Source organism: Peromyscus maniculatus, chromosome 10, assembly GCF_049852395.1.
Source record: "Peromyscus maniculatus bairdii isolate BWxNUB_F1_BW_parent chromosome 10, HU_Pman_BW_mat_3.1, whole genome shotgun sequence".
NCBI lineage: Eukaryota > Metazoa > Chordata > Mammalia > Rodentia > Cricetidae > Peromyscus > Peromyscus maniculatus.
This window is the reverse complement of record NC_134861.1, coordinates 72,302,736-72,419,871: the sequence shown is the minus strand read 5'-3', so window position 1 is coordinate 72,419,871 and position 117,136 is coordinate 72,302,736. Positions and strand designations below refer to the sequence as shown.

Below are 117,136 nucleotides of genomic sequence, written 5' to 3'. Positions count from 1 at the left end.
TTGGATCCTCTGGACTGGAGTTATAGAGAGTTATAAACTGCCATGTGGGTTCTGGGAACTGAACCTGGGTCCTCTGCAAAAGCAACAAGTGCTTTTAACTGCGTAGCCATCTCTCCAGCTCCAATAAAAAAAAAATCATCTTAAAAAAACCCCAAAGGTCAGAGGCTCTGTGTCTGTTGCTACTGTTCGTCTGTCTTGCCTGGAATGGGCATGGGCAAGCCTCTTCCAGGACGGCTTGAGGACGTCTCTGATGATGCCTTTCCTAGGAAGACTTGTATTTTAAGCTTCTAGACTCTCCACTTGGGATTTTATAAACAGCACCCTGTTGAGGTGTAAATGCTTTTAGCATGTAATGAGACATCTTTTTCTGAATGTGTTTGCATTCTTGAAAGAGATAAACCCTTAGGTCACGGGGAAATAATTCTGGAGCTGGAGTTTTGCACATTAGCAAACTGGTAAGAGAGATGGAATTAGGAAAAGACAATGTGAATGGAGACAATCTGTAAGGATTCACCATGCACGAACCCTGGACCCAGAGCATCCGTTCCTTGTCTCCTCTCATCTTTACAGCAGTGCTGAAGATAAATGGAGAGAACTGAGAATAAACCACTTACACCCACACAGTTTACTGTCTCTGTGGGCATGGTTTCCACTTCTGCCTTCGGAAATACGACTCTGGGGAGTCTGCCCACAGGGTGAACTGTCAATAACTGTAGATGAAGTTTTCTTGTGTCCCACCTGGCCCACAGACAGGACAAATCTCTCTCACCTGCCAGTCCTGTAGCCGCTCAGACCCAAATAAACACACAGAGGCTTATATTATTTTAAAACTATGGCCATGGCAGGCTTCTTGCTAGCTAGCTCTTATATCTTAAATTAACCCATTTCTATAAATCTATATGTTGCCATGTGTTCTGTGGCTTTACCTGTGTGCCATTACATGCTGCTCCCTGGATGGCATGCTGGTGTCTCCTGACTCAGCCTTCCTCTTCCCAGAATTCTCCTTGTCTGCTTATCCCTCCTATACTTCCTGCCTGGCTACTGGCCAATCAGCTTTTTATCTATCAGCCAATCAAAGCAATACATTCACAGCATACAGAACATCCCACAGCACCTCCCCTTTTCTGTCTAATCAAAAAGAAAGGGTTTAACTTTAACATAGTAAAATTATATATAATAGAACAGTTGCTGTGGGATGTTCTATATAGCAAATGTGTTGCTCTGATTGGTCAATAAATAAAACACTGATTGGCCAGTGGCTAGGCAGGAAGTATAGGTGGGACTAACAGAGAGGAGAAAAGAAAGAACAGGAAGGCAGAAGGAGTCACTGCCAGCTGCTGCCAGGACAAGCAGCATGTGAAGATGCCGGTAAGCCGTGAGCCACGTGGCAAGGTATAGATTTTTGGGAACGGATTAATTTAAGCTATAAGAACAGTTAGCAAGAAGCCTGCCACGGCCATACAGTTTGTATGCAATATAAGTCTCTGTGTTTACTTGGTTGGGTCTGAGCGGCTGTGGGACTGGCGGATGACAAAGATTTGTCCTGGCTGTGGGCAAGGCAGGAAAACTCTAGCTACAGAGTCAGTCTTTCCTTGTAAAACTGTGGTAAGAGTTCTGCAGAAAGAGTATCCCTTTCTGAGAGTAGTGGCACTTGCCTTTAATCCCATATTCAGGAGGCAGAGGAAAGAGGATCTCTAAGTTCAAGGCCAGCCTGGTCTGCATGGTGAATTCCAGGCCAGCCATGGCCACCTAGAGAGACCCAGTCTCCAAAATAAAATTAAAAAAAAGAAAACAAAAGGATGCTTTGTCATGGTTTGAATGAAAATGGCCCCCATAGGTTCATAGGGAGTGGCATTATTGGAGGTGTGACCTCGTTGGAGTAGGTGTGACCTTGTTAGAGGAAGTGTGTCACAAGTGGTGGGCTTCCAGCCAGGCCCAGTGTCACTCTCTCTTCCTGCTTCTTGCCTATTTGGATATAGAACTCTCAGCTACTTCTTCAGCACGATGTCTGCCTGCATGCCTCCATGCTTCCCACCATAATAATGGACTGAACATTTGAACCTGTAAGCCAACCCTGAGTAAATGTTTTTCTTTATAAGAGTTGTTATGGTCATGGCATCAATTCACAGCAACACAGACTCCAGACATACACAACAAACAGATGACGGGCAGACCACAAGAAATAGACAGCAGAGCAGAAAAAAAGACACAGAGAAAGAAGTGGAGAATTCAAAGTTGGGCTCACTCTTGATCTATACTATTCCAAGAGGGAAAATCTTGGCATTCTTTAATGGTGCCTTGAAGCACTGTACCTCAGCAAACTCTTAACTCAATTTTGCTTTGTTCCAAAGCTACATGACGGTCCTTGGGAGCCAGAATTTAATAATAGCATTTTTGCTTCCATTTTATTGGTGATGAAATAGAGGCCCAGAGAGGTTAGACATAGTGCTCATAACGTTCAGTTCTAGTCACATATCTATACTGCTTCCCTGTAACATTTGAAGTTACATGAAACAGTTTTTTTCTCTACAAATAGCCAACCATGGGGTAGTCATCCCAAAAAAGCCTGACTTTACCATGGCTCCCTGACATTGGCCATCCATATTTTAAGTCTGCTGAAGCCAGGAGGATGGCACTTTCAGACACTTTAAAGGAATGTATGCAAGCTTAGTAGACATCACAGTTCATTCCACAAAGCTGCCTACCCATGGCCACTGTGTTCCTGGCATCTGGGTGTGGCCCACTGCCCACGTACCCTGAAGGCTTCTGTTTCCTGATTGCCACTCCCTATAACCACCTTCTCCTCTCCCTGGCTAGATGCCTACGCTATCTTGCGATCCCTCCCAAGATGCCCATGATCCTAAGTCCCAGCAGGCCACACCTTGGCCATAGGAACCAGACAGGCAGGCAGATGCACGCTACTGTGGGTGTGAACATTCTTTCATCTGGGAACACCTTCCAGGTGGAAAAGGCAAATTCACACAAAGTCTGAAGGAATGGGTGTCTCCGGGCACCCTTTCCTCCCAGCCTTTGGTACAGCCACTGCCAACGCTGGCCAGGGGCCAGGACCTCCTCAGACAGGCCCTTTAGAACTCACAGCCTGCTGGGCATGGTGGTGCACGCCTTTAATCCCAGCATTCGGGAAGCAGAGGTAGGTGGATCTCTGTGAGTTTGAGGCCAGTCTGGTCTACACAGCCAGTTCCAGGACAGTCAGAGTTGTTATACAGAGAAGCCCCGCTTCAAAAAAAAAAAAAAAAAAAAAAAAAAAGAGCAAACAAACAAAAGACAGAAAACCCACAGCCTTCTGAAGGAGGAAAAAAGAGTCAGCTAAGGTGGGACCTTTCATGACCAACGCCCTTCTCTATTCCAGTCATTCAGTTTCTTACTGGCCAACCCTGGGTGGGTAGAAGAAAACTGATAGGGGCTGAATGAAGGAGTGTCGCCTGCTCTTTCTACCAAAGCAAAACCTGTGTCCACGCCCATGGAGAGCAGACAGAAGCTGGCAAAACCACTCCATTTCCCCATTCCACGAGCCAAGGCTAGTCTGCAGTCTTCCTAGCTGTTCGCTTATTCTAGCTCCATAATCTGTGATTTCATTTTGTAAATTTATTAGATAGAGAATCCCAGTGGTAAACAGTTGTTTTTTGTTTTTTGAGCTGAGGATCGAACCCAGGGCCTTGTGCTTGCTAGGCAAGTGCTCTATCACTGAGCTAAATCCCCAACCCTGTAGCTTGCTTATTGTCTGCTATTCTGAGTACGGAAATAACCTCTCATAACCTCTTCACTCCCTACTCCACCCCCTGCCCACGTCCACCACCCCCCTCCTCCAACCTGGGACATGATCACTTTTGTATCCAGTGTATCCACATCATATATGCCACACACCTGTTAGTCACTTAATACCCACCTTGGTCACCAGATTGTCCCTGTGGTATCAGAGTATTACTCTTAGGCCGTCCTTATTTTACTCAGTCATGTTCCCAAAGGATGAGAAGAGTGACAGAGGTAATTTAAATGTGCTAAGGAGAGTATGTAACATGCTTCCTTGAAGCCAAAAGTTGAATGTTTCTAACTAAATAAGAAAAAAAAATTGCATACAGGATGACCTGAAGTAGTTGATGTCTTTCTGACACGTGAAAAGACCGCTAATAGCCTAGTGCTATGCTATCATTCTCAAAGTTTTATCTCACCCTGGAGGCACTGGATCATCTCACACCATCACAAGAAGAAGGGTGATTACATATGAAGATATTTTCAGACAGAGGGAGAGGTAGGGATCACACTAACAACTTTGTGTTATAACGTTCTGTGATAAAATTAGCTATTGTTATCACTTATAATGTCTACTTTATAAACTAAACTTTCTTTCTTTTTGTTTTTTTGAGACAGGATTTCTCAGTGTTACCCTGGCTGCCCTGGAACTCACTCTGTAGACCAAGCTGGCCTTGAACTCAGAAACCCACCTGCCTCTGCCTCCCAGGCATGTGCTACCACTTACTACTGCCTGGCATGAACAAAACTTTCTTACGGCCTGGTGGTGCATGTCTTTAGTCCCAACATTCTCAATACCTGCAGAAGCAGGTATATCTCTATGAGCTTGAGGCCAGCTTTATCTATATAGTCAGTTCCAGGACAGTCAGGGCTGCATAGAGAGACCCTGTCTGAAAGGACAAAAGAGCCATAATAATAATAATGATAATAAATTAAACATTCTCATATCTATTCATGTGCAGACAATGTCTAAATGGCACGGCACTCTCTTCAGTTTCAAATGTCCACAAGAGACTTGGATCATCTCACCCCAGGACCATGGGGAGTTACTGTAATAAACTGGTGGAGCTGAAACTAAGGCAATGTAAGAAAGCTCTCCTTTTCTCTCCGCCCAAAGTCCAGGCGTGACTTCTAAGGACCAAAGGTATTCTGTACCCTCTTCTACTTAATTTACTTAATTCAGTAGCTTCCCATTGCCTTTAGGATGGAGACTAAAATGCTCAACTTGGCCTCCAGTGCCCCAAGGGCCTGGCTCCCTTCCTCCGGCTTCCCCTGGCATCTTGCAGACCTTCCTTTTGGAACCACACTAACATTCTTTCAGCTTACAGTGTACTCTCCCATCTGCTGCTACAAAGGATTTGCTAGAAGTCTATAGACAGTTCCTGAATCAAAGGAATAGCTGAGGGCAAGGAACTGAGAACAGTTCCAGTGTTACAGGTGGGGAAGGAAGCATCAGAACGCCTGGAATGGGAGGTGTCGTGCCCACCCCTGCATCATTCTACTAAAACCCCAAAGTTTCAGACAGTGGCCACTAGACCTGGATGGCGTGGGCATGTGTCCATCCTTTCACTGTGCCGCTTTGAATAAAAGTCACCCTGAATTTTTTTCCATTTTTTTTATTATTTTATTTTATTTTACAATACCACTCAGTTCTACATATCAGCCACGGGTTCCCCTATTCTCCCCCCTCCCACTGATTTTTTTTAAAAACAATCTCTTGTATAACCCTGGTAAACCTGATCTTGATATTTAGACTAGGCTGACTTCAAACTCAGAGAGATCTTCCTGCCTCTACCTCCCAAGTGCTGGGATTAAAGGCATGTGCCACTACACCCAGCCCCATAAAACTTTGTTATTTGTTTTTTTTCTTTTGAAGATTTTACTTTTATTTCATATGTATGAATGCTTTGCCGGTATATAAATAACTGCACCATGTGTGTGCTTTGTCCGAGGAGGCCAGAAGAGGGCCACAGGTATCCTAGAACTGGAATTACAGGCAGTTGTGAAGTGCCCTGTGAGCGCTGGGAACTGAACCTGGGTCCTCAGTGAGCATAGCCAGTGCTCCTAGCCACGGAGCCATCTCTCCAGCCTCCTTACCGATCTGTTTACATTGTAGATACCGGGGGTTGTACTCAGGGCCTTGCACATGGTAGACAAACACTATCCCAATCCTAGGCTATGTGCCCAGCCTCCTTGTCGGAGCCTGCCGACAGTCAGCTGGGTAGTTGGGTAGAGGCATGCGGATTGAAGAGACAATGAAGAAGATAGAAAAGAGTCGAGAGGTCTGCCGGTCAATGCCAGACAGTCTTGAGATTATTTCACAGCCAGCTTATACACAGTTTTGAAGGACAGAGCTAGAACAATGCACAGTGCAGGCATCCAACCACTGTCTATCCTGCCTTGCGTCAAGGAGCAGACAGTTTCATTTTCTATCTTTTTTTTTTTTTTTTTTGGTTTTTTGAGACAGGGTTTCTCTGTGTAGCTTTGCGCATTTCCTGGAGCTCACTTGGTAGCCCAGGCTGGCCTCGAACTCACAGAGATCCACCTGGCTCTGCCTCCCAAGTGCTGGGATTAAAGGCGTGCGCCACCAACGCCCGGCTCATTTTCTATCTTGATGTACTTCTGGCTGGCATTATCAGCCCGCACCTAGCTAGACAGTATGTTTCCTCCTGTGGGATAATCAGGACTTTCTCACAGCCTTGGAGCAAACAAGTCTGAACTCTATTGACTCAGCATAGACTTCAGATTCAAACTGAGAAACTGAGTCAGTGATGGGTTCCCACACCTCCTGCGTAGAGCTCGAGTGAATAGATGGTAACTCCTCGAAAGGAAATTGCAGATGCTCTCCAAAGGGAGGAAGAAGGGCTGAAAGATAGCCCGAAAGTCAAATACATCCCTGAAACATATGTTCCCGCTCCCTGGAATGCCCTGCTGTCTGCTCTGAAGTTAAGTTTTTCCTACTCAATGTCAGGTTCCAGTTCAACTCTCTCTCCACTGAAGAAAATCCCTTGCTTTCCTAGGGGACTGCAGCTCTCGATTCTGCTACTTCAGAGCACTACTTCAGAGCACTATTACTCTGGCCATTTCACACTTATTTATACGGGGATGTTAGGAAGATGAACTGGCCATGAGGACAGAGCTGGCATGTGATTGGCTCACTGCGCTGGACCTCCAGTCTCTTGTACGGCACCTAGAGGAGCAGTCAACAAACATTCACTTGATGGGGGGAAAACCAAGCCACGTTTTCCTCATTGAAAACAGCGAAATTTAAAAACAAATTTCAATTCAAACTCACACTTTATTACATAGATTTTTTTTTTCCATTTAATCTTTTCAACATTGCGGGAAGAACCTTCTTTATATCAGGAAACAGACGCATAGGGCGTGAGACAATTGGTTTAAGCTCAAATGTCCGGTAATGGCCCAGGAGAGCTACAAACCCAGATCTGCCTAACCCCAAGTAAAACAAAACAGAACTATTATATAATACTATATATAATAATATATAATATATATAAAACTATTATATATATACTGCCTTTCCACATCCTTGAAGAGATAGCCCTTTTGTTGTAAAATAAGATTTCAAGTAAATTCACTTTCGTTCCAATCTAGGCCTGTCCCACAAAAATAAAGTTTTTGAAATAGTGATGCAAGGATCGAACTAAAACTCTAATCAGAAACAATGTGATAGAGAAGTTTTCATGCTTGCCATTAAAAACAACGTCTTGACCCCCTCTCCAAGATAGGGTCTTTTTAAGTAGTAGTAGATCCTTTTGCCTCTGCCTTCCAAATTCTGGGATTATAGACATGTACATCACCAAGCCTTTTCTTTAAAAAACAAAACAAAACAAAAAAACCTCGCAAAAAACTGTGTTTATCTTTCTGAGATGGGATGTCACTGTTGCCCACTGCTCTTGACAAGCTCTTGGGCTCATGCGATCCTCCCTCCCCCTGCCTTCCCTTAGTAGCTGGGATTACAGGTGCACACTGGTTCACCGTGTGGACGTCTCTTTCCTGTCCTTCATGGTGAGTGGCTGCGAGCCTGGAGTGAGGCGGCGGAGACCTGTAAAGATGTTGAAGCAAGCAAGCAGTTCCCTAATAGGGATGATGAGAACCATTTCATCTCATCCAAAGAAGCTAGTTCTTCGTGTCCGTGTTTTTGCACGTGATGAAGGGAGATTGACAAGGCCACACTAAGAATGACCTCAATGCCCAGGATTCTGTAGAGAAGGGCGGGAGATAGAATTGGGGGTGGGGAGGGGTGTGTGTGCAAAGCACACAAATGTGAGAGACTAAGTCCTCCGAGCAGCACAGCCAGGGAGCCGCCGTGATGCCCGTGTGAGTGGGAGGGATAACGAAGCAGGTATCGGTTCCCCCTTTAATGCAGGGTGGAGTCCCCAAACTCGGTAAAGACAAGATCACAGACAGTGCCTATCTGACGCTCACGGTGGTGTTCCCTGGAGGTCTCACGTTTGGGAGGTGATCGGTAAGATGTAAATACCAAGGCAAGGGAACCAAGTCATCTGCTACGTGTTCCGGATACGTAACTCGTGTCTGCCTCGGATGGCTTGCTGCAGTTAGCGCATGATGGGTTCCGCCAGCTCCCTGACCCTGGCAGAACACTGTGCTTTCAAAGCAGCAGGCTTGACTTTAAACACGTCTGGGTCGTAGAATACAACATGCACTGAAGCCCTGGAATAGTAGAAGAAGAAACCAATCTGAACTAAGGAGAACAAAAAGAGGAACTGATATTTCCCAAGCACAACCCCACCTCCATGTTAAGCACTAGGGTATTATTGTCCAGTTGGGATTTAGTGGTCTCCATTATACAGGGGAGCAAATGAAGACTCAAAGACGCTATAAGCATCATCTAGGGTCTGCCCACTGTCAGATTCCAAAGGCTTTGCTCTTTTCCATCCCCCCCAAAAATGTTGCCTGTTTTTGTTTTTTAACTTTAGATCAACCTCCCCTCTTTCTCCAGACCCCTAACCTTTCCTGTTCTTCTTTAGCCTTAAATCGCCATACCTTGGGGGTGGATTAGCTAGCTCCTGGATTCTGTCAGACACCCGAGGATGGGCAGCAGCAGAAGACACAGGCCATCGGGCATCTCGGACAGGGAGATAATCTTCGTGAACAGGTTTGGACTTGGCTAGGGTTATTGTTCGGCTAGTAGGTTTGGCAAGCAGGGCAGCAGGGGATATCTGTAGCAAAAAAAACAGAGATGCAAATCTCCATCCCAGAATTCCCCATGCCTCCTGGTCTCCCTCTCATCCCTCGCCTGCAGTACTGTGATGATGTGCACTCCCAGCGGATCCCCATGCCTCTCCTCTTAGCCTGAGTGATCCAGCCTTCCCCTGATACCTCCTGGAGCAGGGACAGCTCTGGGGGACTTGTCTCCGTCACCCCCACTTCGTCATCTCAACTCTTCACCAGGCAAGTAGTTCCTAGAGCTAAGTTGGAACCCACCACCCTCAGGTGCTCACTCCTTCTGAGGCACCCTCATTTTGCTGACAGTAGAGTAGGTTCCTCCCTGTATCTGCAGGGGCCCCATAAAATCTGAACGCCACCCCACTTCTCTAACTTTGTCTTCTCCCCCTCCCATCAGGGGCACTGTGACTCATGGCGGCCACACAATGCATCCGTTCTGGCTCTTTCTGCCTCAGGACCTCTGTACTTAACTAGTTCTACTTGAGACGTCTTTCCTCATTCTTGGCTGAGATTATTTCCCTCGTTTGTGTCTAAATCAGACCCCCATCAGACCCTCAAGGAAGACTTCCTGACCTGCGGGAACAGATGACCCTTTCTAATGGACCTTCTCTGCAGAACTTATACTTATTTAATCTTTCTGTCTGTCTGTCTGTCTGTCTGAGACAGTCTTACAAGCCCTGGTGCCTAGCTCATCATCAGAGTTCAACTCAACTCTGCCTCAAATCTGAGATCCTCCTGCCTCAGGCTCCTGAGCACGGAGATAGCACATTTGTGGGCCATTGTACCCGGCTCACTGAAGCTTCCTCATAGTGTGTAACTACGGTGTAAACTCATTTGCCTGTTTTTCATCTGCCTTTTTTCCATTACAATATGAACTGCTCAGGGGAGACTGTTTGCCAGTAGCTAGACCAGGCTCTTGTACCTAATAGGTGACAAACGAATACATGGAGCCTGACTATTCTCTTCTTGTCTTACATTGAAATGATGTCTTCCATATTGTGTCTTCACTGTTACTTTATCGGTAAGGTAAGAAGGATGGTGCCCTAGCAGGCAGTCTCCACTGCGAAAAGTGCTTTGGAAAGAGCAGAGACTCACACCCCCAGCTCACTAACTTCAAAGCTCATGTTCTTTGCCCTCAACTTTTCTGCCTCTTCCCTTATCCTATCTGTAGGCCTCCCTTCCCCCTACAGACCACTTTCAAGACTCTCTTTTCTGATGACTTTGAACTATGCCTTGTTGAGGCAGAAATAACATCTTAGGAGCAATCAGGAGGACAGCCAATGAGTGAGACAGGGATGGCTTACGGGACGGATGGGCAATTCACTCTTCTCTCTCTCATAGCATAGACCCTCTATCTTGATCCTCGGGTGGGCAAGGTCTACAATCCTGGGACTTGCAACAGCACTCAGGGTAGAGAAGGAGATCTTGGTTTCAATCTAGAAGAGAAAAAAAAAAAAAAAAAAAAACAGGATCTAAATATTTGTCCTGTTCAGCATTACAAAAGAGGGTCTGAACTCAGAGCCACCAGGCTTCCCCCACAACCCAGCAGAAAGGATGGGAATCCCACAGTCATCCTTGACAGGACCAGTTTCTATCTCACTCCAACTGGATTGTACGTGTTCTCCAAGCCAGCGTTTCGCAGATTCAGGTTTTCTATGACAGGCGTGGGAGAGACAACCAATGATGTGACATATTAACTCAGAAATAAGTGGTGATGCTGATCCGTGGACTAAGAGAGTCAGCCAAGGTCTAGTGTGATGGCTCAGCAGGGAGCCAGGACAGCCTGACGACCTGTGCTCAGTCCCCAGAACCCACATCAGCGGAGGAGAGAACTGGCTCCATGGGGTTGTCCTCTCACCTCCACGAATGTACCGTGGCGTGGCTGCATGCGCACAGGCGCACAGACGCACAGACACAGATAAATAAATAAATGTGATTTTAAAATTTAAAAACAAAATATGAAGTCGGCCAAGAGAAGGTAGGGCTCTATCATATGAGACCATCCAAAAGAGAAGACTTTTAACCCTTGAGGAAGGGTGCTCTCGGCATCACAGATCGCCACATAAAGGACATAAGTGGCTCTCTTCTAATTGGAACAAGTAAGAAAAGCAGTGGAAGCCAGGAGGAAGCAGAAACATGCACCTCTGGCAGGTAGCTAGTTAGATATTAGCAGGCTTGGAGGACTCTGGGGCAGGACACCCCCCCCATCATCGACAGACTGTAAAATAAAGAACTACAAGGGTTGGCATTTGATTTAGGAGGATCAGACCTGAGTCATATTTCTGTCCCTGAAGAGACATACGCCCCCGAACTGTCCTAAAGAAGGCCATTAACAAATAACACTCTAAACCTGAACCCGGGAGCCATAAACCTCATGGGAGTCCTACCTAGTAAGAGTCTCTCTGATGATGAGTGAAGATAGACTGTTACTGCTTCTTGAGAGAGTCAAGGGACACAGGCTTGCCTGTCACTTAGACAGGACAATGCCTCTCAGAAGAAGCCGCTTGTTCTAAAGACTCTAGAAAATAGTATAAAGCCCACGTAAAATGCAGATGAGACAATGGTCTCTATGGTCATTATCTACTCTTACCCTTTGAAAATGTAGTTTGTTTATTTATTTATTTATTTATTTATTTATTTATTTATTTATTTATTTATTTAGGTTTTTCAAGACAGGGTTTCCCTGTGTAGCTTTGCGCCTTTCCTGGAACTCACTTTGGAGACCAGGCTGGCCTTGAACTCACAGAGATCCGCCTGCCTCTGCCTCCCGAGTGCTGGGATTAAAGGCGTGTGCCACGACCGCCTGGCATTATTTTTATTTTTTTTAAGATTGTTTTTATTCTGGAGCCCATTACCTAAGATGGGATACCTTGCTCAGCCTTGATGCAGAAAGAAGGGGCCTGGACCTGCCTCAACTGAATGTACCAGGCTTTGCTGACTCCCCATGGGAGGCCTTGCCCTTTTGGAGGAGGGGGTTGGGGGGGAAGCGTAGGAGGGATCTTGGTTGGTATGTAAAATGAATGAAAAATCTTTTTTTTTTTTTTTTTTTTTTGGTTTTTTTTGAGACAGGGTTTCTCTGTGTAGCTTTGCGCCTTTTCTGGAACTCACTTGGTAGCCCAGGCTAGCCTCGAACTCACAAAGATCCGCCTGGCTCTGCCTCCCGAGTGCTGGGATTAAAGGCGTGCGCCACCACCGCCCGGCAATGAATGAAAAATCTTAAAGAAAAAAAGGTGATTTTTATTTCAGAATTATTTATTTTATGCATGTGCTTATTTTACGTGCATGTATGTCTGTGTGCCTCGTGTGTGCCTGGTGCCTGAGGAGGCCGGAAGAGGGTGTCCAATCCTCTGGAATTAGAATTCTAGATGGTTGTGAGTCACCACATGGGCAGTAAGAACTGAACCTGGATCCTCTGCAAAAACAACTACTGAGCCATCTCTCCAGCTCCGAAAGTGTAGCTTATTTCATAAGCTCATCTTGTCTTCCACACTATATTCTGCGTGTCTTGTTTGAGTTCTTAAACCAGAGATCACAGGGACCAGAGAACTAAAGGATCCAGATATTACCGCCACCAGATCTGGAAAGTCATTTATCAGTACCTAAATTGTGAAAACTTGCTCACATCGTGTTTTACTATCTGCGTTTTACCGTTTATTCTCTTTGCACCACTGTTTACCGTTTCTACTATTTGCATTGAAGTAATTACTTATACAAGAGCTTGAAGGCAGTGGGGCTGGGGAGCTGGTTCAGTGGTTAAAAGCACTTGCTGATCTTATAGTGGACCAGGGTTCCATTCCCAGCACCCACACGTGGTTCACAACCACTTGTGACTCCAATTCTGGGATCTCTATTGTCCTTTTCTGACCTCTGCTGGCCTCAGCCATGCCCGTGGTGCACATGTAGACATGCAGGCAAAATACACATAAAATAAATCTAAAATTAAATTAAAAAAAAAGAGTTTGAAGGGGGATGTATCAATCAATGGCAACAAAATAAGACTTTAATTGCAGGCAAAACAAAAAAATGGTGAATTGGTTTCTGAATCTGTTCTTGTGCTGTTTAGGTGAAGATGACCGTGGTGAGCCGTTTTATGTGCATCCAGAGATTTATTCCTTGTCTGGGCTGTCGTTTCCACTCTATTTCACTGACAGAAGCACCGGGCCTTGGAGGTTCGGGGGTGGACGTTTACATGATTGGGAGATGGCAAAGCCGGGATTCAAACTGAGGGTGGTGCATGTCTCAACACCATGGAGAACTAATTAAGCATTTAAAGCATTTATTATGAATAAAGCTTTGTCTGCTACAGGGCTCCAGGCGAATTGAAGGAGTATGTCAGCCACTGCCTTTAATTAAGCCTTTCAGTCAAAGGGGAATAAAACAATCGTTCAGTCAATTCTATAAAGTAACACAACAAGGAGAGCCAGGCACAAGGGGTGCTGGGCTGTCTGTGGAAATGCAGAAGGCCAACCACAGCTAAAACCTAAGTGAAAACGCGAATGAAATTAGAGGCCTTCCATTGTCCCATTTCAGTTTAGAATAAATATTTATTCTAAAACTAGACAATAGAGTAGCTACCTATGTAAGACTAGGTAAGTAGGTATCGTAACAGATTTTAGAGTTCATAAATAGATCCAAGATAACTGAACATAGAAGGGGTTAATCAAATTGTATGAATATCTGTGTGGAACTAAAAGAAATATCAATCTCTCTCTAACACATGCAAAAAAAACCCTACTTCAAAATAGATCATATTCATTTGATCATCTAGCACAAATGTAAAAATTAGAAAGCTTCTAGAAGAAAATATAGGATATCTTACAAGCTAGGAACAAAAGAACATTTCTCAAGAAACAAAAAAAAATTCACCATAAAAGAAACAATTGGCAAGGTAAACTTAATACAATTTAAAACTTTTTTCTAATAAAAATGCCATTTATAAAATTAAATCTGGACATGTTGGTTCACATGTATAACCCCAGCACTCAGGAAGCTGAGGCAAGAAGACTGTCATTAGTTTGAGGCCAGTCTGTGTTACATAGTATATTCTGGGCCATTCTGGGCTACAGAATAAAGACCTTGTCTCAGAAAAACCAAACCAAACCAAACAAACAAACAAAAAATCAAAACATATATTTACAAAAATGCCTGTACAGGAACGCTCATAGCAAAGTTATCTGTGGTAGTCCACATAGAATACCTCAAATGGGACTGGAGAGATGGCTCAGCGGTTAAGAGCACTGGCTGCTCTTCCTGAGGACTCAGGTTCAATTCCCAGCATCTACATGGTGGCTCACAACTGTAACTACAGCTCCAGGGGATCTGACACCCTCACACAGACATGAGTGCAGACAAAAGACCAGTGCACATAAAGTAATAAACGTAAAAAACACGACAGAAATACCTCAAATGCCCATCAAAGGTGCATAATCAAATTATGATATAGTTACACAATGGAATGAAAAACACTTACCAATAAGAAGGAACAATTTACTGGTGTATTCAGTAGTACAGAAGAACCTTTTATGTTGAGCAAACTAAGCCAGATTCTACAGGACAGATGTTGTATGATTCCATTTAGATCAAGGTCATGAGCATGCAGAACTACTCTGTAGCAATAGGGATCTGAATCCTAATAACATCCAGGGCAAGGGGTGGGCTTGGAATTGTGAGGAAATAGGAGGAAAACCTATGGAACAATTGCAATGCTTTGTGTCTTTGGTTGGCTTTGTTTTCTTCTGAGACAGGTGCCCATCTTAGCTCTGGCTGGCCTCAGACTTGGGGCAAGGCAACCCTTTTGTGTCAGCCTCCCAAGTGCTGGGATTACAGACATAAGCCATTGTTTCATAGCCTGAGTGTGGAATATTTATTGAATAGGCTTATGCATTTGTTAGCTTATTAAATTGTACACTTAAGAACTAAGCACTTCATAGAAATTAAAATTCAAGAATTTCAAACCATAACCTCAGAAAAAATAGTTTCATAATATAAAACAGGTGAATACCCTTAATATGTAAATAAATTTTACAAGTCCTTAAAAACATACATACCAGTAGAAAACAGAGGCATCAATAGATAATTTTATCAAAGAAAACAATACATAGTAAATAAATGTGGAGAACTATTTGAACTTTTAGCATCAAAGAAATTAATAACTTTAAATGAAATACTGTTTTGTTATACAATTAATATTTTGCAAAATAATATCTAATGTTGGTAGAAATGCAGTGCAAAAGAGCCGAATAATGCAAGTGAATATGTAAATCAAAATCTGTATCTGGGGAACATTCCAGAATTTTATATAAACCACTCCAAAATGCAGTGATTTTACTTTCAGAATTTGTTTTGTTTTGATTTCTCAAAACAGGGTTCCTCTGTTTAACAGCTCTGGCTGTCCTGAAACTCACTATGCAGACCAGGCTTGCCTCGAACTCACAGAGGTCCACCTGCCTCTGCCTCCTGAGTGCTGGGATTAAGGCGTGCGCCACCACCATCCGGCTACTTTCCGAATAACCACAGAGAGCATGTGAGTTAAAAAAAAAATCAGGACAGCCAGTGGGACAGTGCTGTGTGAGATCTGCAGAATTCAAGTGCACAGCATTCAGTCTCTTAAAAGCCAACAAGTGTTTAAATCCAAGTGGGTTTGTCTGGGTAGAAGTCGTGAAGAAAGCGAAGTGGACAGAGAACAGTGGATAGGTGCTAGGTGAGCCATGAGACCAAACACTTGAGTTCTGTGGACGGTGACAGAGTTCCTCTAAGGAGGGACTCAGAATGACAACCAGTTAAATAAAGGCTTCCTCTAGTCCATCCATCCAAAACGATGTCAGGTACCCGAGAGAGGAACCTGGCTTCCTTTGAGGGCAATAGCTACTGTTAAACTTGAGGTATATTTACAGTTAACTGGAGAGAATGGATAATAGAATTAATCATTAACCAATCACACAATTGATCATTTGTGTTGAGCGTATGGGCAACAACAATGTAATCTGAACATGGGTCACGGGGCAGATAAAGTACTATAGTATCAGTCTTACATTTTCTGATTTTGATAATATTTTTATGGTTTATAGAAGAAGTCATTGTGTTGGGAATTAACAAAAAAGAATTTTGGAGGCCAGTAGACCCATAGTTTACTCTCAGAAGTTATTCTGAAAGCCCTACACATACATGCACATAGCACATGCAGAAGGGAGAAATTAATAAAGGAATACATGATAATTTCATAATTTGTAGCAAGTTTTAAACTATTAATATAAAAACTATGTGCATACTTAAGTGTGAATATTTAAGAGAATTTGGTCTATTTCATGTATAACTGAGGAACTGAGTTAGAATTGTGACATTAAATAAAAATTTTGTGTTTATTCTTAGAACATTTATTTAAAAAAAATTCATTTGGACCTGGAGAGATAGCTCAGAACCTGGGTTCAGTTTCTGGCACCCACAGGGTGGCCTGTAACTCCAGGCCCAGGGGATCTGATGCCCTCGTCCCCATACAGTGGGCATGAAAGCAGTGCACAGATGTACATGCATGCAAGACACCCGTGCACATAAAATAAATAAGAATTTTAAAAATCATTTGTACCTTATTTGTAAGTTTAGTGTATTAAATTTTAAGATAGTGATCTAGTATTTCAGGTTTGATTACTAATGTAGATGGTAAGATCACTTACCAATAAATCAAATAGTTATAATCAATAATCAAGTAGAATAAACTTATAAATACAATTTAAAATTGTTTGAAGGGATTTGTTAACTAAATTTGGAAGCAATCAAATACAAGTCAGGATCTTTTGATTTTAGTAAAAACTAATAGGACTATACATAAAATGCTGGAACTTGAAAAGTCAGGCTAAAAGTCCAAGAAAATTGACTTTGAAATTTGAAATTTAGATAATGGAACTTCTTACTAGTATCCATGTTCCAGAATACCAAAGGACTGACATCAGCTGGTGTGGCAGGGCTTTGTCAAGCTCCTATAGATTCTTCGACACTTCTCTCATTAAAAGACTGAGTTTGTGTCCCTACCTCCTTGAATCTGACCAGACAGTAACTGTTATCAACCAACAGAGCACACCTGAAGTACACGTTCATTCCAGACCCTACCCATTTTCTAAAAATACAGCTTCTACCTAGTCTCTTGGAATGTTCCCCCTCAACCTCCCATTTTAGGACACTCCTCCAAGCATGGCAGCCATGGCCTAGAGGTCCACACCACATGGAGGGTCCTGTGAAGGTTCTTCTGTCATTAACAGCTGAGTCTAGCCTGGTCACCCCAGCCTAGGCACTTCACGTAGGTGCAGTTATGGATTGAATATTTGTGCCCCTTCATATATTAAAGCCTGAATCCCAAGTGTATTATTAGATGTGGTCATCTGCTAGAGTTGGGTATCAAATGTTTCCCCACAGGTTCAAGTGTGTTTGAACAGTTGGCCCCAGCTGATGGTCCCGCTCTGTAGCTTACATGCTGGGGCCTCACTGGAGGAAGTAGGAAGCTTCAGACAGGCTGTCAGGTTAAAATCTGGCCCTGGTTCCAGCCTGAGTTCCTGCTCTGCTTCCTACAAGCCAACAAGATATGACCAGGCCACCTCACACTTTGGCTTCCACAACTGTGTGCCACTCTGCTTTCCCATAATGATGGATTGTAACTCCTCATACTATGAACCAAAATAAATCCCTTTTCTCTCAAGTTGCCTCTTGTCAGGTATTTGGGTCCAGGGAAGAGAACTCTTCCTGTAACTCTTGTCTGTAACATTGTCTGTAATCAAGAAATTGGCGTCACCAAGAACAGAATCTATTGAGATCTTAATTTTGGGTTTTGCAGCTTCCAAGGATACATATACGTCCTCTGTTGAAGCCACCCAGTCTATGGCATTAGGTACAGCAGCCTGTCCTGACTAGGTTATGAAGGAGCCTCCAGATGATTTTAGCCCCCCACCATAGCAGGCACCCAGGTACGTAGAGATTCCCAGCTAAGCCTTGACATGGAACAGAGGCATGCCACCCCTTTCTCCTTGTTGGAATTTCTGGCTCATAAAGTCCTTGAGTGTGGTAAAGTGGTAGTTACTTCACCCCATCAGGTTTGTGAGTTGGCAATGAAGAAAGAGACAATCAGACCAGAGCTCTAAGGTTCTTTATATCAGTTCTAATGTTGGTTTTAGAAGTTACTTTGGTGGCATTTAGAGTCACAGGCATTAAGGCGTCCATTATCAGTGGTACTTAAAAAAAAAAATCAACAACTGGTAGCCATGGCGTGCAATGGCAAAACAAACCAGAGCTTTGGGTGAACAACAGTGGATGCCGAGAACATGCCGATGAAATCAGGAGGACGATGGAAGGGGCTGTCTGCTGGTAAGGACGCTGCACAGCTTGAGGAAAAACAAAACAACCTTCGCAGGTCGTTAAATTTCCAGTTTCGAATCCAGATAAAGGACCAGAAACGACTTCCATCAAGAGAAACCTTTATCCTCTGTTGTCACAGGGCTGGATAGTGTGAAAACCAAAAGCTAATTCTGTGGGCTGGGTGGGTTACAATAAAAATTGGATTGCCAAGCTTGTCCAATCACTGATGTTAAAATTAGGGCAACGCTTGGGAAACGGTGGGACCTTGAGGATTGGGATGCTGATGTATGGGCAGATTCCAGTGAAATGGGGGACCCTAAACCCTGAAATTTCCAGTAAAGTGGGGTACTCTAAACCCTTAAATACTACTTTCCTTACCAGTCCTTCCAGCTCCAAAGGGGCTAGACTCCACACCCCGGATACCTCCTGAGGAACTTCACACTTATTCCGGTGACCTCTCCACCGTGTACCTGTCTGCCGTAGACTTCATCTGATCCCGAAATTATTCTAGGGCTAATATATGTAATAAATCCCCTGTTCTATATCACACATGGTTCTGCTTCTAGGATCTACTCCTGACAGAGGAAGCAAAATTGATCGTATAAGAGGGGGAAACCCACCAAGAAAAATAGAGAAGGAGCTGTGGTTTGAAAGCGCAATGTCTCCCCTAGCGTCACATGTTCGAACACTTGGTCTCTGGCGGGCATTGCTATCTTAGAGGACTGGATAATCTTTGGGAAGGGGAGCCTCATTGGAGGAAGTGGGTCACTAGGCTTTGAAGTATAGCCTGGCCACACTTCCTGTCTGCTTTCTGCTTCCTGTTCTGTATGTGAGGAGGTGAGGGGTCCGGCCTCCATATTCCCGCCACCGTGGAGCCACCAGTGGCCACGCCTTCCCCTCCACGATGGACTACATGCTTCAGACTGTGAGCCCAGCAAACCCTTTCTCCTCAAGCTGCTATGTGCTTGGCCACACGAGAAGCAACTGGCGCCGAGAGTGTTGCATGGTGGCCAGTCACCACTTACGCTTTTCGGAGGAACGTAGTTGGGGTCTGGGCCTTTGGCTACGGAGAGCTGCAGAATCCGGGCAGACGGAGCAGAGAAACGGAAAGTCCCCGGCGGAGGTAAGTCCTCGCTGAGGGGGCGATATGCAAATGGAAACAAAATACGACTTTGGACAGAAGAACCAACAGTTCGCTGCTACAACCAACTGCATCTACGCACACCCTCTGCAAGCAGGGACATATTTTCTCACGCCTATGAGTGTTGCTGTTTCTCGTTAATCCACAATACGAGATACATCTTTCGTGTCACAGTGGATGTAAATATGTTTGTATATACAAAACAAAATTCTCAAGACACTGCTTCTATGCCATATATTCTGATCTAATTTTTTTTAAAAGTTTGATTTAACTAGGAAAAAAAAAGCAACCTAGAACTATATGTTCCATTTTGGATGGGTTCTGACCTGTGGTCTGAGAAATACCTCACTGCCTACCAAAACCTCCTTCATAGTAGTTCCTGAAGTAATTAGTTCCCTCAGTCATCACCAAGGATGCTCTGTGGACCCTTCTCTTTTGTAGTGCAGTGTGAGATAATCCTTGTCTTAACTACCAGTCTCTTGACCAGTTATCACCAGCTATATACCATACAATTCTTTCTCTGATCAAAAATCTACCAGTCAAGTCAATCAATCTACAAATTTAGCATGGAAAAAGGTTTTCTCAAATAACTGATGACATTCTAAGGGTGGAGAGCTACAGGTTTTGTTATCACTATGAAGATACAATTAACAACATAAAACTTACCCTTTCTTTTTTTTTTAAATACATTATCTCAAAACTTTACTGAGCATTTGTATAGGGGGTATTATTCCTGTTTTGACATCGTACAGAATAGGTTCAAATGACAGATCCACAGACACAAAGCTAGTACTACTAGAGCTGGGACCTCAATTTGAGTTTGTCTGCTCAAAACTTACCCTTTCAAAGTATACAACTAAGTGGTTTCTAGAATAGTCACAAAGTGTTCAGCCATCAGCATTAATTTGATAGCATTTTCATCAATCCAAAAAAGCAAAATCCATATAGTTATACAAAGGACCCAGAATAATCTAAAATGATCATGACTATGAACAACGAAGTTCAAAGGCAGTTTATGATTTCAAAATCTACTAAACAGGGGCTGGAGAGATGGCTCAGAGGTTAAGAGCACTGACTGCTCTTCCAGAGGTCCTGAGTTCAATTCCCAGCAACCACATGGTGGCTCACAACCACCTGTAATGAGATCTGGCGCCCTCTTCTGTATACATAATAAATAAATAAATCTTAAAAAAAAAAATCTACTAAACAGCTGTAATAATCATGATTGTGTATTATTGCATAAAGACAAACATTTAGTACATGGAGTAGAACAGGCAATTCAGAAATAAAAGTTTGCACTTACAGTCAGTTGGTTTTTGACAAGGATGTGAACTGTTGCATGTATGTTTGGATTTAATTTGCTAGCATTCTGGTATGGACACATGTATACATGAATATGCATATTTGCAGGAGTGAGTGGTTGGTAGCTTTTACGTTTTGTAATGGATTTTTCTGGGTTCTGTAGATTACAAGCAGGAGTCATCATACCAGGCTGAGAGATTCTTTTTTTGTCTGATAGTGAGAAAGTTTACTGTGAATTTCTGACCCAGCATTCCCAGTCAAATGTAATAGCTGATGATGAGCCTCTGACCACCACCCCCCGCCCCCCCCCCCCCCCCCCCCCCCCGCATGGGCTGCAGATAGTCGACAGTTTTATCCACTGTGTTTGGACATAAACAGCCTTTTCACTCAGACGAAAGCTGGAGCTACAATGTTGTGACACTTAAGCGAGCTAGATCAGGATCTCTGGGGAGTTTAAGATACTCTACCTATCCAGCAGACACTGTGTTTTGAATCTGTTGGGTATTGCCAGCCTCTGGATCCGTTTAGAAGGCCGGGTAAACAGCGCAGGAGGAGGGATCTCCCAAATTACAGACTGTCTTCCACAGCTGTAGTAATACTGAGCCCTGCAAATCACAGAAGAGAAAAGAAATCAGGGACATAGGAATTCAGATCATGACAGTATTCTCCAGCACTGATTCCCAGGCCTAGGAAGCAGGCAGAAAGCTTATGTATATGCTACTGGGCTGTTTTCCACACTGGGAGAAGTGAGTTGCTTTAGAAATGGTTACAGCTTAAGTTTTCAGTTTGTTTCTATTATCTTACTCTAAAACAGGTAGTTTTCTTTACTGAACTATGTATATCTTCCCAACAGATGAAAAGGTACACTACTGAAAGGAGAAGGTTAGCTGTTCTGAAGGCCAAATTCTTCTAGGAATGATGGTGTATCCCTGTAATCCTGTGCTCAGGAGGCTGAGGCAGGAGGAGTCCCTTTGAGACCAGTCTGGGCAAGATACACACACAAACATGCTGGGAGATGTCTTTCTGTGCAGTGTGAATATATGTTGTTTTCACTGGTTAATACATAAGCTGCTTTGGCCTATGGCAAGGCAGCTTTGAGGCAGGCAGGAAATTCAAGAGGGACAGGAAGAAGAAAAGAGACGTGGGGGAGACACCAGCCTGCCACCCAAGGAAGAACATGCCATCAGACAGGTAAAGCCACGGAACACGTAGCATAACACAGATTAGTAGAGATGGGTTAATTTAAGATATAAGAGCTAGCTAGCAAGAGGCCTGCCATAGACCATACAGTTTGTAAATCATATTAAGTCTCTGAGTGATTATTTTATAAGTGGCTGTGGGACTGCAGGACCGGGTGGGACCGGAGAAACTTTTGACTACACAAACACCCCATCTTGTAAAAAGGAAGGAAGAAAAGAAGGGAAAAGGAAGGAAGGAGGGTGGGAGGGAGGGAAGGCAGGCAGGCAGGCAGGCAAGTTCACTGGCTGGATTGCTGGGAGAGAGAGTATCCTGGCCCCATGTCTCTGTGTCAACCCTGCAGTGGTGGTGTCCACATGGTATGGAGCAAGGCTGAGATCGCTGTCTGCGGACCTGAATGCAATCCCTTGCTTCAGATGGACATACCTGGTGTGCTCAATGAAAGAGAAAAGGTCAGATTTACAGCATACACCGATGCCACGCTGCCCAGGTTTCAGAGCTCTCTGTCAGCATGACGACATTGTGTGGCTCTGCCACATGCTAACTGGAACTGTGAAGTATGCTGGCCTTATTATCCCTCTTGCCCCTACAGAATGAGACTTTGATGACCCTCAAGAGAAGATACAAATGGGAGAAGGGGCAGGCTCTGCCACCTAGAGAGAATTTGCCTAGATGAAGCTAAAGAGGCCCGATTTAACATTAGTGCAGCCGTGACAGGCTGCAGACTAACAATACTGGGGACTAGGCCTCACCTTTGCAGTAACCAGGAAAAGCCACAATCTGTACCCTGCAGGGGACCAATCAGAATTGAGACACACAAGTACTAACTGCTCTAAAACATTAAGGATAGCTTACATCACTTGTATATAGGTTGTCTATTTCCTTGTAGCAATGCCAGTACCAATCCCTGTTTGACAAGACTTCTGTTACCTCACTCCTGCCCAGTCAGGAGTTCAACGCCCATCTGAATTCGGAATTCCCCTACTCCCCCATCCTTTACTCCTTAAAAACCCTGCCTCCACTGAGCTCAGTGTTCTCCCTGATCCAACCACTGTGTTGGAACGGACAGAGAGCCCAAGCTCACACTTGCAATAAAGGCTCTTTGCTTTTGCATATGAACTCGGACTCCTGGTGGTCTCTGGGGGGCTTGTGACGTGGGCATAACAAAGCAAGCATTGGAAGCCACATCTCACTGTCTTGTGTGTGCTCCCATGAAGTCTCTCCCCGGTGGCTTTCCTCTCACCCTGTTCTCAGTCAAACCGTGATTTTTGTGGTTTTCTGGAGTGTGAGCAGGAGCTAAGCAGTAGATGGGAAAACACCAAAGATGTTTGGCAGCTTTTTGAGAAGTGTGGTGCAGAGGGCTAATGAAGTCCTTCATTTGTAGTTAGGGAGGTAGTGGCTTCTTTGAGCGAGAGACAAATTTCCCTTCTGTTACAACAGGTTCAAGGATTCCTAAGCTAGGACAGGAGGGGTTGATTTCACCAAAATGTTGCTAATGACTATACCCGCACTGCAGCCTGCTTGCGTGGCTTGGCTTTAGAGGAACCCATATGGGAAAGGACCCAGTGAGGGGAGCGCAGCTATGAGGAAAGGTTTGGGGGCAGGGGGTGGAGTCTCACCAGAAAAAGATTTAAAACCGACAGAGTTCACACATGTTCCTACATGCTCGACACAGAGGACCCAAGGGTCTCTTATCCGGACGAACCAGAACCCTTGTTGACCATGGGAACCCAAAGAACGTTTTGGACAAGGCCTGGTTAAAAAGCAAAAATGACATGCATTCTACTTATCTTAATACCCAAAAGTGGGTGCGGCTCTCAGCCCTCATCAAGGAAGCTTCCTCTGGCAGCAGATGGAGACCATCCCAGAAGTCCACAGCTAGTCAAATGCAAGCTCAGCTGACGTGTCCACAACCCAACCCCTATGTCTGGGGCTCAAGGAACATTGCAGAAGAGTGGGAGGAAAGACTGTAAAAGCCAGAGGACCGGGGTGTCTTCTGTATATGACAGGGAAGCTGTGCCCGTGAAATCTCAAAAATATGGTCACCTACACAAGACTTGCATGATGACCACACCTTCTGACATGCCAGATGTGCCTGGGGAAATCTCACAGGGCCCTGGCCCTAAACGAAGAGCTACAGGTCATTAACGGTGGTTGAGAGAGAGAACCAGTCTTCTCCAGGGATGTGCTTCCTGATAGGTTATTCAACCCCAAGCAGTCAGCCCTAAACACATACATACATATGAACAACTTGAAATGGACTCATCAGGCTGTGTTTATCTATACTTCCTGTTCCAAACATAAACATGAGGTCATAAATTTGAGGATGAACATGGGGAAGGCATTTTAGTGAATTGAGTGAATTTGGAAGAGGAAGTATTCTTTTAAGGGTTTTAGTAGACATGCGTACATTTAAGTTCAAATATTTTTTTAAAGATTTGTTTGTTTGTTTGCATCTATGCTAATCCCCTGCCAGGTTTCACCCTCCTGAATGCTTAAGGGAAGTTCCTTGTCTGTGTATCCTGCATAATGGGCGTTAACAGCTTAGATGCAAGATTGTAAAACATCAGTAGCGAATTTCTGCCCTCAGGGGTCCTCCCATTGTGCTGTAAGCCTGTATTTAAGACCTCCTCCCTCCTTCAATAAATGACATTCAGCATTTAAAATTAAAATATATATATATATATATATATAAAATTGAATGAATATTTCGAATGTAATCTATGAATACCACAAATGTGATTAATTTCATGAGTGTAATTAATGAATATCATGAGTGTAATTTAAAAAATAAGTAAAAAAATAAAAAAATAAACAAATTTTAAAAAGATTTGTTTGTTTGCATCTTTTTGTTTTTGGGGTTTTGTTTTGTTTTTTCTTTTTGAGTCAGGGTCTCATTACATAGCCTAGAGTGGCCTGGAACTCACTATGTAGACCAGGCTGGCTTCAAACTCATGAAAACCTGCCTGCCTCTGCCTCCCAATGCCTAGATTAAAGGCATTTGCCACCACACCTCTCCTATACTAGATGAGTTAATGCTGCACAAATGTGGCAACTTGTAAAGAGAGTAGATTGAGAAGGTCTGGGGATAAAAAAGATGAAGCTTCCCTTTTCCTCCCCTCCAATCCATCTCAGGTAAATATGTTCTCTTCCTTTTGGACCTGCAGAAGGGCAAGGGGTTTCCTGTTATTTTACCTTGAATGTGTCTCTAGTAAGTGGCAGACCTTCCAAACACAGTCATTACCTCTTACCTAGCTTTTGTCCCTTCAACGCTCTTCTCAATATGCTTGCCGAACTATGCTTAGTGGCATTATGTCAGACAAACAGGATGGAAAATGCCAGTAAACACGACAAAGTGATTCACACGTCTTTGGGAGAGGCGATGAAATTAACGACGTATACCTGACATTCTCTTGTGCAGACAAATGGGATCGTTTCAAGGATTTTGAAAAACTGTGTAAAAAACTTTAAAAAGCAAACAAACGCATCAGTGAGTAAAGCCTACATAGACGTCATTCTGAAACAAAAGTCCAGTTCAACCAACATTAGATTAGAATGGAATCCCGTGGTGCTGGAGGGTTTTATGTGGGAACCCCCAACCTGGGAATCCAGTGAGCCCGAGAGAAGGAGAGAGAGATAAAACTTTTGGAGGCCTTAACCATAGGAAACAAGCCCTTAGAAGAGGATACTTGTAGGGAAGGACACCCAGGAGGAAACCACAAAGGCTGTTGAGAGGGCCTGACATGGCAGACCGGATGGAAACATGGACGGAAAATCCAAGATCCACTGAGAACTGAGAGGAAGGGTGTGGCCAGTCCTCTGAGGGAATCCGAACGGATTTCCCAGATTCCTTGAACTTCTAAAATGTCTCCCATAAAAACAGTCTGGATATATGTTTGCCTGAGAAAGACTATTTCTCCAGCTCAGTACTGCTTACTTGTTTGTAGTTCTTTGTGAAGGTTTGAGACCTTTTAGCATGTCTATTATTGTGTCCTTGAGAGGCCAAGAATTTGAAACAGAGCAAGGGGGGGGGGTATATGGGAGAGTTTGGAGGGAGGAAAGAGAAAGGGAAATGATGTAATTATATTATAATCTCAAAAAGATAAAGGAAGTTTTGTTTTATTTTTAATTGAAGGCCCTGGCTTGAAATAGTAAGGACTTTTGTAAGAATTCCTGAAAGATAGCTTGAAAAGATGTTTTCTTAACCATAGAAAAAGTGATAGAACCCTTGCTTAAAATGTGCTAGGCCCAGCTTTGGCAAGCATTAATGTAAGCCTAGGAACTGTAGCCATGAGATTGGATTCTCCAGAAGAGCTGCCAGCCAAAGTCATGCTCGGATCAAGAAAAACAGGCCTTGGCGGTTCGTGTTCCTGGAGTTGTATCCATGCCAGTGGATGTCCACACAATCCAGAAGAGAATTTGACATTGCTGCTGCTGCTGTTGCTGTTATAACAATGGCGCACACTGCTGCTACTGTTTCTAGGATTACCATTTCATAATTTCTTACTACAGCTAGCACAGTGGAGACCCTGGCAACAAAAGTAGCTACCACAGTTAGTTAATCTTTCATTCTATTGGGCATGATAAATTTAATTCAGTAGTTATATACATCTTGATTGGCTTTGAAAATTATAAATTTATAAACTCAAGTTCCAGTTGCTTTTGGGATACTATCTTACAAGGACTCCAACGTACAGTATGGCTCGTTAAGGAAGGGAATGGCTCAGTTGCCTTTAGCCTACTGGCTATGGGTGAGATAGGACCTCTGTTGGTCTTTTCTGTATTGAACACACAGATTGCAAGCCCAGTGCCACTTTGAGATCTTTGGCAGCAATTAACCATGCAGTTCACACACAATTGAACCTGTATGATAATGAGTATTCAGAGACAGGTAATGCCTGGGGGGTGCTCACCAACCTAAGACAGAGAGCCTGTGTGGCCTGGGCAGGTGTCTCCATGATGGGTAAGGTGACCTGTTGACGTCCCACGCGACCCAAGTCAGAAGCTCATTTTTTAATAATAGGGGGACCTGCAGGGGCCCCCCGTTTTGGGTAACTGTTGCCTTGCTTGCAGACCTTGACCTTGATATCCTCCCAATGCTAATTCCCTGCCAGGTTCCACCCTCATGAATGCTTAAGGGAAGTTCCTTGTCTGTGTATCCTGAATAATGGGCGTTAACAGCTTAGATCCAAGATTGCAAAACATCAGTAGCAAACTTCTGCCCTCTGGGGTCCTCCCATTGTGCTGTAAGCCTGTATTTAAGACCTCCTACCCCCTTCAAGAAATGACATTCGACATTTAAAATTTTATATATATATATATATATATATATATATATATATATATATATATATATATTGAATTTATATATATTTATATATATATTGAAATATATATATATATATTGAAATTTATATATATATATAAATTGAAAAACATGTGCAAGGCCCTGAGTTTAATCCCCAGCACAGGAGTCAGGGGAACAAATCAAACAAGCAAACCCCTAAAACTTTAGTTTTATCATTGTTTTGTGTATATAAGTGTTTTTCCTTCGTTCGTGTATGTATACCATGCATATGCCTGGTGCCCACAGAGGTCAGAAGGGCCTGTAGGGTACCCTGGAACCTAGTTTAGGATGATTGTGAGTTCCTGTGTGGGTACTGGGAACTGAACCCAGGTCTTCTGCCAGAGCAGCAAGTGATCTTAAGCCCGGAGCCACCTCTCCAGCCCTTAAGGATAAGGTAAGGGTGCATTTGTTGTGCGAACATGAGGACCTGAGTTTGGGTCCTGCACCCACATAAGAAGGCAGTCACCCATCCTGCCTATTACCCCAGTGTGGGGCAGAGACAGTCACCTACCCTGCCTATTACCCCAGTGTGGGGCAGAGACAGTCACCCACCCTGCCTATTACCCCAGTGTGGGGCAGAGACAGGAGGATCTCTGGGGCTTGTTGGCCACCAGCCTAGTCCCAGGTTTAGTAACAGACTCAGTTTCACAGTGATAAAGTGGAAAGTAATAGAGCAGGATGCCTGAGGTCCTCCTCTGGTCTCTGTACACACACATACACACACACACACACACACACACACACACACACACACACACACACTTAAAATTCTCTTAATTAAAAAAAAAAAGCCCACATAGGCCAAAGCATTAGGAAATAGAATACAAATCTTCAAGGTTATTCTTAGAACTGATCTTGTTCCAGAAAAACTTGCCGGTGGTATTGTTAGACCACCAGGGTTGTAAAGACAGAGACCACCATTCCAACCGAAGTGTCTGACGAGGCAACTTTACTCTTGATCAAGAGGGTGTGCCCAGGGAGAGCGAACACCGAGACAGGAAGTGCAATCGGTTTTTATTCTAAGGGGGCAGCTATGTCTTTTCCCTGTTGGCTGGGGTCTGGCCTCACAGTCTCACTCAGCTGGCTAGTCTGAAAAGAACTGATGCACAGGAAATGGGGGAAAGGGAAAGGAGTCACTTTGAGTAAGCTAAGGCTTTACCAGGTGGGGAGCATCAAAACATTTGCAAGTATTGCAAGGTGGGAAAGACAAAAAGATCTTAATTCCTTGTCCTAAATACAAGTTTTACAGTACTTTGTAGAAAAGACTCAGATTTGCTATTTCTTACAGTTGAGACCGGAAAACCGCACCAAACTGTGGGAGTCTGAATGTGATTGGCCCCCATAATCTCACAGGGAGTGGAACTATTTGGAGGTGCGGGTTTGTTGAAGTGGATATGGCCTTATTGGAGGAAATGTGTCACTGTAGGGGCGGGCTTTGAGTTTCCTATGCTCAGGGTATCACCCAGTGTCTCAGTTGACTTCCTGTTGCCTGCAAGATGTAGGACTTGGCTACTTCTCCCACACCATATCTGCCTGTACACCACCATGCTTCCTGCTGTGATGATAATGGACTGAACCTCTGAAAATGTAAGCCAGCCAACCCAATTAAATGTTTTTTTTTTTTTATAAGAGTTGCCTTGGTCATGGTGTCTCTTCACAGCAATGGAAACCCTGACTAAGATAGACGTTGGTACTTCTATCTTAGTGGGGTATTGTGATGGGCCTGATCATGGTTTTGTTTGGAGGAATTTGGACTTTGGATTAGGAAAGCAGTGGAATGCTTTAAGTGCTGCTTAATGAGCCATACTAGTAGGAGCATGGAAGACAGTGGTGCTGAGTGTGATTTGATGAACTGGGGGGGGGGGGGGGAGGGCTTTCTCAAGAGGTTACAGAGGAGAAGACTTTTAGCATGTTGCCTAGAGACTGTTCTTGTGATATTTTGGTGAAGAAAGTGGCTGCCTTTTGCCCTTGTCTGAAGAGTCTGCTGAGGCTAAAGTGAAAGGTTTGGGATTAATTCCACTGGCAGAGGAAATCTCAAAACAGCCTAGTGTAGACTCTGTCCTGTGGTTACTAGTGGTCACTCTAATGAAGATTCCTAATGAAAAGGAGCAAGCTGAACAGGGTAAATTACAAAATGCAAAGTGTGAGGAGAGAAAGACCACCGGGAAGTGGAATGGAGCTACGTTCTGTGAGCTTGGGTTCCGGTTCAACAGTTCACGGTTAGTGAGAGAGCTGGGCTCTAAGTTCGTTTTCCTCGTGGAGCCCTGAGGAAGCAACCTGATGTCACGTCAGCACCAACCTGTTAGGGACATAGTGTCGGGAGACCAGCTTGGGCTGAGCAAGGTCCTCAAGTCTCTTGGACAGCTGAGCCTTCAAAGCAGTCTCAGAGATAGGGCGGATAGGATCTTGATTTCCCCAAAACAATCTTCTGTCAATGAAGTAGAAAAGTAAAGCATGGTTTTAAATGAAATCCTGCTGATAAACACCTCAAAGGTGGCTCAACATCTATACGGACGTTTTATAATTGTGTTTTACATCTTCGTTATGTGTGCGGACACACATGCCATGGTGTGCGTGTGAAAGTGAGGGCAGTTGCAGGACTGGCCGCGTCCTTCCACCGTGTGGGTCCCTGGGATCAGACTCAGGTCGTCAGGCTTGGCGGCAAGGGCCCTCACCTGCTGGGCCGTCTCACCATCCTCGTCTCTCACGGGATTTTACGAGTTCCAGACACCAGGAAGAAATAAGCTATGGACATTAAAACAGAATTGCCTTGACTACTGCATTTAGGAACAAATGGTCACCTTGGGCCAGTGAGATGGCTCTGCTGGTAAAGAGGCGCCTGCCGCACAAGCCTGACAACCTGAGTTCGAACCCCAGATCCCACAGTGAAAGGAGAGAACTGATTCCCAAGGGTAGTCCTTCAACACACACACACACACACACACACACACACACACACACACACACACGAGAGAGAGAGAGAGAGAGAGAGAGAGAGAGAGAGAGAGAGAGAGAGATTGAGATTATAATAATGATAAAATTAATGGCGACTTAAAATGAAGAAGCCTATTAGAGATAAGATAGTTCAGTTTTGAGATCATGGAGTTAGCTGTGGCATCTGTAGTCAAGTTGGCATAAAGCAGACAAGCCAAAGTCTACATGGTGATCCCTCTTTGGGTGACCCCCTGTACCAGGTGGTCATACAATAAAATGGTTAACAGAATAATGTCAGCCACAACCATTTGTGGACCAGCTCCTCTGTGCCAGGCACCACGACAAGTGACTTAAAGACGTCATGGCATTTAGTCCCAATAGCCCCGTGAACCAGGTAAGCCTGCTGTGCCAGGCTGAGGGAGAAAGGAGAGATCAGCGTAGGGTTCCCTGAGAAGGCCCCACAGGAGGAGGTGAAAGGTACAGAGCCCTGGAATTGAAGCCCGCAGCCTGCTGAGGTAGGATGGGGAATGGGAACAATCGCTTCCTGAACTAGGCAGGTTTGGGTCAGAGCAGAAGAGGCTGCTGGGAGAAGAGGGCAGTAGGATCGGGGACTTCAAGATCATCCTTCCAGGGTACAGACCCCTGGAATTCAGAGCCAGTCTAGGACACTTGAAACCCTGTCTCAAAAGAGTAAGAGAAAATCCAAGTGGTGTTGGGTTTGGCAATTAGGCTGCAGATACCAGAATTTACAACAGAAAAAAAAAAAGATAAGCTGAATTGAATTGAAATCAAAGCATTTGCTCTGTGAAGACACCGCTAAGAAGACACAAAGACAGACTCGGACTGGAAGACAGTGTTGACCTGATAAAGCCCTAGTTCCCAGAAAACACCACAAACACTTGAGATTAACAAACAGTAAGAAGACAAGAGTCCGATTACAACGTGTCAAGAGGTCTAACCGGATTACCTCACCAGAGGAGACACGCACAGAAGGCTGTAAAGCATGTGCAGATCCTGCCTAAGGGATCTGCACACTAACAGTGAGCTATGCCTATGAGAATGGCTAAAACCTAAAGCACCGGTAACTCCAAAAGCTGCCAGGGACATGAGCGACAACAGGGTCTCTCATCCATGGGAAATGAGAACAGAAAATGATCCAGACACACTGGGACAGAGTCCTAGGGTCCCTTACAATGTTAGATATACACTCGCCGACTGATTCAGCAGCTGTTCTAGAATCCCAGACATCCACCCAACTGTGGTTGAAAGACACCAAAACCTGTACATAAATTGTATAACAGCTTTGTTGGTAATTGCCACGTATCAGCAACAACCCTTCATATGGGTGCGTGGATAAACCGAGGTTTCCATACAACGGAGTATTAGTGGGTCCCAGGGAATGTGTTAAAAGGAAATAAGATATCAAAACATGAACATAAATGGAGAAGCCCAGAGAGCCTATTTCCAAGTGAAATGAGCCTCTCTGGAGTCTTGCTGCACGATTCCAACTCTATCCCGGCCCAGAAAAGGCAAAACATTAGAAGCGGTAAACAAAGCGGGGTTGCCAGGGGTTCTGGGGGTGCTAGGGAGGAAGCTAATGAAGGACAAAGAGGAGTTTAAGGCAGTGAACTACTCTGTACTCCATTTTGCATTTGTCAAACCCCACAGAACCACAGGACATGGAAAGAACCCTAGGAAGGCATGGAGGCTGGCTCCTCTGCTGTAACAATACCACACTAAATCAGACAACGGACAGAGAGGAGGCTGGAGGAGAGGAGGGCTGTACGACATTTTGTCTGTGTTCTGACAAATGAAGCTTGCCTGGAGATCAGAGGGCAGAGCTAGCCATGAGTTAACCATAGAGGCCAGGTAGTGGTGGCACACACCTTCAATCCCAGCACTTGGGAGGAGGAAGCAGGGAGATCAGGAGTTCAAGGCCGCCCTGAGAGATTGACTCAGTCTAAAAGAGAAACAGAGCCAGGCGGTGGTGGCTCACACCTTTAATCCCAGCACTAGGGAGGCAGAGGCAGGAATATACGGCGGGTAGACAGGATCTCGGCCCACTCAGTCTGAGAATTTGTAGAGTCAGGATCTTCCCATTTCGGTCTGAGGTAAGAACTCCAGTGGCTGGCTGCTCTGCTTCTCTGATCTTTCAGCTTTCACCCTCAATATCTGACTGACTCTGGATGAAGACTAATTAGGATCGCACTTCAGAGGAGTAACCATGCTCAATTGTTCTGAACATCTAAAACTTCTCTAAAAACAACCAGGCTTTACTCAGGAGCCAAAGAAGAAGAAGAGGAGACATCCTACAGTATGAAAGACTGAGGTCTGGGCTGCTGGAGACCCACAGAACAGAAAGGTCCTGGGCAAAGGCTCAAAGGCTGATTGATGGACAGTATGCCAAGAGGCTGCAAAGGTGAACTTGCAGGATGGACCCAAGAGCTTCAAGAATGTGGAGTCACGCCTGGGGCAGCGCTTCTCAAAACTTTATTAGAAGCATCTGGGGAGCTTCTAAACAATCCTGAAGCTGCACCCCTAAACTAATTAAATCATATTTCTGGGTATGGGATTCAGCCTTTGATCAGTAGCAAAGCTCTCTATATGATCCTAATGTGCAGACAAATTTTGGAACCACCGACCAAGAGTTAACCTTCCATGTGTTCAGTCCCCTGAGGTAACATGGTTGGCAAAGTGAAGCCAGGTAAGTAGAGACAGCAGCTACACCTGAGATGCGGATGTAACTATCAGCCACGAAGAACACTTATATGTAGTTGATGTAGCAAACACAGTCATTGCAAACAAGACCATATAATATTGCCTTACCTATCTGGAGTTCCCCATTGCTTTTTCGGTCTGGAAAGATCTTCAATTCGCTTTCTAGAAAAAAAACTAACAAATACCAGCTAGTTAATTCAGAGCCTGCTTGGAAATACATTTACAACAGACGACTCCCATCAAAGAGATTCTGTCTCGGGAGGGGCAAGTGGGACTGCATATTTGGGGTGACTTAGACTGCTGAGGGAGGGTCTGAAGAGATGACTCAGTGGAGTGGCTAAGAGCGTGTCCTGCTCTTGCTGGGTACCCGAGGTCAGTTACCAGCACCTAGGTTGGGTGGTTCACTACTGCCTGTAACTCCAGTTTCAGGAAACCCAGCTCCAGGGAACCTGAACCTCCAAGGGCACCTGTGTTCAAACGTACATGCCGACTCATACACACAATGATAAAAACAAACTTCTGGTTCCGTTCTCCCATCCTCATCCCGGCCACCAGATGCACTGGTCTCCACGTCCCCGGCCTCCGCACATCACCTCTACCTGTTCCCCACCCAGTAGCCACAGTGAGTGTTCTAATCCATACACAGAACTCATGCGCTCTTTGCTGGACGTGACTTGGCGGTTGCGCTCATGGACTCACTGTAGCTATGGTGACTTGAAATGCACAAGGTCAAAGCCATCAAGATCACCCTGCATCCCAGCAGGCAACCCTGATTGGAGTTGGTGTTTCTTAAAGAAAAAATTTAAGGAGGAGGCTGGGAAGGTGGGAGGTTAGAGGGGAGTAGGTGGAGAAGTTGATGGTGGATATGATCAGCATGGTGGACCACACTTTTAACCCCAGCACTGCAAAGGCTGAGGCAGGCAGATCTGGTGTACATACATGGAGTTTCAGGCCAGCCAGGGCTCTATTGTATAAAAAGGAGAAAAAAGAATAAAGGATAATTTTTTTAAAAAATTGTTCTGAGAGATCCAGAATTGATCAAATATTGAGATACTATAGACTAAAAAGTCTTACAGTTATGATGGTGGTGGCGCTCGCCTTTAATCCCAGGGCTCGGGAGGCAGAGGCAGGCGGATCTCTGAGTTCCAGGACAGCCTGGTCTACAGAGCGAGTTCCAGAACAGCCAGGGGTACACATAGAAAAAAAAAAAAAAAAACACAAAACAGTTTTAATTTTAGAAATATTAAAATAATTATATCTGATATAATATATACCACGTATTATATATACATGACAAAGGAAAGAGCCCACTGGCTCCAGGAACGCCTTGGTAAAATGGTACTCGATAACAAAAAAAGGAACACCACTGGTGTGTCAGGTTGTAGGTGACTTGGTGACGCTGGAATGTGAAGGGACTGTACGCGCAGATTTCAGACAAGATGCCTATCTTTGACAAAACTATGAATCTGCTCCCTTGTACCTTCCCTGAGTCCTTGCACCTCCAGTCCCACCGTGGCAGAACTATCATGCTGTCCACCGTCTGTGGGCTTCTCTATGTTTCCCAGCCTTCTTTGCGGCTGTAAGCATGGAAGGACGTAGTCGTGTCTAGAGTGCTAGGTGTCACTTCCAGGGCAATGCGTTGGAGAGTCTCTGGGGCTCCTCTATCTCTCTCGCCCAGGTGCATGACCCTGGGGGCCACACAGTCTACTCAGCAGAGCTACAAGGTGGAGAAAGACTAGCTAGCCCACACTGGACATGAGGGAGGGGTGGGCTTTTCTTAGGTTAAGTCATTCGAGGCTTACACTTTGCTTGTCACGGTGCGTGCAGATTAGTATATACCCTGTTTCGTAGCTCGTGTTCTAATTTACTACTGTTCGAAGGGCCTAATAATAATCAACATTTTTGTCTATCACTGTTAGCAAATGAAAATAAATGAAGGAAATGGACAAATAGAGTAAAAAAATACTATTCACAGAGAATTAGCACATGTCAGCGATTACTCCCCCAATTTCAATAAATAAGCCAGTTAAAGTGTATTCTCTGAGAAGGTGTGGTTAGTATTGTGTTGCGTGCACTATATTTCCATAGCTACACCTCAGACAGCCTAGCCTATCCTCAAATTCTATATACAGCCAAGGATGACCTTGAACTTCTGATCCTCCTGCCTCCTCCCACAAGCTGGGGTTACAGGATTGTGCCACCATGCCCAGCTCCCTGTCGTGGATCTCAACATGGTCTCCCTGTCTTTCTTGAGAACAGCATTACCTCACAGGGTTTTGTCTCACACACACACACACACACACACACACACACACACACACACACACACCCGTGTAGAAATAAAGAAGTACAAAAGGTTGTAATTTGTGAAAGGCGGGTGGGGGGGGGGACCACCAAAAAACCTGAGGCCAGGGAGACAGCTCACAGATAAACACCGCAGCTCCACAAGCCTGAGGACCTGGGTTTCCCCAGGACTCACATAAAAAGCAGGAGGCTGTGACACACATTATTCCCTCCCTACCCCAAAGTGAAATGGAAGGCAGAGAGAGTAGAATCTCCTTGGAGCTCGAGGACCAGCTAGCCTGTGATACCATCAGCATCTTAAACAAGAAAGTGGAAAGTGAGAACCACGCCTGAAAGCTGTCCTCTGACCTCCACGTTCATGCAGAGGCAAGAATACACCACACCTCCCTCCCTCTCCACTCCTCCACCCCCCACCTCCATGATCTGAAAGAGGCTCCCAATACCATCCATCCCCTTTGGTTCACCAGTGCCAAAGACAGTTTTTAAATCCTTACTTTGGGCACACAGCCATAGGTGTATTCTGGTCTGTGCTAATGGGACTCCTGTGGAATCCTTCAGGGAACATGCTCTTCTACATCTCACTATCTGGTTCAACTTCTGTCTTAGTTAGGGTTTCTGTTGCTGTGAAGAGGCACCATGACCACAGCAACTCTTATAAAGGAAAAACATTTCATTGGGGTGGTGTACATTTTCAGAGGTTTGATCCATTTTCATCATGGTGGAGAGCATGGCAGCGTGCAGGCAGACATGGTGCTGGCTACATCTTGATATGCAGGCAACAGGAAGTGGACTGTGACATTGGGAGTAGCTTGAGCATAGGAGACCTCAAAGCAGTGACACACTTCCTCCAACAAGGCCACACCTGCTCCACACCTCCTGATAGTGCCACTCCCTTTGGGGGCCACCTTCTTTCAAACCACCACATATTCAGAAAAAAAAATATTTTTTCTTTCATAGCTAACTAGGTACAATGAATTTGAAGAAGTAAACACATGTTTAGGGGTTTCATGGGCAGCTAATGGGGATGATATAATGTTCTTACATAAGGAGGCCCCAATTAACCAAACAAACAAAACCAAGTAACAATAATAAATAACAAGAAATTGTAACTAATCCTTACAATTATTTTTGAACTATAAAAACAAAGTAGATACAGAGAGCTGGAGAGAAAGCTGAGCAGCTGAGAGCATTTGTTGCTCTTACAGAGGACCCAGGTTCGGTTCCCAGCACCCATACTGAGTTTCACATATGGGTAACTCCGGGGTATCTGATGCTCTCTTCTGGCCTCCATAGAGATGCACATGATTCACACGCACGCACGCACACACGTACGCACGCACACACGCAAACACTCACACACATAAAGCAACGACAAATAAATGTTATCAACAAACAAACAAAAAACCAAAGTGGGTACACATTATTTCCATTGCCCGTTCAGCCACAGAGAAGTGTGCTCACGCTCAGCAGGTACACTTTATTTGGAGCAATGTGCATTTCTTGAGACAGGGCCTCGCTATACAGATAAAGCTGCCTCAAACTCAAGACCTCCCAGCTCTCAGCTCCCAAGTGATGGGATTCCAGGCAAGAACCATGACTTGATTTGGTGCAGACTTTGGAATGAAAACCTAGCAATACTCATCAAATACTACTTCTACCAGCCCTAACGCTCAAGTCCCACACGACCATGGGAAGCAACGGAATGCACGCTTTCTGGATTTCATTTGCTCTCAGTGAGTTCTCCTCCACAGAGCCACCTAGTGCCCATTTTCAGTTTCTTGTGAGAAAAATATTTTGTAAACTGCAAAGCATCGCACACAAATAAGGTGGGAATGTTTACTATCTAAAAAAGGAGGGGAAAAAAAAAACAAGGACAGCAGATAGAAAATCTAAAATAAGTCTAAATAATAAGCATAAATGTAAATGGGTTGTGATTAAAAATAAATATGAAAGGTTTTAACCCACTTTAAAAAAAAAAACAAGACGGCAATGTGTTATTATTTACTTATCCACATGAACTGCAGCTGTAGGTCCTTGGTGTTTCTCTTTACTGTTCAATTTTGGCCTCTTCTAAAGTACATCTCAGTCAAAGCAGGAGTTAGCATCTGTTTTCATCTGCTTTGGTGTTTACATCCGCACCTTTTCCCATTTGTACAGAAGGCGTTTGCTTATTTCATGAGCTGCTGTACCTTAGTTAGAAGCAAGGAGACTGATAGATTCACCTGGAGCTTCAGGCAGTCTCCGATACGAGATTGTCAGCGCAGACTCCTGTGACCCCGGAAAGTGCGGGTCTAGTACGAAGTGTGCCAACCACGACTATCCCAGGTACTTCGTGCTGTGTCTTTCCTCTTCCCTCCTTACTCTTTTATTGTTTTTGTTGTTGTTGTTGTTTTTGGTTTTTCGAGACAGGGTTTCTGTGTGTGGTTTTGCGCCTTTCCTGGAACTTGCTTTGGAGACCAGGCTGGCCTTGCACTCACAGAGATCCGCCTGCCTCTGCCTCCGGAGTGCTGGGATTAAAGGCATGCGCCACCACCGCCTGGCCTGTTTTATTATTTTTAAAGTTTTATGCGTATGAGTGTTTCGCCTGCTTGTATGTCTATGTACTGTGTGCATTGTAGTGACTGCAGAAGCGGAAAGGGGTGTTGGATTCTTTGGAACTGGAGTTACAGATGATTGTGAGCTGCCATGTGGGTGCTGGAATTGAACCTGGGTCCTCATGGAAGAGCAGCCAATGCCCTTAAGCAGTGAGCCATCTCTCCAGCCCCTTTCTTAATTAAGTGTGTGCTTATTTATTTCGGTGGTGGTTTGGTTTTAAGCAAACCCTCTACTGTTAATCTCCATCCCCGGCTCCCCTTCTTTCTTCTTCCCACAGAAACTGATTCTAAAAGGGTCTTTCACAAAGGGAAGCATGGAGACTCCTCAGAAGCCCCGGGACAGGCTTTCTCTCAAGTTCTCCAGGAGTCTAGCCCCTAGCTCTGCTGATCGCCATTTCAGGGGTGAGAACGGTATTATTCTCAGTCTTACCATTTCCTTATACGGTCACGAGAAACAGGGTGTTCTAAAAGAAAATAAAAGCAAAAATTAGAGTCCACAGGAATTAAAGATCTCAGGATAACATCACAAATCAAAAGAGATCACAAAAGTAACTATTTGGGCAATAATATTGAAGTTAAATCTATCATGCCATGTACTAAAACAAACCACACACAAATCAAGACGTTCACGTTTTTTGAAACTGGACTGGAAAAAAAATAGAACATTTAATCACCAGATTTTAATCTTCTAGGATTAAAGCTAGCCAAAAAGATTAAAACATTTAGAACTTAAAACTTCTGTGTGTCCAAAAGAATATTATTCAGCTATAAAGAAAAATAAAATCATAATATTTGCAGGAAAATAAATGAAACAAGAATTGTATTAAACAAAGCAACCTACACTCAGAACGACGAAGACCACATTTTCTCTCATACGCCTATACTAAATTTTAATTTTTATATGTGTGTGGCTGTGGGATATGCCACAAAGCCACAAAGGGGACCACGAGAAGGGGGAAAGAGGTCTTAAGAAATGGATAAAGAAGGTAATAGACGATATGTAACCTGAAAGTGGATTTGGGGAGAAGGGAGAATGGGGGAGAAAGATCAACAAAAATAATGTATAAAAATGCAATAATGCAACCTATATTTTATATGCTAACTTCCAAAAATTTAACTCTGCGTATGAAAAATTTAAATCTATAGAAGAAACAAAATAAGTATCAGACAGCAAATGGGATTAATGCTTAATAGTGTTAATATTTGAAAACTACCAAAGTACAAACAGAAAAAAATACTAAACTATGTGACAAGAATAAAAGAAGCTAAGAGTATGAGTTAAATTCAAATATGAAAATCCATGAAACACCAAAAGCACTTAAAAAATCAACTTTACTTATTTTTTATTTATCAACCTTTCTTATAATCAAAACAATGCAAATAAAGACTGAGACTTTTTTTTTAAGCTATCAAATTAGCAATGTTTTTCACAAAGGATAAAGTGCTAGAAGGTGAATGGCGTGCACATCCTGTGCACAGCTAACAAATGTTTAAGTTAGCACACTAGAAAGAGTAAGTTGGGACTGTGAGTCAGCAAGGTTTTGACATTGTAATCCAATTCTGTTTCTAGAAATGTACCCTGAGGAAATTGTTTCAAATGTGGGCCAAGATGTATGCATAAAAAATGTTCAGTGAGGTGTCTTTGACAGGAAGAAACTGGTAAATCTGAGGTATCTATATCAGGAGATATGATTAAGCAAATGAAAATGCATGCATAGAAATGCATGGTTTTGGTAGAAAAAAATGTGGTCCATTATATAAGGTCACCATATCTGGAGACCTGTCAAAATAGACATCATAATGACAGACTGTTCCAGACAGAGTCACTTCATGGGAGTTTTTAATCACATGTGAAGGCTCTGAAAGAGCACATTCTCCACTTGGAAGTGTTTTCTGGAAAGGAGAGCAGTACCAGGGAGAGACAGATTAAACTCCATCTTTGTTACTTTATCAACTACATGATCTTGGGCAATGGGATTAGGTTCTGTGAGATTCAGTTTCTCTCTTTCAGATTGGAGGATAATAGATCTGCGTAAAAATCAAAGATAGACAATTAGATAGATAGATGATAGATAGATAGATAGATAGATGATTGATAGATGATAGATAGATAGATAGATAGATAGATAGATAGATAGATAGAAAGAAAGAAAGAGACAGACATAGATAGATAGATGATAGATAGGTAGGTAGATAGAAACAGACAGACAGATGGATGATAGATAATAATAGATAAGTCACCTGTGTGTGTACATGCATGTAAAGCACCTTGCATATATGAATGGTAGTTGGAATTACTAGTTACAACTTTAGTGTAACTATGGCTTTATTAGATCGTTGTTTGAAAAAAAAAATGCAGCCATCTACAGACCTGGCTCCTAGAAGTGCCTGTCCTCTCTAGGAGGTGGCAGCCTGTGGAGGAGACAGTTGATTAACTGGAAGAGAGGACGGGACTCAGACATTTCTAGTTGTTCTTTTAAAGGCTAAACTCGGTCTGACCTAAGGGAAGGGGGAGAGCAGTTTATGACTCTAGTGTTCTCATCCACAAAAGTCGCAGCTTTTATTCTAAGGGCTTTTCCTACACTGCTAACTTCAGTTTTCAGCTTCAGACACACAGGTCAGTGTCAACACAATGCTGAACCAGTCCTAACGACCATCTGTAAATACAGGTGATAGGAATGAGGAATGGAACTATTACTCTTTCATTATGTCTCCCAGTGAACTTCACTTCTCATAAAAAGACACTTTTGAAGTTACTTCACTCATTGGCAGGATGGAACAGCGCTGGAGTGGCCAGCATTAGGTCACGTCCCTAAAGTGGTCTTTAGGTCATGTCACTTCTAAAGTGGTCTCAGATCAGACTCAGCTGTAATTTAAAAATCTGGGTCTCGGTCCACATCCCAGATCAATTAAGTCACATTCTCTGGAGGTGGGACACAGCCATCAGTATTTTTAAAGGAGATAAACGTCTGGGGCTTCCTACAATATCGTTTAATGGCTAAGAGCAACGGCGGGGGAGTCAGACTCTAAACTCTGACCTTGGGCGTGTATACTCCTGCTCTCTGTAACTCGGTGGTGTGGTGTAGGAAATGGGTCCCCAAGGCACTTCAAAGTTAAATAAGACCATATACATTAATTACTGCACGGTGCCCCAACAGTAAGTGTCTAGCAATGGAAGCCGTCATTCATTCCCCAAATTTATAAGATGCTGTTTAAATTTCTACAGATTAAAAAAAAAAAAGTGAAGAATGCAGTGTAAACTGAATTGTGAACAAGCCCTAATTTCTATTTCCGTGGGTTTATGTGCTTACGACTTCTACTCATCTGAGCTTATTTATATGAATACACACAGGAATAGGCTACAAAGAGGTGCATCTGATTTTTAAGATTAACAACTAATTCAGGGCCATTAATCTCAGCACTTGGGAGGCAGAGGCAGGCGGATCTCTGTGAGTTCGAGGCCAGCCTGGGCTACAGAGTGAGATCCAGGAAAGGCGCAAAACTACACAGAGAAACCCTGTCTCGAAAAAAAGAAATAAAGAAAGAAAGAAAGAAAAGAAAAAAGAAAACAAAACGAGAATATACACTAAAGCCTAGAGCATTCTTTAGCTTTTCTTAATACAGGAATCCTCTCTATTCCCGATTTCACTTCTGGTGGTTTCCAGTCAACTGAAGCCTGAAAATATTAACTAGAATCCTCTAGAAGTCAATAATCTGTAAGCTTTAAACAACTTTCATTATAACATTTTACTATCGTTCAGTAAGACTCTTGCTTTAACCTCTGACAGCACCTAACTTAAAAGTTAAGCTTTATCATAGTTATTTATACATTTAAAATAACATACTGTACATGAGTTGGTTTCAGACATTTGGAGAATGCCTTAGAAGGTCTTCCCTGCGGACAAGAGGGGGACTACAGCATTAAAATGGGGGTGACTTTTGGAGGGTTGCCAGGGCTTCATCACTCTTATTTCTTTGTCTTAGTCTCTCATAGACAGATTTTTTTTCATAACATAATATTTTATTAGTTCTTTGAGAATTATGTACATGCATACAATGTATTTGCATCATATGCACCCCACTCCTAACTCCTGGCGGATGCGCGCCCACCCCCATCTCACAGATCACCGGAGTTCACACATCGGGAGAATGCACGTTCAAGGGGTGTACCGGTTTGCGGACTGCGCCGGGCGGGTCTGAGTAAACAGCGCCTTGGTCCTCCACGTTTTCCTCCCGTGCGCACAGGAGAGGCTCGGCGACTTCGGGCACGCTGGCTGTCCCCTGGTCTGAGGCGCGCTGGCAGAGTTTGGGGACGCCCCTCCCGTGCAGAAGGCCGACCCTGCTGAGCATCCGAGGGGCGTGGCGGCGGGCGTCCGGAAGCGGCGGGCAGGGGAGCTGGGCGACCTTTGGTGGTGGCAGCGCGCGGTGATGGCGCTCGACCGATAGGGGGCGCCCGCAGGGGCTTCGCCGTGGCGGGTCCGACCCGGCCCCGGGGCGGGGGGCGCCGGGTGGTGGCGGGAGCAAGGCGGGGCTTGTTTGGGCGGTGCCGTGTGCAGGGCGCTGCGTCAAATATTGATATATTGACATCATAAAATTTGTCCTATGAGAGCTTAAAGGCGTTACCCAAAGGCACAGATTAAACTGGTGTTGACCGTGGAAAGGTGAACAGAATTTTGTTTCTTCCTCAAAGTTTACTTTTTTTAAAAGGTTTATTTATTATTTCTTTTTAATTACGTGTATGGGACAAGTGAGAAGCCGGAAGTGGGTGTGGAATGCCCTGGAGCGTTGAAAGCCTGCTGGCCTGGGTGCTGGGCCCTGGGATCCTAATTCCTGTCCTCTGGAAGAGCAGCCAGTGCTCTTAGCCTCCCAGCATCCCTCCAGCTCCCAGAGGTTAGTTACCCTTGATTCATTCATGAAATGAATTAAACTCAGGACACTGAGAAAGTTCCCCGCAAGGCACTGCCAGGGAAGCGTCTTCACTGATGTATTTGTGGGGAAAAAAAAAGGTTTCCTTGCATAGGAGTCCCGGCAAGAACCCATGTATTGAGCAGTTTCTTCTAAATGAACAATGTATCAGTGAACACCAGCCAAGAAAAATGGATTAGCTTGAAGAAAAGCAAGAATAGGATTACAGAGCACTCCCTACCAAAATCGTCATTAAAAACAGGAGAGGAAATGTAAAACAGTTTCAGAAAAGCACTCATGAACTCACAGAGATCCATCTGCCTCTTGCCTCCAGAGTCCTGAGATTAAAGGCCTGTGCCACCATGCTCAGCTTAAAATTTGTTTTCAAAACAGCAACCTACCGCAGAACAGAGCAGGTGAGATTGTAGAGTGAAGAAAAAAAAAGAATTCAGTTGCTGGCGTGTGGCATAAATGCCCGGTCTTACTCAGTGACACAGTGGGAAGTAGAGGATGGAAAAGACCAGTGGCTACAACCATGACGGAAACTGTCACCGGGGGTCTAACGGAGGGGTCGGGATGAGCTCTCCTCATCCAGCCACGATGCCCCCACTGGTGGAAGAGTCGGGCACCAAGTGTGACACCCCAAGTGTGACACCCCAAGCGTGAGTCCCAAGGAAGCACACAGTGCCAAAAGGAGTTTGTCCTGACTGAAACAGTCCTCTCAGTCCGTTGAGTGTGGTGTGCGCGAAACAGGGCAGCCAGCAGAACTAGTTAAGATTCTACAGACCGTGTAATGAAACCCACAACGTGGGCTGTTTCACTCAGTGTTTCTAATGAAGGAATGAGGTTTCGAAGAAACAGTAAGTGCTAGCAATGGTCCCCAAGGTGTGGACCCATCTGTGACCTAATTGGAACAATTAAAGGATAAAAAATACTCTTTGTTTAAGACCAATTTTTTTTTAATGTACAGTCTAGCCTAGCCTAGAACTGCCTAGGTAGCCCAGGTTAGCCCTGAACTTGCAATCTGTCTGTCTCTGCCTCCTGAGTGCTGCTGTTACAGGCATGCACTGTCTTGTATGACTTTTTAAAATAAATGCATTTGTGAGACAATTAGGAAGCTTACTATTTATTGTTGATATTATATAGCATTAGAAAAGTTACTGAATTTTGATTGGTGTAACAACGGCATGGTTATTGTTAAGTTTTAGATCCTTAGCAATTATAGGTATTTATGGGTGAAATGCCATGGAATCCATAATTTTCTTTAAAACAAATTTGTCCTGCAGGATGCCCCCCAAAATTGGGGGGGGCAGTGAAGAAAATGCCTAAATTAAGCAGAATTTCAAGTAGGGCACTGGTGGTGCACGCCTTTATCCCAGATCTCCGGAGACAGAGGCCGGGAGATCTCTGGGTGAGAGGCCAGCCTGCTCTACAGAGTGAGTTCCAGGACAGGCTCTGTCAGAGAAACCCTGTCTCTAAAAAACAAAACAAAACAAAGCAGAAACCACATGATTCCCAAAACTGATCATAATTGTTGAAACTAGATGATGGATACATGAGAATTTATTATATCACTCTTTATTTTGAGTATGTATACTTGAAGATTTCTAAAATAAAAAACCATGTGCCCTGAAAAAGTGTGCCCAACTTTTCAAAGTGACACTAATGATGTCAACTCTGTATGTAAAAAAACAAAAACAGGCTGGAGAGATGGCTCAGAGGTTAAGAGCACCGACTGCTCTTCCAGAGGTCCTGAGTTCAATTCCCAGCAACCACATGGTGGCTCACAACCATCTGTAATGAGATCTGGTGCCCTCTTCTGTATACATAATAAATAAATAAATCTTTAAAAAAAAAAAAAAAACAATAAAACAAGAAAAGCAAACAAACAAACAAACAGACCCTTTTTAACAAAATACTAGAAATAAGTATTTTTCTATGATACCAAGCTGCCTGGCAAGACATCCCCCCAGTGCAACAGTGGACTGATAGTTATGGGGGCGCCAACTGCTCTCTGCTGAGACATGAGGCCTGTTCTACAGGAATTATTTCATGCTTGGCACTATAAACATGCTCAAAAACCCATGGCTGAGGGGACCACAGGCACACGGGGGAACCTGCTGCTGTTTTGTTAAATGGTCGTACTCTCACACTGCATTCTAAATCTTTATGTTTACACCTATATATTTGTGTTGCTTTCACTTCCGGTCATGGAAGCTTCGTTTTGCAGAAACAGAGGCAAAACAGAGTCAAAACTGGTCAAAGTGTCAAAACCCTGAGCACAAAACATGTAAGAGCAGATGGGGAAGAGAGCTGGGACATGCTGGCTTCTGGACATCAGAGTCTAGTTCACACAGCAACTGAGCAGCTGTGGTGACCCGCACAGACCAGCACAATATCAAGCCAGTCAAAGACCAGCACAATATCAAGCCAGTCAAAGACCAGCACAATATCAAGCCAGTCAAAGCTCCACGGTGGAGCAGGGAGGAGCCCCAAGACTCTACCCCTGTTAGAGGAGGTATGCCGTTGATGGCTGCTGAGGTGGGGAGAGCCACTCCATTTGGGAACAGGAAGTTGGTAGACTGCTTGTGCCCCAGAAGATGGCCATGAGCACATGGGCAGTACTAATGGGACTCTGGATTGCTGATGACATTTTTTTAAAAAAAAATATGGCACGAAGTTAGGAAAGAGATGAGGTAAGGAACATAAGTCCCTAGCCTAAACTCACGGGGCTCCTGCACCTCATGGAGAGAGATAGTGTGTGTGTGTGTGTGTGTGGTGGGGGTAACATGGTCATTACATTCCATATAACTGTGTGAATCTTTCAAAAATTAATTTCAAAAACAAGAAACTTGTGGCTAGTGATGCATTTTTTAAAGCAGAAAGAGAAAAAATATCTCCAATTGTGTCACTTATTTTAATGTGACATCTTCATCCCACATGGACAGCTAAATAGACACAATTATGAATACACATTTGCCTATTTTGTTGTCTCTCTAAAAGCTTATATATTTAAGTAGGCAACAAAATTTAATTCAAGAATATATTGCTGAGCACACGTTGGTGGCAACATATGCAGAGAAAACAGTTGTATTAAAATACAGACTCTCTGCAGGCCCTCATTTGAGTCATAATTCAAATAGGTCAACTGCAGTATCCACAGCACACCTGGAAAGCCAGCACAGGAGAGGCTGGTGCAAGAGAAGCTTCAATTTGAGGTTAGTCTGGTTTTTGTAGTGAGACTTTATCTAAAACAAACAAACAAACAAAAACAACAACAACAAAAACCCCATCAAACAAAATAAATAAGCCAAACAAACAAACAAACAAAAAAAACCCACAAACTCTAAATAGTAAAAGTCTCCATAAGGATTGGCCAGTCCACCCACCTCATTCCTTAGACAGAAAATGTGCTCAGAAAACCAAGAGTCAATTTCTACTTCCTGCCTCCTGGGTCAGTGCTCGTCCTATCCATATTCTGCTTTCTCCTCTTGGAACTGAATGCTCGATTGCGGTGGGGCCAGGACTCGAGAACAGCCGTGTTAAAATGGCCACATTTCTTTGGGGACTGTCGGCAGCAGTAAGTTTGCTGCCTTAATCTTAAATGCCCTCCTTTGTCCTGTCCCAGTTAAGTTGTTTGTGTGAAAAATGTGCAGTTGGGTTCCAGAGGGTGCTGGGGATCAGTTCCCCTGTGGTTTTTCCTGTTTGGGAAACAGTGTCTGGCTTGCCTCCGGATACAGAGTAACCATTCCTTGACCCCTGCTGTTAGAGGGGTATATAAACCCTTGTTGGTAGGAATAAAGAGAGCTGCTTCCCTGATGAACTGAAACTGGGTGTCTAGAGTGCTGTTTAACCTTGGCGTCCCTCACCAGATTTCCTGCTCCCGCTGCCCGGGCCACAGTAAGTGGAGGTCTCACCGAGACCTGGAAAGAGGGGTAAGCGAACGAGGATCACCCTAAAAGGAGGGGTGGAGGATTGAAACATTGGTACGTACCATGGGTAATTCTACTGCAAAAGCTCAGTTGGCCACTGAGGAACAGGAATTAAGTCAAGTAAGCAAGGAACAGGAATTAAGTTAAGTAAGCAAGGAACAGGAATTAAGTCTAGCACCGCACTCACATTTGTGGACACCATAGCTGAAGCAAGTCCTTGGTTTCTGATGGGAGGAGATCTGAATATTCCAGATTGGGAACAAGTAAAAAGAGATTTACAAAAGATGTTGCAAGAGAAAGGTGCAGATAAATTTCCTATAGCTGCATTTTCTCTATGGAGACTTGAGAAAGATGCTCTTCTGACTGATAAAGTGAAAGAGCAACTTTCAGAGTGCGAGCAAGCATTTGCTAATGCTCAGGAGGCGGAGATGAATGAATCTTTGAAAGGGGAAAAGGAAGAGGTCAAGGTCCCCTGTAAAGAGCGTATAAGGATATTTGTGAAAGATTAAATAGATGAGGAAGAAGATGATGATCTTGCCTCTGTCTCAGATTTAGTAGAGGAGGAAGAGCAGCTAGAAAAAGAGATAGAGGAACTACAACAGAAATTGCGCCGGGCAAAAGTATATTGGCAAAAAAAATAAAGGGGGGTGGTGGTATGGCATGAAACATATCCAGTCATTGGAACTCAGAATCAAGCTGGACAGGTGGTCCGAGAGCATGTTCCTTTAACTTTAAAAGATGATGCCTCAGGGAGAAGCTGAGTTTATGGAGTTTAGTAAGAAATCCACCTGTGTTACTGCCTGTGAGTATTGATAGCCCTGTTTTTCCTGCTGTATTTTCTTCTAATTGGACAATTGGTACTGCTGCCAGCAATGTAAAACTCCAAGACAGCTGGCAAGAATAATACCAATGATATCTCCTTGAATCTGAAAGGCAGCTTTCATGATTGCCTAGTCCTGAGTAATACTTCTTTGGCAGACTTTGTAGGTAGTTCCAGCATGTCCCATGCTGTGGGTCTCCAAGTGCTCCCTTCCCCTTTTGTTGTTTGGAATGGTGATGTGGGAGGGGAGGGACTACTAAACTGTTCAGTTCTAGATTGTAGCTTGAATAATTGCTGGAGTGCAAATTGTTCCCATGCAGTGATTGTGAGAATACCTGCATTTGCAGTGATGCCTCTGGAGAGTCCCTCTGATCAGTTTCCGCTGCAACTGAAGAGGACAGGAAGAGACTTTGGCATTACTGCCGCAATTGTTGCGGCTGTGGCTGCATCTGCTGTTGCTGCTACAGCTGCTGGGCTTGCATTATCTCAGACTGTTCAACAGGCTGCCGTTATCAACACATTATCTGAGAGGGTGGCTGGTGCCTTGGACATTCAGCAAACAATGAACAGACAATTACACTTTGGAATTCTGATGCTTAATCAGCAAGCAGCACTGTTACAAGAACAGATATGTTGTGGATACACCAACATACATTATGCACTTATGGAATGTCAGAAGTTTGTATAACCCCTCATGCAGCTTTTAATGCATTGGCCAAGGTTGCAGAATTGAATGCTTATTTGCAAGGGCCTTGGAACGGGACATTTTTGAACTAAGGATTAATGAAACTAGAGTTGTTCCTGTAAATGAGTGGACCAGGTGGTCAATAATGTCGAAAGCTGCTGGGTGGATTACTAGATGGGCAGGGTCTGTTTCCCTCTTATTAATCTGTGCAGGCGGTATGGGAATTGGGTTATTTCTGCTATGCCGATGGCAATACTAGTTCACTCGACACTGACAGGTAACCAAGCAAGCCCTTCTGGCCATGTCACCCTCTGAATCTGCACAAGTATGGTTACAAATGTTGGACAGATAGTACCCAGAGATGGGCAACTCCTGTGGTCCTCATGCAACCTAAGGCAGGGGGCATAAGGGCAGCCCCCTGTGATGGGTAAGTTTGGGGATTGCAACAGGTGACCTAAGACAGGGACTATCTGATCTTCCACAGGCTGTTCTAGCCGATGTGTTCCTTTTAAAAATAAAAAGGGAGGACATGTCGGCAGCAGTAAGTTTGCTGCCTTAATCTCAAATGCCCTCTTTTGTCCTGTCCCAGTTAAGTTGTTTGTGTGAAAAATGTGCGGTTGGGTTCCAGAGGGTGCTGGGGATCAGTTCCCCTGTGGTTTTTCCTGTTTGGAAAACAGTGGCCGGCTTGCCTCCAGATACAGAGTAACCATTCCTTGCCCCCTGCTGTTGGAGGGGTATATAAACGCATGTTGGTACAAATAAAGAGAGCTGCTTCCCTGATGAACTGAAACTGGGTGTCTAGAGTGCTGTTTAACCTCGGCGTCCCTCACCAGATTTCGTGCTCCAGCTGCATGGGCCACAGCACAGGACCACAGGGAAGATGTTGTACATCCAGCCCTTCCTCTTAGTTGTTGACCTTTAGCACAAAGGCAGCATGGCTCCCTGGCCCTGAAACATTTCCCTTTCCCAGAGGGTGCCTCTTTCTCCCACGCAAGGCCAGTCCGGTCCTACCAGTCTGGTCGCTACAAGTGTGTTTACAGGTTTGGGATCAACTGAGTTGGCTTTGCATGCTGGTCCATGCACCCTTGGCCAAGTACTAGGTCTCAGATTCCTCATCGGCAAACCAGGAACCAAAATTGTAAAAGAAGAGAGCGAGAGCGAGAGCGAGAGCGAGAGCGAGAGCGAGAGCGAGAGCGAGAGCGAGAGCGAGAGCGAGAGCGAGAGCGAGAGCGGTCTGTGATTAAATGGAATGTCCATGTCGCTCAACTCTGCAGTCTGTTACAGCTTCTCTTGTCCTGTAAATTGCCTGTGGCCATGTGAGGGGAGCAGCAGTCAGCAATGGAGCTTACAGAACACAGCCCAGAGGATAACAAAGCTACCCTGGGTCCATCCTGGAGGGGCAGAGCCCGGGAGGATTGTCTCCAGAATGCCCCTTGCTTCTGCTGAGCTTCCTCCCGCTTGCTGCTGCTGAGCACGTCCTGCTGTACAGTGTGGTTACTATGTGGAGGGATCCCACTGCATCTAGTGTAGTGTGAGTGTTTCTTGGGAAAAGCCCACCCCTCACTGGGCAATTGACTTGCGGATCACAATGAAGATGATTTTTATAAGAGCAATGATAATTAGTTAGAACTGTGATTTAATTGGACTTTCTGAATTAGCCTAAAAGATGCAGGTGGTTAAGCCAGTAAAGATGATTAGGGAAATGCTTTAGGTTATTCTGCCAATTGCTCCAATAAGAGACACAAAAAAGACAAATATGAGCTAAAAGTCCCCTTCCCCTTTTTAGATGTGACATTTACAGAAGACGAAAAATAAAAACAAGGAAGTTTCGTGCATTATAGACCCATGAATTCTGCCTGCGGAAAAACAGTCTGATGATCAAAGAAAGCAATTATGTCCCTCACCCAAGATTAGGCCTAAATTCCTTGGTTATGTAGCTTACAGAATTAATCACAGGCCCCAGTATGCACCTTGAAAAAACAAAGCTGTGAAAGGAAATGAAATAACCCTATTGTGGATAAAGAAAATACATGGTTAGCTGACCACTTGAATGAAGTTTCGTAGGAATCTGCTACAGTGAAACCGCAAACAGCTTCCTGTGAGTGCAAAAGGGACCGGCTGAAATAGACTTAGCTTGTGTAAAACTTTGTTAATCAATTATAAAAGAATCATCACTTTGGGGTGAAGATGTTATGGTGGAAAAATAAATACAAACAAAAATGTTTAGCTATTTGTGGACTTCTAGGGAAAACATGTAACTGTGATCTCAATGTGATTTCTTCTTATGTAAAGGTTTTAATTTGTTTTTGAAAACCGTGTAACTTGCGGTTGTAAGGTAATCCCTTCTTGTATAGAAATATTTGTATTAGGAGGTATAATAGGAAAAAAAAGAAAAATAAGGGAAAGGAGAGGGAAAGATGCAGAAGGAGAAACATCAGAAAAGAAATAGAAGGGAACCATCAGGAAATATCTAGAAGGAGAAGACCTGGGGAGAAGAAGAAAACATCAGGGTAGAAGAACAGAACAGAAAAAGAACAGATGAAGAACATCCAGCAGAGAGAAAAATAAAGACTTAAGCTTTGGCCTTGGGAAAACGTCTTCTATGTGCGTGTGCAGCTTTGCTGACGCCACACCTCCTTTCCAGTTTCTCTGACACTGCTGGGAACTGGTCTTCCAGCAGCAGTAAATGCCTTAGGAAACACTCTGCTCAACTTGATATTCCTTATACCACACAGTGTGAACGGTCAAGAAGTCATCTCACTCTGTAAGGGAGTACGAGGCATGATTCACCATCACTAGCCATAATACTGCACACTTACAATGGCCAAGCATTGGGCCAAGCTTTTCTGTGCATTCTCTCCCATCTCTACCCTTAGGTCACTCCTAGCACGTGTAACAAGACCTCCCCGATGCCGCGAGGAAGAGAATAGGGTTAGGATGAAGAGAAGGTTATGGGGTCTGATCATGCAGTTCAATATCTAAGATCACTGTGTGCATGGCCCCTGGTTCGTCATTTGTCTCCTCTGTGTCCCAGTTAGCTCATCTGTAAAATGAGGACGCAGATAGTGCTTACTCCAATGGGTTCTCTCGAAGATATGACAAAATGGACACAGGTTACTTGAGCTCAGTAGCTACCAAGCGAATCTAGAGGGTATCAGAAATGTCCGTATAGAAAACTCCTTCATCCACCTGCTCCAAGCGGTAGAATAGAAAAGACCAAGCGTCTAAAGTCCCTGTCCTATCCTCGTGTAGCTTAACACTAAATAGACAGAAAGAGGAACAAGAATCAAGAAAATAGGTTCAGGATGGAAATTAGTGCACATGAGGTGCCCGGTAAGCAGAAGACATTGCCTACTTTAGGGAGAGTAGTCTGGGAAGCACCTTTTAAAGGAAGTGATACTTGAACTGGGGGATGGAGGGGGTGGGGTGAGAAGGTACTCCGGTACCTTCTGATGTGGAAGAAGATGAATTTGAGGACAGCATCACAGGAGAGGACGTGGCGAGTGTGGAAGCGCTGTGGAGGAACCAGGTCAGAGGCTCAGCAATGTCATGGGCCAGGGTGACTGAAAACATCAGGGAGGAAGGACAGTGGACGTGTGGTTGGGTCAGATGACCTCCAACCCTGGAGGGATTCTGCTTCTGGGATCTGGCCAGGAGCAGCTGAAGGATCTGGAGCAAGATGGCTGAGTATATCTTCCTCCCAGGGACCATCAGAACATTCTAGCTCCATCCCTCCATTTCTAGTGTTTCAGTTTTACGCCATTGTTGTGGAGTATTAGTTGAAGATGTATTACATTTGTTTATGCTGTGGAACATTTGTTTAATGATGCAAAGATATGTTGCATTATTTTGTTACATTTGTTTAACTCTGTGAAGCTATATTATTTTGCCTGTCTAAAACACCTGACTGGTCTAATAAAGAGCTGAATGGCCAATAGTCAGGCAGGAGAGAGGGTAGGTGGGTCTGGCAGGCAGAGCGAATAAATAGGAGGAGAAATCTGAGAAGAGAGGATCAAGGAGCAAGACAAGAAGGACAGGAGGACATTAGGGGCCAGTCACCCAGCTACACAGCCAGACACTGAGTAAGAAGTAGAAAAGATATACAGAAATGGGAAAAGATAAAAGCTCAGAGGCAAAAGGAAGATGGGATAGTTTAAGTTAAGAAAAGCTGGCAAGAAACAAGTTAAGCTAACGCTGGGCACTCATAAGTAAGAATAAGACTCCGTGTACTTATTTGGGAGCTGGGTGGAGCCCACACACACACACACACACCAAAGAGCAAAGAGTAAAAGAAACCAAAAACACTCCATAGCACTGAACCCCACTGCTTCTAGGTAGCCACCCACAGCCGACTAACGGGGCTGATGGCAGGGCTTTGAGTCATCGGTGGACAAGACTGCCACCTTCTGGGGAGATGCTTCCAGACAGTTGCACACTTGGGACCCAGTCATGCTCAGATAAATCCTCCTGATGAGGATGAAGAAATATCAACACAGAAGAACTCTCCACCAGCCGCTGCCTGCCTCCTAAGGAGTCCATGCCCGAGTACCAGCGAGGTGAAGTTGACCTGTGAGGACAAGACAAGGAAGAACTCTACCATGAAGAGTGCTAAGTGCTAGGAACCGAGGGGATGACTGTATTAGGAAAAGCTAGTCAGTGCTTGCAGTGGCGGGATGAGCCTGTGCTGTGCGTTACTATAAATTCTCTCGTTTTACTCCTTCTTCCTCCACTAGTGTTTACCTCCCTCCCTGAATTAATCGTTCGTCTTAGAACAGATGCGCCTCTTTGTTTTTTTGTTTGTTTGTTTTTGTTTTTTTGGGTTTTTTTTGGTTTTTCGAGACAGGGTTTCTCTGTGTAGCTTTGCGCAGATGCGCCTCTTTGTAGCACATTCCTGCGTGTATTCACGTAAGCAACCTCAAATGAGAGGAAGGCAGAAGCGCATACATCCACGGGAATACGAAGAAGCCCGTGTTCACAATTAGCCTCAGCTGTCAACTGGACAGGCACCCAGAGTCACCTGGGAAGAGGAACAACACCTTAAGAACTGCCTCCATCAGACTGGCCTTTGGGCGTGTTTGTGGCACATTTTCTTAATTGCTCCTTGCACTCTCCAGCAATCTTCTGCGAGTTCAATAGCTGTATTGGCATTAAACGGCCTCTGTACGGGTCCTCTGGAGGAGCAGTCAGTGCTCTTAACCGCTGGGCCATCTCTCCAGCCCGCCACCTGGGCTTTTTAATACCTACTCTAGCTGGGGTAGCCACGGGCCTTCAGGGCATGAGAATGAGAACAGGAAGACTCTTCCAGAAGCCAAAGTAGAAATCCAGGTGAGAAATAACCATAGCTGGGGTGGGTGTTAGCAGGTGAGATGGATGATTTCACAAACTGTTCGATCAAACTAACAGAACTTTTGTTGGCTGAATTGTGTTTGGGAGTGAGAAAAAAAGGAATTATAGGAAGAATAGATTGTTTTAGTGTGAGCGACTGGGTGCTGTTTTCCTAGATGGAAAAAAACGGAAGGAGAGGATTGGGAGGAAATAAAGACTTCCATTAGGAAGTACATTACAGAGCTGGCCAGGTGACTCCCCCGCCACCTGATGCAAGCCTGATGGCCTGAGTTTGATCCATGGAACCCACAGAAAGGTGGAAGGGGATATAGGAATTACGGCTCACCAGGAGAGACCTCGTCTACTATGTTTAAAGACTGCTGTGATTAAGCTGTGCATGGCTCTAAGTTACTCTGTTCTGTGTAAAAACAGTGGCTTTCAGGCTGTATGTTGCCAAGGTAACTATTTTATAAGCAGAATTTGGTTCAGTGTTGAGTACAGAGGCAAAAGCAAATGGTTTTGTATCTCATTGTACATGCAGAGAGCACCTTTTCAACATGGCCATAAAGCACAGAATAATAAGTAGTTCTTAAAGTACAGAGGCACTGCCTGGAAACTTGACAAAGTAGATTGAGAACACATGAACAGGGTGTGTTAAAACCATGTCAGGAAAAAAAAATAACTTGAGAACTTATCAGACACACCAGACTGAAGAAGAGTGTAGCATGTCAACCCATAAGACAGGACACCTAACACTGCAGTGGTGACAAACTCCACGTCCTTTCATGGGACCCCAGCAGTGTTCATTGCAGGACCAATAGGCAGAGAACTCCTGACTGTCCAGGGCTTCACTCAGATCGTCTCTATTACAGACACAGCCTGTCTGATTGCTGTCTGTCTGGACCTACACCAGCACCCAGCCTCTGCAAGCAGATGTCTGTGAGTTCAAGGGCAGCCAAGTCTTCCTAGTGAGTTCCAGAACAGCCAGGGCTACACAGAGATACCCCAGTTCAAAGAAGAGTGAGGAGGAAGAGGAGGAAGGAAGGAAGGAAAGGAGAGCGGGAAGGAGGAGAAGGAAGAGGTGTACTTGCCAATGGCCACCTAAAAGGGAAATTGGGACTACTTGGCAAGTCCAACCAATGAAACTGATACTACCAATCATACATTTATTTTTTACTCAATAAATTCTGACATTGTGGACCATCTAGGTTTCAAGCATAGCACACTCATCACAAGGATCCTATTCTATTTCCAACACCAAAAAAATTTTTTTTTACCTTGGTGGCACACACTTGTAATCCCAGCCCTCAGGAGGCTGAGGCAGGAGGATCATGAATTCAGGTCAGCCTCAGTTCCATACTGACATTTTGTCTCTAAGTAAACAAATGAGACACAGCATCAGGAAGGTGCATGTTAAAATTTGGGGATACAGCAGGGAGTCAGTGAAGAAGCCCGAGGAACAAACTGAGGAGACTATTGTTACAGAGGACATGAGGTCTGTGCCTCAAGAAGGGAAGAGCTATGTATATGGAACGCTGCCAAGAGATTAAATAAGATAATACCAATACCCCTGTAGCTAGTGTCTCCTCTACACCTACCATGTACCAAAACCTGTTCTACATCCCTCACGGGTATTAGCCCTGATCTTTTTACAACACGCAGGACACAAAAGGACCCATTGGATTTTATGATACAGAAGTCAATAAAAAGAGTTTCTTCATCCAACAAATATTATTAAGTTCTGCCTTCATGAGAACGTAATGTAAAGAACTAAACACAGAGACACAAATTTGAGTTGGATATGTGTTTTAAAGAAAATTAGCAGGTCAAAAACTATTTAGTATGAGGAAGGAGCAAATACTTGAGCTGGAAGTCTCCCAGTAGAAGAAAAAGTGAGGTGATTCTGAGGGAGAAGAGGGTGCCCGTTCTCCTCAAGAGCAAAAAAACGATAAGGTAAGTGGAAGTGCTATAAAGTTAGATATGCCAGGTCAAGTTCAAGATCAGGTCAGTGAGTTGGAGATGTAGCTCTGCTGAGGGAGAGAGTGCTTATCTATCCCACGCAAAGCTCTGGGCTCATCCCTAGCCGCCATAAACCAAGTACAGTGGTCCATGCCTGCAATCCCAAACACTGTGGAGGCGAAGGCATGAGGATTAGAAGTTTAAGGTCACCCTCTGCTATCTGAGTCTGAAGCTAGCTTGGACTGCATGGAAATCTATCTTGAAAAGAAAACTCAGGTTCATGATAAGGCTAGATCAAGTGAGGCTCTGTAAACCCGTTAGATTACGTGCTACAGAAGATGGGAACTACCTCTGGGGTGGTTGAGAGCAGGAAATATGCTTGTGATGTATATTCTAGAAGACTCCCCTGACTCCGATGTGGATAATGAATTGGAGGGTAGGGCTAAGAGCCAAAGTAGGTGGCCACCTGGAGGCTATTGTGGACCAGCAAGAGAAAAAAATAGCACACAATGATAATTTAGATGCTAAGAAAGGGCCATAGAACATAGTTCAAAGTTAGGATTTGTTAATGTTTTAGCTCTGTCAAGGTTTTTAGACACATGGAACTTTATGTGGATAGTCAAGAGGAAATGCTAGATAATTGAGTTCTGGGGAGAAGTAAAAGCTGTAAATAATTTGAGAAGCTACTGGCAATGAAGTCACGGAACTGATGACATCATCCAGAGAATAAAGAGAGTTCTAGAAGAGTCGGAGACGACTAAGCCATCAGTAGCCTCAACCTAAAAGCTGGGAAAAGAAGGTTCCAGGCAAAGGAAATGTCAGGAAGAATCTACCAGGTAGGACAGCAGAGGTACTACTATTCCAGATTCCCAAGAGAGAAGGAAATGTGTCAAATGAAGGTCCCCCTTTGCTCTGGGCAGGAGAGAGATCATTGTGACCTCAACAAAAGTGGCTTCAGCTAAGTGGACAGAATGAAATCTTAATTTAACTAGTTCTCAAGAGGACACTGAAATCATGACTTTTAGACAACCATTTTGAGGATTTTTTTTTGTCCCCTTTAAGTCAAGCAGAGAAATAGAGTGGTATCGGGAAGGGAAGGGTCCACAGGGCTAAGGTGGAGTAATCTTGTAATATTTGTGTATCAATGGGAACGGTCCAAGAGAGAGGAGACCCCAAGGATGCAGCAGAGAGAGGGTAGATGGGGGCTGTCGAGACGGCTCAGCATGTGAGGTCACTACTGCACAAGCCTGGTGATCTAATCTAAATCTGATTCCCAGAACCCACATAAAAGCAGACCCCACAAAATTGTCCTCTGACTCTTCCCGTTCAGCACCACGGCACATATGCACACCCACATAAACACATCATCTACACACACACACACAAATTTTTAAATTTTTTTCAAGACAGGGTTTCTCTGTGTAGCTTTGACACCCTTCCTGGAACTCACTCTGTAGCCCAGGCTGGCCTCGAACTCACAGAGAGCCGCCTGCCTCTGCCTCCCGACTGCTGGGACTAAAGGCGTGCACCACCACCGCCCGGCTTTAAATTTTTTAAAGTTAGATGAGATCCAACAGATAGGGTGCAGGAATGGCCATTAAGAGATGTAAGAGACAGTTCACCCACCATTGACTGGAGAAAGGGGGTACCTATAGATGCTGCATTGTAGTAGACTTCAGAGAAAAGGACATGAGTATGTGAGAGTGCATGCTGCATGTGGGAATGCCCATACGTGTGCTCAAGGAGGCCAGATGAGGATGGCTGAGTGTCCTGTTTTATCATTCTCCACTTAACTCCTTGAGACAGGGGGCTGCTGTCTGTCTCCTCCTCCTGCGCCCGCCCCCTGCACCGGGGTTTACAGGAGGGTACAGCCACACCCATGACGTGGTGCTGAGATCTCAGGTCCCCATGCTCCCATGAGCCCTCTAACCCCACTCTCCAACCTCGGTTGTAGGTTTGTTTAAGTGATGTTGAGGAAGGGGGATATAGGGGAATAGGGAAAGATGAACATGGACGGTGATTTCTGGAGCATTTAGAAATGTAGTTTTGCTAAGCAGCATGAACTTAGAGACCAAGCCACACAGCTGTCTAGCTTCCTATTGTAATATCTGTCTGTCACCAGAGAGAATCAGGAAAGCACAGCAGCATGTGCCTGTAATCCCAGGACCGAGAGGATTCAGAAGGATCCTAGGCAAGGCCAGCCTGGGACTTTCAGAAAGAGAGAGAGAGAGAGAGAGAACACACTACTAAAATATGACACAGGGACAAAAGTGGGTCACAGAAGATAAGAAAAGAAGGGAGAGAGCACAAGGGAACGGTGGCATAGAATCAGAGATCAGTAGATCAATGGGCTAATGGTGCTTTTTGAGCTAAATTTTGGTAAAAAGGAGACACATGATCGAGCTCAAAATATTGCACGTAGCTGGACAGCACGCTTAAAAAACAATTCCAAGAGCTGGAGAGATGGCTCAGAGGTTAAGAGCACTGGCTGCTCTTCCAGAGGTCCTGAGTTCAATTCCCGGCAACCACATGGTGGCTCACAACCATTTGTAATGAGATCTGGTGCCCTCTTCTGGCCTGCAGTGCAGGCATGTGTGCAGGCAGAACACTGTATACTAAATAAATGAATAAATAAATAAATAAATCTTGGGAAAAAAAAATTCCAAAATGGCAGAGCAATTGAAGGAAGCTGGGCGAAAGGGAAGCCCAAGATGGGGGTGAAAGCCAAAGTCCTCCCAATGAGGACGTCAGAATAAGAAGTCCAGTGGCTTACACCTGGGGATGCTGAGATCCCCACACACGGGACAGGGATGGGGTGCACTAGAGAAGGGGTTGTTTGTTTGTTTGTTTGTTTGTTTGAGAAAGGGTTTCTTTGTGTAGCCTTAGCTGTCCTGGAACTAGCTCTGTAGACCAGGCTGGCCTCGAACTCAAAAGATCTGCCTGCCTACCCGAGTGCTGGGAATAAAGGTGCGCACCGCCACAGCCCGGCCTTGGAGCAGGTTTGATGAAGAGAGAAGAGAGACCTAGGAAGGTAGCTAAGAAGATAAGGACAGGAAATGAAGGCATGAGTTCAAAGGTTATTTCAAGGTAAGATCCTGTGTTTGCTCATGAGACTGATTCATTAGAAAAGGGGAAAATGATGGTGCAGGGGAATGGAGACAGAGGTAAGAAGAGTTCTTCAGGAAACAAGTGGAATCTGAGACATACATGCAGAACGAGGCTTTCATAAAAACAAGCACAATTGTCTCCTGAAGGATGAGAAAAGGGAGACTCAGGGTACTAGTCTTGGGAGGTCAATAAATAAACTAGCGGTAGGAAATTAAGTGAGTTCACGATCAATCGCTTCTATTTCTTGATAAAGTAGGAGGTAAAGTCCCCCAGAGGGTGAAGGACAAACGTGTGATGGTTGGAGGCGGAGAAAGAATTGTTTAGTCATGCCAGAGCCTGGGAAAACCAACTTACCCAGTCAGTAAAAGGGCGTCGGCCAGAAAGCACCCAGTGCCAATTAAATTTTGTAGTAATGCAGTTGAAATAAAACCAATCAGTACCGTAATGCAGTTTTGGATAGCAAGAGTCAGCCGCTAGGGATATAGAGAGCGCTGGCATTTCCCAGGGTGGGACAATCTGCCCGGAGCCAGTCCGGCATGTGGTAAGGGGGTGGCTGCAGTGATAAATCATAGAACTGAGGCCAGGTGAGAAGCAATCCTTAGTGAGCACATGGGATTGCAGGTCCAATGCAAACAGTCTAGCGAGGCGTTGGAAGTGAGCTTAAGTGGTAAAAAACAAGGATGTTTCTGTTCAAGTCCCACCAGCCTTATTACCTTGTCAATTTGAGAAGGACTGACCAGACCATGAATAGAGACTCTTTCAGTCCTTGTTCCCCCTGAACGTTTCGGTTCCCCTGGGCCCAAGCACCCAATGCTACCCTTCGAGGATCTGTCTCTAGTTGGGGAGTAAGAGAAATAATACAACAAAATATCTCCAGTACAAATAGTAAGGGCTAGTCGAAGTGTAACCCAGCAGAACAGACTGGTGTGCTGAAATAAGGATTTAGAAGGGCTTCCGGTGCTATCGAGTGCTTGCCTAGTACGTGTGAGGAGGCACACGTTTTCAATCCTGCAAGTGGTGAGGTGGTTTCTGTCATTACTAGGGTGTCAGTTTCCCATTGGAATTCCTTGAGGTGCAAAGAGAGGTGTCTGCAAAGCAACAGGTAGACGACACAAGAGTCAAGTTCCTTTAAACACGTGAACCTTCAGCCAGACTCCTGAGTTCTAGATGGGTGAATTTCGGCGGCAGGGTGTGAGGGGCGAAACCTACCGCTCAAGGAAGCCAGCTGCAGCCGCGGCAGGTATCTGGCTATCAAAGATGGGGAGGTCGTAATCACTGCGTTCGGAAGCAAGTCGCCTTTTCCACCGGCGTGGACCTGCGGTGACTGAAGAGGCTCACTGACCTTGCGGGCCTGGAGGGGTTCGCTGCCCTTGCGGGACTGACGGGAATCGCTGGCCTTACGGGGCTGGAGAGGATCGCTGGCCTTGCGGGACTGGGAAAGATCGCTGGCCTTGCGGGACTGGGAAGGATCGCTGATCTTGCGGGACTGGGAAAGATTGCTGGCCTTGCGGGACTGCGAAGGATCGCTGGCCTTTCGAGCCTGGAGGGACTCGCTGGCCTTGCGGGACTTGGAGGATGTGGAGGCCTCGTGGGATTTGTGAGTCTTGGAGAGTTCAGGGGACTCGGAGAACTCGCCATCCTCAATGTCCTCCCCTTGTTTTTCCTCCTCACCCGCTTCGGCCTCTTCACCCTCAAGCTCGTTCTCCACCTGCAGGAGCCTGAGCACAAGGGGCTTCGGCTGGACTTCGGAGTTTGTGTCTGTTGTCGTGTTCTGCCCATCAGTCACCCCAGACAGCACGGATGAACCGGAGACATCTCCTTCCTCCATTCCAGGTAGAAGCTCCAGCTACCCAGGGCGAGAACTCTCCACCTGCCGCCTAAACGCAATCCGCGGTGTGGACTGGAGATTTGGGACCGCCCGCGCCCCGCCCCGGACAGACTGAGCTCCGCCCCCGGGCCGCCTAGCCCCGCCCCGCTCATCATCTCCGCGCCTTGACTGTCCGGTTGCTATGGAGACGCGTTGCTCTCCCAGGGTGCGCGTCTGTTAGGTGCAGCACAGGAGACAGAGAGTCTGGAGAGCGGGATCCTGCTCCTGCTTCCGGTGTGAAGGGAGAAGACTCAACAGCTCTCTGCTTCCTGACTGGTTAGGTTAGGTTTCCGCGGTTCCCCCACACTCTCTACAAAGGCTGGGAGTGGACCGAGTTTTCAGACCCTGCCCATCCCTCCCCGCCCCACTAAGGCACTCGGTTTCTACTAAAAATTCAGCAGTCAGGATGAAGGTTGTGAAGAGGACATTGCACGCTTAATATTCATCAGAATAATCCAGATCATTAACCTTTTCTTTACATGAAATTCTGCACACCATCACAACGAAACACTTCTACATACTTAGGTATATTCAAGGACATCTCGTGCGCCATTATGAGGCTCACTATCAAAGCAAAGTGAAACTAGGAGTGAGACTGTTAGCAAACAGATGGGGAGAGGGGCTGCTACTAGGAGATAAAGGTAGCGAACTTCTAAGACGGCCAGCTTTTTCCTCGCCCTCCTGCCTTGAGACGAAAGCTTGGCGATTTAAAGCTTGGCTTTGTGGGTTTGGGTCATCCACCAGCAAGCCCCTGCTGATGGATGGCTGGATCAGCCCTGCTCAGGACATGCCAGTCAGCCATCCTCGCGTTCTTCAAACTGACCAGCCCGAAATTAGGGAAGGAAAACTCTTCATAGACTTTGAAACCCCACCCCCGGAGAAGAGACTGATTTTAGGCTTCCTGAGCACCCCCCTCCTCCCACCTCTGCTTTGCAGAGGGTCTTTTCCTTGTGTGTCTGCGCATGTGCGTTTCCTCATCTCTCCCTCCGCCCCCACCTCAATAAACGACTTCCTTCAACGGCTGATTCTGTCTGCGGTGCTTGAGGTTTCTCTGCCGCTATCTGTTGCGCTGCAGATTTTCCTGCCTTTTCATTGTTTAACTGGCAGAGAAAACAAGCACGACCTCTTAGACCCTTAGAGTGTATCATTTCAAGACCCTTAGCCTGCATCACAACAGATGCTATCAATCATAGAATTAATCCTGTGAGCAGGATTTACTCATCGATTTACTCATAGTGATACCTCTCATAGACACCAAGTATTTTGTAGCCTCGCTTGTGTTTCTCCCCCTCCTCTTATCCCTCCCCCGCCCAGCTTCCTGTGTTTGTTTGTTTTTGAGACAAGCTCACTCTGCAGCTCAAGTTGGCTTGGAACTATTTAATCCAGGTTAGTCTCAAACACTTAAACTTGCTGCGATCCTCTTGCCTGAGCCTCTCAGGTAATAGGATATAGGTGTGAGTGATGGTGCCGTCTTCTCTCTGTGTCTTTTAAAAAGACTTACTTTCAGCCAGTTGGTGGTGGCGCACGCCTTTAATCCCAGCACTGAAGAGGCAGAGGCAGGCAGATTTCTGAGTTCCAGGACAGCCTGGTCTACAGAGAGAGTTCCAGGACAGCCAGGGATATACAGAGAAACCCTGTCTCGAAAACATTTTTTATTTTCATTTTTAATTATGTATGTGTGTGTAGATTTGTGCACTAGTTAGTATTGGCGCCCATGGAATCCAGAAGAGGGCATCAGATTGATTCCCTTGAGCTGGAATTACACACAGGCAGTTAGCAGCTACCAAAGAAATTAAAAACTGAACTGGGATCCTCTGCAAGAGCAGTACCTCTCTTAGGTGATCAGCCGTCTTTCCAGCCTCGTGAAAGCCTGGAAAGTGCTCATTTTCGTGGTCATAATAGTATGTGAAAGAAGGTCAGAACTGGTGGTGTCTCAGTCTTGTGTTTATCCTCAAGGGAAGAAACGAAAATGCTAAGGAATAAATCATCTGTCAAGATGTACAGTTAAAGACACCATTAACACAACATTGTGGGGGTGGTACTTAAATTTACTGTCCTGTAGAAAGTTAAAGAAAACATTTTTGTGGAAGTTATCTGGCCTGGAACCAGGTGACTCATTCTAGGGTGTGCATGTATCAATCAGGCAATGCGTTGCTTCAAACTCATTTTTAAAATCTGATTACATTAAATTTAGGGGCTGGAGTAGATGACCCAGCAGTGAAGACCACTTACGGCCCTGGAAAGATGGCTCAGTGCTAAGGAACATTTACTGTTCTTAAAGAGGACCCGAGTTCCCAGCACTTACATGGTGGCTTATAACCGTCCTTAACTCCATTACAGGGAATCCAACACTTCAGACCTCTGCGGGCTCCTGCATGCCAATGATGTACATACCTAAACCCAGGCGCACACACAAAGGTTTTTGTTTGTTGTTGTTGTTGTTGTTGTTTTTAGCTGCTCTTGCAGAGAACCCACATGGTGGTTCACAACAGATTATACTCCAGTTCCAATGAATCTGGCGCCGTCTTCTGGCCTCTGCAGGAACTGGGCACACATACAGTACACTTGCATACATGCAGGCAAAACATTCAACACATAAAGATTTTGTTGCATTTTTAATTATGTCTTGTGTGTGCGTGTATACCTGCCACAGTGCACATGTGGAGGTCAGAGAACACCTTGGGGGCATCGGTTCTTTCCTCCCATCGTGAGTCCTGGGGATGGCACTCAGGTTGTCCTGAGCCACCTCAAGAGCTCCAAACTCATTTTAATATGAAGATGCAAGTATTGCACAATGATTCTTCAAGGCCTTCCAAAACTTGCAGAAAATGAAAAGTGAAACTACCTTTAGGCAGTTTTAAAAACTCAGCCTGGGCCTGGAGGGATGGCTCAGTGGTTAAGAGCATCGGCTGCTCTCCTGGAGGCCTGGGATTTGGTTCCTAGAACCCACACGGCTGCTAACAACCATCTGTAACTCCAGTTCCAAGGGATCTGGCCCACTCTTCTAGACAGTGCACAGACATAAAATAATAATTTTAAAAGATAAATTATATAGGCAAAATGTTATTAAAAATTTTATTAAGAGAACTTTTAAAAACTTGATCAATCAAACCATCAGGAAGAGTTAGGTTAAACTCACTTAGAAGACAAGATGGAGATTAAAAAGAGAGACAAGGTGGCTCCTATATCAACAAAGTAGTCCACCACTGAGTGGATTGCTTTTAAGTACAGCGAACACATCACAGAGGGGACTTCACTAACCAAGAGGAAGAGTCAAGGAGGCTGTGCCCATCCAGGACAGCAAGAGAGTTTGCAGTGGGGGTGTCCGTGGTGCCTAAATTACATTATCTATTATTGTAACCCAAGCTTGTCAGAGATGACTATGTGGTATGAGCAGGACTATCATCTTCACCATATCTGGTTAGTTTGCCATGGATTGCTAATTTTCAAAGGATGCATAAGCTAAATTCTCTGTCCAAATATATACACACTAGCAAATTAAAGCAAAGCATTATAGTTGCAGATTGGACTTACTGTGTCTGCAGGTAAATATAGTTACTGCTTTTACAAAACGTATTTAACAGTCCTGCATGGTGGCACACATAGCAACTAGGAGGCTGAGGCAGGGGATTGCAGGGTTATCTCAAAAGACAAATCTAGTGAAGAAAGCCTATCTCTATGCAAAAGAAACAAGTTAAAAAATTTAAAGACAGCCAGGTAGTGGTGGCCCACGCCTTTAATCCCAGCACTCGGGAGGCAGAGCCAGGTGGATCTCTGTGAGTTCGAGGCCAGCCTGGTCTACAGAGTGAGATCCAGGACAGGCACCAAAACTACACAGAGAAACCCGGTCTGTAAAAACAAAAAACAAAAATACTACAAGCTGCAAAAATATACAAAGTAGGATTTCAGCTGATTATGACAAAGCTAACACCTGGAAGAAGCCAAGGGCCTTCCAGAGGTCAAACTGAGGCTCAAGGAGCCTTAGTGATTGGACTTTTGATGATCAGTCGTTTTTCTGCTATGAGTTTCTTGTGTGCTATTGTAGCTTTTCCATCATTTATTGGGCACCATTTCCCCTCTACTAAAGGAACATTTAGATAACCTTGTGAGCTGACAGCTACGCACAGCCAGAACCCCTAGTTCAAGCTCCCTGTAATTATCATCATTGGCAGCATCCGGCCAGGTCCATCCCCAGACGGAGGAAAGTATCTTATCAGAGATACCTCTGTACTCTCTAAGAACAGACTTAATCGTCCAGACTACCCATTTGAGAAGGCCTGGCGGATGTGCCAATTAAGCTTAATTTCCTTCTTTCACAAATCTTACCTCTACTTCCAGATCTCCCTTTAACTATCACCAGAGGCATCTAGCTGTACACAGGTTGCCTAGCAACTGAGCACACTTTCCCCCACCCTGCAGAAAAATGGCAGACAGCTTGGACAGATAGGAGCCACAGGAAAAGAGAAGGCAGTTTTATTTTCTCCCATTGACCTAGCAACTTATAGATTCTTAACATTTTCTTTCTTTTTTCTTAAAAAAATAGAATAAACACCTTTATTACATGAGCTATGAATGATGTTTTATTTGCCTTTCTGGGCTGTGATCTTCCTCAGCTAGAACTCCAGCTCCTTGCCTTCTAAGCACATAGCCGTCTGCTCTGCCACACTGGCCTGGTCTTGAGGCGATACAGGCAAGAAGCTTGCCCTGCTGGAACTGCTCCTGCAGAAGACTGCTGATTTTGGCATTCTTTTTCCTTTCATCATATTTCTTTTGGATTTTCTTTGATCGTTTTTTTTTGTTTAATATTTCTTCCTCCTCAGGAGTCAGCTTGGCCCCCCCTTCTTGTGACCCAGGGACAGTGCATAGTGAGACTCATACCACAGTCAGTATGGTGTGTTGTTGATAAGCACAGTGCAGTTTTTCACCAGGGTCTTGGTGCAGACAAGCTCGTTATTGGGTGCATTGTAGATAATATCAATGATCCTTGTTTTGCGTGGTAGGGCTTTCTCTTACCCCCCCCCCCCGCCCCCGTCTTGTGGCGCTTGTGCCAGTTGTCTGGAGAGATGCCCATCACTGGGTGTTGGCTGGAAAGAGTGATTCTTAACATTTTCTACCAATCACGTTTAAGAATATAGTGGAGCACATAAGATCCCTCTTCTTAGATATTACCGGAATTTAGCCTTTAGTTAATTGATTTCCCCCTTAGTCACTTCCCTTTTGGGTTGCAAATGATAATTAACAATTATTGCCCCTCTATGTGATTCTTATCACCCTCTTTTTGACCCTGGAAGCCTGGCTTTGCACTGCCAAGGGATTACTGCTCGTAAGTGTATATCTATCGGGACTCCCAGGGTGTGGGAGAAAGAGAAGATTTGGAAGAATAAATGACTGGACTAAGAGCTCGGTGTGCTAAGATTCTATTTCCCGAAAATAGTCCTCGCCGTTCATAGTTCTCTCTCCTGAGCCCCTGGGATGTGTGATATTAAGGCTGGTCCCTCTAATAGCATACAAGACAAAAAAAAATTTAAAGACACATTCCCACTCTGCCTCTCATCTGGTGTATCAGGCTGGCAACAGACAAGTCTCTTGTCTCTTCCTTCGTGGAGGTAAGTTCTATTTCTGGGTTTGGGAGTTCTCATGGTCACTGCTCTGTCCCCGTAGGTTCTGTCCTGCACTGTTAAGGGCATCTACTTAAAGGAAAGACATCTGCATTTTTACTCGTAAAAAGAAAGTTTATTTAAGTAGTTTAATTAAAATTTATTGCTGTTGATGAATCACATTTGGGGGACTGGGGGGGGGCAGGAGTTCCGTCAGTAAAGTACTTGCTATGAAAGTGTGAGTATGTGGGTCTGATTCATGGAGACCAGAAAAAAAAAAAAAACAAAAGAGCATACACGATTTATGGCTCCTGAGAAAGGACACCTAAAACCACCTTCTGACCTTACATGTGTACACATTGTAGGGAAAAGGGGACAGCTAAAAAAAAAAAACCCACCCTGACCCTGGATCCCAGAACCAGTGAAAGAAACACAGTCTGGGATCTGGGACCCGAGCCAGTGAAAGAAACACATTATCCCTGAACCCAGAACCAAAGAAACATGCCCTGACTCTGAAACCAGTGCCAAAGAAACACACTTTGTCCCTGGAATCAGAGTCCATGAAAGAAATGTGCCCTGGCCTTAGAATTACAGCCAAAAAGCTAAGAAAGGCCAGTGAAAGACACACAGTTTGGCTCTGAAATCAGGGCCATCTCTGCCCCTAACCCATGAAACTAACCGATCCCTGGGGGGGGGGGGGGGGCTAACCAATCCCTGGACAGAAAATCGTCTACCTGGAGAAACTCCACCCCTAAGAAATCCTATATAAACCACCTGCCTGTTGTCTGTTGTTCTTTCCCACCCTGGTAGAGGCAGCCACTCTCCTGGACTCCTCCTCCTCAAATACATTTCTTTCTCAAGAGTCTTGGATGTGAAGATCTTCATTCCTCGGTGAAGATCTTCATTCATCCGCACAGAGAAGAACCTTGCGGAGACATCTCTTAGGGGGCTGAGCAAAGTGGAACAGAAAAAGTAACAAAGTTTGCTGGACCCAGAGGAGATGGCTACATTTCTGCAGGGGTTGCCCCTTTAGCAGAGTGAGGCAAAAGAAGCAACTTCATGGGCGGGAGAAGCAGAGCTCTGGGAGAAGCCGAGCTCTGCTAGGAAGCCCCCTTAAGTGGGGGCTGAGCAAGGCTGAGCTGTAGCAGCTCTCCAGGAGAGGAGCAGGATTGCCATATCCTGTGGGAAGACCCCCCCCCTCCACTGCACCCCAACTCCAGGTATCGCCTGACTCCCCTGACAGTCAGGACGCCTTTCCCTCCAGAGCTGAGCTGTCTGTCCCATTGCAGCTCCAGCTGCCGGAGCTGTCCTAACAGCCCAAGGTATCACCTGACACCCCCCCCCCAAACAGTCAGGATACCTTCCCCCCAGAGTTGCAACACTCACTTACACACATGAACACACACACAAAACATAAAGCAAAACCACAGGCGGGATGAAGTCTTGCTAATACAAACTTTACTTTTGTGCGGTATAAGCACCACGGTAGCGGGCATGGCATGCTTGGCGTGTGTGAGGCCTAGGGTTCAACTCTCAGCACCCAGCACGAACAAAAATCCAAATGACTGTCTAACAAAATAACTAAAAAATTTCCAAGTGAAAAATCTAAAAAATAAAAAAAAAGTAATCTTAATGAATTCTCCTTCTCTTCGTATATACACTTGGCATTGAGAGAATAGGAAATGGCTTATTTTTTATTGGAAGTGGAAACGTTTGCTTAAGCCTGCCATTCATCCCTCTTTGATGGTGGTCTGACGGTGAGCTGAGGAGTGGGGCCGGGTCCTAGTCACTTCTACATATTTGTGGCCAGATGTGCGATCAGGTCTCTGGCGTCTTCCATGGTGGAGGGGATCTCTGAGCCGTTCTCCGTCACCTGAGTTCCAAACAAGAATATCTTCCTGTCATTCCCCACTTCAGACAGTGCCAAAGCGTCGTGGATATCTGTAATGTGATAGGCGGCTTTAAGATCCTTCACCCACAGTGGAAAAAGAACAGGAGACGTTGGTTAGTCTGCAGTCTTTTGGGATACAAATACTTTCTCCTTATTCTAAATGACTCCACCATTTTCATACAGAAAATATTGAGACTTTGTTATTATGACTCCAGTGTTGGTATAAATAGAAACATGTTTATTAGAATTATGCCATTATGTCTGACTTATCAAAAAAGTGTTTTCTCCCCCCCCCCCAAAAAAAAAGTCTTGAATTTTTCTTTTTGGTTTTGGTTTTTAGAGACAGAGTTTCTGTGTAGCCTTGGATATCCTGGAAACTTACTCTGTAGACCAGGCTGGCCTCAAACTCAAAGATCTCATGCCTCTGCCTCTGGAGTACTGGGATTAAAGGTGTGTACCACTATCACCCAAAAAGGACTGAATTTTCTAAACGATGCCATCAATCTGTTTATTTTTCTAAGATAATTTTAATATGATTAATTGTTAAGAATTATATCACTAAGAAAAACCTGATTCATCATTTTATCTGATTGTTCAATTTTTTGTTTTGTTTTGTTTTGTTTTGTTTTTCCAGATGGGGTTTCTCTGTGTAACAGTCCTAGCTGTCTTGGAACTTACTTTGTAGACCAGGCTAGCCTCGAGCTCACAGAGATCTACCTGCTTCTGCCTCCCGAGGGCTGGGATTAAAGGCATACGCCACCATGCATTTGATTGCTTTTAATGTACTATGTTTATTCTTTGAGAATTTCATACGTACATGCAATGTATTCCTTCCTTCCTCCTCTCCCAGTTCCTCTATATCAATCCTCAACCCTATGCCTCACTCTCCATTATGAGGTTTTTTTTTTTTGTTTTGTTTTGTTTTTATAACTCATCGGATCCAATTTGTGTTTCCTGTATATCCGTGGGTATGAATGAGGCCATCCACTGGAGGATGGTCAACCTACAGAGGCAACGTCTTTAAAGAAAACTGACTCTCCCTAGACCAGAAGCCATCAATCGTCCATAGCTCCTCAGCTAGGGGTGGAGGCTCAGGAACCCTTACCCACTCCATGTTGAAAAGCTGGCTGCTTGATCTTGTGCAGGCGACCACAGCTGTTGTGAGTACCCGAGTGCAGCTTCCTGTCATGTTCAGAAGACACTGTTTCGTTTAGTCCTCTCTGGTCTCTGGCTCTTACAGTCATTCCTCCCCCTTATCTGTTCTGTTCCTGAGCCTTAGTGGGAGGAGTTGGCTGGCTTTCTTAGTATGAAACTTACTTACCATGAAACTTAAGCTGGGCTTGAACTTTTGGTCCTCCTGCCTCAGCCATGCAAGTGTTGGGAGTATAGGTGTATGCCGTCATATCCTACTCATCAGTTACTTCCTGTCCATATCCTCTTCTGCTAATTTCCACACGTATCACTGTGAGTTCTTTGTTGTTATCATTATGTATCCTCACCAAAGACTTTATATTAAACTTGTGGGGTGTATGGAGGCCCATGTGTGTTACCTTAGGGGGAGTCTGTGAGGCTTCCCCTGGTGGGCTATGTATGGTAACTAGATACTGGTAATCACAATATGTTACCTATTTGAAAGCTGAAGTCATTTAGTCATAGAGCCTTTAGTGACTTCTGTAACAGAGTAATGGATACAGGTAGTATACAGATGATGTCTTGACTAAAAAATTCACTCAAGAAATTGTAAAGGAACAAGTAAGGAAGAAATAGTATGGGTAGGAATTGAGGTCATAACCAAAGAATAAAGATAATAAGTTAGCATTTTTTTTTAATCCAGGGCCTCCCTATCTAGCTCAGGCTGGCCTTGAACTTGGAATCCTTCTGCCTCTGCTCCTCACTGCTGAGATTATAGGCATGAGCCTCCACACCAACCTAAGATAACTTTGTGAAAACCCTGATGTAACATACTGACCTAGTGATTCATCTAAAAGCATAGACTACATATTTTGACAAAATATAAACAAATAGGTATGAAATTAGAATAGCCAAGCCTGGGGGAGGGGTGGTTTGTCAAGGTCATCAAGGGGGAACCCCCAGAGACAACTGATCTGGGCTCGTGGGAGCTCACAGACTCTGGACCAATGACTAGGGAGCCTTTGGTCAACCTCAGTCCTCTACATATGTATGACAGTTGTGTAGCTTGATCTATGTGTGGGGCTCCCAGTGGTGGAAGCTGGACCTGTCCCTAATGCTCTGGCTGGTTTCCAGGAACATGTTCCTCATACTGGGTTGCCTTGCTCAGCCTTAGTACAAGAGGAGACACTTGGGCCTACCTCAACTTGATAGGCCATGTTTGTTAACACCTGTAGGAGGCCTGCCCCTTTCTGAGATTAAATGGAGAAGGAGTTGATTGGGGAGCAGTGAGGGGGGAATGGGAGGAGAGCACAGAGGGGAAACTTTGATTGGGATATAAAATAAATGAATACATTTAATTAATTAAAAATAAAACAGCTAAAGCCTTTTACCATTAAGGGCAAGCAAAAGTTTTCAATTTTACTGGGCATAGTGGCATACTGAACACGCAGGATGCTGAAGCAGGTAGATCTCTATAAGTTCAAATCCAGCCAAGTCTATATAGTGAGTTCCAGGCCAGCCAAGGCTACATAGTTGAGACCCTGTCTCAAATAAACAACGAAAAGTTTTCAATTTGACAATGACTCTGTTTATTCAATTTGATGAAGACAAGCCACACAAACCACAAGAGAAAAGAATGGATAAATTTGATAATTAAAAAGGAAAGTCTTGCTGGGCTGTGGTGGTGCATGCCTTTAATCCCAGCACCTGGGAAGCAGAGACAGGTAATCTCTGTGAGTTCAAGGCCAGCCTGGTCTCCATAAGTGAGTTCCAGGACAGTCAGAACTATACACATAGAGACCTATGTAGAACTATGTCTCAAAAAGGGGGAAAGGAGTCTCCAGTGTAAAAATAGAAACCACAAACAAAGCAAAATGATAATCACTGAGATCCTGGAGAAAATGATAATGGTGCATATAACCCACAAAGGGAATTTGCAAAAGATATTAAGTACCCTACAGAGTGAGGTCCAGGACAGGCACCAAAACTACACAGGGAAATCCTGTCTTGAAAAAAACAAAAAACAAAAAACAAGGGCTGGAGAGATGGCTCAGGGGTTAAGAGCACTGGCTACTCTTGCAGAGTTCCTGAGTTCAATTCCCAGCAACCACATGGTGGCTCACAACCATCTGTAATGAGATCTGGTGCCCTCTTTTGGCCTGCAGGCCAAACACCCACTGTATACATAATAGATAAATAAATCTTAAAAAAGAAAAAAAAAAGAAACAAAACAAAAAAGACAGACAGACAGACAGACAGAGACAGACAGACAGACAGAAACAACAGACTGGCAAAACAGACAGTTGTGACAACAATAAGTCCTGGTGAGGGGGTGGGCAATCAAAAACTAGTGCATCTTTGGAAGGCAATTTAGGAATATCTAATGAAACTCTTTGCAGATCAAAAACTGCAGCACTTCTAGGTATGCACATTTGAGAAATGTGCATCCCCACGTACAAGGGCACACACATTTGAAAGCTCACAGAAATCCTGTAACAGCAAACAAGTGGGCATGATGAAAATGGCCAGGTTACAGTCCATCAGAATGCTATGCTATGCAGTTCACATGTATGTACAGGAGCTTCTGAATCTCTGTAGTTCCCTCACCTGCTGCTGGGGACTGAACGCAGGACCTCTCACATGCTAAGCATATCCGCTGTCATTGAGCTACACCTCTCAGACCTTGAGTCTTTGTAGTTTTTTTTTTTTTTTTTTTTTTTTTTTTTGGTTTTTCAAGACAGGGTTTCTCTGTGTAGCTTTGCGCCTTTCCTGGAGCTCACTTGGTAGCCCAGGCTGGCCTCGAACTCACAGAGATCCGCCTGGCTCTGCCTCCCGAGTGCTGGGATTAAAGGCGTGCGCCACCACGCCCGGCTAGAGTCTTTGTAGTTTTAAGATACTTCACTTAAAATGAAAAACAAGACCGGGAGGTGGTAGCATATGCCTTTAATCCCAGCACTTGGGAGGGGGAGGCAGAGGCAGGCGGATCTCTGTGAGTTCGAGGCCAGCCTGGTCTACAGAGCGAGATCCAGGACAGGCACCAAAACTATACGGAGAAACCCAGTCTTGAAAAAAAAATGGAAAAAAAGAAAAAGAAAAGAAAAACAAATCATCAACCTTTCTTTTTAAAATGTTAACACAATGTCAAAATGTGCTGGGCCAGCCTCTATTTTGGATGTCAGCCTAGGTTCCTGATAAAGGGAGAGCAATCATAATTATTTAGTTTGCTTCCGTGAACACGCCACCCATAGAAGACATCAGGGAAAGGCAGGCATTGTGTCGTTCTTGGTTGGCAAACCTAGTAATTGAGAGAATTAGGTTACAGTGTTCAGAAACCTAAAGAGTGTGTGTGTGTGTGTGTGTGTGTGTGTGTGTGTGTGTGTGTGTGTGTGCAGCCATCGTCATCCTAATAGTAGTACACATAACAAAATTTACGGTGTTAGTGTACAATTCAGTAGAATTAAATGCATTTACAGTGTTTTAAACCATCACTATCAACAACTCCCCCAAACTCTTCATCTTGCTCAACTGAAGCTCTGTCTATACTAAGCTAACTTCTTCCCTCCTGGAACCCTTGGCAGCCACAGTTCCACTTGGATCTCTGCAGATTTGATGACGCTGGCTGGAAACTCGATTTGCAGAATCACACAGCTTTGTCCTTCTGTGGCTAGCGTGTTCATTTAGGATAGTATCCACCAGGTTCATCAGTGTGGTTACATGCTCTAGAACTTCCTTCCCTCGGAAGGCTAAAGTAATATGCTGTGTGAACACACCACATTTTGCTATGCACTCACCAGGGGGCAGACACGTTGGTAACTTCTAACCCGTGGCTATTGTGATAATAATAGTGCTGCCATGAACATAAGTGTATAAAAACATATTGGCTCCCTAATTTCATTTATCTGGGGCATATACAAAAAAATGTTGAATTGCTACATTGTACAGGAATTCTATTTTTTTTTTCTAGTAGCTTACACTTTCCAATTTCCTCCACGGATGTTTATTGCCTTGAATGCAAGCAAGTGAATTCAGTCAAGAGTCACTGATCAAAACCAAAACTCTTCCTTTAACACATAGAAGCCACTCAAATACTGCGTTGATTTAAATCAACAATCAATATTGCTTTATTGAAATAAGTTCAACACACATGGTTCAATTCCATTTCTCCACAAGGCAACAGTCTAGGCAATTCAAGTACTTAAAGGACACAAGATAATGGTATTTCCATTGAGAGAGTATATAATCCAGGAGTCCTAATAAATTGAATACAATTTATTATTGTAATAGGTAATATTCGGCAATACCTACCTATTAAAACCAGACAATTCTGTGCTACTAATGAAGCTATTGACCGCAGGTTACACTAACAGAAAGCTAGGCGAGGTGCTCTACCACAAAGCCAGATTTGCACAGATTTTTTTTTTTACCTGTTTGTTGGCAAACACAACCAGAGGGAGCCTTGGGTTTTGTTCCAGTAGCTGATGAAGGCATTTCTTGGCTTCAGGTAACCGTTCGTGATCAGCTGAATCCACCACGAAGATCAGCAGCCATCCATTGGGTAGGTACTTATCCCAGTAGGATCGGAATGGCTCACTGCCACCAACTGCAGAGGACGGGAGAGGAAGCAGTCACAAACTCGTTAGTCAAGTAAAACCACAGCAGACCCACCAAGGGGGGCTAGGGGACACACTGGCCAGGCGCTCTGATAAATGCCACTGCGTTTGACTGTAGCCGCCTCTGAGTGGCCAGAGCAAGGTCACCATGTCCATGAGGAAACAGTTGGCCAGTGGGAATAACTGCCCCCCCCCCCAGAAGTGAATCACTCCTCTAGGAATCACAAAGGATCAGTGTGAAAAGCCAGGCCAGTGAGTTCATGCCTGTAGTCCCAGCACTCAGGATCCTGAGGCTGAATGAAGGCTGCGAACTTGAAGCCTGCCTACTACCAACATAGCAAAGACTGTGTCCCAAGCAAACAGAGACAATCAGTATTTAGGAGAGCCTAAATACTCCAGTGATGTCTTCCTATCCCGAAGACAGGGCAGAACTGCCAGCTGCTGCTTGCGCATTCAGCATAACTTAGAAAAACGGGCATAGGCTACTAAGATAATGGAAGATGATAGGCTAAAATACATGTCACTCTAATATTAATATATGTGTGTGTGTGTCTAGATAGATAGATAGATGATAGATAGATAAGATAGATACATAGATAGATGATAGATAGATAGATAAGATAGATTAGATAGATAGATAGATAGATAGATAGATTAGATAGATAGATAGATAGATAGATAGATAGATAGATAGATAGATAGATAAGATAGACACAGGGTCTCACTATGTAGCCCTGGCTGTCTTGGAATTCACTATGCAGACCAGCTGGTCTCAAAGTCACAAAGCTCTACCTGTCTCTGCCTCTCAAGTGCTGGATAATCGCATGCACCATCATGCTGGCTTCTAAAATAAATGTTAATGTTTATTTTTTATGAATGGATGCCACGTGTTGGTGTGTCTGTGCACAGGCCCGAAGAGGACACTGGCTCCCCTGAAGCTGGAGGTATAATAAGCACTTGTGAGCTGTCTGATATGGCTGTTGGGAACTGAACTCGGGTTCTTTGCAAGAGCAGTGCATACTATTGGAGTCATTTCTCTACTGAGTCACCTCTCTACCCAGTAAAACCCTTTAAACAACCCCGGGAATGTTGCATTTCCATCATTACAACCGGTGACAAGCTGGTTTTCCACTCCTATCATTTATTTGTGCCTTATAGATTTTCTTGATACATTTTACCAGAAGTCGGTCTATTTTTGTTTCTATTTTCAATATACTAACTTTTGGCTTTTCTGACCTTTGCTATTGTGTCTTTCTTCCCCCATTTCATTGGTTTCTAAGTGGTTTTCTTCCCCACCCCCACTTTGGTTTTAAATAGGATCTTACTACGGAATCCAGGCTAGCCCCTAGCTCATGATTCTCCTGCCTCAGCCTCTCAAGTACTCAGATTTCAAGTCTGTAACACCATGTCTGGCTTCATTGTTATTGTTGTTTTTAAAGGTTCATTTATTTATTATGTACACAGAAGAGGGCTCCAGATCTCATTACAGATGGTTGGGAGGCACCATGTGGTTGCTGGGAATTGAACTCAGGACCTCTGGAAGAGCAGTCGGTGCTCTTAACCTCTGAGCCATCTCTCCAGCCCTCACTGTTGTTTTTTAACAATGACTCAGTTCTCCATCTTTAAAAAAAATGATTTATTTTTATTTTAAATTCATTGGTGTTTTTGCATGGGTGTCTGGACCCCTGGAACTGAAGTTACAGACAGCTGTGAGCCACCATGTGGGTGCTGGGAGTTGAACCCAGGTCCTCTTAACCCTTGAGCCATCTCTCCCGCACCAGTTCTCCGTCCTTTTTAACTTTTCCACAATGACTTTATCTTTGAGCTAAGAGTCACTTAGAAGTGGATAAACCTATCATCAAGAGCTTTTAAGTTAGCAAAAGCTTTGTTTAAACAGTGTGTTAAAATAGTGGTCTTTGAGACTGGGCAAAAGCAGAGATTACACAGTGACTGTGGAACCTGGGGAGAGAAGAGGGGCAGGCTCTCCTCACGTGGGAGCTGAAAAGGACAAAAACGTAGACATCTGATGCACGCTTTGGAGAGAGAAAACCTCCGAGTTTGACTTGCAGAATGATGCTGTAGATAAAGACTGTCAAGGGCGATGCCCGGGAAACCCCTTGAGCACCTCCGGGGAGGAGCAGCCTCCGTGTGCTGGCCAGAGGACTACAGGGAAAGGAGCAGATTCAGGATAAGTCAAGCTTGCTTCGCTTGTTTTGTTTTGTGACCACAGCAAGTCTCAAAGGCCAATTAGGAGGTCAAGCGGAGGTGGCAGAAAACATCTGGACTTGCTTGGGCTGTTCAGATAATTCTGGGTGTCTCTAGATGATACTTAGGGCCATGAGGACAAGTGAAGTCTCGTGGAAGACAGGAGGCCCGATCTGACTTTGGGAACTGGGTTATTAGTGAGGTGGGGACAATATTGCCACACAGTAGGGGCTCTGGGACTGCCAGCTAGCTAGAAGAGGTTTGGGCTGCCCCCGATTTCACTGCCGAGAAGGACGCCCATTATAGTTGCTTAAGTGGCTGCGTATCCCCAGCAGTGAGGGAAGACGAAGGATGATTACAGGAGATCACAGGAAGGCATGTGAAAGCCTTCCTCTAAGCCTCCTTTATTGCCAGCACTATAGTGAAGGGAGAAAATAGAAACAGCAGAAAGAGGACTTCCCACTTCCCACCCCAACCCCCAACCTTCCCCAACCCCCCCCCCCCCCAGCACCTGAGTGTTAAATTACACATCATCCTAAAGTGTAGAAGAATCCCATCCAGTGTCACATCTCTCAAGATTACAGTGTCCACAGAGAACGCTGCTTCCGGCCTAAGATGGACGCTAATGAGAAACAGAGCTTACTCTCCAGGAACTCCAGCTGGCTGCCTTCGGTGTGGATGCACACTTCGTTGAAACCTTGGGTCGGTGCCACGCTGTGCTGGACTCTGTTGGAAGCTAGGGACTGGAGGACACTGGTCTTTCCTGCTCCATCCAGGCCTAGTACTAGGATCTGGTTACTTTTCTCCTGTGAAGTAAAAAACAAACCAGTAAACGCCTGCTGGCTCCTTAACAGTGTGCCTGACTGTGCACCTAACTAGTTAACCATGGAATTGCTAACCAGTCTAAACCCAAACTACCCCTACTTCTGTGATGTTACTTCCATGTCCTTTTTCTATTATCCAATTCCTTGGTAGTCTATCAAACAAGAAATATATGTACACACACACACACACACACACACACACACACACACACACACACGCATGCACACACATCTTAGAATTTACATTGCTGTGTAGTGTCACAGATCTATGGACACCAGGACTAATTTCTAGATATTTTTCTTCCTTTTTCACCGTGCGTGCATGTGTGTGTGTGCATGTGTGTGTGTGTGCGTGCGTGCGTGCGTGTGTGTGTGTGTGTGTGTGTGTGTGTGTGTGTGCGCGTACTCATGCACAGGAGGGACACCTCAGCTTGCATATAGAGGTCAGAGGTCAACTCTCAGGAGTTGGTTTTCTCCTTCTACAGTGTGAGTCCCGGGGATCAAATTCAGGTTGTCAGGCCCCAAAGCAAACATCTCTACCTGCTGAGGCATCTCAGGAACCCATTTTGCATCTTGAACTATCAAAGACTTGAAAGAACCAGGCAGACACCATAACAGGCTGCTCAGGCTTCTCTCAGAGATCAGGCCTCAGTTTCAGTTTCCTGAGAGTTAAGCAAGCAGTTTCTGGAAGGGCCATGAACAAAAGACATAGTCCTTGCAGTAGCTCCCTTTCTGCACGTACTCTGACTGCTCAAGGTTCAGCCAGTTGTTTACTGTATGGGACCCCTCACCAACTTAGAGCTATGTGCACGGGTCAAGGACAGAGCCTGGGCCACTGAGCCAGCCCCCACAGTCAGTATGTGCTAGGCCAGCCAGCCTCCATGGCAGCTCAAGGACAAAGCCTGGGACTTGTCCAGGCCTGCCCCAAAATGGATAACTGTTACCCCCAAACTAACCCTAGTCCATTAAAAGTTACTAACACGATTGCCGCTCTCATAACCCAATCCTGAGTCTGTTCCTATGCAGTCTGTAGACCCCCAAGCCCCCCTTGCTTTAAAAACCCTGCCCCGTTGCTACTCGGGGTCTCCCCTGCTCTGCTGCCGTGTCAGAGGGACCGGGAGTCCTGAGTGAACTCGTAGTAAAAGGACTCTGCTTTTGCATGGGATTCAGTCTCTGGGTGGTCTTTGGGGGACTCTGGGTACAGCAATCCGTTGGCAAATGCACCAGAGTGGTTTGTCTATGGTACAAGTATGGACTGTTCCACGCAGCATGGAAGCACTTAAGGTCTCAGTTGTCTTGTCTTAGCGGTTGAATAATTTGGCTGTAAAATATTAGGACAAGGTTCCTCTCTTATGTTTTGTTTGTTTGCTCCTAAGACAGGGTTTCTCTGTGTAACAGCTCTGGCTGTCCTGGAACTCACTGGCCTCAAACTCATAGAGCTCTGACTACCTCTACCTCCTGAGCACTGGGATTCAAGGCATGAACCACCACTGCCCAGCTCACTCTTGTGTTTTTTATTTAAGTATCATGGTTAAGCAGAAAGGCTGAGGTTTATAGAAATCGTCAAACCTGTCTCAATAACAAAAGAGTATTTGTTCCAAAGCCCAACATTTAACCTGGGGATTTGGAAGCAAACTCCAAAAGCAGCTTTCTACTAACAGTCCAGCCTTAGACATTTTCATCACAAATATCAGAAAGGAGCTCATGCCTTTAATCCCAGCACTCAGGAGGCAGAGTTAGAACTCTGTGAGTTAGAGGCCAGTCAGGTTTACATAGTGAGTTCCAGGGCAGCCAGAGTTATATAATGAGACCCTGTCTTGCAAAACAAACAAACAAACAAACAAACAAACAAACAAAAACCCAAATGATCAGAAAGGAAGGTCAGCATGAATACAGAAATAATTCAGGGTGTTCAGAGATGTTGCTTCTATAGTGCGAACAATAATCATCTTAAAAAAAAACCCAAATAACAAAACACTAGCAATTATCTATCATTAAGGCTACTGATTCTAAAGTAATAACAGATACAATTCTACTTACTGTATTTGAACCTTAAAAAGTATTGATTGATCGCTTCTCGGCCTTTTGGCTAAGATCAAGTGTAAAAAGTATTGAGTGATTGATCACAGCGCTGAGGATCAAACTCAGGACCTTGAACATGCTAGGCAAGTTTTCCGACCCCAGCCAGAAAATGATCTTGTCTGATTTGAGCCAGCATCCCACCATGTAGCCCTATGTGGCCTGGAACTCACTTTGTACATCAGGCTGGCCTTGAACTCACAGATCCACCTGCCTCTGCCTCTGAGGATTAAAGATTCATACCACCACACCTGGCTCAAAAGGTGATCTTAAACTGTATTAGAATCTCTAGCTCAGCTCTTTTGTCTGTTGATTTTTGTTTTCTTGAGTCTTATAGCCCAGAGGGCCTTAATCTCCCTAACCAGAATTGAAACACTCTCATCTGCTTAAAAAAAAAAAAATCTGTGTGAAAGAAAGATTTTTTTAAATGACTTATTTATTTATATTGATGCATTTGTGTAAGGGTGTTGGATCCCCTGGAACTGGGGTTAACAGACAGTTGTGAGCTGCTATGTGGGTGCTAGGAATTGAACCCAGGTCCTCTGGAAGAACAGCCAGTGCTCTTAACCGCTAAGCCATCTATTTCTCTAGCCCAAAGAGAGATGTTTTAAGGTATGGCCTAACAGGAACTTATGTAGAAAGCATGATTTATGAAGGCCTGTTTGCTTGTTTTTTTTTTTTTTTTTTAAAGATTTGTTTATTTATTATGTATACAGGGTTTTGCTTGCATGTGTGCTTGCACACCAGAAGAGGGCACTAGACTTCCTTATAGTTGGTCATGAGCCATCCTGTGGTTGCTAAGAATTGAACTCAGGACCTCTGGAAGAGCAACCAGTGCTCTTAGCACTGAGTCATCTCTCCAGCCCAGGCCTTGCAGTTTTAAAGACAGTTTTTTGTTCTTGGAGTGAGTTTTTGTGGATATATATATATATATATATATATATATATATATATATATAATTTGAATATATTTGAATATATATGAATTTGAATATATATATTTTTTTGTTTGTGTAGTGTATTATGATGCACTCACCTGAATCTCTCTCTCTCTCTGTGTTTGTGTGTGTGTATAGACAAGAGGTTGACGCTTAGGGTTTACATGGATGCTGAGGATCCAAATGCAAGTTCTCTGGCCGGCTGCACTTCACCCATGGAGCCAGCTTCCCGGCCCTAAGGAACTGGTATTCTCATGAGTATTTCATACCTCATCTAAAGCAGGACATTGTAAGCCCTCCCTTCCTTCCTTCCCTGTTCTAGCGTTAGCAGCACCATTCTGAGAATGTTCCATGAGAAGGAGCAGGGCACTGAAAGTTTTAAAACTGCACACTCTGAAGTAACAGAGGCACCAAGAGATGGCCGCAGGGTGTGGATTGTCCCCCTGCAGTTCACACTGTGAGTCCTACCCAGGCCACCCTAACATACTCTACTAATTCTAAGAAGACTACCCCCACTGCTGAAATTAGGGTGTGTTTTTTTTTTTTACTGGTTGGTCATATTTTGATTGGTATCTGAAGTCTTAGGAAACATTGTGTTAGAAATCGTCCCCTACTCCTAACCACTCACTACTCATGGTTTACATTTTGCTTATCCGTTTAGTCTACAGGCTCTGGACTGAGATGGTCAAGCTCAAGGGTAGAGTTTATTGCTGAAGCTCTGGGTTCTAACGCCAGCTCCAAAAGCCAAGCCAACCCAAGCCACAGGATCCTTCACATTTATCTGGTCCTAGTCCACAACTACCAGAAATGATGTAGTTTCTCAAATTAGGGGAAATCGCAGGGACCCGCATGACATCAGAATGCAATGGAGAAGCCTCGCTCTTGGAAGGCCACTTTGCTAGCTAAATACTCAAATCTAATTCTGAACATCACTGTTCTTTGTCAGTAGTTATTTCTTCCATCATCTGTGGAGTCTGTGGGTTTTGTTTTTTGTTTTTTTTTTGGCCAGGGATTAAGTCTCCGTTAATAATTCCAGCTGTTCAGAACTAGAAAACGGCTCTGAACCAAGGAACCAGCCAAGGAAGCGGAAACACTAAGCCACAGAGTTGTTTCTGACCAAAACAATGCCTGGGGTTCTGAGACTTAGTCCTCGACCCTCCCTTCTACCGCAGGTGTTCCGAAAGCCATGCCAACGGTAACTACAGCGCCCACGGAAAAGAACCGGGAGCTCCCAAACACATCACGGGTCCATCGTCCAGGAACCCTGTCTCTTCCGACGGAGAATACACTCATTCACTCCAGCTTTCAGCATTGTCTATGCGGTCCGCACGCACGCTGGCATGCAGCGCTCGCGGGACAGAGCCGGTCCCTGCGTTCAACTAGGACCAATAAGATCCCTGCTCTCTCGACGACGCTAGACAACAAGGGGTAGGACCTGGGGATGCGGGGAGGGGTGAAGCTGGGGTCGGGGGTGCCTTCGAACCTTGGCACATCCCCCCACCCACAGACAGAAGCCCCGGTTCTCTGCGTACTTCGGGGGCGACGTAACAGAGCCGGCGGGTCTGGACGCCCACACTGGCCTCGGAGGCGAGGGTCCCGGTCCCAGGTCTCTTACCGGCGGCGGCGGCGGCGGGTACAGGACTTTAATCGAGGTGCTGCTGCTGTCTTTGACCTGTTCTGTGACCTGTTCCGTGTCCTGTTCCTTCTCTTTCTCCGCCCCTTGCTCCTCCATCTTGGCTTCCTTCCCTTTCCCATTCTCCTCGTTTTTCATGTCCTTATTTTTCTCTTCTTTTCCTTTTTCTTTCCCATTCCCCTGGGTTTTCCCATCCACACTCCTCCGTCTCTCCTCTTCCTTCCTTTTCTCTTCCCAGCTGTTGCTTTTCCTCTCCACACTCCTCCGTCTCTCCTCTTCCTTCCTTTTCTCTTCCCAGCTGTTGCTGCTTTTCCCGTCCACACTCCTCCGTCTCTCTTCCTTCCTTTTGTCTTTCCCGTTGTCGCTTTTCCTCTCCACACTCCTCCGTCTCTCTTCCTTCCTTTTCTCTTCCCAGCTGTTGCTGCTTTTCCTGTCCACACTCCTCCGTCTCTCCTCTTCCTTCCTTTTCTCTTCCCAACTGTTGGTGCTTTTCCTGTCCACACTCCTCCGTCTCTCCTCTTCCTTCCTTTTGTCTTTCCCGTTGTCGCTTTTCCTCTCCACACTCCTCCGTCTCTCCTCTTCCTTCCTTTTCTCTTCCCAGCTGTTGCTGCTTTTCCCGTCCACACTCCTCCGTCTCTCCTCTTCCTTCCTTTTGTCTTTCCCGTTGTCGGTTTTCCTCTCCACACTCCTCCGTCTCTCTTCCCAGTTTTTGATTTTCAGGTCCACACTCCTCCTTCTCTCCTCTTCCTTCCTTTTCTCTTCCCCGTTCTTGATTTTCAAGTCCACACTCCTCCTCCTCTCCTCTTCCTTCCTTTTCTCTTCCCCATTCTTGATTTTCAAGTCCACACTCCTCCTCCTCTCCTCTTCCTTCCTTTTCTCTTCCCCATTCTTGATTTTCAAGTCCACACTCCTCCTCCTCTCCTCTTCCTTCCTTTTCTCTTCCCCATTCTTGATTTTCAAGTCCACACTCCTCCTCCTCTCCTCTTCCTTCCTTTTCTCTTCCCCGTTCTTGATTTTCAGGTCCACACTCCTCCGTCTCTCCTCTTCCTTCCTTTTCTCTTTCCCGCTGTCGCTTTTGAGGTCCACACTCTTCCTTCTCTCCTCTTCATTCCCTTTCTCTTTCCCCTTCTTGCCTTTCAAGTCCACACTCTTCCTTCTCTCCTCTTCATTCCCTTTCTCTTTCCCCTTGTTTTTTACTTCCGCATCTTTCCTTTTTTCCTTCTCTATCTTTACCGATTCCCTACTGCTCGAAGAAAACTTATCCCTGTCCTTCTTTGCCTTCCCCCTCTCCATCCTCACCGCCGCTAATTCTTCTCTCCCCCGCGCGCGCCAGCGCGCCGGAGCCCCGGCCCTGGATCCTGGCAGGTGTGGCCCTGGTGTGGGGCTCAAGGTGGAGACGTAGGTCCAGAAGGCGTGGGCCACACCCGCGGTCACAGGGTCGCAGGCCGCGCCAGTGAGCGCAGCTGGCTTTTGCTTTAGCTGTCTAGAGCTGGCAGCTGATTCGTCCAACTTGAGATGAAGGAGCGACAGGTCGAAGAGGGGAGGGCCAGGATGCTAGAGGGTGGATCGAGCCAGTCTAGAGGAACCTGGTGATCCTCAACAGAGAACTGGGAGAAGCAGGCAAGGTGGATGGGCTGCTTTTGTTGGAGTCCATAGGCACCCCTCGCTCCAGAGGGCACAAAGGCACGCTTTGGCAGTGTTGGGGAAATGCCTCCTGAGAGTCTCAGCTTCAACTCCCAATTTGCTCTGCCAGGCCATGCCTCTAACTTAAGAATACCTAAGGCGCTGAGCTCCCGGAGTCCAGTCGAAGAGAGAGAAGAGGGATTCTATGAGCAAGGGGCATCAAGATCACGATTGGGAAACAGAGAGACAACCAAACCAAACTAGTGGGAGGAAACCCATGAACTGTGGACCAATAGCTGAGAGCCTCCACGGGACTGGACTAGGCTCTCTGCATAGGCTTGATAGTTGTTTAGCTTGACTTAAGGGCCCCCAGGCAGTGTGTTCAGGATCTGTCCCTGGTGCACGAGCTGGCTTTTTGGAGCCCAGTACCTATAGCGGGACACCTTGCAAGGCTTGGTGCAGGGGGGAGGGGCTTGGACCTGCCTCAAGTGAATGTACCAGGCTCTGCTGACTTCCCGTGGGAGACCTTGCCTTGGAGGAGGTGGGAATGGGGGTGGGTTGAGGAGGAAGGCTGAGGGGAGGGGCGAAAGGAGGGAGGAGAGGGGCATCTGTGATTGGTACGTAAAATGAACAGAAAATTTCTTAAAGATTCCCCACCTTGCAACCACTACCCCAGAATGTAGGTTACACATTTGCCTACCCCCATCCCATGTGAATTCCACTAGGAACAACAAAAACGGTTGTTCTTCAGGATTGTCAGCTAAGGACAGAGATTGCAGGTCCTGACAGGACAGATATCAAAACAGAAATGAGGCAAGGTCTAATGCCCCTCCACCACCAGTGTATAGCAACTTAAACACCCAAAGTGAGGTGGTATGTTTAAACTAGCTGAGGAACTTGTGGTTCTCTTCATTTCTAGCTGGACTTGGTTGGTTTTTAGGGATGGGGTAGGTGATGATAAGAGTGCTGAGTAAGGGCCCTGGGTTCCTGCTCAGTAAAGATGATGTGTAACATCAGGACACGGGCGCCTCATGCCTGTATTCTAGAGCTGGCAAGGCTGAGTGAGGACTGCTTGAGTTTAAGAGTCCAGACTGAAGCTACGCAGTCATACCCCCCCCCCCCACACACACCCCGTTTCCCAAGACAGGGTTTCTCTGTATAGTTTTGGTGTCTGTCCTGGATCTCGCTCTGTAGACCAGGCCAGCCTTGAACTCACAGAGATCCGCCTGCCTCTGCCTCCTGAGAGCTGGGGTTAAAGGCGTGAGCCACCATTGCCTGGCACTACACAGTGATTTTTAATGCCAGGCTAGTGTGTTGAGAACCTCTTCTTCCCCATCGTATGGAAAATTTTAGTTTTTACATGAAACTGATTTTCTTTCATCAGATGTTTCAAATAAGCTGATAAGGAATGATGGCAAGTTCCAGAAGGCTTCAGTGATAGGACAGTTTTTAAGGTTAGCTATCTTTAGTTGTCTTGAAAATGCTAGGCTAGGGGTTGGAGAGATAGCTCCTCAGTGGTTAAGAGCACTGGCTGCTTTTCCAGAGGCCCAGAATTCAGTTCCCAGCACCTACCTACATGGCAACTAACAGGTGTCTTGACTCCAGTTCCAGAGGATCTGACACCCTCACACAGATATATATGCAGGCAAAAGACCAATGCACATGAGGACAAGTAAATCATTAAAAAGTGTTTAAAGCCGGGCGGTGGTGGCACACGCCTTTAATCCCAGCACTCGGGAGGCAGAGCCAGGCGGATCTCTGTGAGTTCGAAACCAGCCTGAGCTACCAAGCGAGTCCCAGGAAAGGTCTCGAAAAACCAAAAAAAAAAAAAAAGTGTTTAAAAATATGCTAGGTTCACACTTTACAAAAAGGTTTGCTTCTGTTCACTGATGCACCTACCAATAGGACACATTTTTTCTTTTGAAGATTTATTGTTTTATGTTTATAGGTATTTTGCTTGCATGCTGTGTATGTGTATTGCATGTGTGCAGTGCCAGAGGGGGCCAAAGAGGGTGTCAGATCCTCTGGAACTGGAGTCAAGACGGCTGTTAGCTGCCATGTAGGTAGGTCCTGGGAACTGAATTCAGGGTGTCTGGGAGAGCAGCCTGTGCTCTTAACTGCTGAGTTGTCTCCCCAGCCTCTGCACTGCCATTTTAAACACAGTCCTCCCAATCCCACTAGATTGTAGTTTTGCTGGGAGGGACAGGAGGCAATTTTAGATATTCAGCTTAAAAGAAAATTCTTCTTTAAAAAAAAAAAAAAAAAAAAAAAAAAAAAAAAGGGCTGGAGAGATGGCTCAGAGGTTAAGAGCACTGCTTGTTCTTCCAAAGATCCTGAGTTCAATTCCCAGCAACCACATGGTGGCTCACAACCATCTGTAGTGAGATCTGGTGCCCTCTTCTGGCCTGCAGGGGTGTGTGCAGACAGAATACTGTATACATAATAAATAAATCTTAAAAAAAAAAAAAAGAAAATTCTTAGACATACAATAAGGAAGTCCTCCATCAAATGCCAATACCCAAAACATCTTTATTCACATTCACTGCTAGAATATATTTTAAAAGGACACAGTGAATGGATGCTTTCCATATTGGTTTTTATAAATGTACACATATAAACACGCACACACCCCAGTATGTACTGGTTAAAGACTTAGCCAAAATAGTTACTAGAATGTTCATACAGATGAAGTTTAGACTTAAATAACTTATTTGAAATGAGGGTTCCATGCCTTAGCAACAACAATACCAACCGCTGCTAACAATGCCAACTAAGAGTACTAGATATGTATTTCACCATGGTGTACTGGGTCAAAATTCTCAAAATTCTCAGGAATTTTGGTAAGCTTAAGAAAATTACCTTTAAGCCTAGGAGATGTAGTGGAATTCTACATGACAATCATTCCTGTAATAGGGTATTCAGTCTCCCCACGACTGTTCTCTGGAGAGCTGTGTAATCCTCTTAGATGTCACTGAGGCAGCCCCCATTGTAATCCCCCAGAGCAGGGAAGCCTTGTGAAGACTCACTGAGGAAGTTTCCATAGATGATGCTCAAACACAGCAGCACTTTTATTAACAAGGACCGAGTAATCTGATCACAGGAAATAGAAGTGTGAAATAAATGATAGCCCGGATGGCGTAAACAAACACTAACCATGGGAGACACCCCAGGTGTGTCTCACAGCTGTCTGAGTAGGAAAGTGGGCGCTAGCAATAAAGACAAGAGCGACATTTACACCACAAAGTGACTGCAAACCACGGTACTTTGAAAAAGATAATGAAAGGCCATGTCCCACGACCAGAAAGGGGAGCCATCTGAGTACTAACTGGGCCAAATGCTCTTGTGAATTTCAATACCACCTGGTAGTGTTTCTTCTTAAAATAAAGAAGTCAAAGTTTATGTTCTTGATAGTGGCCATTAAGTGTTCTGGTTAAGAGGCCCAAACCCATTTGCCCTCAGAATACTGGGTCTAAGCATCAACTACTTGCAACATTGATATATTTTCTTGTGGTCTTCAGTGGAACTAAATCAGTATGGTAACATAATCTGAAAATGAAATGGCAAGGGTACAAAGAAGTCGGATGTTCACATACACATACATGTGAAAGAGTCCCAATTCCAGCAGACAGAGAATTTAGGGTTAAAATTATTTTAGACATTGAGTCTTTCTGGCCACGTATTACTAAGATCCCTTTTCATCACATGATAGCTCTAAACAAATACTTGGAATGCTCAGAAGATTCCACCTTTAGCCTCCTAAGACATAATTTAAGGTGAGACTTGAATAGGAACACATATCTTCACACTAGTTGAAACAGGAGAAACATTTTCCATTTAAACCCTGGGAAACCTTAGATAACGTGCCTTAGGCTCGGTTGTCTTCAGTCTTCTGTAAAGCTATTTGGTACAAGGAGGCCAAATCTGCTTAGGCAGTTTGAGGAGAACGTTTTCCCATCCGAAGCAGAGGAAGTCATTTCAGGACAATGGGGATGGAGGAGGAGCGCTGTGCTTCTTGCTGTGTTACCTTTCTTATGTTCCTAAGGTCACTGACAGCGGACTACAACAGCCCGCAACAAGTGCACTGCCTTCACCAGCCGCTTTTGCCGCCTTTCTTCTTCTTCTGTTGCTGTTTCTTTTTGGTTGCTGGGGCCCCCGCGGGTTTCTGGTGTCTTGGGGGTACGATGTTGCTTGTAGAGGAGGACAGCGTTGCCGCACTGCCAGGCCGTGGGGAGGTGGGGGGGCTGCTAACAGTTTTACTGGCATCCCTGAAACAAAGCAGAAAGAGTTTTAGTTCTTTAGAAATACAGGAAAAGGTATAAGCATGTATGTGCATGGATTTCACTTTCCACACTGAATAATTTCTCACACATTTTAAGGACACCTCTGTCCACTCCTTTTGAATATTTTTTAACCATATTATAACTAAAGAAAATTAATATACACTACACGCCAAATTTAGTAAGTTTAGAAAATCAACTTTAAATGACTTATAATTCTTTTTTGTAAAATTTATTTATTATGTACACAGTGTTCCACCTGCATGTATGCCTGCAGGCCAGAAGAGGGTCCCAGATCTCATTACAGATGGTTGTGAGCCACCATGTCGTTGCTGGGAATTGAACTCAGGACCTCTGGAAGAACAGCTAGTGCTCTTAACCGCTGAGCCATCTCTCCAGCCCCGACTTATAATTCTATGTAGAAATAACTCACATTTTAAATTCTTTTTCTTAGGTGTTACCTATCTACCACACAGTTAAATGATTCATTATCTTTAGTTTCAAAACCAAATGTAATTACAGGCTGTCTTGTGGTTTGTCGTACTTAGGGGTTAGACCCAGGGCCTTACACATGCTAGGCAAGGGGTCCATTACTGGGTCATTCTCACAGCTCCTAGAATACTTAGTTTTTAACAATACAATCACATAGTTGTAGTATTTGCAATAAAATCAAACAGTATATTTTCTTCCTTTCACATACCACAAATACTTACCAAGGCTGTAGGACTGTATTTCTCATACAGCATATAAACAGTCTCCCTCATAACTGAGTCAGCCTCCAAGATGAACTACATCCTGAGGGCCTTCCACTCTGCACCACAACTTACAGTTCGGAGGAGGCTCCTGCAGCCGCTCCTTGCGTTCCTTTTCCAATCTGGTCCTTCTTTTTACCCTTCTTTCTTCCTCGGTAGTAAGAACGTTCTCGCATGGGTAGCCATCTTTCTGGATCTGGGGTAACTTTTGGGTCATAATTCTTAGGCAGTTTTCCTGGAAATGATTGGCAAATGAGAAATACACCTAGAATAGTTCCAAGTTTGTTTGTTTAAACAATGTGTTCATGACTTGGAATAAATAACAACTGAAATTTGTCTGAGAAAGTCTTTTTGTCTGTCTGTTTTTTGATTTTATTATGTAGCCCAGGCTGGCCTTGTACCTGCAACTCCCCCAACCTCTAGGATTGCAGGTATGCACCATGTTTATGTGTTGAGAAAATCTGCCCTGAGACAGTGTGCCCCTATGTAGCCCTGGTTTGCCTGGAACTCTCTATGGAGACCAGGCTGGCCTTGAACTCACAAAGATCCACCTGTCTCTGCCTCCCCAGTGCTAAAACTAAAGACTTGAGCCACCATGCATAAGTAAAAATATTTTCCAGACATAACTTTACAAAATTTGTAATTTTTATCTACTAAAATAATATGTTTTGACAAATTGGAGGCCAGTTTGGGCTACTGAAACCGTGTCTACACACCGGGTAAGAGTAAGCTCCTATCCAAGTCCTAGGACAAGAAATGAAGACTGAGACTTTTGAAGATAATGGACTAATGCAAACACTAGTTTGTATAATTTCTGTAAACTCCACTAAAATAGCAATAACTACACATTTGAACTTGGAAAATATATGGCCTTTGGTAATTCATTTAACCAGGGCTTGAAAATCTATCTCAAACAGTAATACAGAAATCTGAGTGTATTTTTCCTTAAAGCCTTACCTTTCTTTTTCTTCTTCTTCTTTTTCAAATCTCCCTGTCTAAAAAGAAATTGAGAATCATTATCATCATTGTGATAAACATAGTTCATTACATATGTGCAAAAGAGCAAGCTGGGCATACTGACATAAAAAGGTGTATGTAAGACTTGGTACCAGCTCACAAACGTAACAAAGTAGCTGGACTATTAATTCAAGTTCAATCACACGGCAAACTTTTCACTTAAGAAAAAAAAAATCAGTTATCATTCTGTGTGTATGTCTGTGTGAATGGTGTGTTTTTGGGTTCTCATGCTTAAGCACACGTTTAGAGGTAAGAAGAACTGTGGAGTTGGCTCTCTCCTTCTACCTTTATATGGCTTCTAGAGGGAAACTCAGATTATTAGGCTTGCAAGGCAAATGCCCTGGATCTGCTGAGCCACCTCACTGGCCCCCCTTTTGGAGATAGGATCTTGCTACATAGTATGAACTGGTCTCAAACTCCAAGTCTTGCCTCAAAAACTTCTGGTGTGGGACCTCCTGAATGCACCTCCAGGTCTGGCTGAATACAATCTTAAAATGATACACATTAGGCTTAATGTAAAATTCTTTACAACAGAAATATTATCTACTCTTTGAAAAGAGCTACCATGCCTAAATTACCCAATTATCCCTTAAATAGTATGAGCAGTATACAAAGTACCTCAAAGTACCAGAAGTCAAATAGTAAGCTATTTATACAAACGAAAATCTATCATGCCTTCATGAGTTAACTGGCAAGATTTTAGAGAATCAAGAAACACTTTGCCAGAGAACATGTACTGGTAATCTTTTAGGAGGATATGGAAATCAAGTTACTCTGGTCATGGCACTAGAAGGGAGAAAGATGGATGGGACACTTTTTACTGATTCTGCACTTTCTATTTTTCAAGATTTATTATGTATACAGTGTTCTGTCTGCATGCATGCCTGCATACCATAAGAGCGCACCAGGTCTCATTAAGGATGGTTGTGAGCCACCATGTGGTGGCTGGGAACTGAATCCAGGGGTAGAGGTGGTTGTCTGTGCAGGCACAGACTAGGTACCTGCCTGCCCCTGCCTCCCCCCTGCTCCCCGCTGGGCGTGGCCAAGGGGGAACCCCTTAAGGCCTGGAATGCATATGTGCTTGTTCTCTTGGCTACCTCGTGGTCTTGGATGCTGGTACTGTGAACCAAGGCAGAGTTTTTCAGAGAACCCCTTTGGACCGCACCACACCGTGCCCCTCCTGGATCCTGTGACTACTTATACATATTGTGAGTTAACCCAGAATAAATCCCTTTTGACTATCAGACTCCTTGGAATTGCCACTTTATCTGCTGCTTTACCAGGGCCTCTGAACCTCTGAGCCATTTCTCTAGGCCCTCTATTCTTTACTTTTTAAAGACAGGGTCATACTATGTAGCCCCAACTGACCTGGAATTTACTATTATAGATCAGGCTGGCCTTGACTCACAGAGATCGTTGCCTCTGCCTCCTGAGTGGTAGAATTATAGGCATATCTGGCCTGTGTTTTTGTTTTCCCTTAAAAACACATCTCATCTAGCCAAGGCTGGCCTTCAATTGATCCCCCTGCCTCTGTCTTCCTAGTATTCGTAGGACAGGCATGTGTCAGCACACTTGGCTCACTATGTAGAGAAGGCTGGCCTTGCATTTGGGAGGCACCTGCCTCATCCTCTAAGTGTTGGATTACAGGCTGCTGAAACCATGCCCAACTACTAAGTATCTTTTTCCTTTAAAAACAAGTTCATGTTGATGGTGCTAGGGCTCAAACTCAAGGCCTCCTGAAAGCCAGCCAAGTGCTCTAAACTATATCCCCTAGCTTCATTTTTCAAATTTTGAACTTCACAAATTTGTTAAATTTTGAAATAGGCAAAGTAGTTTAGTAAGTATACTGGCAAAAAAGAAAAAGCAGGTACTGGAAGGGACTAAGAAATCACGAAAATATTTCAAAGTAATTATTAAGTACTCTGGAAGTTGCTGTCAGAAGACCAGACATCTCTCTGTATGTATTATGAGTGATACAGCTGAGAGCTATGCATCGGTGAACTAAGGCAAAGCTCACTCCACGAGAACGAAGAACGAGCACTACATGGTGCCGCCCTTCTTCTCTCCTGCAAACTGCCGCTCTCCCACCACCGCTCTCAGAGCTTGCCAGCAGCTGCACTTCAGCAGCCACAGGTAAACCTCTACTCCAATTCCTGTTGGAAGCCATTTCCACCGCTTAATCTTTTCGGTCAGTGTCTAGTGTAAACCTAGTACAGCTTCCTTCAAAATAAATTAGACTTTGGCTATTCAATAGTATAAAGAGCATTAATCAAGTCTAGTGAGATTACTGTACTGATGATGATTTGAAGCTCAAAAGTCAGCGTAAGACCAGCAAGATAGCTCGGTGGGTTCCAGTGCTCGCCGCCAAGCCTGATGACCCGTGTACACAGAAAGCTAGACCGCGTCCACCCGCCCACACACGAGCACAGCAGCACAAATGCGCCTCCCACCACGAAATAAATAACGTAAAAGAAAACGGAGCCGGGCACGGTGGCTCACGCCTTTACTCCTAGCACACAGAAGGCGGAGGAAGGAAGATCTCTGGGCCCAAGGCCAGCCTGCTCTACACAGTAAGTTCTAGGCTATCCAGGGCAACATACATTATCTTTTTAAAAAAGCTTTTAAAAGAAGGTTTTTAAAAAATGCTACAGTGTTTCAGATTCTATCACTTTAACTGATAAAATTTGAAGCTTTTGGAAACACCAAGATAAAATTAATCTAAAAAAAAAAAAAAAAAAAAAAAAAAGGGAAATGAGACCTTGTCTCAAACAACCAACCACACGAAAACCAATCAACCACCCAACCAACCAAAGAAGCCAGTGTCTAGGTGGAAGTGGCAATAGTATGAGGAGGTGGAGGAAGGACCAGGAGTTGATGTCATCCTCTGGAGGAGGAGGACCAGGAGTTGACGTCATCCTCTGCTACACAACAGAGTCTGAAGCTAGTCTGGGCAACACCATATCCTGTTTCACAAAAGGCAAGTGGCTCAAGAGTTAAGGTACCTGCTGTGTGACCATGAAGACCAGAGGACTGGTGTTCAGATCACAGCACCCACATAGTAAGCTGGGTATCTGGTGGGAGATTGACAGATAACACTGGACGACATCTTCTGGCCTATCCATGTGTGTACATATGTGCAAAAACATACAATCATACACGAAATCTTTAAAACTTAGCCTAAATTTATTTTATTTTGGTATCCACAAAAGCTTGAAATCTGAATCAGTTGAAGCCATGAAATCTGAAACATTGTAGTATTTAAAGTTTCTTAAAAAAAAAATTTTTTTTTTAAAAGATGAAAATAGGGGATGTCAAGATGGCTCATCAGTTAAGAGCTCTGGCTGCTCTTCCAGAGACCCAGGTTCAATTCCTAGCACCCACATGGCAGCTCACAACTGTCTATAGCTCCAGCTCCAAGGGATCTAACACCCCCACACAAACATACATGCAGACAAAAGACCAAAGAACATATGGGGGGAAAAAAGATGAAAAATTATAAAAGAAATGTTGGTATTTTCCATGCTCTTTTCATTCAGAACCAAAACAAAAATCTTTTTTTTTTTTTTTGGTTTTTCGAGACAGGGTTTCTCTGTGTAGCTTTGCGCCTTTCCTGGGACTCACTTGGTAGTCCAGGCTGGCCTCGAACTCACAGAGATCCACCTGGCTCTGCCTCCTGAGTGCTGGGATTAAAGGCGTGCGCCACCACCGCCCGGCTCCAAAACAAAAATCTTAAATGTTAAAAAAAAAAAAAATTTTATTGCTGGGTATGGTGACATCCATTTTTAATCCCAGTACTCAGGAGGGCAGGTGGAGCTCTGTGAGTTCAAGGCCAGTGTGGTCTACATAGTGAGTTCCAGGCCAGCCAGGACAACACAGTTTGATTTCACCCCTCCACCCAAGAAATAATAGATGTATGTGTGTGTATGTATACCTATATCTATCTATCTATCTATCTATCTATCTATCTATCTATCTATCTATCTATCTATCTATCTATCTATCTATCTGGAGTGCCACATGCCTGTGAGCAGTCCACCATGAGTGTTGGGAACCGAACTCAGGTGCCCTGGAAGAGCACACAGCACAGTTAATTGCTGAGCCACCTCTCTAGCCCTTAGGTCCATATTCTGTATAAGAAGAATGAAATTACAGGCTGGCTGCAGTGGCTAATATCTGTAATCTTAGCATTTTGATGGTTCTGAGGCTGGTGGATTGCTACAAAATTGAGGTCATTGTAAGCTACAGAAAGAGATGCTGCCTCAAAAAAAAAAATCTAAGAGAAAGATTTACATTTTTGTGTCTATGTAAACATGGAGAAAAGATCTGAAGGCCGTGGATACTGACTATCCAGGCTAGGTGAAAATGAGGAGTGAGAGGTGGAAACAGCAAAGAGGAGCAAGGACAATCTCACTCACACAGAACTCCTATCAAGAGGTCTTTTGGGCTGGGGCGACAGCTCAGTTGCTCCACCGTTTACTGCACGAACATGAGACCTTAGGTTCAGATCCTTAGAACCCACACTGGCACCTTGGGTCAGTGGCAAATTCCTCCATACGTCTACATGCTGGGGAGGTGGAGGCAGGAGGACCTCCAGGGCTAGCCAGCCAACCAAGCAATGGTGACGAGGTAAGCTCCAGTGGGAGACTCAGTCTCAGAAAACGTGCAAAGTGACTGATGGTGACCTCCGGCCTCTGCACACACATGAAAGGTGTACCCAAACACATGCACAGAAGATTGAAGTTTTTATTCCTAATGGCATTTCTGTTTTTGTCTTCAGACAGGGTCTCATTTAGCTCCAGATTGAGGAACTGGCTGAGCTAAGGATGACCTGGAACTCTTAATCTTGCTGATATTCCAGGCCAATGTGTCATTATTCCAGTTTATGTGATGTGAGGACTGACAGGGACTGACCCGATCCTCCTGTGTGCTAGGCAGGCGCTCTACCAGCTCAGTCACAGCCCAACCCCAAAGTTCTTAGATACTTTTAAATCAGTCTAAGAAAATGTTCTAAAATTATTTTGAATTGGAAAAACATTACCCTTGTTCCTTTGGCTGATTATCTCCGGTAACTTTTCCGCCCTTCTTCCGAATGTATGTAGCACCAGGAGAATTCTCAAGAGCCTCGACATCCACTTTTAGAGACATGCTGTCCGATGAGGGCAAGTGTTTACTAAGACTGGAGTAGGACAGGTGTTCAGGAACACAACATACACACATTTATGTCTGTCAACATATCTCTGCCATCAGAAAGATACTAACTTTTCCTGATGGCCTTTATCAAAAGCAAAAAATACTTTTGAATCTTCTATAGAAAACAAGTCACATCAAATAGACAATATATATTCTGAAAGGAAAACTTATCATGTATTCCTTAACTCGCGTAGTGATATAGTTCAAGGATTCCCAAACTTCCAAATGCATAGGCTGTCCCAGCACAGAGGCTGTGACTAGTAGCTTCTTAGCATCTGATACTGCAGCTCAGTCTTTGGGACATGACCTCATCAGAGTAGCACTTAGAGCCCCAAACTGACCAACTAGGGTATTTAATTTTTTCTATTTTGAACTCAGCATATACGGCCAAGGACGACCCGATTCTCCTGCTCCTGCATCTCAAGTACTAGAAATTGTACGCCTTGTCCCTAAATCATCTTAAACATTGTTTGTGATGCACATGTGACTCCCTCCCCCACTTCATTACTGTTTTTCAGTCATTCTGATACCTAGTTCTAAATTTTGCTTTCACCAGGCAAGCCTGTGAGTTGCAATTTCTAGCAGAAAAACCTCTGCTCCAAACCCGAGGAAGCAGAGCTCTTGGTGCTCCACGGAGAGTCGTGCCACAGAGGATACGCCTTTGCTTTCTCAGGATCCACAAGCGAGTAAGCAGAAATAAGCTGCGCTAGTGTGTGAATATCTTTTGAATTTTGCCTAAAAGAAGAAATGAAGTTAGTAAACAGCTTCTAAAATTAACGCTAGCATAAACAGAGAAGAGCCCCCTCAGATGAACCAAGTGTGGGTCCCCACCACTGTTCAGAGCTTACTTCCACAGCTGCTCTAGGTCACTAACTGCCTCCTTCTTTCGTCCATATTTGAGCTTGAAGTTTGCAGCTTCTCTTATCAAGGACAAATGAGCAGGGGATTTGGGCTACAGGTTCAACAAAACAAAATAAAGCCTTAAGCCAAGTATCTAGCCAGTCAGTGAAATCCTATTTATCAGCCCTTTAAAATGGGCACTAAATTCCTCATCTGAAGTTTTACTAAGTATGTGAAAGAACAAGTAATCATCAACGTATAAAACTAGAACATAATTCATTTTATTTTGGTCACTTACAAAAATAAACAAGATGGGAATGTAGGTCTGGTAGTGAGAACACTTGCTTAGGATACCTAGTACATGGTCCATCTCTAACACCAGCAGAAAAAAACCCAAGCAAACAAAACAAAATGCTCCTAAAATCAAATCATAAAAGATATGGCACATTCTCAAACATTAATTCAACATACTACTATTCAAAACATTGATGCCCTCCCACCGCTAACAGTTAATAACCATGTAAATGCAACAAGTATGTATGTATATGTGTGTGTGTGTGTGTGTGTGTGTGTGTGTGTGTGTGTGTGTGTGTGTATGCAAGGTAACATGTATGTATGTATGCATGGCAGTAAGTTGATACTAACTATGCAGCGATTGATAGCGGAAAAATGAAGATGCTCCTATTGGAGATATGATAAATATTCATTCCATACACTGCTGTTCTAATAACTAATAATCACCCACGGGTTCTTAGCTCATTATCAATAAAGAACAATAATATCATGACATTCTGAGTGTGTATACAAATGGACATACACAGGAAAAAGCTTCTAAAAATAAAAATGAGCTGTTTTGTTTCATCTTGTAGCTGTTCCTTAGGTCTAACAATTTTATTTGGATCTAGCATTCTTTACAAAAATTAATGATAGTCTAGTAAGTCTTCCATTTTAAAATAGTGACTCAAAATATTTCAGTTCTGAAATTTTTGGCTCAGAATATTTTATTACTTATGGAAAAAACCATGCCCTTATAGTACTTGACTTCATTCCTTTACCTGATGGCTTTGATACCACTGGATAGCTTGTGTGAAGACTTCAATGGCACTATCAATATCTTCCTCGTGGCTGTACATGGTTACTAACGCAGATACCTGTCCAGCAAAGGAGAAAGTTGATGAACAAAACACTCCATGTACTCTCAGAACATAGTTCTTAAAAATTAAAATTGCTAAATGAATAAAGATTGATGGGATCTCTGCCAGTACCTAATTCACCATAAACACTATTCTTTTAGAGAACACAATCTCTTAGAAATACTTGGAAAAATATGAAGGCATTTATTTATAAAATGGACTCCTTCTAAAGTAGCGTCAAGTTTTGTAAGATCAGAACATGAAAAATAAACTTTTTGATAAAGTCATACAACCTATCTTGCTGGACATTCAAGTGTGTGATTAGGGAGCTTCCAGCATGGCTGAACTGTAATGAGATGCACATCGCCTAAGCTGTGGAAAGCTGACAGAGGAGCTTGTGGGGCAGCAAGGAAACCCAGTGTCTGGGTGTGCATGGGTATGTGCCTGTGAGAACAGGTGTGCATGGGTATGTGCCTGTGAGAACAGGTGTGCATGGGTGTGTGCCTGTGTACTCCCTGAGAGAACAGCAAAGGTCAGCAAACAGAAAAAAGGTGCATTTTTAAGAAACTGGTAAAATTGACAGTCTGGCCACACTGGTCAGAGAGAGAGACAACGTAAGTGTGATGGCTAATCCTGGACATCAGCTGGACACACTTGGGAAGCGGGAGCCCAACTGAGCAACTGCCTCCTCCAGACTGGCCCACAGCCATGGTTGTGTGGCATCTTCTTAATTGATGATTGATGTGGGCAGGCCTAGCCCACTGCGAGTGGTGTCAGCACTAGGCAAAAATGGCCCTGGACAGTATTAAAAATGTAGCTGAATGTGAGCCTGGACTAGTACGTGGTGTTCCAGTCTCTGCTTCAGTTCCTGCCTCCAGCTTCCCTCAATTATTGATTTGGTTTAATGTAACCTGTAAGCCAAATAAATGAACTCTTTCCTCCCAAAGTGGTTTTGGTCAGTATTTTACCACAGCAACAGGAAACTGACTAGGTCACGTAACCAGCGTCAGTGAAAGATTCTGCAGTTATTGGGAGTATAATAAGAAAGTACTTGTACAGCTTCTATGGCAGTAAGTTCAACAGCTGAGATAAAATGGATAAATTCCTTAGAGCAAAAGACTAGATTTTTCAGTCATATAATGGTACAATTCTCCTTCAACTATGAAGAGAAAGCGCCATGAAGACAGCACACATTATCAGTGCTGTGAGCGAGCTGGCTTGGAGGACAGCAACATGAATAAAGAGTTCTTGTTCAACTGATGCATGTTCTATCACCACCCAATCAGTATGTACTATGAAAAAGACACTTTCACATCTTACAGAAACTGAAAGATATCCTCCTCTTTCTGCCTCTTGAATGCTGGGACTAAAGTGTGTGCCACCATGCCTGGCTTAAACCTGGAATGTTTGAAAAGAACTAAAATCTAAATTTTCTGACCACTACTTTTAAGTTGCTTTAACAAAAACACTAAAAAAATCAAATAATTTCAATGACATGATAAACAATCTAGCAAGGAAAAAAATAATCCATGTACAGATCTGAGATTGAGGCTGCCCTTTATGGGTAATGTGGGGCTTAAACAAGACTTAACACATTTGACTACCAGAGCACAGAGTGTTATTCTAAAGGCGAGTCCTGCCTCACTAACACACGAGGAAATGAGTGGAAACGAAAGAGGACATCGAGACAGCACAGCCATGCAAACAGAAGGAGTCACGCAGACACTTACCATGCCTGGTTTATGCTTTAACTCCTCTATGCTTCTCAATATTAGACAGGCTTTGGAAATGTTCCCTAAGGAGATTAAAAACAACATCAGCACCACACTGAATAAAACATATTGTGGAAAAAATGTAAGAAAATTTATTCCCTATCATTTTTCCTTGGGCAAGAGATCACCAACTGTACTCTGCAGTATCGTGTGCCCACTGCTCATTTCTGAAGTAAGGAAACTCTCTCTGCTTGTGCACGTGCTAAGTGTATGGTGATGTGACTGTGTATGTAAACATGGAGAGGAGGATGCCGGCTGTCTTCCTCGGAGCTCACTGCAGAGAGACAGGGTCTTCTACTGAATCAGAAGCTTTTAGTTTGGAAGGCTGCACAGTGAGCAGACTCCCAGAACCTGCCTGTCTCTAGCAGTGAATGGAGTCTCAGGCATGCACAGCCATGCTCAGCATTTTATGTGAGTGCTGGGGATTCAAATTCAGCTCCTCATGCGGCACAGCTGGAGCTCTTAGGCCCTGCACTGTCTCCCAGACTGAAACCGTATCTTCCTACAGAGCTTTTATCCAAAGTCTTGCAACTCCAGGCTGTTGAGTAACATTTTCTCTCTTTTAGACTGGAATCTGAAGGTGTGTGTGTGTGTGTGTGTGTGTGTGTGTGTGTGTGTGTGTGTGTGTGTCCCCAAAAGGCCTTCAAACATGTCACTATAGACTAGAGTGTAATGGAAAAATGGTATTACAATTCTGATTTTATGTTCACTGCAAAGCTCAATAACCCAAATCTCTCATCTTTAATTCTCAACCAATCCTCAATCCTGTTTCAATTACTGCCTCACCAAGGACCCCCCCCCCTTTTTTTTTTACACTTTTTCCTAAATGCCAACTGTTTTCCTCCATTCCATGAAATTTTCATCTCAGCCATTGTGACTAGCTAAAATTTTCTGGACCATTTGCTATTGCCCACTGAGAACTTGAGCTGTCTGATATATACTTCTGTAAATGTCAAGGTCTATGCATCCATGCTGTCCCACACAGGTACCTTTAGTTTTCTCTGGTTACTAATAAAACTCACATTTCTGAAACAGGTCCTACTATGTAGCTCAGATTAGCTCTGAACTCATAATCTTCCTGCCTCAGCCATTAGAGAGCAGGGATTATAGGGATGTGCTCTATGCCTAGCTGTAAATTTCATTCACTTTTAATTAGTTTAAAATTCAATTAGCTACATGAATACAGCAGCCAGGACACCAGACAACTCAGTTCTAGATAACCAAGTTCAATTAAAGCAAACAAACCATGCAGTTTCCTTCTGGGTATCAAATAGATGAGATTTCATAGACTTCTGCACTTAGCAAAGTATAAAGAAGGAAAAAGGAACTAGCTATGAAATACTGCAAAGTAGAAAGCAAAGGCGCTCCTTTCTTACTCATCCAATTTCAGGAGGCTTCTCTAGACGTGACATCCGAGGTGCAGTGCGCTGCAGCAAAGGCACCTCCCGCTCGCATGGACCTTTCAGGCTGGAGAATCATTCCAAAGCACAGGAAAACCCAAGGAAAGGCCCATTTCCCCACCGCTCAGTCTGTTGGAGACCACACAGCCTAGACTGTCTGCAACAGCAGCTAACCTTTACCACTCAACAAGGAGCTTAAAAGTCAAATATTAATACCTTGGGAAATTTTCAGCTGCGCCATGGTAAGCTTGATTTCGGCTGCATTTTCTGGATGTTGATCAGAAAATTCCTAAGATATTTTTAGTTGTGGGTTAAAAACACATGTTTAATTTACACAACTGTAAGACACTACAATTACTTAGCTCTATAAGATTTCAAAGTTCAGCTTAAAGTTAACTTCTGGCTTCAGGTCAATTTTTTTTTTCTTTTCAAGACAGATTTCTGTGTAGCCCTTCCTTATCCTAGAACTCAATCTGTAGACCAGGCTGGCCTTGAACGCAGAGATCTGCCTCCCTCTGCCTCCCAAGTGCTAGGACTACGGGACTAAAGGAGTGTGCCACCACAGCTGGCTGAGGTCAAAATCTTACACCTTGGGAGAAATGTTACTCCACACCCATGCTTTCTAGCAAGCTTTGTATGTAGGTACAGTGATATCAAGTTCCCTGCTACACAAACTGGCTGTACTTGTCTTAAAGAAACTCAGCTACTGCCTCCTCACTGGGGGGTCTCTGCTAGGCAACTTTCTCTCCGAATGGTCCTAATTTTATCCTGTCCATTTTCTCAACTATTTACACTCATGAAACTCATATAATATATAACACTTATGTAATATGACAACTGGTTTGGGATGATACAAACCAAGTGAGAATCTCCCTAACTGAGAGTGTGGAGTAGGACCCACTGAGGTATTAATGCATCACTGGAATGGGGGCCAAGCACGGTGTAGTACTGCAAGCCTAAAGTTAAACTCCCTAATTCATGCTGAATGGAACTCCAAATGAAAAAGCATTCTTTGAGCCGGGCGGTGGTGGCGCACGCCTTTAATCCCAGCACTCGGGAGGCAGAGCCAGGCGGATCTCTGTGAGTTCGAGGCCAGCCTGGGCTACCAAGTGAGTTCCAGGAAAGGCGCAAAGCTACACAGAGAAACCCTGTCTCGAAAAACCAAAAAAAAAAAAAAAAAAAAAAAAAAAAAAAAAAAAAGAAAAAGCATTCTTTGGAGTTTATAAAAATATTTACAAAGTTCAACATATAAAAAAGTTGTTGTAATTTACAAGTCAACTAAAGTGACGCTGGAACTCAGTGGTGCAGTACCTACGAGTTTGTGGGCTGTTACGGCGAAAAGCACAAGCGTGTACACTATAGTGCAATGAAGCAGCTTCACCCACCCGACGTCTCACTAAGCGTTCAAGTTTGGTGTCTTTACCTGAAGCAGCTCTATTGCTTTTGTATGTTGCTTTTCACGGCAGAGCTGGGCAGCTTGGATTAACACAGGCAAGAGACGCTCAGGACTCTGGGACTGCAAGCTGGCAGATATTTTTCGGCATTGTTCTGCCTAAAAGATGCCCCTTTTATTAATAAGTATATTAATAAAATTAAACATTAAACAGTCCAAAATAAAGGGATGGGGTAAACAGCTTTAATTAAAACAGTAGGTGCAAAAGTATGTAGGCTTAAGCACATCAGTTTATAGCATCCACCTCATATTTTACTATAAGGACAAGACGGCTAGTCTTGAATTTAAGAGAGTCCTAGAAGCAGTAAGCAAAAGGCAAGTTCTAAATCAGCAGTTCTCAACCTGTGGGTCACAACCCCTTGGGGGGGGTGTCAAAAGACCCTTTCATGGGGGTGGCCTAGGATTACTGGAAAACATGGACATTTACATTATGATTTATAACAGTAATACAATTACAGCTATGAAGTAGCAGTGAAAATAATTTTATGGTTGGGGTCACCATAACATGAGGAACTATACTAAAGGGTCACTGCATTAGGAAGGATGAGAACCACTAAATGATCCTCTGAAACCTAAATTCTAGGTAAATGAAATTCAGAATTTCCTTCCAAAAGCAACACAATCTACAGAACAGCCACGGAAATACATTCCTTGCTGAAACATCAAGAAAGCCTGACTCAGCTCTAAATAATAAAAACATTACTGCTTTTCATATTTGGACTAAAATCTTGTGCTCTATAGTATGAATTTAGAATTTAATTAGGATACAGAAAAAGAATTGAACTCCTTGGGGGCTGGACAGATGACTTAGCAGTTAAGGGGATCTGGGTTCGATTCCCAGCACTCACATGGTGGTTTACAACCATTCATAACTCAAGTTCTAGGGGATCTAACACCAGGCAAACATGTGATGCCCAGACACATACATGCAGGCAAGAAACATAAAATAATAATAATGTAAAAATAATAACAAATGCTTATTTTTTAAAAAAAGAACTGTACCCCTTCACATTTATAATTTGTGTTATAGAAAATGAAAGTTGGCTCTTAGATCTGACTGATGTCTTTAATAATTCCATTTTAATTCAGAAAGTCTAGCAATGGAAGTAAGGAAGGGCTGGGCATGTAGCCACCAGCAGTTAAACAGGAAATGACAACACCTCTCCCGTAAAGGCACTAACTCTCTCCACAGTTATTAAGTCCATATGCTTAGAGAAGTGGGTCAATTACTTGTTTATCCCAATTATTAAAACTTACTAATACTAAAGAAGGAAAGAAGACAAAACGGAGCGAGATCATACAAATACCCGTTGTACCTCATAAGCCCAGGTAGGACAAGGTCAGCCAGGGAACAGACTTACTGCTTACCTGGTTTGTATACATAGCCAGCAAAGCTTTGTTAAACTCTATGGCTTGTAGTTGTCTCTTTGAAAGCTTGAACTCTACTCCTTCTGCATTGGTTAATTTCACTTTCTTCTTGGAGTCAAAGACATTTTGATCCTGACAAAGAAAAGTTTGCCCACCATTAGCAGAAACTCCCACTTTGGCTTTTGTGACTCTCAAAAGCCTTCCCTTTCCACCCATTTATTTCAAATAAACACAACAAGAAAGCTTGGCTACATCTACTGGCTGCAGTGCCTAGACTAACAAGATGTGTACATATCTGCCCTGGTTTTGGGCTCATATATATAAATATATATATATTTATAATCTTTGCAATTCATATCTACCAGACACATTTTTCCCAGTCTATCAGGGCTATGAAAAGGCCAGTGTGAGATTCTTTAGGGAAGAACAAGATTTTTGTTTATCTTCCCAATGCTGGATGCTAGTTTTGAGACCTTTTGTTTTTAGTTTCTGGTTTTCAGATAGGGTCTCTCACTCTCTAGTCCAGGGTAGCCTGAACTTCACAGCAGTTCCCTGCCTTGGCTCCTCAAGTGCTAAGACTATAGGAGTGAACTACCATGCCTGCATCACTTCAGACTACAAAGACACGCACCTGCTGTGTATATAAACCATGCTGTCTATAATTTAAATGAAAAGCCAAGAAGGTAACGATCCTGCTTCAACTGTGCCGAAGGGAATCGCTAAGTCTCTGAAAGAGACATCCCATCTAGACTCCACTGTCAGCAGACAGCATGCATGTAGTACAGCCACTATTTTCCTTCCCCAAGAGCGGCCTCAACTAGGCAGACCCATGAAGAATCGATTCTGAAACTTCCTGCAGGGCAACCATGGCCTTAGCACTGAGGCTCTGAGTTCAACTTCACAATGGGGGTGAGGGGCAGAACATCGTGAATTTCTTAGGAAAGTAAGACAACTAAACTGTAAAGCGTTCTGAAGACAGTGTCTTTTTCAAAGTGATTTATAAAGCAACTCATTTACTTGCAATCACATTCTTAGCCACTACTCTCAAATACCCGTGCTTTTGAATTAAGTCTTCTACTAATTTAAAGACTAAAACTCAAAAATAGGGCTGGAGACATGGCTCAGATGTTAAATTTATTTATTTGTATCGTGTTCTGCATGTGTGTATGCCTGCAGGCCAGAAGAGGGCGCCAGATCTCATTACAGATGGCTGTGAGCCACCATGTGGTTGCTGGGAATTGTACTCAGGACCTCTGGAAGAACAATCAGTGCTCTTAACCTCTGAGCCCCACCCCCCTCCGGTCCTGAGTTCAATTTCCAGCAACCACATGGTGGCTCACAACCATCTGTAATGAGATCTGGCGCCCTCCTCTGGTCTGCAGGCATACATGCAGATAGCATACTGTACACATAATAAATAAATCTCTAAAACATATAAAAAAAAAAAAACCTCAAAAATAAATCCTACTTTTTCTTAATGTGATGCTTCAAACTAGTTTGAAGCCAGAAGCAATGGTGTGCCTCTGCAGTCCCCGACAGACAGGAGCTGTCAGGAGGACCCTTGAGCCCTGGAGCTCATGGGCAGCCTGGCTTAACAGACTGGGAATCTGAAAAAAGGAGGTATTTCCTAGTTAGTGTTCAGGTATTAGTTACTGTTTTTATAATTCAATTTTTTATGCATGCCAATTTGAGACTTTTCTTAAACTTTGTCATAACATTTTAAAAAAAATTTATCTTCAAGACTTCTCATGTTAGTATCATTTAATGTAAACTTAAATTTTTTTTTACTATGTACCATGTCTGTTTGTTTTCTCATCCCTTACTCCTAAATCATACATATTTCTTCATATGTACATATGCTGTTGTTGAACCTTTAAACCTTAAGATTTGTCTAAATTTGCCAATTCAGAGACTTTTTACCAAATATAATTATTTTCGGTATCAGGATGAGGTGGGTTGTCTCCCCACCTACCTGAGACAGGATCTCACCATATACTCCAGGCTGGCCTTGATCTCCTCATTTTCTTGCCTCAGCTTCCTGAACCCTGAGATTACAGGCACGCACAACCATGCCTGGCTTTTCAGGGTGAGATTTTAAACTATAATGATTAAGGACCTAATTTTCTTCATAAACACTACCTATTACATCTAGTATTTCGAACAAAAAGTAAAAAATATTAATGTGAAGCCAGATGTGATAGTGTATGCTTTTAATTCCAGCACTTAGGAGCAGAGGCAGGTGGATCTCTGTGAGTTTTAGCCCAGCCTGGTCTATGTAGTGAGTTACAGGAACAACCAGGGCTATGTAGAGACCCTGACTCCAAAAACAAAACAAAACAACAAAAAAGTGAACTGAATAAAGACCGACGTATAAATTATATTTAGGTGGAGATGTGTATTTAGTATTTCATACACTCTCTTCTCCACAATTGTATGTCTGATAAAAAGTATTCATCCTGATAAACATTTCAAAGTCATGTATTTCGCTCAACCCAATGTCAGCATCAATGTTTGGAAACCTAAGTCATTCCACTAGCCTCCATCTAGAGCCCTCTATCACAGGACGGAGAGGTACAGAGAAGTACAAGGGACAGCCTTTGGGGTCAGAAACTGGTATCTGAATCCATGTTCTAACTCTTCCAGGCAATGGCCTCATACACACCGAAGATAAGGAACAGCATGACCAATCAACAGTTGCTTCTCTTTTTCTACTGACTTGGATTTCAAACCTCAAGTTGAACTGTTTTTCCGTTTAAACAGTGCTCCACATGGTAGTTACTTTGATTAACATAGCACTCTTAAGTTAGTACACCTACACTCCTGTAATGGTTTACAGAGGGCAGGTGGGTAGGTCAAACCACCTGCCCAGACCTTGTCTCCCATAACTGCCACCCCCCCCAAATTTAGACACAGAAAAGGAATGTAAAAAAACACCCATGTACTTAAAGGTCCAAACTACTTATATTTCTAGCACACGGATAGTCTTCATTATTACCATAGACAGGAAATATTTTATTAACATCCAAGGCCTACAACTACAAAAAAGTTTTACTACCTGAATAAACAGGGCAAAAACACCAATATTATGAGTTAAAATACTCTCCATTATGATTTTGTTACACCTAAATTTGTTTGTCATGGAAAAAAGAACACATCCTAGAAAAAAGTTGGAATAATATGTTCTCAGCATAAAACACACATGTAGAAAAACCATAGAGTTCATACCTTATTAATGGTAATGATGTTATTTGCGATTACAGCAAGTAGTGCCACATCTGTTGGCCTGTGAACAAGCAACAGTTAATGCCAAGCACACTTTAAACAGCCACAAACAAAAGCCTCATCCCCCAAAGGACACTTCATTTTTTTAACAACTCACTTCAGTTTGATGATCTGATTGTAAAGCTGCAGGGCCTCCTCTGTGCGACCCTGAAGCTGCAGGATATACGCCATTTGACCATGAATGATGGCCAGTTCTGCCTGTGGGTCTTCCTCAGCCCCATCCTAAGCAGAAAAAGAAACATCTACATAGTTTTACCAAGGGATCCAGACATTTGAAATATAGACGACCTTTATGAAGTCATGTAAGGTCAGGACTCTTCCCCGAGAATCAGCTCTGAGATTCAGAATTGCCACGAAAGAGAACTGTTGAAAGGAAAGTGGAAAGGAGCTCTTGAACGAACATGGTCAAAGATGCAGGAATGCAAGGCGGTGATCACTAAATGTATTATAAAAAAGGTAATGTCTTTGTGATAACATCTCCTCAAATCTTAAAAACTGTTTTCTTGCAAAACAGACATTTAAAAAAATGCTTCTCAAGACTGGATGGCTCAGTGTTAAGAGCACACACTGCTCTTTGTAGAGGCCCTGGTTCAGTACCCAGCATTCCGATCTGGCAGCTCACAATTGCCTGTAACTCTATCTCCAGGGAATTCAAAGCTCTCTTCTGGACTTGTTGGACACCTGTCCTTACACACATAATTAAAAGCAAAATAAATCTTGAAAAAAAACCCAAACAAAACAAAACAAAAACAAATCAACAACAAAAAAGACGTGGCATGTTATAGAATACTTCCTAGCATTTGTGAGGGCCTTTGGTTCAATCCCCGAGACCTAAAAAAAAAAATAGATGTAGATGGCTTTCTTAATTGATGCCCCAAATTAAGCTAATGTAATTGATATGCTGAAGGACTGGCTGGTGAACATGCCTAATGAATATTCAAAGCTAGGAGGCTATATTCTTTATGCATGTGTATACATATTTGTGTGTGCACATATACATATGTGTACATGTACAACCTTGAATGCTGTTTCTTGGGTACTTGAAAAAGTGGGAGTACATACTGTGTTTATGGGGTATTGCAAAGGCCAGAAGAGGATGTCAGATCCCCTGGAACTAGAATTACAGGTGGTTGTAAGCCGCCTGACCTGAGTACTAGGAACTGTGTTTGGATCCTCTGCAGGAGCAGCTTTTCAACTTTTACACCCTCTTTCTATCTCACCACTTTCTATCTGAGACAGGGCCTCTCACTTGCTTGGAACCTGCTGCTCAGGGCAGGCTGCACCTCTGGAGGGCTGGGATAAAGTGCAGGCCACCGTCAATGCACCATGCCCACGAACCCGGCAAATCCAGTCATCTCTTCAGCACACACAGCAAGCACTTCACAGGGTGAGCCACCACCTCCCAGCGCCCAGCACTCTATTTTACTAACCTAGCACTACGCCGGTGAAGGAACACTGGCTGGGTGGGTATGATTTCATTTGCTTCTGATAGAGAAATGCTAAATCTAAGTATTATAGGAAAGAAGAACAAGTGCGAAAAGACGCTTGTCTCAGTACAAATCACAGAGAATGCTCAGAGTTGCTGAAGACAAGTTCCTAAAGAAAATTACTATCTGATTAGGTAAGAACCAAATGCACGGTATCATCTATCCCACAAAGTCAACACACTGCAGTGAAACTTCCCACTATTCGTCACAAGTATAAAATTTGGTTTTATTGAATACTTACAGAATCTTCTGAAAATGAACGGCGACAAAGATCTATAGGAGAAAAAGGGTAAATGGTTTTAAAATAGCATCACTGGGCACTTCCTATTCTTTTCACAGTTCCAAAGAGCAAAAACTAATTTCTGAGCAGATTTCAAGCAGTCTACCAGCTGAGATACATCCTCAGGCCTAGGTGTGTGTTTGTTGGAAATTTCTAATTTTAGATGTGTGTTTTGCCAGCACGTGTGTGTGCATCATCCGTGTGCATGGAGGTTAGAGGAAGGCATCTGGTTCCCTAGAACTGGAGTTACATATGCTTGTGAGGCACCACGTGGGTGCTAGGAACCAAACCTCGGTCCTCTGGAAGAGCAGCCAGTGCTCTTAACTGCTCAGCATCTCTCCAGCCCTGCCAGCAGCTTTTTCTGTGAGGATTGGACTGGGAATGGATTCTCATTGCAGGCAAGCCCTTTACTGACAACATTAGTCACCCCCAGCTCCCATGACAACATAGAAAGTCACGTTGTTTATAAACTTGCTCTCCTAAACATTCCTCCAATTGATCTTTATGTAAACATACATGTGAATCTTACCTAACTATATATATTTTTTAATTCTAGAAGCAGACTTCCTGGATAAGATAGTGTACCATGTGTGTGCTTGGTGCCTGTGGAGGCCTGAAGAGGGTGACAGATCCCCTAGACCTGGAGCTATAGATGGCATTGAGCCAAATTTGAAATTGGGCTACAAATCACCCACGCCTTCTCCTTCCTCTCCTCCTTCCCTGCTTTCTTTTCTGTTTGGAGCTGGAGACTGAACCCCTAGCCTCGAGTGTCCTAGCTGTAACCCCAGCACCATTTTTAAATTAGAGGCTTCAAAGCAGGAAACACATGTGGAAACACATTAAACGGCCTAAAATGTCCTGGAGTGGTACTATAAATATTTACACTGATCAGTTTTATTCTGTGTGTGTGCACACACGTGCATGTGTTTGCATGTCATGTCATGTGGAGGTCCGAGGACAACCTGCAGCAGTCAGTCTTCTCCTTCCACCACATGGAGACCGGGGGCTGAGCGCAGGCCATCAGGTTAGTGGCAAGTGCTCGCTGAGCTCTTTCCCTGGTCCTTCACCGGGTCAGGAATCATTTTATTACATACTGTTTGGTTGTTAGGTCAACTAATTTACATCTAGTACTTACAATAACCCTTCAAAGACCTGCTCTTCAAAATTAAACTTTAGAAACTACTTTGATTCTCTCAATTCAGAAATTGAGATGGCCAATGAGATAGGCTAGACAAACTTCTGAAAATTCTCACTGTCCCAGTAACTTCCACTTCATCATTTCACAAACATGAAATCAATTTTTAGAGACTGTCTAAAGTTATACACCCACACCGATTTACAGAGAGCTTGAGACTGCCAACCTTCAGCCTTCTGTAGGGTTTTCATGGCCTGGCTCAGCTGGCCTTGCCCTATCAGCGCGCAGGCAGCATTGTAACAGAGCTCATGTGTGCCTTCCTGGAGACCCAAGTTCTCCTGCCAGAGAGAAAAACGTCAGTCACGCACTAAACGGGAATCCTTTCATGGCTGTATGAAGCAGACGGACACTCACCGGAACCACTTTTTCCCAATTGCTCTGAGCTGCGACAACTGCAGAAAGGTTGGTTTTCCTTTCCTCGTCATAATCGTCCTGGGAGTTCCGGACAAGGTCTCTATAGACGGCCAAGCACTCGTCATAGCGCTCCAGGCGGTACAGCTGAGGGCCAGAGCACACAGGTCAGAGCTGACTAACGCAGTCTTGGTTTTAGACCACACTAATGCTTTCTGGAACCAGTAAGGAAGGAACATAGAAACATAATATGAGCAAGCCAACGGCTTACCTTTTATCTTTTTATTTTCAACTAGTTTTCTGAGCTAATATTTTTAAAAATATGACATGCAGTGAATCTTTATTACAATACACATTTGTAGGTGTGGCTACATTTAGAAAAGCAAGTTCTTTATCATAGTTAAATGCCTAAAGGCTGTAAAAGGAAAGCTTTCTATAGAAATCTATGTTGTTACCTGAATTGTAATGATCTCACACAAAATGATTACTAAGTGCCAGTAAACAGAAGAAAAACTCAATGCTAACTAAAGACTTAAAATTTCCTAGACATTCACTATATGCACCCCTGTACTTTCTGTTTCTCAGAAATCAGGTATGGCACATAATGACAGTAGTACCAAGTTCATACAACATAAGTCTTGCTTCAGTCAAGCTGTTCTTGGGCTGGGTGTGGTGGTGCACGCCTTTATTCCAGCATTCAGGAAGCAGAATCAGGAAGATCTCCGGGAGTTCAGGCCAGTCTGAACTACACAGCAAGTCCCAGGTCAGCCAGAGCTATAAACTGCCTTAAAACAAAATAAACGGCTGGGCAGTAGTGGTGCACGCCTTTCACCCCAGCACTCGAGAGGCAGAGCTGGGCGGATCTCTGTGAGTTCGAGGCCAGCCTGGTCTACAGAGAGAGATCCAGGACAGGCACCAAAACTACACAGAGAAACCCTGTCTCGAAAAATCAAAAAATAAACAACAAACAAACAAACAAAAGAGGTAGTAACAGCTGCCACTCTGGATCTATTAGTCCCCTATGTGTACAGAGGCTGGTTCCCGTACCCTGTAATTACCTAGTTTACATCTCTGTCCTCTCATCATTAAGAGCACTTTCAGATCAGGCTTCATTTTGTCTCAAATCCTTTAAGAATATTTTCAGGGGCTGGAGAGACTGCTCTGCAGTTAAGAGTACTCATTGTTCTTGCAAAGGACCCGGGTTCAATTCCTAGCACCTACATGGTTGTTCACAACCACTCTGTAACTCCAGTTCCTGGGCATCTGATACTGTCTTCTGACCTCCATGGGCACAAAGCAAGAATGTGGTGTACATACTATACATGGAAACAGAACACACACATATATAAAACTGAAAAAGTCCCCCAAATTCTTATCCTTCATTATCATCCTATTTTAAACTTAGAATACTAGCCGGGTGGTAGCACACGCCTTTAATCCCAGCACTTGTGAGGCAGAGGCAGGCGGATCTCTGAGAGTTCAAGGCCAGCCTGAGCTACAGAGTGAGTTCGAGGCTGCAAAGCTACACAGAGAAACCCTGTCTTGAGGGGAAAAAAAAGAGAGAGGGAGAGAGAGAGAAACCTAGAATACTAGTTAATACTAGAAATACTGTTTCACATATGTACATAGCTCACTGGCCTTTATCGTTCTAACCAGAAGTCACATTTCATACAATAACCCTGAAGAAGTCTTAGCTTACAGAATACTAGACACACAACTCTTCCAGTGAAGAGCAAGAACATGGAATACACTCAAACCTCAAGACTGGTTTGGTGGCTAACTTTGTCGAGCATCTCAGGATGGGCTGATTTCCCCATCCCTGCTCCATGTTATGGGGAAGGCCATGCCTACTTGGGGTGACTGTCAACAGGTATTTAAAGCAGTAATTACCACTTGTCCATAAAGCTCCTTTAGTTTGTCTGTCTGCTGGTTGGCACTTTCTATTGTCTTCAAGGCATTTTCAATTCTGTTCAGCCTGTACTCGCAATATGCCTTCTCAAAGGAGAGAGAGTTACTGAAGAAAAAAAAAAACAAAACAAAACAGCATGTGATTATTATCTAATAATATAACATTCTGTATTACATTAAGTCAATGATTCCCAATTTCTAGGTTTCAACCCCCAAAGACCATCAGAAAACATGTATTACAATTCATAACAGTAGCAATATTACAGTTCTGAGGTAGCAATGAAAATAACTTTATGGTTGGGGTCACCAAACATGAGGAACTGTATTAAATGGTCGGGTCGAGGCATTAGGAAGGTTGAGAACCACTGCTCTAAGCACCTGATACATGTTAATCTATTCAATAGTCACAGCAAAGCTTGTGACTCGCTTCCCAAATCACAGAGACTCTTAAAGTGGCACAAAGTACTACATCTATTTCCTCATCTACTCTTCTTTCTATGAATATTAAAAAAAAACTACTGGTATTTTGAAACAAGTATTAAAGAAGTCAATCATGGACTAGCTAAATACACAACTGCCTTAGATACAAAGACAATACAAATACTCAAATGGTACACCTTGACATTCAGTTGGTAAGAGTTCTTGCCTAGGATATACAAAGCCCTGGGTTCTATGCCCAGCACTTCATGGCTGGATGTGGTGGTCCATGCCTGTTATCTTAGCACTGGGAAGTACAGGTTGAGATCAGAAACCTAAACTCTTCCTCAGCTACCTCAGGAGCTTGAGGCCAGTCTGGGAGACATGAGACGCTGTCTCCAAAGAAAAAAGCTTCTTAAATCTACCTAATAAAATAAGCTATATGATGCTTCTGTTTTGGTTCACGAACCAAATAATTATCAAAGAAAAAAAATAATTACAAGTAAAATATTGTATTTACAATTAAGTAACTGGTAAAGATACAAGCAAACAAGCAGCATTTAAATACCCAGATTTAAAAAGCTCACCTACACTAATATGATATCTAAAGTTCATTTTGAAGTTTCAACCAAAAGTCTCCCCCTCAGAAAAAATTTATCAAAGCAAATGCAAAAAAGTAACCATTCAGGAAGTTCATGCTCTGTGAAATGAGGTCAAGCTAAGGCTGCCCCATCATCTTAAAGCCTTCTATCGATTTAGATGTTTTTATACTCTAAATTACATATCTATTTGATAGATAGACGACTGTTTTCTCCCTCTCTCCTCCCACCATGAACTATTACTTGCCCCCTTCCCCAAACCCCACCATTGGAAACAGGGTCTTAGTATACAGCCCAAGATGGCCTCAAACTAGATTTTTGCCTCAGCTTCCTGAGTGCAGGATGACAAGCGTAAGTTGTATATCTGGCTCTTTTCACATTTATGTCCTGCATTCCTATACGGTTTGTTCCTTCTTAGCAGGTCAAAAGAAAGACAGCTGGGGACTGTGGCATTTACCTGTAACTCCATCATCAGGAGGTTCAAACAGGAGGTTGTAAGTTTGAGACCAGCTTGGGCTACATTGTGTGTTCCAGGCTAGCTCGGCTTAGATCCAGAACAAACAAACATGCAAATACAAAACAATGAAAACCCAGAAAAACAAGAAACAGACAAACAAACAGAAAACCCCAAACCAAAAAAACCTACGAAATGCTTCCAACAGCACAGCAGAACAGAACAAAGGTTACTACTGCTCCTTCCAAATTTAGAAGGACCGATGACAAAACCAAAACCAAAACCAAAACCAAAGAGAACAAAAAAAGAGGGAAAAGAAAGGAGGTCAAAAGTAAGTGGCCAGTGCAAGAAAACAATGGGAGAGGTTGCACAACTCTGTTAACAAAAGTATTTCTAATAACTGTACAACTAATGGTTCACTTACTTGGCTAACACTTTGGTGTGAGTATTGATGACATTCAAGGCTTCTTTGAAACTTCCATTCTGGATAAGGCAAACAACTTTACAGTGCAGGGCGGTGACATCATCCTTGTTAATCTGCAATACTAGAGAACAATTTTAGGAAAGTCATTTTTAAATCCACGCCTTTCCCTCATTTTTACTAAATAAAAATGGCAATATAGCTTGCCTAACAAATGTGAGGCCCTAAGTCCAATTTCCAGCATTGCAAAACCAAAAGCACAACGCAGACACCATTTATCTTGTGGAAATGTTCCAAAGAAATACTCAAAATTTCCCTTTCCCATAAGGAGATCAAAGAGACGTATAAATAACTCAGGTGGTCAAGGTTCAATGCAGGTCAGTGTCAAAATGACTAGGATCATAGTTGCCTTTGCTCCTGGTCAACTACGGGAGTTGTATTCTCAGTTTAGGAGTCAAAGGGATTTCTAGAAATTAATATTTACTGCTGAAGTGGCACTCTTGGCTCACTCAAGTATTGCTGCAGAGTGTTACATTGCTACTATGTACTGGTTGGAGGCCCAGTTAAGGGCTACCTTTAACTCAAGTAAGTTTGGGAATCAAGCATTCTAATCCACAGCTATGTCCCTCAATGCACTGTGGTCACCATCACTATCTTCATAGTAACTCAAAAAACCCAAAGTGGCCAAGTGTATGGTACTGCTAAGCCCTTTACATAACTATGGCTTTGCCCAGCTAAACCGCTTGGCAGTTACACTACCAAGCCTAACACACGTCAAGTGCATCTACTGAACAGAATATGGCACGGCCACATTACAGACATGTAGTGGAGAATAACAACGTATGGAATCTCACACTGAAGACAATGCAATTAGAAATGATCACTTATGGGGGTAAAAACACAAACTTTTCTTCCTATGCTATTTCAAATGTCGCACTCACGCGGGGACACATACACACACACACACTCTGGCTAAACACCACGGGGCAGACTCTGTACGTGGAAACGAAGAAATGCTAGGCTGGACATTCACACCTCTCCCCTTTAGAACGTGCACCTTGTCTGCAACATGGATGATGTTACGTATGGAGGCAGGAAGGTGCCTTCTCCTGCCCCCTACTCCTGCCCCAGCCCGAGTCAACACGTCTCCTCCACGACACTGTCTGGATGACTTCCCTCAAGAAGAAGAAGAGTCCATCGGACACCCCCGCAAAAATCCGGCAGAGGAGGATAGGGGATCAAGAGCACTTTGGAAGCGGTTCCGGGCGCCGCGGGCTCTTTAAGGCCCCCCTCCCCCTCGCGTCGGATCCCGCGGGCACGGAGGGAAGTCCACGTGGCCCTAAGCAGCCGGGCTCGGGCCGTCCGCCGGTGGCCGCCGGGCTGGGACCGGTCCCCGGCCGGGCTCGGGGGCTGCGCCGGGGGACGCGGCGGTCCCCACGGCGCTGAGCCGAGGGGCCGCGCGCGGGGCCCGGGCGGCGCGTCCCCCGGACGGCCCCGGCCGCCGCGACACTCACTCTTGTTGACGGTCTTGAGGGCACGCGTGAAGTCGCCGTTCTGGCCGTAACGGTTCACCTCACTCCACAGCGCGGGCACCGACACCCCGCCGCCGCCGCTGCCGCCGCCGCTCGCCATCTTGGAGGAGACGAGGGGGTGGGAGGAGAGGGGCGACCTCTGCCCCGGAAGAGGATCTCGAGGTTGGCCGGGCGGAGGAGGAAGTTGGCGGTTGCTAGGAGACCGCGAGTCGCGAGCGTGTGGGTCCAAGAGCTGGCGTCGGAAGCCGGTCTTCTTAGGGTCTCGCGGCAAGAAATTTGTTTACCTAGTGGCTGTCACTCCTACTCCCGATGAAAAAGGCGGCTGGAGGAAGCGGGCGTCGGATTCATAAGGGGCACACAGAGATCGTCAGGGGTTTTTTTTGTTTGTTTTGTTTTGTTTTGTTTTGTTTTTTTGGTTTTTCGAGACAGGGTTTCTCTGTGTAGCTTTGCGCCTTTCCTGGAACTCACTTGGTAGCCCAGGCTGGCCTCGAACTCACGGAGATCCGCCTGGCTCTGCCTCCCGAGTGCTGGGATTAAAGGCGTGCGCCACCACCGCCCGGCGAAATTGTCGGTTTTTAAGATCCAGTTCAGGAGCAGAGGGCTGGAGCCCAACCGGGTGAGACTGCCCACGTTCTGGACTGGATTCTACAACTCATGGAGATGCCACATAGTAAATTACTTCTTGGAGGGCTTCCTTCAAGTATTTCTTTAAAGAAACTTGTTCATGTGTCCAGTCTACATGCTGGTTCAGAGGGTCAACTTCCTTGTGTGGCGCTGGAGAGCAGTCCCATAAAGTAAATGCTCTTACCATCAGCTACACGCTCGGTCCAAGACTGTATTGAGCACTGATCCTTCAAGTCCTATCTCACTCTTACAGTCCTGAGGCCAGAGGCCTTACTTTGTTTACTATCACGGCTTTTTATGTACCTAGGAGACCTATGCTAAACCTCCCTTCACTTCCCAGTCAACTCCAGGTTCTCCCAATGGCGGTTGTTACTCAGCTTTTTGGTTTTTTTCTCGAGACAGGGTTTCTCTGTGTAACAGCTCTGACTGCCCTGGAACTCGATTTGTAAACCAAACAGGGATTGAACTCATAAAGACCTACTTCCCTCTGCCTGGGATTAAACGTGTACGCCACCACTGCCAGGCTGTTACTCAGGTTTTAAACCACTATTTACTTATTTCTTGTCTGAGTCAAAGACTGAAACTGTCTAGCCAGTGGTCATACGGTGCCTGCACTCAGCTTAATACATCATGTTGTATTTGAGAAAAGAATATCTTGGATCATGATTTCACAAATTTCAGCCCACGGCTTTGTTGTTTTTGGAACCTTGGCCAGGAAGAGCATCATGGTGGGAAGCCTGTGGTTGTCACCCAAAGCTGCTCACATAATGATTACTGGGAAGCAAGAAGCTGGAGGAGTCCCAGTCCAAACGTCCCCTTTAAGAGCACACCCTGACTAGGTCCCCACTTCTAAAACTCCCACCACCTTCCAACAGTGTGAAAGGGATCTTTGGAGGACAGCTGCTGGACAGACACTAGCTCTGTGTCCCCATCTTTGGGAATATGCACTTTTCTCATTCAGTATTTCAGTGCCACATACCTGCCTGTGCTAGAACTTTACAGTTGCTGAGAGTGAAACAAAATGTCTAGTGTACTTGGGTTATGTACTTCCTAGTTGGAAGTGATAGACAATAAACAAAAAATATACTACTAGGTGGCGATAAGTTTTATGGAAAAACTGATGATCGAGAATGAAAGGAGACATTAATCCCCTTTTGTTCTCTGTATTTTTTCTTTGGAGAGCAAAGCCTATCAAAAGTACCTTGTCACTGTTCCATATTAGGATCATTTAAAGTACTGAAGCTCTAATTCACCGGTAGTTGTTTGCCTAGCACACATGGCCCCGAGTTCAATCCCTTCCACAGGGGTGGGTGATCCCCCCCAAAATCAACCAAAACCAAACAAACACCCCCCTCCGCCCCCCCTCCCCCCCAAACACACAGCAAAATTTCCAAACACTACAAAGGACTGTTTAGCAAAGACTTAGTAAGGGCAGAAATCCAGCTTTGCTCATCTTTGCATCCTCAGGACCTTGTGGGAGGTCTCCAGGGAAAGAGAAGCAATGGTGCACGTACATGAAGACTTGTAATTAACTTGACAGCTACAGAGGTTGAGAAGCTTGTAAAGTACATGAATAAACTTGGCCACTCATGATCCCTGAGAAGCTTCCACACATACTATTTTACACTAACTATACCATGAGACAAGTGCTATTTAGCCCCACATCAGCCTGAACTGCCTTTCATATGCTGGGACCACAGGTTAACCTGCTCTAGGGATTCCCATGCTAAATAATGGCAGTCTGGACCACAGCTCAGAAACAAACCTAGCTGATGATCTAGTTAGGGTGGTTTTCATGGTGAGTTAGTTAGAATTTCATTTTCTATACAGGGTGTTAAATAGATGTAATATAGTCATTTGCCAGGTTTACATATATTATTAACTCACTTGATTTTAGGTTATTTATTGAAGCAACAGAAATTCCAAGTAGATTTACAACAAAAATTTAAAAACCAGGCCTGGGGATGTAGTTAGTTGGCAGAGTGCTTGCCCAGCATTCACAAAGGCATGGGTCCAATCCTCAGCACCACATAAACCAGGTAGCAGTGGTAGGAGGATCAGAAGTTCAAGGTTACCCTCGGCCATAGACAAAGTGTGGGGCAAACTTAATAAACTGTACTACTTGCACACTTAAAAATGTTTCTCTACAAACCATGGAAATGACGAAAGTTGATGTACAGTATAATAAAACATACTTTGAGACACACAAAACAATTATACTGAGAACTTATACTGCATATTAAAAGAAACTAATGAGCTAGAGAAATTGCTCATTGGTTAAGAGAATATACTGTTCTTCCAGAGGACCTGCAAGATTCCCATCACCCACATTAGGAAGTAACTGCAGTTCTAGGAAAATCTGGCAACTCTGGTCTGAGGACATTGATACTCACA

The 117,136-nt window shown here is 44.2% G+C and overlaps 3 protein-coding genes and 1 long non-coding RNA gene across 15 annotated transcripts; 1 reads left to right on the top strand and 3 right to left on the bottom strand.

The window, feature by feature from the left end:
• Window positions 1-8,138: 8,138 nt before the first annotated feature.
• On the bottom strand, window positions 8,139-60,571 carry Spmap2l (sperm microtubule associated protein 2 like). Of its 5 annotated transcripts, none has more exons than XM_042257548.2 (10): window positions 59,802-60,546; window positions 42,029-42,418; window positions 38,289-38,322; window positions 33,069-33,134; window positions 29,608-29,736; window positions 21,232-21,369; window positions 19,347-19,455; window positions 10,287-10,418; window positions 8,800-8,975; window positions 8,139-8,466 (listed from the first exon to the last, which is right to left on the bottom strand). In XM_042257548.2, exons 1-10 carry the CDS (start codon window positions 60,418-60,420, stop codon window positions 8,352-8,354), a joined length of 1,908 nt encoding a protein of 635 aa, XP_042113482.1. In that variant the 5' UTR covers window positions 60,421-60,546; the 3' UTR covers window positions 8,139-8,351. The 5 variants fall into 5 exon arrangements, with proteins under 5 accessions (XP_042113482.1, XP_042113483.1, XP_015845957.1 ...); XM_042257549.2 differs by having other exon boundaries at window positions 29,608-29,733; window positions 59,802-60,535; XM_015990471.3 differs by lacking the exon at window positions 42,029-42,418 and having other exon boundaries at window positions 59,802-60,571.
• On the top strand, window positions 56,164-95,219 carry LOC121820928 (uncharacterized). 3 transcript variants are annotated; one of them, XR_006061564.2, is made up of 5 exons: window positions 56,164-56,320; window positions 73,580-73,633; window positions 80,907-81,162; window positions 91,016-91,169; window positions 94,783-95,219. It is a non-coding gene; the product is annotated as an uncharacterized LOC121820928 (long non-coding RNA). The 3 variants fall into 3 exon arrangements; XR_006061563.2 differs by lacking the exon at window positions 91,016-91,169; XR_013042967.1 differs by lacking the exons at window positions 91,016-91,169; window positions 94,783-95,219 and adding an exon at window positions 83,716-84,791.
• Window positions 67,738-83,297, bottom strand: Arl9 (ARF like GTPase 9). Of its 6 annotated transcripts, XM_076546483.1 has the most exons (7): window positions 82,514-83,297; window positions 81,628-81,737; window positions 79,511-79,519; window positions 79,046-79,070; window positions 76,537-76,699; window positions 73,503-73,678; window positions 67,738-68,025 (listed from the first exon to the last, which is right to left on the bottom strand). In XM_076546483.1, exons 1-7 carry the CDS (start codon window positions 82,658-82,660, stop codon window positions 67,849-67,851), a joined length of 807 nt encoding a protein of 268 aa, XP_076402598.1. In that variant the 5' UTR covers window positions 82,661-83,297; the 3' UTR covers window positions 67,738-67,848. The 6 variants fall into 6 exon arrangements, with proteins under 6 accessions (XP_076402598.1, XP_076402594.1, XP_076402596.1 ...); XM_076546479.1 differs by lacking the exons at window positions 79,046-79,070; window positions 79,511-79,519 and adding an exon at window positions 69,053-69,129 and having other exon boundaries at window positions 81,350-82,842; XM_076546481.1 differs by lacking the exons at window positions 79,046-79,070; window positions 79,511-79,519 and adding an exon at window positions 69,053-69,129 and having other exon boundaries at window positions 67,738-67,997; window positions 81,350-82,840.
• Window positions 85,500-114,287, bottom strand: Srp72 (signal recognition particle 72). The gene is made up of 19 exons (XM_006997349.4): window positions 114,101-114,287; window positions 112,590-112,710; window positions 110,678-110,801; window positions 108,791-108,934; window positions 108,603-108,714; window positions 107,203-107,234; window positions 105,572-105,696; window positions 105,418-105,475; window positions 102,193-102,324; window positions 100,795-100,923; window positions 99,588-99,660; window positions 97,930-97,994; window positions 96,122-96,217; window positions 95,075-95,178; window positions 94,884-94,961; window positions 94,075-94,212; window positions 88,977-89,014; window positions 88,095-88,254; window positions 85,500-87,255 (listed from the first exon to the last, which is right to left on the bottom strand). Exons 1-19 carry the CDS (start codon window positions 114,216-114,218, stop codon window positions 87,078-87,080), a joined length of 2,025 nt encoding a protein of 674 aa, XP_006997411.1. The 5' UTR covers window positions 114,219-114,287; the 3' UTR covers window positions 85,500-87,077.
• Window positions 114,288-117,136: the final 2,849 nt, after the last annotated feature.

What these genes read in the sequence shown, in the direction of transcription:
- Spmap2l (XM_042257548.2), bottom strand. Translation starts at nt 60,420, where the DNA reads ATGGAGGAAGGAGATGTCTCCGGTTCATCCGTGCTGTCTGGGGTGACT. An exon ending in CGTGACCGTATAAGGAAATG is followed by an intron (nt 33,135 to 38,288) that starts GTAAGACTGAGA and finishes GGTATTTGTTAG; the next exon opens with TTTTTTTTCTAGAAAGCGAA. An exon ending in CTAGCTAATCCACCCCCAAG is followed by an intron (nt 8,467 to 8,799) that starts GTATGGCGATTT and finishes CTACTATTCCAG; the next exon opens with GGCTTCAGTGCATGTTGTAT.
- Arl9 (XM_076546479.1), bottom strand. Translation starts at nt 82,660, where the DNA reads ATGGAGAGGGGGAAGGCAAAGAAGGACAGGGATAAGTTTTCTTCGAGC. An exon ending in CCAGCTGGAGTTCCTGGAGA is followed by an intron (nt 73,679 to 76,536) that starts GTAAGCTCTGTT and finishes CGTCCTCTGCAG; the next exon opens with TTGGTGGCAGTGAGCCATTC. An exon ending in TTGTGTTTGCCAACAAACAG is followed by an intron (nt 69,130 to 73,502) that starts GTAAAAAAAAAA and finishes TGAACATGACAG; the next exon opens with GAAGCTGCACTCGGGTACTC.
- Srp72 (XM_006997349.4), bottom strand. Translation starts at nt 114,218, where the DNA reads ATGGCGAGCGGCGGCGGCAGCGGCGGCGGCGGGGTGTCGGTGCCCGCG. An exon ending in ACATCATTACCATTAATAAG is followed by an intron (nt 102,325 to 105,417) that starts GTATGAACTCTA and finishes TTTCTTTGTCAG; the next exon opens with GATCAAAATGTCTTTGACTC. An exon ending in GCAGGAGCCTCCTCCGAACT is followed by an intron (nt 87,256 to 88,094) that starts GTAAGTTGTGGT and finishes GCTTTGTTTCAG; the next exon opens with GGATGCCAGTAAAACTGTTA.